The 144,179-nt window shown below is 44.9% G+C and overlaps 1 protein-coding gene across 1 annotated transcript; it reads left to right on the top strand.

Annotated features, from left to right (window-relative positions):
- Window positions 1-23,774: 23,774 nt before the first annotated feature.
- TCTN2 (tectonic family member 2) lies at window positions 23,775-66,559 on the top strand. Its single transcript, XM_073586097.1, has 18 exons — window positions 23,775-23,921; window positions 25,595-25,699; window positions 25,830-25,918; window positions 27,418-27,613; window positions 30,339-30,439; window positions 32,752-32,951; window positions 47,380-47,512; window positions 50,825-50,969; window positions 51,391-51,447; window positions 54,522-54,653; window positions 55,563-55,637; window positions 56,981-57,061; window positions 60,003-60,111; window positions 61,362-61,468; window positions 62,877-63,030; window positions 64,173-64,283; window positions 65,214-65,302; window positions 65,728-66,559. Exons 1-18 carry the CDS (start codon window positions 23,840-23,842, stop codon window positions 65,847-65,849), a joined length of 2,088 nt encoding a protein of 695 aa, XP_073442198.1. The 5' UTR covers window positions 23,775-23,839; the 3' UTR covers window positions 65,850-66,559.
- Window positions 66,560-144,179: the final 77,620 nt, after the last annotated feature.

The following is a 144,179-nucleotide window of genomic DNA, read 5'->3' as shown; positions in this document are numbered from 1 at the left end:
AAAACCAAGCTCTGGCGCCGGCACTCCGCAGCGGAGCGTGCGGCTGCATAGAAATAAATGGAGCCGCACGCTCTGCTCCCGTGTGCTGACAGCAATGCCGGGTATTACCATGCGAGACTCGGCCGTATTCCTCGCATGTGTGATCCCGGCCTTAAAGGGAATCTGTCACCTCATTTTGGTGCTCTATGTAAATGAGCTTGGTCCGGTCCGATGGGCGGTGTTTTGGCTCCTTTCCTTCACCCCTCCTTGGCCACAATATTTCAGGTAATTTCCGTAGTTGTCCTCCATATTACTCGCGTGCGCATTGCAATCTTGACATGCGCATGCGCAATATGCTTTGCCCAACTGCAGGCAAAGCCGAAAAGCATTAGTGCGCATGCGCCGGTGAACTATGTCCCGGAAGTATTTCGCTGTGACATAGTTCACCGGCGCATGCGCACTAATGCTTTTCGCATGCCATTTTCACCCAGCTCCGACAAAGTGGCAGAGCTTGGGTGGGACGGGGTTGTGGCCCCAAATCTGACTCCAACAGGGACTGGTGTGTGATATGTGGCGAGTCGCACACAACTTCTCAGATGTGTATCTCTTAATGAATCAGAGCCTTGCACTCCAACTAGCCACTTCACGAAGAGCAGCATCAAGATCTGGCAATCCTGATTACACATTTTAAAGGCTGTGTACTTATTGCTAACCAAATTTTTCATTTAAGGGTAATGTCACACTTAGCGATGTACCAGCGATCCCGACCAGAGATATGACGCGGTCAGGATCGCTGGTACATCGCTAAGTGGTCGCTAGTGAGCTGCCACACAGGCAGATCTCACCAGCGACATTGCTGGGGACGGGGATCGCTACTTACCTGTCACACCAGGCGATCCTGCGTCCTCCCGCCCGGCTCCACGCGTCGCTCGTCCTCACAGCAGGAAGCGCCACAGGAAGCTGACGACGAGAAACAGTCCAGCCTGTTCTCGCGCGATCAGCGATAAGCAGCGGGGGAGAGGGTCGTAGGTAAGTATCACATGCAGCGATATCGCTAGCAGTATCGCTATAACGTCACTAGTTATAGCGATATTGCTAGCAATATCTCTTAGTGTGACAGGCCCTTAAAACAAAAAGAAAAAAAATAGCAACTTTATGGTTTTCATTGCAAGCTTCCTATTGTTTCGTGACAACACATATGCAAACCAATGCAACTCCATGTTAACAGACTACAACCAGATTCCATGTAGTCCAGTCCTGCAGATATTCCTTTACATCTGTCCGCTACTATGCGATCATATATATATTAAGTAATAAAAAAAAGGGGCTATTTGGAAAACAGAACAACTGTAATAATTGGATATACAAGTTTACTTTATATTCTGTTACTATGACGGTGAAATAGAACATTTGTAATAAAGACTGGGGCGGCACCGTGGCTCAGTGGTTAGTACTGCAGCCTTGCAGCGGGATAGTACATCAGCGGCCAGTAACCCCCGCTTTGAGGTGGGCTCCGGCGGTGAGCCCACCTCAAAGCCATAACATGTCAGCTGTTTTAAACAGCTGACATGTGCATGCAATAGGCAGTAACCACCGATCCACCAAACCGCTGCACGACCAGCACTACCCTCGCCTACTGTGTCCTCACCCATTCCGTTGTAGATTGTGAGCCCTCGCGGGCAGGGTCCTCTCTCATCCTGTACCAGTCGTGACTTGTATTGTTTAAGATTACTGTACTTGTATGTATTATGTATAACCCTCCTCACATGTAAAGCGCCATGGAATAAATGGCGCTATAATAATAATAATAATAGGCGCGTGCAGAATCGCGATCCGCCTGCGCCTATTAACTAGTTAAATCCCGCTGTCAAACGCTGACAGCGGGCATTTAACTAGAGCTTCCGGCACGCGGCCAGAAATGAGCGCATCGCCGACCCCCGTCAGTGATGAGTTGCCATAACAACCTGAGGTCTCCTCGAGACCTCTATGGTTGTTGATGGCAGATTGCTATGAGTGCCACAATGTGGTCGGCACTCATAGCAATGCTGCAATTCTACTACATAAAGGTGGTCTATGCATCACCTCTATGTAGCAAAGGCGATTGTGCTATGGAGGCTTTTTAAAAATTAAAAAAAAATAAAAGTTTAAATCACCCCCCTTTCGCCCCAACCAAAACAAAATAAAATATCAAACCTACACATATTTGGTATCGCCGCATTCAGAATCACACAATCTATCAATAAAAAAAGGATTAACCTGATGCAAAATGGCGTAGCGAGAAGAAAAGTCAAAACGCTAGAATTACATTTTTTTGGTTGCCATGACATTGCATTAAAATGCAATAACGGGCGATCAAAAGAACGTATCTGCACAAAAATGGTATCATTAAAAACGTCAGCTTGGTGCGCAAAAAATAAGCCCTCACTCAACCCTAGATCACGAAAAATGGAGACGCTACGCGTCTCGGAAAATGGAGCAATTTTTTTTTTTAAGCAAAATTTGGAATGTTTTTTCATCATTTAGATAAAAAAGAACCTAGGCATGTTTGGTGTCTATGAACTTGTAATGACCTGGAGAATCATAATGGCAGGTCAGTTTTAGCATTTAGTGAACCTAACAAAAAAGCCAAACAAAAAACAAGTGTGGGATTGCACTATTTTTTGAAATTTCACCGCACTTGGAATTTTTTTTTCCATTTTCGTGTACACTACATGATAATACCAATGGTGTCATTCAAAAGTACAACTCGTCCTGCAAAAAATAAGCCCTCACATGGCCATATTGACAGAAAAAAAGTTATGGCTCTGGAAAGAAGGGGAGCGAAAAACGAAAAATCGAAAAAAGCTCCGGTCATTAATGGATTAAACAAATAAATATTTAAACATCATGTGCTGCATTAGTTTTTTATTTTGGTAAATGAAAATTGCGAGCTGCATTCAATTAAGAGTTAGCAAAAATGAAATTAGTACAACAAAATTAAAAATATCTAGATCTTCACATCTATGATCAAATATTGCGTAGATATATGTGCAAATCCATCACTCACCGCTGTAAGGTTCCTTTGCTCCTTCAGAAATTGGTTGGTTACATATTGTGGAGCAGTCATTAAATCCGAGAGGCAAAGGGTGTAAAATGGGTCAGTTTTATACAAAAAGGCCAGTGATGTTCTAGGATTACAATCCATCCTATCCATCCTTAATCTAGAATTAGTTCTATCCTCCAACTCTAAGGTGTGTGACTCGATAAGGGAGTGTGGTGCTGGAACTGCAGTCCTTCATCTGTAGTGATCACAGTCCAGGTTTCTGCTTGTTTATGGGAGGGATGTGTGAAATTCTATCTCCTTTGGTCTGAACCATCTCAATTTTACATCACCTTCCGGCAAAGTCTTAGTAGAGTTGGATATTCCTATGAGCCAAACACTCAGCCTTTGGGAGGTAAAGCAATCATCTAAGTGCAGTGAAGCAAGAGCTCTGATTACTTTCTGTGTAGTTCTGGAAAAGACCTCATACACTTCACAAGTTAGAGCCTGGAATGACATTCCTGCTGTCTATGCCCCGCATCAGATGCTTTCACAGCCACCTTGGCATCATAAGTTAAACATGATACTTGTCGCTATCAATATTAATCAGTCTGCCCTACGCTTTAAAGCCTTTAGATAAGTGTTCTTGTAGAAACTATAGTATGGAGATTGGTTAATGAATTAACCAGTGAGCTCTACATAACAAGAATGGTTCCTTTCATGAATCAGTGAGCGGAGTAAACATATTCCCCCTCATTTCGCCCTTTATACTAGAAGTGTGACATAAGAGACAATCCTCGAGAAACATGCAATATTTCCCCCCAGGACTGGAACGCATTCTCCTTTTATATGGGATCAAGTGCAGTAACATTAAATTAGTAGTTTATGTCATGATCCCAGTGCAGGTTTTTGAGCTGCACACCTGGGGTTAATGTCTGGAGCTCGGTGCAGGTTTTGACCTGCACACCTGGGGTTAATGATTGTGGCCTCTTGTTGGTTCTAGGAGAGCTTCTTAAACCCCTGGGAAGCTCCAATCCCTGTCAGTTATACTTTTGCCTTTGGCAGAGTGTGGTGACCTCTGTGTGCCTGTGCCTGTTCGTTGTTATAGCTTGTTTATATGGTTCTGACCCGGTTCTGTTCCCCGTTGTGAGTTTGCGTGTTGATTCTGTACTGCGCTACCCTCCCTGTGTATGACTCATTGCCTGTGATCTGACTACTCTCTGCTCGCCCCTCTTGTACCTTGCAGCTATTTCTGTGTATGACTTATTGGCTACGTCCTGACTATTCTCCCTGTCTATGCCCCTTGGTAACTTTGTCTCGCAGTTACCCTGCTAGGAGTTCTCTTGGAGCTCCTAGCTCTGTGGAGTTTAGGCCACGCCCCTAGCAGTCACGTGCTTCAGGTCCTGCGGCTCTGAAGTACGCACCTACTCGGCTGCTGCCCGCTCCACAGGTATCTTTGAGCACTGTTCGCTTTACTCAGGACACGAGCACTGGCTCAGTGAGCAAGTTCTGTGCGGTGTTCCTGACAGTTTAGAAAAGCAAGATAAATCAGGTAATGGCGTGTGCAGTACTAGGGATTAGAGTTGAGGGAATATCTTCGGTTCCCCGCTTATTCGGCAAGCTATAGCGCTTCCTGAATAAGTTACGGCGAGAACAACTGATCGCCGCTGCAGCTGCATGTGACGTGGCTGTGTCACAGTCACAGCACATACATGGAGAGACTGTGTGTTGGGCTCTCCATGTATGTGCTGTGACAGTGACACAGCCGCGACACATGCAGCTGCGGCGGCGATCAGCTGTTCAGCCGGCGCGATCCAGGAAGCCGGGTTCCCGCTGTAGCTTATTCGGCAAGCGCTATAGCTTGCTGAATAAGCGGGGAACTGAAGATATTCGCTCAACTTTACTAGGGATCATCAGGAGCAGAAAGTCTGTAAGGTGGCCCACCGAGCCCCAGAAGTTCTATGGTGCCTCTAGATGGCACTGCGTAATGGAAATACTCTCCTTTGGGAATATGGCTTATAATAATGAAGAATATCTCCATAATGTGGCATCCTGCGGGGAATGCTGCAATTGTGTGTGACAAATTCCTCTGCATGAATTCTGAGGCTACCAGGATGGCCCTTAGCATTTTTATGTTTGCTGTGGTATGGTTCTGTTCAACTCTATTCTAGAAAACAACAACAAACCCGTATTCATGAGGCCTAGTATTATAGGAGTATATTACCCAGTGGTTGTCAACCTGTGACTGCTCACCTGTTGTCATACCAAAAGGTCCATATTTCATGATCCGTTAATGGTCAACAGTTTCTTGAACTCAAGGCCTCATATGTGCCTATAAGGTTGGTAGATCAGGTCACCCATTGAGCATTTTTGGGATGCTCTGGATCGGCGTATACGACAATGTGTTCAAGTTCCTGCCAATATCCAGCAACTCCACACAGCCATTGAAGAGGTGTGGGCCAATATAAACTATTGAATGAATTATTGACTTGTGGATCTTTATTAGGAGCCGAATTACAAGGGATGAACAAAGTCCATTTTTTATGTTTGTGAGGCACATTGGAAAAAATAATGACTGTGCAACCTGCACATGGTTTTTAAAATCAAGTTTGTCAAATTTCTTGCTACAATGCATTAAATGCTCATAGGAAAGCAGATATTTTTTAATTAATAATTACAATGAAATTATAATGACCAGTTGGGTTACTTTTCTGAATAAATCAATGTTTCCATAAATCAGGCATTAGGGAACAAAGTATCCCAGATGAAGAAAGTTGATAGCACCTCATTATAAGGACAAACCGACAATAATCAGTGAGCGCATTTAGAGGAAGCGTTAGAAGCTACTTTAAAAGAAGTAACGCATGCTGTGTCAGAAGCCAGATCTAATTTCACCTAATAAAAAGCACAGTGATAATTGATGAGCAGCTGGGATAAGGAGATAATGTTCCTTTGATAAGGACAATGGTGTTCTTGTTTATGGACAATAGTTTATTTATAAGTGAGAGTTGGGTCGCTGAAAAGGACTTATGTGAAAAACTCATTGCAAAGCTTCACCGAGTCCTTTCATAAAAGTAGAATGAAAGGTGAACAATTTGAACACGGCTTCCTTCATTTCACAGATGATTTTATGAGACTTGTTTACTGCTGTTTGGTGCCGTAAATGTGTCACTGGTAGTTGGGATATGCAGGAAAGTTGACTTATTTATCAACGCAATATTTGTTGAAAAATTCTTTGAATCAAGTTTTGTATCTAATGTAATGAAAGTGTATGTTTTTCAACATTATATAATTAGATTTTTAAATTTTAATTATGGCCGATAAGCCTAATAATACTCTGACACATCTTATGTACAGTGTCACATCGCCGTCGGACTTGGGGGCTGGTGTTCCGGCCTCGGCCACTGGGAGGCGCCAGACTGTCATGTCGCCGTCGGACTCGGGGGCTGCTGTTCCTGCCTCGGCAACTTGGAGGCGCCGGACTCTTTCGACTGGTGGTGCCGGCAATAGGAGGGCTATGTCCTCATGTGGGTCCACTCCTTTGACGCATGCCTCTGTCGTTGGGCATTGCCGTGGTTCTCCCGTGGGTGATGGTGGTGACAGAGAAGGGGCTCCTGCGCAGGCATCTGGTGGGTGCAGGCTCCGCTTCTCTGTCAGAGGTGAAGGGGTTGGTTGCATCGCCATCTGGCCTGGTTCTGGGGGCGGTCCAGATGAGATCATCAGACTGTGAGCCTGTGCGGGATAGCCTTATCCTTCAAATACTTGTCCTGCAGGCCACCAGATATAGTCTTGATTTTCCCAGTGTGCTAGTGTTGTAATTGCTATTTTTGACTCTGACCTTAAGCCTGGATTTCTGACCCTTCTACAGCCTGCCGGTTTTGTACCTCTGCTATTGTCCCGGTTTTTTTACTCAGACCTTAAGCCTGGATTTCTGACCCTTCTACAGCCTGCCGATTTTGTACCTCTGCTATTCTCCCGGTTTTTCGACACTGACCTTGGCCTGGACCTTTGAACATTCTTCAGCGTGCCGATTTTGTAGCCCTGCTGCCCGCCTGATTAAGACTTGGACTCCAGACTACGCTTTCGGTCCCGTTTATTAATCCCTTCATGGCGACCATCCTGCTCAGGTCCGCTGCTCTCATAGGCAGCTACCTCCTAGGCTCTGCTGTAATTCCAGATCCCTGTATAGGGGTAAAGGGTCTCGGGGTCTCTCAGGGTGCTGTCTTACGTGCGGCTCATACTCACAACTGACGGCCGTCACAGACAGTTCTTTTTCCAGTAGTCATCTCTGTCTCGTCTCAGGCAGGATTGAAATGACGGATAACACCACTATTTACAGATAACAAAATATCACGCTATTCTCATTAGGTGATGTTAGAGCTCCCCTGCACATTAGGTGATGATGTCGCAGTCCAACAGGGCAGTGGGGATACTCGGTACCGGGCCGCTTCTTAAAGGGGCAGTGTCACGGCAGCGGTGACCCGGTTCGTGGCCCTGGGCGTCCAATAAAAGAAGAATAGTGAAAAAGGGAAAAATGTTTGTAATAAAGTGTTTGTGCCTGTGGTACTCGGCAATAAAGATGTTAGCTGATGCTGCAGATTCAGTCCACTGGGACAGATGTTGATGCAGTAGAGTTGGTTCAGCTCTCCACAGGCAGAGCTATGTCCCAGGGTAGTTAGGATATTAAAGATAATGTTGGAGGTGAATGTGATGCAGGGCAGGTGACTCAGGACAGATTCAGAAGACACAACAGAGTGCAGTTGTCACGATCCATTTTTGGATCTGTCAGATTTTGGATTCTCTGATATAACCTTTTTTCCTTTCAGGCTATCGGGGGTTAATATTAGTAACATAGTAACATAGTTAGTAAGGCCGAAAAAAGACATTAGTCCATCCTGTTCAGCCTATAAAATTCTGTCAGAATAAATCCCCAGATCTACATCCTTCTAAAGAACCTAACAATAACTGTAAGATACAATATTGTTACGCTCCAGGAAAACATCCAGGCCTCTCTTGAACCCTTCAACTGAGTTCGCCATCACCACCTCCTCAGGCAGGGAATTGCAGATTATCACTGCCCTAACAGTAAAGAATCCTCTTCTATATTGGTGGAAAAACCTTTTCTCCTCCAGACGCAGAGAATGCCCCCTTGTGACCGTCACCTTCCTTGGTATAAACAGATCCTCGGAGAGATATTTGTATTGTCCCCTTATATACTTATACATGGCTATTGGATCGCCCCTCAGTCGTCTTTTTTCTAGACTAAATAATCCTAATTTTGCTAATCTCTCTGGGTATTGTAGTTCCCCCATCCCCTTTATTAATTTTGTTGCCCTCCTTTGTACAGAGGCAGTATAATGCTCTCATCATGTGTATCCAGACCTCTTTTAATGCATCCCATGATCCTGTTTGCCTTGGCAGCCGCTGCCTGGCACTGGCTGCTCCAGGTAAGTTTATCATTAACTAGGATCCCAAAGTCCTTCTCCATGTCAGATTTACCCAGTGGTTTACCGTTCAGTGTGTAATGGTGATATTGATTCCTTCTTCCCATGTGTATAACCTTACATTTATCATTGTTAAACTGCATCTGCCACCTTTCGGCCCAAGTTCCCAACTTATCCAGATCCATCAGTAGCAGAATACTATCTTCTCTTGTATTGACTGCTTTACATAGTTTTGTAATATTAGTTTTTGCCCCCAGTGGCCGCTGGTGTTACTACAAGTTTAGCTAGTCTGCTTGTGGGTTTTTGCCCCCGGTGGCCGCTGGTGTTACTGCATTTTAAGTTAGTCAGTTGCTGGTGACCACTCCCTCCTTCCTATATAAGGTCACCGGGTACACCAGCTAGCTGTTGGTAACATTGTTCATTTGGAAGCCAACCCTTCTGAAGAGACAAGCTATCTTGAGCAGTGGTGTTTGCAGCTGATCTGGAGCAGTGGTTATTCTGCTGGAAGCTGTGTTCGGGTGCCTTACTCTGCGGTCCTGTGCATGACTGCAGAGCAAGCTAAGTCTTGTTTTTAGTTCATTTAACCCTTAAGTATCTTCCCTTGTGTTTTATTGGGTGCGGTACACTTTGTCCCTGTCTCACCTCCTGGGGAGGGGGTGGGGTTTAGCTCAGGGCTGAACAGGAGACAGGGACAGGTCGGAGACTTGGGCCTCACTACCTTTAAGTGTACCCCCAAATTAAGGAGAGTCAGGGCACCCCCTTTAGCCTGAGGGGCAGTTCAGGGGCCCTGGTTCCACGTCTCCTGTTTCCCTGCAACTGCCCCGTGACATTATTACCAACCGCCCATTTTTTTCTGGTGAGCCATGGCCCAAATGCAGACCTTGGTCCAATTGCTGCAGACCCTCACTGAGGAGCGTGGGGTGCTGCATGGTTTGGTGGAGCAGCAGCTGAAGCAGTTGGTGGGGTTCAGGGCCTCTACTCAGGTGAAGGCTCAACCATAACCTGGCCATTTTTTCAGGGTCTGCCCGGCTTGCACCAAAACTTCTGTACCACCTAAGAAGCCACGTCCCCCTGGTCTTGTGGAGGGAGGCGACCTTGGAGTGTATATTTCCTCCATTTTGCCCTCTCAGTGTACTATGTCAGCAGAAGTGGTGGTTGGCTGGGTGCCTGAGGGTATATCGGTGTTTGTGGACAGTGGAGCAGGAGTCAATTTGGTGGATGCTCACTTTGTCTAGACTCATGGCCTGAAGTGCAGGACGCTGGCCAAACCCCTAAGCGTTCAAGCCATTGACTCTGTCCCACTGAGCCAGGGGAGGTTGACCCATGTCATAGAAAATATACATCTGCGTATAGGGACTCAACATGAAGAGTCCCTGTCATGCTACGTCTTGGGGAGTATGCCATCACCAATTGTTTTAGGCCTCCCTTGATTGGAAAGACACAATCCGGTAATAGATTGGCGGTCTAGGAAAGTAGTCAGCTGGGATCAATCATGTGAGGGCTGCTGCCTAGGGGCTACTGTCTCTGGTGGCCGCTGGTGTTAATGCATGTTAAGTTAGTCAGCTGCTGGTGACCACTCCCTCCTTCCTATATAAGGTCACCTGGTACACCAGCTAGCTGTTGGTAATACTGGTCATTTGGAAGCCAACCCTTCTGAAGAGAGAAGCTATCTTGAGTAGTTGTGTTTGCAGCTGATCTGGAGCAGTGGTTATTCTGCTGGAAGCTGTGTTCGGGTGCCTTACTCTGCTGTCCTGTGCAGGACTGCAGAGCAAGCTAACTCTTGTTTTTAGTTCATTTAACCCTGAAGTGTCTGTCGTATCTTCCCTTGTATGTTATTGGGCGCGGTGCACTTTGTCCCTGTCTCACCTCCTGGGGAGGGGGTGGGGTTTAGCTCAGGGCTGAACAGGAGACAGGGACAGGTCGGAGACTTGGGCCTCACTACCTCTAAGTGTACCCCCAAATTAAGGAGAGTCAGGGCACCCCCTTTAGCCTGAGGGGCAGTTCAGGGGCCCTGGTTCCACGTCTCCTGTTTCCCCACAACTGCCCTGTGACAGCAGTTTCCTTTACCTTTTACTGAGCTGTGCAGGTACAGTCCGGGGCTCAGGTTACAGATGGTTCTGGAGTCGGTCAGCCTGTAAGCAATTTGGGGATGTCCTTATTCAGGTGAGTTGTGAGGCCACCTTTCTAGCGCTATTCTCTGAGGTACTTGCTGCTGTAAACTCTATTCAAGTCCCTCTCTCTGACTGCTACTTAGGTAGAACTCCACTCACATGACAGGCAACTGTAGCCTGCTTCAGGGATCTCCAGCTCACACATGCTGCTGTGTCATCGAGTATCAGTTGGGGACAGAGGATCTGCGGCCTTCTGCTTTCTTGATTCTGCTGTTGGGGCTTTAGTACCCACACAGCCTCGGGCTCCGGGGCCCAGTCACTGGCGCTCAAGCCTGGGGGTGAGATCAGCTAGAGCTCCTGTCCCCCAGCTCCTCTCCACATGTACTGTCTCAACCCTGTTCAGGCACTAACTCTCACTAACTTCCTCCTCCTGACCAGAGAGAGCAGCTCCCCTGAAGTTGGGTTTAGAGCTCCCCCTGCTGGCCTGGAGCAGGAACTGTGTTGTATGCTGGAACTACCTGGTAAGGGGATTCCCTCTTTGCTTCCAGGCATGACATCACTCCCCCTGGAGGGAGGCAAGGCTACTGTGGCAACCAAACTCCTAAGGTGCCACAGCAGCGCACTTTCACCCAAAGCCGGTACAAGTGGTAGACATGGTAGGCACCTGCCTAGGGCGCTGCCTCCCTGGAGGGACGCACTTGGGGGAAAATAAAGTGCCATGGCTGAATGTCTGTGGCTGCCCAGCATCTTCCTCTGGCCGCAGACATTCAGCACAATGACGACCGGGCACAGGCATCGAAAGTGAGTGATGTCGGTCACTGACTCTGCTCACTCCTCTCTCTTCCTGCGCCCCGACCGTTGCTCCCTCCCTGCACTCAGTTGTATTTGCATCAGCGCTGCGCCACCCAGGACGAGGCCAGAGGAAACTCCAGCAGAACGCAGGTCAGTGCCCTGTTGGAGACGGCGCATGCAGGGGATGTCGGATGGCACAATATGGGAGCCAGGATTAGGTGAGTATAAGCCTTTTTTATATTTTGCCAGTGAATGGGAGACATAAGAGGGGCTGGCTATGGGGGACATTTGGGGCTGGCTATGTGGGACATATTAGGGGCTAGCAATAGGGGAAGTATGAGGGTCTGGCTATGGGTGATATAAGAGGGTCTGGATGTGGAAGAAATAAGAAGGGATGGATGTTGGGGACATAACAGGGGCTGGATGTGGGGTTCAAGACAGGGGCTGGCTGTAGTGGACAAAAAAGAGGGGCTTGATTTGGTTTACATAAGAGGGGTTGGTTGTGGGGGACATATGAGGGGTTGGCTGTGGGGAAACATAAGTCAGGCTGGCTGTGAGAGCCATCACAAGTGGGGCTGTGGGGGACATCATATTAAATCAGAGACTAAGGGGAACATTATACTGGGAGCTTTGAGGAAAGTTAAACCTGGGCTGTGGGGACATCATAATATACAGAATATGTGGGGGGAAACATTGTATAGGGGGCTGCGGGGGAATCATACTGTAGAGGAGCTGTGGTGGACATCATAGTGTATATTGGGGGGATGTTGGGGATATCACACTGTATGGACGGCTGTTTTTAATCACATAATGTCATAGACCTAATGGAAAGGGAAGATTTAAGTGAGAAGAAAGGCAAAATGAGCAAATGTAAGTACACCGTGCTATATAATATGATTAATCACAAAAATGGAGTTCCTATAAAATAGGCAACACTCAAGGGATACTGATAAGAGTATTTTTATTGAAAAAAAATTAATTAAAAAGCAAAATAAAAAGAAATGGTACTGAAAATACAAAAATCACAGTGCAAAAAAAAAGCTGTACAAAACAGCACGCTCACAAGCAAATAATAAAATGAGAAAAATCCGCTAAAACAATAGCACAATATATGTTTAGCACACAAAAGGCAAAGATAGAGCCAACACTGCCAATATGGGGTTATATAAACAAATACCCTAATCCTAAATAAAGTGCTTAAGTGCTCATAATGTAAACTATAAAAATAGCTATTAAGCTTATCATAATAATGTGCCTGCAGAAGGGATGAACTAGTCCCTATATAAAGTGCATAGCGGTATCACCATTATTTAAACATATTAGAAAGGCTGAAAGCCATTACCAGTGTAGTGCACGTGGAAGTCCTGGCGTCCCTGCTGCCCCGACGCACGTTTCGCTATCCTTCTTCGGGAGGCCTCAAAAAAAAAAATATGATGATGATTGCAATATATTAAGAGTGTAACACTTTGATGGGAGGAGGAGGACTGCTTGTTTAAAAATAATCATACGTATCTGAATCAATTTATCTGTTTAGTATCCATTAAGGCATCTGCCAAATGATGGATACTTTAATTGAAACTAAACATCCCTAGTCTCTGTTGAACCTCACCCCTAAAGTGCATCACTTTTTTTTCCCACTTTTACTGGTATTTTTGGTAAAAAAAAAAAAAAAAAGGTGGGTGGGGTACTTTAAGTGTTCTTTGACCTTAGTCTCTGACCCATTCCTTTTCTTGGGTGCTGAGGGTTCCTTGCGGTGGGAGGTGGGGCGGCATCAGATTAATCTGCCTAGGATACCAAAATACCTTGTTGCCCCCCTGCATCCACCTACTCCCTGCTCAATTACTTCCATGCAACAGATATTGAGCACCTTTCCTACTACAATAAATAGGAAAGCTGCCCAACATCTACTCCTAGTGCACGGGATCTGGAAGGTACCTGTAGCCGTGACATCACAGTGCAAATTCACACAAAGTCTAAGAACATGTCCAATTCGATATGCGTCTGCTGAATATGTTTTTTTTTCCTTTCATGTCTCCCCCCCTTTTTCAGATGTTTTTTGGCAAATGTTTTTGGATATCTTCTTTTAAATGATCAAGGATAAATCTTCGATTTTATCCATAACATATTGAGAGCTGGATCATTTTCTTTCCTGCATTTAATTGAGTGCTCGCAGCAGCAATGATCACGGACTCCCGGACCTGCCACAGCTGGTGGAGGGTGAGCTGGTACATTTCTTTGCATATCTACGTACAGTACAAATACAGAGGGATAGTGTCATGGTTTGAACAGGGTTCTTGCCCTGCACTCACAGGGTTAAGTGTTCGTGGCCTCTTTCTGGATCTGGGAGGGGTATTTATACTCACTCTTTACCAGGGTTCTCTGTCAGCTATACTGTTGTTCTGGTGTGTCTGACCCCTGGTGTGCATGTATTCTGCATTGTTTGTTTGCTTCCCGTGTATGACCCGATCCGTTCCCTCACTCTGTACTCCGTCTCTCGTTTTGGTACTATTGTCTTTTCTGGTTCTGACCTCCTGGCTTGGCTATTGTTACTCCGTTACAGTTTGTCCCTATTGTACCGTCTATTGCCCGTTCTGGTTTTCTGATCTATTGCTACGTCCTGACTATTCACTCTGTCTAACCCTTTGGTACTGTATTGCTATCTCGTGCTTTGACCCGGCTTGATCTGGTTTCGTTCTGTCTATGCCCCTTGGTAACATTGCCCTGTAGTTACCTTTCTAGGAGTTTCCCTGCAGCTCCTGGCTCTGTGGAGCTGAGGCCACGCCCCCATCAGTCACATGCTCCAGGTCCTGTGAGCTTGGAGCATGCATCATCACCACTGAGACCCCGCTCCGCAGGTATCTTTGTGCACAGTCTTTGTACTCAGGACACGCGCACTGGCTCAGTGAGCAAGTGCAATGCAGTGTTCCTGACATTATAGCTGACCACAAAACGAGAGACGGAGTACAGAGTGAGGGAACGGACCGGGTCATACACGGGAAGCAAACAAGCAACGCAGAATACATGCACACCAGGGGTCAGACACACCAGAACAACAGTATAGCTGACAGAGAACCCTGGTAAAGAGTGAGTATAAATACCCCTCCCAGATCCAGAAAGAGGCCACGAACACTTAACCCTGTGAGTGCAGGGAAAGAACCCTGTTCAAACCATGACAGATAGTAAGTGCATGGAAAATTGGAATAGTTACATAAGTGGGGTGAGGCGATAGGTCAGTCTAAAGAAGTACATTTTTAGGGCACCCTGAAAACTGTGGGTATTGGAAATTAATCAATGTTCCTGGTTAGTGCATTCCAGAGGAGTGGTGCAGCATGAAAGACGTCTTATAGCATGTTATTTGTTCATTTTAATTCTTTCTTAGGGTGCTTTCACATTGCGTTTAGGGACGCATTCAGTAACCCCTTTGGACTTATGTGCCAAAGGGACAAAGACTGTAATGGTGCCAGCAGAGCATATTCGCTCAGCAGGCACTATTACAGTCTATGACCCAGTTGGCGCATACGTCCAAATCCTGTTTTGTGCGGGGTTCGGACGTATGCCCTGATGGGGCTACCGCGCGTGTCCCTAAATGCAATGTGAAAGTGTGGCGCCACAGAGGTACTGCACCTTCTCCTAAGGTGTAGTGCCCCACCACCTAGGTAAGTTGGGAACTCCTTTCCACACTCCAACACTCGCATCCCACACAACAGGGTAGTTCAGCACAATCACATGGAGGGCTCTTTCTCCTCTTAGACATTAGGAGTGCCTCTGGTGGTTCCCTGCTTGGAACACTGGATGTGCTGGGAGGTGGGTGGAGTTGAGATCCATATAAAAGGTTGGGAAGGTTTAGAATTACAGATCAGTCTGGACAGTCAGTCAGGAGAGTCTGAGGATGGGTCCGAGAGGAAGGAGATCCCTAGAAGAGGGAGAGAAGGAGTGCTGAAGCTGCCTCAGTGATCTGAGCCAGCTGGCACAGGAGAGGAACAGAAGGAGAAAGACGTAGAACTGCAACCTAAGCTTCCCTAGGAAAGAGGAGTAGAGAGAACAGAGAGGAGTTGTGGGTCGGAAGAGGAACCCTGCTTAGAGGTTCTTAGCGCAATGCCTGGGCTCTGTCCCCGTGGCTGTATGGATGCTTATGGTTTTGCAGCAGACACCGGTGGAGTAGTTGGCTGTAAATGCACTACTCCCATCTAAGACTTGGGGCACAACAGAAACTGAATAGAGAGCCAGGACTCTGGAGAAGGGAGTCCCCGAGAGAGGCTACAGCTGTCTGCCATACAAGTAGAGTTGTTAGGAACATCTGACAGGAGGAACTCCAGAGTACTACGGTACCGGAGCTCTTCACACCTTAAGGCGCAATAGAGGAGTCGTTCAGGAAAGGTACATGTTGGCGGAGTGTTGGAGAGGAGAATCCTGACTTGCCCGGGAGGTTGATTGAGTCTCTGCCCCGGAGGACACGGCACGGAGGCAGGCACCAGTGTGTACCACAGACTGCGAGTAAAGCTTTGGAACTGCAAGCCCTGGTGTCTTCCATTTATTTGTGCGCTAACACCATCAGCATCGTTACATCTGGGTACCAGCATTCCTCACACCGCCTGCGCCTATTCTCATCTATTGCCATTACACTGCCCTGGGGTTACAGCTTCACCTGTGGGGAGCTACACCATCTGTGCTGCAACACACCATCAGCCCCAGAGGATCTGCACGCAGCGTTGGCTTAACATCTTGCTTGCCAAACACCACAGGTGGCGTCACAAACTATTCCATTCCATTAACTACATTCCCCCATTACTTGGGCGCCCAGGGCCACGGACCGGGTCACCGCTGCTGTGACACATTCCCCTTATACCGGCTCGGGACCGAGTAACTCACAGCCCTGGGAGGGCGACCCAAAAGCACCCTTAGGTTTTCTCTGTTTAATGGCCAGTATGAACATGCTCCTACACACTGCATGTACAGTTGTGGCCAAAAGTATTGACACCCCTGCAATTCTGTCAGATAATACTCAGTTTCTTCCTGAAAATGATTGCAAACACAAATTCTTTGGTATTATTATCTTCATTTAATTTGTCTTAAATGAAAAAACACAAAAGAGAATGAAGCAAAAAGCAAAACATTGATCATTTCACACAAAACTCCAAAAATGGGCCAGACAAAAGTTTTGGCACCCTCAGCCTAAAACTTGGTTGCACAACCTTTAGCCAAAATAACTGCGACCAACCGCTTCCGGTAACCATCAATGAGCTTCTTACAATGCTTTGCTGGAATTTTAGACCATTCTTCTTTGGCAAACTGCTCCAGGTCCCAGGTTTCTCACACTGGGCCCTACATTATGCTGCAAAATTTGCTGTTAGTCTTCAGACTTCATAATGCCATGCACACGGTCAAGCAGTCCAGTGCCAGAGGCAGCAAAGCAACCCCAAAACATCAGGGAACCTCCGCCATGTTTGACTGTAGGGACCGTGTTCTTTTCTTTGAATGCCTCTTTTTTTCTCCTGTAAACTCTGTTGATGCCTTTGCCCAAAAAGCTCTACTTTTGTCTCATCTGACCAGAGAATATTCTTCCAAAACGTTTTAGGCTTTTTCAGGTAAGTTTTGGCAAACTCCAGCCTGGCTTTTTTATGTCTTGGGGTAAGAAGTGGGGTCTTCCTGAGTCTCCTACCATACAGTCCCTTTTCATTCAGACGCCGACGGATAGTACGGGATGACATTGTTGTACCCTCGGACTGCAGGGCAGCTTGAACTTGTTTGGATGTTAGTCGAGGTTCTTTATCCAACATCCGCACAATCTTGCGTTGAAATCTCTTGTCAATTTTTCTTTTCCGTCCACATCTAGGGAGGTTAGCCACAGTGCCATGGGCTTTAAACTTCTTGATGACACTGCGCACGGTAGACACAGGAACATTCTGGTCTTTGGAGATGGACTTGTAGCCTTGAGATTGCTCATGCTTCCTCACAATTTGGTTTCTCAAGTCCTCAGACAGTTCTTTGGTCTTCTTTCTTTTCTCCATGCTCAATGTGGTACACACAAGGACACAGGACAGAGGTTGAGTCAACTTTAATCCATGTCAACTGGCTGCAAGTGTGATTTATTTATTGCCAACACCTGTTAGGTGCCACAGGTAAGTTACAGGGGCTGTTAATTACACAAATTAGAGAAGCATCACATGATTTTTCGAACAGTACCAATACTTTTGTCCACCCTCTTTTTTATGTTTGGTGTGGAATTATATCCAATTTGGCTTTAGGACAATTCTTTTTGTGTTTTTTCATTTAAGACAAATTAAATGAAGATAATAATACCAAAGAATTTGTGTTTGCAATCATCTTCAGGAAGAAACTGAGTATTATCTGACAGAATTGCAGGGGTGTCAATACTTTTGGCCACAACCGTATACCATCTTTTACTCCAGTTAATTTATTTCTATTTTCATTCTGCAACAGACAGTGCAACATGGAGGCCAAAGTCAAAATTTTGAATTAAACCTATTGCAAAAACAATTTTTAAATCCAGACTCTTTAACCACCGAGATATTTAACTCTATGGGTGGTCCAGCTCCTTCTATGTAGTGACGTTCTAAAACGTCACTGCAGAGTAGCGCAGTGACTTGTGATCGTGTTGCTGCAGGAGTGGGGAACAGACTGTCAGAGAAAGCTGGAGTCCCCATTCATGAGGCAGAGATGATTTATTACCGCCTGTGCCTTCTCCATCAATAAGTAAGCGCTATGTGTACAGTAACAAAAAGCGCTGACATCGCTTCCTCCTCGATACACAAGGGTTATGTGATCACTGTGTGTAGGGAGGGTCAGAAGGTCACAAGGAGACCCCGACAGCAGGAGCTGCATTTCTCTTGTATCTGGAGCTAATATGCCAGCCCCAGATGCAAAGAAAATAACATGAAAATAAAAATATTTCAATATTTAAATGCCCTGACAAAGGTCTATTATGACCTTATGGTGTAGGGGTCACAATTTTATTATTATTATTTATTTATATAGCGCCATTAATTCCATGGTGCTGTACATGAGAAGGAGGGTTACATACAAAGTTATAGATATCGTTAACAGTAAACAAATTTACAAAGACAGACTGGTACAGAGGGGAGAGGACCCTGTCCTTGCGGACTTACATTCTACGGGATAGTGGTGAAGAGACAGAAGGTCAGGGGTGCAGCAGCTCTGGTGGTGATGAGGCGGCAGCTCAGGCGGTGGTGAGGCAGCTGAATGGTTATTGCAGGCTGTAGGCTTTCCTGAAAAGATGGGTTTTCAGGTTCCGTTTGAAGGATCCGAGGGTGTTGGATAATCGGAAGTGTTGAGTCATGGCATTCCAGAGGATAGGGGATATTCGGGAGAAATCTTGGAGGCGGTTGTGTGAGGAACGAATAAGGGTGGAGGAGAGTAGGAGGTCTTGGGAGGATCGAAGATTACATGAGGGAAGATATTGGGAGATTAGTTCAGAGATATAGGGAGGGGAAAGGTTGTGGATGGCTTTGTAGATCAGTGTTAGTAGTTTGAACTGGATTCGTTTGGGAATTGGGAGCCAATGGAGGGATTTGCAGAGAGGGGAGACAGGGGAGTAGCGAGGAGAGAGGTGGATTAGTCGGGCAGCAGAATCGAGGACAGACTGGAGTGGTTCCAAAGATCCAGGGAGGCCACAGAGGAGAGTGTTGCAGTAGTCAAGGTGGGAGATGATGAGGGCATGTACAAGAGTTTTAGTAGATTGAGGACTGAGGAAGGGAAAGATTCTGGAAATATTTTTGAGTTGGAGGCGACAGGAGGTGGCAAGAGATTGGACGTGTGGTTTGAAGGACAGGACAGATTCGAGAGTTACCCTGAGGCAGCGAATTTCACATGCTGGAGAGAGCGTGATGCTGTTTACCATAATAGATAGATCGGGTAGGGAAGATACGTGAGATGGAGGAAAGATAATGAGTTCAGTTTTGTCTACGTTGAGTTTTAGGAAGTGAGAGGTGAAAAACGAGGATATGGCTGATAGACACTTCTGGACAGCAGAGAGGTGACATCTGGGCCAGAGAGGTAGATCTGAGTGTCACCTGCATACAGGTGGTAATGGAAGCCATGGGACTTTACTTTATGAGTTGTCTTAGGCCAAGAGTATAGATGGAAAAATGTAGGGGCCCCAGGACAGAGCCTTGGGGGACTCCAACAGAGAGGGGGCGGGATGAGGAGGTAGTGTGGGAGTGGGAAATGCTGAATGTGCGGTCAGAGAGGTATGAGGAAATCCAGGACAGGGCAAGGTCTTTGATACCAAGGGAAGAAAGAATCTGTAGCAGTAGGCAGTGGTCAACTGTGTCAAAGGGCAGTTTCACAAGTCAGTGTCTCCGGTACGTGTAGTGACAGTTTTCTCACGTACCGGAGACACTGACACACGTAGACACATTCGAATGAATGTGTCTATGCAGATGTCAGCGTGTTTTCACGGACCGTGTGTCCGTGTGCAAAACACGCTGACATGTCTGTTTTTGTACAACAGCACGGATCACACAGACCCATACAAGTCAATGGGTCCGTGTAAACACGTACCGCACACGGATGCTGTCTGTGTGCGATCCGTGTGCGTTTTTAAAAGTCAAAGGGTTAACATTGAAAATAATTTTTCAAAAACCAGGAAACGGACATACGGATAGCACACAGATGTCACACGGATGGCATACGTATGCACATTAGGGTGACCGGATCTCATATGGGGGGGAAAAAATGTTGGAATCTTGTCCGTCTGGACCCCACAAAACGATTCCCCTTTCCAGATATTGAGATAGCCAAAATTTGAGCTCGATCAAACGACGTTAACCCGTGCCGCTCGTCGCTCAAAGTTTGAAAAAATCCAAATTGAGGTATTTTAAGATTTAGGTATTTTGCATAGTCTGTTAGACTATAAAGAATGTGACAACAACATTGCAGAAATAGCCCTGACCAAATTTTCAAACCATTTTTGGTATTTGAATGCAGAGTTGGTGGGATTATCGTTTTTTGATCCCACCATTACAGACAATGAAAAGTTGTTAATGGCTAATAAATTGCTCAGTAGCACAGATGAACCATCAGAGCACGCTAACCTACATGAGTTGATAATTTTACATAGTTATCTAATCTATTCTAGAGCTTTTGTTAAAGTAGTTTTTGAAACGTCAGAATATAATGCTCGGCATTTGCTTACAACTTGCAGGACATATTGCTTTTGTTCTTCATCTTTTGTCAGAAGGTCGTTAAATACTTCCTACCTCTTTTAATTTTTCTTTCGTAACTTTTGGCTTTACAACCCTAGCATGCTCTGATGGTTCATCTGTGCTACTGAGCAATTTATTAGCCATTAACAACTTTTCATTGTCTGTAATGGTGGGATCAAAAAACGATAATCCCACCAACTCTGCATTCAAATACCAAAAATGGTTCGAAAATTTGGTCAGGGCTATTTCTGCAATGTTGTTGTCACATTCTTTATAGTCTAACAGACTATGCAAAATACCTAAATCTTAAAAAACCTCAATTTGGATTTTTTCAAACTTTGAACGACGAGCGGCACGGGTTAACGTCGTTTGATCGAGCTCAAATTTTGGCTATCTCAATATCTGGAAAGGGGAATCGTTTTGTGGGGTCCAGACGGACAAAATTCCGACATCGATTTTTTTGCGGTCACCCTAATGCACATAGACACGGATAGCTCCGGTACTGGTTTTTACGGTACCGGAATTTTCTGGACGTGTGAAACTGCCCAAAGGCAGAGGACAGGTCAAGAAGGAGGAGGATGGAGAACTGTCTGTTAGCTTTGGCTGTGAGTAAGTCATTAGTAATTTTGGTCAGGGCAGTTTCCGTGGAGTGGTGGGGCGGAAGCCAGATTGCAGGATGTCAAGGAGGGAGTTAGATGAGAGGTGGGAGGAAAGTTGAGCATGGACATGCTGTTCAAGGAGTTTGGAAGCAAACGGGAGCAGTGATATGGGGCGATAGCTGGGCATAGCAGTTGGGTCAAGGTTTAATTTTTTGAGGATGGGTGTTATGGTGGCATGTGTAAATACAGTCATGGCCAAAAGTTTTGAGAATGACACAAATATTAATTTTTACAAAGTCTACTGCTTCATTTTTTCTAATGGCAATTTGCATATACTCCAGAATGTTATAAAGAGTGATCAGCTTAACAGCAATTACTTGCAAAGTCAATATTTGCCTAGAAAATGAACTTTATCCCCCAAAACACATTTCAACATCATTGCAGCCCTGCCTTAAAAGGACCAGCTAACATCGTTTCAGTGATTGCTCCATTAACACAGGTGTGGGTGTTGATGAGGACAGGGCTGGAGATCAATCTGTCATGATTAAGTAAGAATGACACCACTGGACACTTTAAAAGGAGGCTGGTGCTTGGCATCATTGTTTCTCTTCTGTTAACCATGGTTATCTCTAAAGAAACACGTGCAGTCATCATTGCACTGCACAAAAATGGCCTAACAGGGAAGAGTATCGCAGCTAGAAAGATTGCACCTCAGTCAACAATCTATCGCATCATCAAGAACTTCAAGGAGAGAGGTTCCCTTGTTGCCAAAAAGGCTCCAGGGCGCCCAAGAAAGACCAGCAAGCACCAGGACCGTCTCTTAAAAGTGTTTCAGCTGTGGGATCGGGCTACCAGCAGTGCAGAGCTTGCTCAGGAATGGCAGCAGGCAGGTGTGAGTGCATCTGCACGCACTGTGAGGCGGAGTCTCTTGGAGCAAGGCCTGGTCTCAAGGAGGGCAGCAAAGCCACTTCTCTCCAGGAAAAACATCATGGACAGACTGATATTCTGCAAGAGGTACAGGGAGTGGACTGCTGAGGACTGGGGTAAAGTCATTTTCTCTGATGAATCCCCTTTTCGATTGTTTGGGACATCTGGAAAACGGCTTATTCGAAGAAGACCAGGTGAGCGCTACCACCAGTCTTGTCTCATGCCAACTGTCAAGCATCCTGAAACCATTCATGTGTGGGGTTGCTTCTCAGCCAAGGGAATGGGCTCTCTCTCAGTCTTGCCTAAAAACACAGCCATGAATAAAGAATGGTACCAGAATGTCCTCCAAGAGCAACTTCTCCCAACCATCCAAGAGCAGTTTGGCGATCAACAATGCCTTTTTCAACATGATGGAGCACCTTGCCATAAAGCAAAGGTGATAACTAAATGGCTCAGGGAACAAAACATAGAGATTTTGGGACCAAGGCCTGGAAACTCCCCAGATCTTAATCCCATTGAGAACTTGTGGTCAATCATCAAGAGATGGGTGGACAAACAAAAACCTTCAAATTCAGACAAAATAAAAGCATTGATTTTGCAAGAATGGACTGCTATCAGTCAGGATTTGATCCAGAAGTTGATTGAGAGCATGCCAGGGAGAATTGCTGAGGTCCTGAAGAAGAAGGGTCAACACTGCAAATATTGACTTGCTGCATTAACTCATTCTGTCAATATAACCTTTTGCTACTCATAATATGATTGCAATTATATTTCTGTATGTGATAAAAACATCTGACAAACACACATAAAAACCAGAGGCCAGCAGATCATGTGAAAATATAATATTTGTGTCATTCTCAAAACTTTTAGCCATGACTGTACATAAAAAATTAAATAAAAATTCTGCCGTCAATCCAAATTGCTGATGCTAACCCTGCCCTGTACCAAAATGTGTCCGATCTAGAAAAATAATTCTTATAATATGAAGAACTCATTTTTTTTAATATATTCTAGTGATTCTTTATGGTCATAACCAAAAAATGGGAAAAGCACTTATTTCCCTTATTTTTTTCATCGATGTCAGCAAAAAAAAAGACATAAAAATGAAGCCCCACGTGTCACAAAAAAATACACAATTACTTGACTATTTGATTGAAAAATTATTTTACAGCTGTTAAAACCTAATGTGCTTGGTTAGGAATGGGAATAAATGACCCAGAAAGCTTCGCCTTTCCACGCTGCGTCCTTTGCATCTACAGCAGGGCATCGCTTTACGGCGTATCAACATTTACAGTAGGCCGTGTTCACATGTTCAGTATTCAGTCAGTATTTTACCTCAGTATTTGTAAGCCAGAACCAGGAGTGGAAAAATCAGAGGAAAAGTGGAATAGACACACGTCAACAATTCTTCACGTCACTTTCACTGAGGTAAAATACTGACCAAGTACTAAACGTGTGAACGTGGCCTTACAGTTTAAAACCAGGGTCGAGCTCAGTATTGTGCAGCACACAGAATATCAAATACTGCGGAACCTTTCTAACGATGCTCAGGGGAAAGGGGGCAGAGAAAATTAAAGCACCGGCCGCCATTGTCACACTTCCTTTCTCAAACACTTCCTGTAAGTAACCAATTGGCTTTCACATGGCACTGCAGCCCACGTGATTTACCTTCTCCTTTCGATTGGCCGACTTTCACTTGGTTACCGTGGAACGCATCGCCGGCCTGACGTGGCGTCTTAGCAACGTGGGTGCGCGGTATTGTGTAGTAGAACGGGCTGCGGCAATGCTGCCAATGGATGCGCTGCGCCTGGTGACGTTGGCAGTGGTCGGATTACTGGCTCAGACCGGGGCACAGGCAGTGATAGGTGAGTATAGGGGAACCATGAATAGTGAGCCCTGGTAACTCGCATGTCCTCACTGACAAGACGCTGCTGTACAGGCGAATCTGCAATGAAGCCACATGAGAAGTAGTGGGAATGGGGGTCCCAGTCCTTCTGAGGGGCAATGTGCCTGCTCCTGTGTGACCATCAGAGGACAGACTGTCCAGTATCATCCCTGCTGTATTCTGCTGACGGCAGGAGACTGATCTGAGTCAGGCCATAGATCCTACAGGGCTTGTCTGGCTTTCTGAGGTTACAGGGGTTGTCCCAACTATCAGGATTGTTTTAATTAAATGCATGTATTTTGGCTAAGATTATTTTTTTGCAATTGGGTTTCATTCACAAATGTGCACTGTTTCCCTTCTATAGCCGCTGTGTTAGGCCGGGGTCACACTTGCGAGTGCCATGCGAGAAACTCGCGCACCAATACCCGGCACTCGGGACCGGATCATGCATAGAAATACATGCAGCCGCAGCTCCGGTCCGAGTGCTGGGTATTGGTGCGCGAGTTTCTCGCATTGTACTTGCAGGTGTGACCCCGGCCTTACACTGATTATTGCTGACTACAGAATGGGGTAACTGGGAATCCGTCAGTCTCACTGTCTGACATTTATGGTTCTTTTATCTTTTTTCTTTAGCTCCTCTCCGCTGATATAGGGCCACATCATGGTTTGATCTGTAGAGAGTCTGTAAAAACCAAACGGTACAAAATGTTTAATGAAAGAGAATTACATTATTTTTAGCCCCAATTACATGCAGTTAAAATTTTTTCTAAATAAATGAAATTAAAACTGCGTCTGGATTCCATGAGTGAGGGAAGAAAAACCTAATTTAATAAGGTGGTTCTCCTGCTAGAAGAACGGCTTTGTGTTTATAATAGAAATGTATAGAACTTACTAAGATTCTTCCCTTATCAAAGTCCCACATTTGTCCCGCTGTTGGCATGAATCCATCCATGCTAGAACATTGTGGGGTGTTGAGTATCCCTCATATGTATTTTGATATATATATATATATATATCCAACAATGTAGACCAGCTCACTCCTGTGAACCACCTGGAACCTCAGCTGACCTGGTTAACTCCGTTGTGCCCGGATCTGGATGTAGGAGTCCATCCATACAAATGTGAACAACGACAAAGCAAAGTCCAGCAATAACGTGAGCAATCCAGGATGCTGTTAAAAATTTTTTTCTTTTTATTCATAAATCCATTAAAATGCAATGGTCCAAGCAGTTCAAAACAGCAATAACGCAGGAAAGTCGTGCAGATAGGACACGACTTTCCTGCGTTATTGCTGTTTTGAACTGCTTGGACCATTGCATTTTAATGGATTTATGAATAAAAAGAAAAATTTTTTTAACAGCATCCTGGATTGCTCACGTTATTGTTGGACTTTGCTTTGTTGGTGTTTATATATATATATATATATATATATATATATATCTCTCTGGTAAAACTGTTGAAATGAGGCAACCCCCATCCGTCTGCTGAGAGCGTCTGCAGAGGAGCTTTGATGATGAAAGTACGGCGTATTATTATTCTTGCTGGACATCCCCTTTCATCCCCTTTCATCCCCTCTCAGCCTTTAGGTTGATCAGGCTGTTAGCAATAATTAATGAGTTTAATTAGAATTTTTTTTTGTACTTCTGCATTTAGGTTTCTTTCCTGCCACAGTCTTTTTGTCTGGACCACAAATGACAACATTTCTTGTTGCTAATGTCTCTTCTGATCAGTTATCTCTTGCGGTCATCGCCAATATAAGTAAGTTCAGTGATTTTTCTCCTTTTTGTCACTATGGGCCTAATTTTGTTATTGTATTTGCACCTGTTTTTTATTTGAGCTTTTAGTGTTTATAAGTCTAGTGTGTGTCAGTACAGTTTTTTTTCCCTAGCTTCTATACCATCACCAAGTTGTAATGGAGAGGCTACCACAGAGAGCTGGTCATCCAGTCTGGAATCGTTTGTTGCTGGTGCACAACTGGTGAGTAAGATTAGAATATTAAGGGAAATTAATAGATTGGTAAAGCATCATTCCAGCGTTTTTTTTTTTTTTCTATTTCAGTACTCGCGTGGTGCCACTAATGTAAGGTCCTTTCCCCCAGTATTATACTCATCAGCCATCGTCTTCTGCTGTTCCCAGAGCCTCTCTGGTTCCACTCCACCATCTTGTGACTGCAACTTCTAACTGACCAGAAGTCAGAGGTGACGGTCACCAGCTCTCAATCGAAGTCTGAAAGCCTCGATCTAGCTCTCATAGACTTACAATGTGTTGTGATTTCTGGGTCAGTCAGCAAGCACTGCAGCAATCCGGCAGGGCACAAGCTGCTGGGGACTGATCAGAGTGGCGCCAAGAACAGAAGAAGACAGTGGCTGGTATGTACAAGACTAGGGGCACGGAACTTACCATAGTGGTATTGCTCCAGCGCTAAAAAAAAACAAACTGCAGGAGAGGTGTTTTACAGATCAAATACAGGCAAAGGAATTTTGTGAAAAATAGGCTTCAAGAGCTTCGACATGTGTTACTCTTTTACTGTCACTATAAAGAATGCCGCGTCTCCTTTTATTTGGTAAAGTAATTGGTGTTCACAGTCTTAAATCTATAAAATGTTGGTTCTATTTATATATCGGTCTGGGATGGGTGTAATTATGAGGACTGCAGCCGCTATATGGTCTCACAGTTAGGCCATGCCTTAATTTTTGATGTCTGCTGAGGCACGTGGCTAAATGCATTTGGTACAGTTGCTGTGTAGTTTTCAGCGTTGGTTGGAATAAGTATAAGTTGTATCGTGCGATACTTTCCAGGGAGTGTGGGTACGACTTCAGAAGGGGAATCTCCTCCCAAAGCCTGGGAGGTGCAGTTAGTGATAACTGTGGATGATGGAAGTGGAAGACGCTGTAGAAAATAGAGGGTAGTACCCTAGGAGATGCGAAAATAAGTCATTAAAATTAACTACTTGACAACTACCTGCCTGTTCTATCCGACGCTGGCTCAAAGCAGTCACTGACCACTGCTGACTTGTTGACGCAATGCTGATTGACATCCGGCAGTTATGCAGCAGGAAGCCGGCTTTCGGTCAGCATGACTTCACCAGTCACACCTAGTCAACAGAGCGGAAGGGAAGCCTCTCCTCTGTCGACATGCCGCCAATGGAAGTTGCAGCAGTCAGTGACCGCTCTGTGCCAGCAGAGATCTGCCCTGGGCAGAACAGGCAGGTAGTTAGCAACTACCTGTCAGTTAGCTCTTAGGCCAAAAGGAAAAACATTAATATATTCCTGGATAACCCCTTTAAATTATGTCCTGACCTTCTGATCCTTTATTGTCTCAGCATAGGCGCCAATGTCAGTTCTCCTTAATGACTTGTAAAGCTTTGTTCACATTGCATTGTGGCTTCTGCTCACATATGACGGATACCACCAGCGCCTGTTTTGACCCATTGAACGATCCATGAATTACTTTGCTATCTTGTATCTCTTTTGTAGGTTATAGCAAAAGTTCTGGTAACTTTCAGGAAGAATCTGACCTTATGCTCAGGCAATGAGACAAATTGCTGCCTCGAGGGTCAGTGTATTGTGGAAACCCTTCAAGTCACCGCGTGTGAGAATAGCCGGCCTATAGCCAGCATGCTCATTCATGCAGAGATTTTTACCAACACCACCTTTGCAGGGTCTGTCTCAGGTAAGGGGCTCTTCACTCGTCTGCATGCTGAGTATGCCCAGGCCTAGTGCAGTACCATGCTCTTATTACAGCCTATACGTGAAAATTTCAGCAGTTATTAAAACTAGACATATTAGAATAACTGAGGATTAATTTACTATGTTAGTATGTAAGTAGGTTTCAATGTATGAGCTTCAAATTTTCTATTTTTGTTTGTGACATTTCTTGCATATTTGTGGAAGGAAACCTACCAGCACACTTTTACTACTTAAATTAGTAGTGAAAACAAGAATAATAGTGTCTGTAATAACAAGTGTATAATGAGATACTACTGCTGTGGGAGGAGATGAGGATAATCCTGCGAAGCCTAGTAGGATGATGGATGGAGTAAACGAAGGATCAGATAAAATGCAGTTTGTTTGTCAACTCGTTTTTACATCACCTTCCTCAGGACAAAACCACAAGTGGCACTTAGGGGGAAAAAAATGCAGCAAAAATTCTGTACAATTAGGGAGGCCGACGTTCCGTTCCGTAGACCTTGTTTACGGCCTAAAAGAAATATATATACAAATACACAGATCAACCAAAATGTACTTAATGAGAATACTTACATAAGTACAGACACATGATTGCACAAGAGAAATGATATGGACATTAGATAGAACAAAAGAAACAATAGTTGAAGGAAATGCATATAAATCTGTGTATGTGATAAAGCATGCATAAAACTGCAAAGAGAGAAAATCCATACAAAGTAGAAATATAGTAGCCATGTGAAAAAAAAAAAACCTGAAAGTAAAATTAATAAAATGTGAAATTTTAAAAAATTAAAATAGCAGGTAAAATAAGACAACGTAAAAGATACAATAAGGAGAAAAAAAAATACAATAGGGAGATCAATAATAAAAGGAGGTTAGAAAAGAATAAAAACTGGGAGTAAATGATGTGAGAATAAAAAAAGGGGGATAAAATACGTGATACACTAACAGAAGCAAGCTAGAGGAGTAGGTTAAATAAAGCCAAAATGCAAAGAGAAACATGTACTCCCAAGATCTTATTCTTTTCTCCTCTACTTTTTTAAGCTTTCTTTTTTTCCTATTGTATTTTTTTCTTTTTTTTCTCCTTATTGTATCTTTTGCGTTGTCTTATTTAATTCGTTTTCTGTTTTAATTTTTAGTTTCACTTTTCATTATTTTTATACTTTTTTTTTGGTGTTTACTATATTTCTACTTTGTATGGATTTTCTCTGTGGTTTTGTACATGGTTTATCAGTTACACATATTTATTTCCTTCAAGTTTGCTTTCCTTTATTATATCTAATATCCATATCATTTTTCTTGTGTAGTCATGTGTCTGTACTTATGTAAGTGTTCCCAATAAGTACATTTTGGTTGATTTGTGTATTTGTATATATTTCTTTTAGGCCGTAAACAAAGGTCTACGGACCGAAACCTTGGGCTCCCTACTTGCACAGAATTTTTGCCTCTCTTTTTTTTCAATTAAATTTCACATCAGTAAATTTGAGTGCCAAGGTATTTTATGATTTATGCTGTTTTGTACCACTGAGACCCAACATCTATGTAATTGGTGTGACCATTATTTTCTCCTCTGTGTCACTGCAATGGCGTCTGCCACAATGCGCTTTTCGGTGTTGCTTTCTTCAAGGATAAAAATGTATCCTTGTTTTGTCATAATCCGATATGAGAAGTCATGTTTTAAAAGGAAGGTGTCCGGTCGGGAAATGCTATTAACCTGCAGATATAGGGTTATTCTGCAGGTTAGTAGTTAGGAAGGTGCCTTGGCGCCGAACTGAAATTGCAGTACCTGGTAGAAAATGGATCTTATTCCTACGTGTAACTGCCAGTCTTCAGTCACACAGAGTTCCGGTGCGGTTTCAGTCACCTCTTACAGCATTGAGAGCGGCGACTGTAAGCATGCCGGCCACTTTGACTGACAGTCGTCTGCATTGGAATGCTGCAAAGCCAGAACCGGGGTGTGTGGAATTACAGTATATGCAGTGACTGTAACACCCCTGTATGACTAAAAGCCGGCAGCTGCTGGGGGAAATAAAGTTTGTTTTCTCCCGGGTGCAGCACTTTCAGTGCACCTTCCTGCTGCTATAAACCAGTGCATTAACCCTATGTCTGTAGGTTAATGGCATTATCTGACTTGACAGATTTCCTTTAAATCCACATTCAAACAGGCCTGGAAGTGCATTGGGGGGTGTCTGTGCACTCTGAATGTCACAACCTCCCCCCCACAATGCACTGCCAGGCTGATTTGCATGTGGCCTCATAGCTTGAATTCACAGCACTGACATCGGATTGGTACAAAACGAGTGTCCTCTTTTTTTTGGCTCTAATCTAGACCCATGTAGCCATCACACTAGATTCATTAGTAAAATCATCTTGACAGGTTCCCTTTAAGATGTAGTCTAGGCGACATTTGGTTTAGCGAAGGTTTTAGAATAAAGATGATGCATACTCAGTGTTTCCCTATGGGGACCCAGTTTACAGTAGACTTTTTGATTGGCTTTCTATATGGAGACTTTGAGGAGACAGTAATCTTGTGATTTTATGACATCTGCCCCTGCCCAAGTGTTCCCTTGTTGCCCCAGCCCTACAGACGGTGCCCGATCTGGACAACCACTTCCATTATGGCATAAAACTGATGCTAAAATATGCACATTTTTTACTGAACAGTTGGGTTTTTGTACCTAAAAGCTTACAAGATGCTGATTTTACAGAAAACAAAACGGTCATCCCAAACCAAGCGTACCAACCCCTAGGGCCCTGCCCCTGCAATCTGACAGCCGGGGCCTGTGACGTCCGCTGCTGCTGTGACCAGGTAACTTATTTGCTGCTTTTTGTTGTCATGTTCTAGCATTTGTTGTAAAATTGTATCATTTTTGTGAGAAATATGTTCATTCTTGTACATGATGCAAAATAATGTACTAAAAGAGATCAGTATAGACCATTACAGCATCATGTTTTTACGCCACCTGTGAAAGGAGCAGTATTTCTCTTACTAGATTAATGTCATTTAGTAATATACACTCACTGGCCACTTTATTAGGTACACCATGCTAGTAAGGGGTTGGACCCCCTTTTGCCTTCAGAACTGCCTCAATTCTTCGTGGCAGAGATTCAACAAGGTGCTGGAAGCATTCCTCAGAGATTTTGGACCATATTGACATGATGGCATCACACAGTTGGCGCAGATTTGTCGGCTGCACATCCCTGATGCGAATCTCCCGTTCCACCACATCCCAAAGATGCTCTATTGGATTGAGATCTGGTGACTGAGGAGGCCATTTGAGTACAGTAAACTCATTGTCATGTTCAAGAAACCAATCTGAGATGATTCGAGCTTTATGACATGGCGCATTATCCTGCTGAAAGTAGCCATCAGATGTTGGGTACATTGTGGTCATAAAGGGATGGACATGGTCAGCAACAATACTCAGGTAGGCTGTGGCGTTGCAACGATGCTCAATTGGTACCAAGGGGCCCAAAGAGTGCCCAGAAAAAATTCCCCACACCATGACACCACCACCACCAGCCTGAACCGTTGATACAAGGCAGGATGGATCCATGCTTTCATGTTGTTTACGCCAAATTCTGACCCTACCATCCGAATGTCGCAGCAGAAATCGAGACTCATCAGACCAGGCAACGTTTATCCAATCTTCTACTGTCCAATTTCGATGAGCTTGTGCAAATTGTAGCCTCAGTTTCCTGTTCTTAGCTGAGAGGAGTGGTACCCAGTGTGGTCTTCTGCTGCTGTAGCCCATCTGCCTCAAAGTTCGACGCACTGTGCGTTCAGAGATGCTCTTCTGCCTACCTTGGTTGTAACGGGTGGCAATTTGAGTCACTGTTGCCTTTCTATCAGCTCGAACCAGTCTGCCCATTCTCCTCTGACCTCTGGCATCAACATGGCATTTCCGGCCACAGAACTGCCGCTCACTGGATTTTTTTTCTTTTTCGGACCATTCTCTGTAAACCCTAGAGATGGTTGTGCGTGAAAAACCCAGTAGATCAGCAGTTTCTGAAATTCTCAGACCAGCCCTTCTAGCACCAACAATCATGCCACGTTCAAAGGCACTCAAATCACCATTCTTCCCCATACTGATGCTCGGTTTGAACTGCAGGAGATTGTCTTGACCATGTCTACATGCCTAAATGCACTGAGTTGCCGCCATGTGATTGGCTGATTAGAAATTAAGTCTTAACACACAGTTGGACAGGTGTACCTAATAAAGTGGCCAGTGAGTGTATGTTCTCCTTATGACTGAGTGATTTAATAACAGACAGCTCCAGTCTCATGGTTACTGAGCAAGTAACTTAAGTCACTAATTATGAGCGCAGCGGTTCTGTACTTGATATATGAGCTTTTCCTAGGATTAATTGTCAGAACTGTCCTACATTACTTACTGAGCAAATAAAGTCTGTTCCAATTAGTAATTCGTCTGGATCGTATCTGTGCAATTATATGGAACCTGATTCTGCTTTCCCAATGTAATTACTCAGAAATTTTATTTAACAGCTTTGTAGTTGTACAATTACATTTATCTTTTTGATGTCCTATCAGTTATATGGAAAGGGTCAAGAGGTTTCTTAAGGGAAATCTGTCAGCAGGATCTCACCCACAAAACTATTTATATGTGCATGAAGCTCTTTGTAAGAAAAGTTCAGCAATATCTTTACATGGCCAATCCCTTCCTCTGCTACTGAGAAATCAGCACGTTAATTGATATGTAAATGAGGCTGAAGAGCTATCGTAGGTGTGAAGCCTCTGTCACTCCAGCTCTATTCTCCGCTCTTAGCTGCCACCTCCTGCTTGCCTAACAACCTCTATGCTGGGTGACTCTAGGCATAGGTACCTTCAGTCAAGCAAAAGGAGACAGCGTTTGGTGGGGAATAGAGCTGGAGTGACAGTTGCTTCAGATCTACAAATAGCGCTTCAGCCTCCTTTGCATATCAATTCCTAACTTCTTAGAAATAGATGAATGGACCTATCATGGAAAGCTATTGCCGGACTTGTCTCTGAAAGCGCTACATATAAATAGCGTGGGGAGGTGAAATCCTGCTGACATTCCCTTTTAAACAGTTTGTAGTAATTTTATAAATTTACAATTTACCTCTTTCCTTGTTTGCTAGGACTGCAGCGAAAGCATGAAAGAGCTATTTAAAGGATCCTGTTACTCTGGTGTCTTTGGTGGAAATGTCTCTCCACCTTTTGATCAGCTTTGTAGTGTTCAGGAGAAGAACTATGCTCCTGATTGGTTTCCGTTTCTGTGTCTCCAGTCTCCTACAGACAATTCCCCGTTTCTTGGTTATTTCTACCAGGGAGACACTAGGTAAGTTTCTGGTTGCTTATATGTACACTTCAAGACATTGCTAAACGTACAATGATATAAAGAGTGTGAATGATCAATAAGTAATATATCAAAGTTTATTGACCATTTACATAATCATATGTATATATAAAATACAAACACATAGGATCAAGAGGACAATGGATACGTAGATCTGGAGCAAGTTCAGAAATGTATCGTGAAACTAAATTTCCTGATAATAAGTGGCCTGGGTAAACAGTCACAAATGCAATAACGCAATAAACAATAAATAGCATATGAATAGCAATATAATGACATTATAGATGAAAGCAAACCAGTCACATGTTTGTTGAATAACAGTTACCTTTGGTCATAGTAGTGAGTAAATGGGCAGAGAGAACACCCCGACGCGCATTTCACCACCACCTGAGGTTTTGTCAGTGATATAGAAGGGCTAATGTTTTTCCTCTCTGTCCTACATTTTGTTTGGTAGTAACCAGTCTTATAGTCTAATATTCAAGGTTTTCATACTTGAGCTAATACTTATGTTGTAATGTTGTATGCAATGTTTTGAGGTTCTGAGGAAACAGTGTTATGGATACATGATAAATTAAAGTTATCATGACACTTAAAGAAGTTGTCTGCTATATATTAGTGAGGTAGCGCTGTCATTTAGTTAGGGGATTTTCGCTAGGCAGCGAACAAATCACATCCGGCACAGTTTTTCCAACCAAACATAGCAGTCCATGCGGTTTATTATGCAGCATAAACCATCACAGCAACAACATGTTCATTTCACCAGCATAGCGTCCATTACAGAGTTTCCCTCTGTTAGCAATGTCCAGCATACACAGGCTCTTCAGCCACAAAATCACTATCTCACCCACGTCAGGGTTTCCTCATGGCTGTTGCTCCCCGCTGCAGACATCCACTCTCTCCTCTGGGACTCTCAGACGCTGGCAGCCATTACACACAGCCACTCCACAGGCTGTTAGCCAGGAGACAACTCTCCTCACGGGACCTTCCGCTCTGGACCAACCAGGTCCCTGCATTCACCCCATGTGACCTACCCTGGCCACCTTATATGGTCCGTAGCCACGCCCACCGGGTCACATAGCTGTGACCTCATCACAGGTCCTTCACACACACACACACACACATATATCTCCATCTCAAGGCCACCCACCTTGAGATACATAACGGTCATTCCGTATTTTGCCATTCATCCACTCTCCTGGGACATCCATATAGCGCCCCCTAGCGGACACAGTGGTCACTACACCACTATATATATATATATATTGTGGTGTAGTGACCACTGTGTCCGCTAGGGGGCGCTGTGTGGATGTCCCAGGAGAAAGGATGAATGCCAGAATACTGAATGGCCATTATGTATCTCAAAGTGGGTGGCTTTGAGATGGAGACTTATGTGTTGATCAGCAGTGATACTGCTGAGGTGCTGCTTTAATGTGACAGGGAGAAGTCTCCAGGTAAATAGGAAGATGGGCGGGCCAGTTACCTACAAACCCACCCAGGGGGTGTGTTTAAAGAACACTGTTGTAAAGAGTGTGTAAGTGCTTGAAGGACCTGTGATGAGGTCAGTCATGTGACCCGGTGGGCGTGGCTATGAACCATATAATGTGACCAGGGTAGGTCACATGTGGTGAATGCGGGGACCCGATTGGTCCAGTGTGGAAGGTCCCGCTGAGATGGAGCTTCCTGGCTAACAGCCTGTGAAGTGGCTGTGGTGAATGGCTGCACGTGTCTGAGAGTTTCCCAGGGGAGGGAATGGACGTCTGCAGTAAGCTGAAGCAGCCATGAGGAAACCCGGACGTGGGTGAGATAAATGGGGCTAAGAGAGCCTGTATGCTGGACATTGTACAACCTGTGTGAACACAGGGTTTACAGAGTGAAGCTATAATGGACGCTTTGCTGTTTATATGCTGTTGCTGTTGCTTTGGTTTATGATGATAAATAAACCTCATGGACTACACTGCTTTATGAAAACCCGTGCTGGATCTAGTTTTGTGGCGGCTAAGCGAGAATCCCCTAACTGAATGACAGCGCTACCTCACAATATATATATATATATATATATATATATATATATATATATATATATATATATGTGTGTACTGCTCAAAAAAATAAAGGGAACACTAAAATACCACATCCTAGATATCTCTGAATGAAATATTCCAGTTGCAAATTTTTATTCATTGCATTGTGTAATGTGTTCAGAACAATAAAACATAACAATTATCAATGTAAATCAAAATGTATATCCCATCGAGGTCTGGATTTGGAATGAGACTCAAAATCAAAGTGGAAAATCAAATTACAGGCTGATCCAACTTCAGTGGAAATGCCTCATAACAAGGAAAAGATGCTCAGTATTGTGTATGGCCTCCACGTGCCTGTATGACCGCCCTACTGTACATCGCCTGGGCATGCTCCTGATGAGGCGGCGGATGGTCTCATGAGGGATCTCCTCCCAGACCTGGACTAAAGCATCCGCCAACTCCTGGACAGTCTGTGGTGCAACGTGACGTTGGTGGATGGAGCTTGACAGGATGTCCCAGATGTGCTCAATCGGATTCAGATGTGGGGAATGAGCGGGCCAGTCCATAGCTTCAATGCCTTCATCTTGCAGGAACTGCTGACACACTCCAGGAACATGAGATCTGGCATTGTCCTGCATTAGGAGGAACTCAGGGCCAACCGCACCAGCATATGGTCTCACAAGGGGTATGTGGATCTCATCTCGATACCTAGTGGCAGTCAGGCTACCTCTGGCGAGCACATAGAGGGCTGTGCGGCCCTCCAAAGAAATGTCACCCCACACCATTACTGACCCACTGCCAAAGCGGTCATGCTGAAGGATGTTGCAGGCAGCAGATCACTCTCCACGGTGTCTCCAGACTCTGTCACGTCTGTCACATGTGCTCAGTCTCTACCTGCTTTCATCTGTGAAGAGCACAGGGCACCAGTGGCGAATTTGCCAATCCTGGTGTTTTGTGGCAAATGCCAAATGTCCTGCACGGTGTTGGGCTGTGAGCACAACCCCCATCTATGGACGTCGGGCACTGAGACCATCCTCATGGAGTCGGATTCTATCTGTTTGTGCTGACACATGCACATTTGTGGACTGCTGGAGGTCATTTTGCGGGGCTCTGGCAGTGCTCCTCCTGTTCCTCCTTGCACAAAGGCTGAGGTAGCGGTACTGCTGCTGGGTTGTTGCCCTCCTAAGGCCCCCTCCACGTCTCCTGGTGTACTGGCCTTTCTCCTGGTAGCGCCTCCAGCCTCTGGACACTACGCTGACAGACACAGCAAACCTTCTTGCCACGGGGCGAGGCTATGTAGCGGTGGTGAGAGCACGCATCCAGGGAGAGCTCCTCGCATCCTGATATAAATCCTGGCAGCGGACCCATGGTGTCGCGACATAACTGCCATTACTGGACCCCCTGGGCCGTGGAGCACCTCTGGAGCCCCGTGGGAGGCCGAATCTTGGAGCGCAGATGGCGGTACAGGCTGGGGCGGCCGACGGGGCCTGCAGGGGGCGGCAGCCATCTTCAGAAGCGCGAGCTCTGGCTGTGAGAGACGCGGCGCTGGTCCCTTCCTTATAGCGCTGACAGGACGGTGAGCACCTACTCTGTGGATCTAACAGGGAGAAGCGGTGAGTGCCCTGGAAGATTGGGCCCCGCACTCTCCTATGTTATGTCACCCAGCTGGTCGGTGCTATTATTACTTTAGGTCCTCTGGACTCATCTGGCTGCTATCTCTGTGGGCACTGTGGTCCCTCCCCAGCCATAAGGCCTCTCGGGTGCTACACGGGGACGAATCTTATCCTCCCGGGTGACCCTTTTGCTCTGTGCTGCCCCTGGGACACTTGTCACTATCATATTATAGCGCTGCTGTGCTTATAATTTGGACCTGGGAATCTCCTGGACATATCACTTCAGCTGCCCGGCTGTGCCATATTGCTATTAAAAATGAACCGCTCCAAGGGGGCAGGAGCTGCCGAAAAATTGAAAGAGTTTGCTAGACCTGACCATTCTGACACCGCACGGTCCCTCAGAAACAACCCCTCACAGGTTCAGCGTAAAAACCGCCCCTCTGAGGGTGGAGAGGAGAGTGAGCAGGAGGAATTAACCCTCAAGCAAGCATCTGAACAACTGATGCAGGCCATCTCTTTAACCAGAACATCGCTGACGGGGAAAATAGAGGACGTGTACACCGAGGTGGGGCGTCTTCGACAAGATATGCAGGCCATGAGAGGGCGCATTACGGAGGTGGAAACAAGGGTGTCCAAGGTAGAGGACACCATCGCACCCATGGAAGCCAAGCTTACGAAAGCGGCGGGCTCTGTAAACGCTTGGAGGCAAAAAGCAGATGACCTGGAGAATAGAATGCGCTGGAATAACGTCCGAGTTATTGGTCTACCGGAACGCTCCGAAGGTCCACATCCGGAACAGTTTCTAGAAGATTGGCTCAAAACCTCTCTGGGAGACGAATTCTCCCCAACATTTGCTGTGGAAAGGGCCCATAGGGTCCCTACAAGACCTCTTCCTCCTGGAGCCCCACCTAGACCTTTTTTGGCGCGTCTCCTCAACTGCAGGGACATCGATGCGATTCTACGGCTAGCTCGATAAGAGTCCCATTAAGTTCAACAATGCCACGATCTCAATTTTTCCAGACTTTTCCATGGAACTTCAGAAACAACGGGCACAATTCATGGAAGTCAAGAAGCGGCTCCGGGAGAGGAATATCGTGTACTCTGATCTATCCGGCCAGGCTCCGGGTGGTCCATGAGGGTTCTTCTCTATTTTTTACGGATCCGGCGGAGGCGGCTGAGTGGCTGCGGTCCCGCAAAGGGTCTGCTGCGAAGGAATCCTAATGTTTCTACTGTTAATCAGAATTCTTTCCATTGATGGCTTGATTGGAGCCTTTTCCACGGACGCCCGGATTACCAACAATACCAGACACTGAGCTCAGTGATGGTATCCCCGTGTTTATTCCATGATGGGAGAGCAGGACTTTGCTCTCGTATTGTTCGTGTTTCCACTTTGATGTTTTTTTTATAGTGGTTTTGGTTTTATTCGTTTTTTAGGTATAATTCGCAGCCAACAGCAATTTCTGTCTATGTGTGGTGTCTCTAAATTTTCCCCGGGTACTGATGTAGGCCATATCCAGCGGAGCAAATATGGGGTCTGAGATGATATGTGTGACATGGAATGTGAGAGGTATAAAACCCCCCCCGGAAAAAGATCAGTCTTCTCGCAGATTAGACATTACCGCCCTCACATTATGGCCTTGGTGGAGACGCACCTGACCAGGGATACAGCTCAGTGCGTGCAGAAGCCTTGGGTACAATGGTCACGCATTCCATACTAGTTACTCGAGGGGGGTTTCATTGTTGGTGCATAGAGATGTTAGATGGGAAGCCAGGGAGACCCGGAGGGATCCTGAGGGTCGTTTTATCTTTGTCTATGCATCAATAAATACCAGGAAATATGTGATTTTATGTGTGTATAACCCACCTCCGGCTAATATGTCCATTCTCCAGAAGGCGTTGAGTTTCGCCCTAAATTATCCGGATGCTGATGTTATCTGTATGGGGGACTTCAATATGGTTATGAACAATCATCTTGATAAATTAAGACTGGATGATGGAGTAGCTGGGGGGGTTCCTTCGCCGACAGCAACCCAACTGTCGCTATTTATGGGGGGTAGCGGGTGGCTAGATTTGTGGAGAGTGCGGCACCCTGAGTTGAGTGAGTATACCTGCCACTCATCCACTAGGCGCTCCATGTCACGCATAGATTACATATTTGGAACCAGTGGTCTGGCAATGTGGGTGGATAGTGTGGAGCATGGCAGTAGAGGGATCTCAGACCATAGCCCCGTCATACTCAAACTTAAGTACAGGCAATTAAATAATAGGATAGTTTGGAAGTTGAATCCTTTTTGGCTGAAACTAATAGTTACCCCCCTGATAGAACAATCAATCAATTGCATTGTTTCATTTTGTCCCATCAGGAACCTCAGGATCTTAATGTATTTTGGGATGCCCTTAAGGCATATCTGAGGGGCTGCTTGTCCTCCACAATTTTGTATATTAAACGGGGGTTCCTCAAGAGAGATGATGTGATGGAACAGCGATTAAAGGATTCGGAGGCTGCATACATATCTAACCAAACCAATGGCAATAGGATTGAGTGGTTGGCTGCCCAACGATTATACACCCAGCACATAGACACTAAGTCTAAGCGCAAATTATTCTTTGCTCGGCAGTCTTATTTTGAACTGGGAAATCAGGCAAGTAAGCTTTTGGCCTATCTGGTGCGCTAACATAATACTTCTAATACAATATTACAGATCCGTAAGTCGGATGATTCGTTGATGTCTTCAACTGAGGAGATTCTTGGCTGCTTCTGTGATTATTATAAGTCATTTTATGAATCTAAAAGTGGCTCTGATAATTTGGAGTGTTTGGATTACTTGTCGGATGTAGCATTCCCTACCTTAGATTCTGATCAGCGAGCCTTTATGGACACTGAATTTACTGTGGAGGAGATAGAGAATGCTATAGTGTACATGGCCTCTGGGAAGGCCCCAGGGCCGGACGGATTCCCTGTTGAATTGTATAGGAAATACCGAGATATATTAACTCCACTTCTGATAAAGGTGTTTCGGGGAATATGGTAGGGGGAATCTATGCCTGAATCCTTTAACGAGGTCAGTATCATAGTGCTTAGGAAAGAGGGGAAGGACCCTTTGGAATGTGGATCTTATTGTCCCATATCGTTAGTAAACGTGGACTATAAAATCTTTACTAAAATTCTCGCCACCAGATTAAATTTGATTATACTGAACCTTATACATCCTGACCAGATGGGCTTTATGCCTGGTAAGAGCACTTCAATTAATATCAGACGGGTCCAGTCAATAGTCCAATATAGTGCTCTACTGCCAGACAATAAATGGGCACTGGCATCGTTAGAGGCCGCCAAGGCTTTTGACTCTCTTGAGTGGCCTTTCCTCTCTGCAAGCCTACAGAGGTATGGCTTTGGTGATAAGTTTATAAAATGGGTTAAACTACTGTATATGAAACCTAAAGCCAGTATTATTGTGAATAACTCCATATCTGAGTCCTTTTCATTACATAGGGGGACCCGTCAGGGGTGCCCCCTTTCCCCAGCCCTCTTCGCCCTTGCGATTGAGGCACTGGCAATACGCATAAGGTCATCCCCTGGCATTAAAGGTATAGATATAGCGGGTCGGGTAGATACTATAGGTTTATATGCAGATGATATGGTGATATTTATGGACGAGGCGGAGGAAACTTTGCCTCAAGTGATTGCCGCCATAGATAGATTCAGTAAATATTCGGGCTTATATATAAATTGGGAAAAGTCTGCCTTGTTACCCCTATCCCATGGCCCGATGTCCCGACTAGAGGCTCTCTCCTCGTTGTCTATTGTATCTAGCTTTAAATACCTGGGGGTTCATGTATCCCATAACAGCACGCTCGACTTACAACAACTTAATATCTGCCCACTGTTGGAACTCGTCAAAGTTAAAGGGAATCTGTCACCCCTTTTTTGAGATATCATATAATGATATAATTCAATTGTGTGTCACAAAAGGATTCTCTTAGTGCTTTTGCTTCCCTCTGACCCCGCACCTTTCATGCATAAATACCTTTTTTATATTGGTTCAGATGTATGTAAACTGCCACGGTCCGGTCCAGTGGGCGGGGCTTATTCAACTGCTCCCCCCCTCCCTGTCTTGCTCTACACAAGAAGAAATGCGTAGAGCAAGACAGGGTGGGGGGAGCAGTTGAGTTGACCTAAACTTAAGTTGTCCACTCTGCAGAGGCCTAAAAAGGGAGGTGGGGTGGCGCTACCAGATTTCTTCTTATGTTATTTGGCTGGACAGGCTAAAGCCTTAAGTAAATGGATGCCGGGTAATTACAGTATCTCCCTAATTCTGAAAGTCACTTGCTTCACGCTGCAAGAACTGATTGCCCACTTGGTTTCCTGGAGTTTGAGGGGCCTGGTGTCCCTCGTTTACTGCCCTTGCTCCGTCTGGCACGATTAGTATGGAGGCAAATTAAGAAAGTGATTGGATATAGGGACATTATAGCTGAAAGGCCCCTATGGAAAAATGCCTATTTTTCGGTATTACTAAGTCACCCGTCCACTGATTTTTGGACTCATAGGAGACTTGTATGATCATGGGACCTTAATGTCTTTCAAGCAGATACAGGCTAAATATGATGTCCTGAGATCTCAATTTTTCCGCTATTTACAACTAAGGTCTGCTCTTCAGTCGCACATAAGGAGTACAGGTGTGGGTCGTGCCATTTCGTACCTACCTCTGATAGGAATCCTTAACTCACAGGGTCCCCCGGGCCTTATCTCCTCTTTATACACGTACATGCTGTCGGTGGGAGCGGAATCTGCCATAAGTTCTGTTAAAGGGAAGTGGGAACGACTCATCCCTAATACGCAGGGAGAGGAGTGGGAAGAGATCCTGGAGTCTCCGATCGGAGTATCACCATCTGTTAATAATAGAATGATACAGTTGTATATAATAAACCAATCATATTTGACTCCGATATGACTTTTTAGGATGGGTCGATTCCAATCATCAGAATGCTTGCGATGTCACTCACCAGATGCAGACTTTATCCACATGATATGGCAATGTCCCACTTATCCTACAGTACTGGAAAGAGGTGACGCTATTCTTGTCATCACTGGTGCAAGCTCCCGTCCCTCTTGAACCACTGGTCTGCTTGTTTGGGGTATGGGAGGAGGAAATTTGGGGTCATTATGTTGGGATCTTTCTACGTGAGACACTGTTTATAGCACGGAAAGTATTGGCATTACGGTGGATGGGTAATTCATGTCCTTCTCTTAGAACGTGGATTGACTTGGTAAACACGATTGTCCCATACGAGCGCACATTATAACAGAACAGGGGATGCCTGGGTAAATTTGAAAAAATCTGGGAGATGTGGAATTCTTCTCATCTCACTTTGTAGAATGGAGACATTGCTTGTGAGACCATATAGTGCAAGGCAGTAGGCTGCGAATTAGTAGATAGTTGACATAGTTGTAGTTTAGTTTAGGGACTCATAATTAATCTACGTTATTTGAACGATATAATAAAGGCCTGTGAGATATGATTGATGTACATGCTCATAATGTATAGCCTATTGTTCCTCGTATATGCTTGTGGGATTATGCATAGATTACTCGTATATTAATAAGAGTGTTTAATTTTTATTTAGTATTTAACAAAAAGACGGTAGTGTGTATGCTCTGTACAATGTCCACAGCCACAAGCAACTATGTATGTTGTACATTACATCCTTTTCTTGTTTTGAAGTTTAATAAATGAATTAAAAAAAAAAAAATTTTTGCAATTAAAAAAAAACCTTCTTGCCTCAGCTCGCATTGATGTGCCACCCTGGATGAGCTGCACTACCTGAGCCACTTGTGTGGGTTGTAGAGTCCGTCTCATGCTACCACAAGTGTGAAAGCGCAACCAACATTCAAAAGTGACCAAAACATCAGCCAGAAAGCATTGGTACTGAGATGTGGTATGTGGTCCCCCACCTGCAGAACCACTCCTTTATTGAGGGTGTCTTGATAATTGCCAATAATTTCCATCTGTTGTCTATTTCATTTGCACAACAGCACATGAAATTGATTGTCAGTGTTGCTTCCTAAGTGGACAGTTGGATTTCACAGAAGTGTGATTTACTTGGAGTTATATTCTGTTGTTTAAGTGTTCCCTTTAGTTTTTTGAGCGGTGTGTGTGTGTGTGTGTATATATATATATATATATATATATATATATATATATATATATATATATATATATATATATATATATATATATATATATACACTCACTGGCCACTTTATTAGGTACACCTGTCCAACTGTGTGTTAAGACTTAATTTCTAATCAGCCAATCACATGGCGGCAACTCAGTGCATTTAGGCATGTAGACATGGTCAAGACAATCTCCTGCAGTTCAAACCGAGCATCAGTATGGGGAAGAAAGGTGATTTGAGTGCCTTTGAACGTGGCATGATTGTTGGTGCCAGAAGGGCTGGTCTGAGAATTTCAGAAACTGCTGATCTACTGGGATTTTCACGCACAACCATCTCTAGGGTTTACAGAGAATGGTCCGAAAAAGAAAAAAAATCCAGTGAGCGGCAGTTCTGTGGCCGGAAATGCCTTGTTGATGCCAGAGGTCAGAGGAGAATGGGCAGACTGGTTCGAGCTGATAGAAAGGCAACAGTGACTCAAATTGCCACCCGTTACAACCAAGGTAGGCAGAAGAGCATCTCTGAACGCACAGTGCGTCGAACTTTGAGGCAGATGGGCTACAGCAGCAGAAGACCACACTGGGTACCACTCCTCTCAGCTAAGAACAGGAAACTGAGGCTACAATTTGCACAAGCTCATCGAAATTGGACAGTAGAAGATTGGAAAAACGTTGCCTGGTCTGATGAGTCTCGATTTCTGCTGCGACATTCGGATGGTAGGGTCAGAATTTGGCGTAAACAACATGAAAGCATGGATCCATCCTGCCTTGTATCAACGGTTCAGGCTGGTGGTGGTGGTGTCATGGTGTGGGGAATTTTTTCTGGGCACTCTTTGGGCCCCTTGGTACAAATTGAGCATCGTTGCAACGCCACAGCCTACCTGAGTATTGTTGCTGACCATGTCCATCCCTTTATGACCACAATGTACCCAACATCTGATGGCTACTTTCAGCAGGATAATGCGCCATGTCATAAAGCTCGAATCATCTCAGATTGGTTTCTTGAACATGACAATGAGTTTACTGTACTCAAATGGCCTCCTCAGTCACCAGATCTCAATCCAATAGAGCATCTTTGGGATGTGGTGGAACGGGAGATTCGCATCAGGGATGTGCAGCCGACAAATCTGCGCCAACTGTGTGATGCCATCATGTCAATATGGTCCAAAATCTCTGAGGAATGCTTCCAGCACCTTGTTGAATCTCTGCCACGAAGAATTGAGGCAGTTCTGAAGGCAAAAGGGGGTCCAACCCCTTACTAGCATGGTGTACCTAATAAAGTGGCCAGTGAGTGTATATGTATATATATATATATATATATATATATATATATATATATATATATATATATATATATATATATATATAATATGAGAAATAGTCTGATTTCTCCAGCGATCAGTCCAATGGTGGGGTAAAATATAACTTTTATTTTTCCATTAAAAAGGTTCCATGTTTCTTCAGGAAGACACATTTATAATAAGACATATTTTCAGTTGTTTCACACTTTTTTCTTAATTATGTAATTCCACATGTGTTAATTCATAGTTTTGATGCCTTCAGAGTGAATCTATAATTTTCATAGTCATGAAAATAAAGAAAACTCTTTGAATGAGAAGGTGTGTCCAAACTTTTGGTCTGTACTGTATGTGTGTGTGTATATACTAGCTGAAGAGCCCGGCGCTGCCCGGGCATAGTAACTAACTGTGGTTAGTTATAGCAAATTATAATTATCCTCCATCCCATAGTCCTGTGCCCATATACCCATCATACATATCCACGATCCCATAGGCCCGTGCCCATATACCCATCATACATATCCTCCATCCCATAGTCGAGTGCCCATATACCCATCACACATCCTCCATCCCATAGTCCCATGCCCATATACCCATAACACATCCTCCATCCCATAATCCCATGCCCATATACCCATCATACATATTCGCCATCTCATAGTCGAGTGCCCATATACCCATCACACATCCTTCATCTCATAATCCCATGCCCATATACCCATCATACATATCCGCCATCCCATAGTCCCGTGCCCATATCATCCCATAGTCCAGTGCCCATATACCCATCACACATCCTCCATCCCATAGTCCCGTGCCCATATATCCGTCATACATATCCTCCACCACATAGTCCAGTGCCCATATACCCATCACACATCCTCCATCCCATAGTCAACCATTATGACATCATAATGAGCGGCGGGGCTTGCAATCTATGATGACATCAGCGTCGCCATGGCAACCATTATGACATAATGAGGGGTGGGGCTTGATACACACATACTTTTTCCCTATTATGTAGATGGGGGCAAAATTGTTTGGTGAATTGGAATGCGCGGGGTTAAAATTTCGCCTCACAACATAGCCTAGGACGCTCTCGGGGTCCAGACGTGTGACTGTGCCAAATTTTGTGGCTGTAGCTGCGACGGTGCGGATGCCAATCCCGGACACACACACACACACACACACACACACACACACACACACACATACATACATTGCTGGCCACCTTAGAAGTCTCCAGTGCTTTCTCTCAAACCATTTTCTAGTGCTTTTTGAAATGTGTTTTGGGTCATTGTCCTGCTGGAAGACCCATGACATCTGAGGGAGACCCAGCTTTCTCACACTGGGCCCTACATTATGCTGCAAAATTTGTTGGTCGTCTTCAGATTTCATAATGCCATGCACACGGGCAAGCAGTCCAGTGCCAGAGGCAGCAAAGCAACCCCAAAACATCAGGGAACCTCCACCATGTTTGACTGTAGGGACCGTGTTCTTTTCTTTGAATGCCTCTTTTTTTCTCCTGTAAACTCTATTGCCCAAAAAGCTCTACTTTTGTCTCATCTGACCAGAGAACATTCTTCCAAAACGTTTTAGGCTTTTTCAGGTAAGTTTTGGCAAACTCCAGCCTGGCTTTTTTATGTCTCAGGGTAAGAAGTGGGGTCTTCCTGGGTCTCCTACCATACAGTCCCTTTTCATTCAGACGCCGATGGATAGTACGGGTTGACACTGTTGTACCCTCGGACTGCAGGGCAGCTTGAACTTGTTTAGATGTTAGTCGAGGTTCTTTATCCAACATCCGCACAATCTTGCGTTGAAATCTCTTGTCAATTTTTCTTTTCCGTCCACATCCTGGGAGGTTAGCTACAGTGCCATGGGCTAACTTCTTGATGACACTGCGCACGGTAGACACAGGAACATTCAGGTCTTTGGAGATGGACTTGTAGCCTTGAGATTGCTCATGCTTCCTCACAATTTGGTTTCTCAAGTCCTCAGACAGTTCTTTGGTCTTCTTTCTTTTCTCCATGCTCAATGTGGTACACACAAGGACACAGGACAGAGGTTGAGTCAACTTTAATCCATGTCAACTGGCTGCAAGTGTGATTTAGTTATTGCCAACACCTGTTAGGTGCCACAGGTAAATTACAGGTGCTGTTAATTACACAAATTAGAGAAGCATCACATGATTTTTCAAACAGTGCCAATACTTTTGTCCACCCTCTTTTTTATGTTTGGTGTGGAATTATATCCAATTTGGCTTTAGGACAATTCTTTTTGTGTTTTTTTCATTTAGGACAAATTAAATTAAGATAATAATTCCAAAGAATTTGTGTTTTCAATCATTTTCAGGAAGAAACTGAGTATTATCTGACAGAATTGCAGGGGTGTCAATACTTTTGGCCACAACTGTACATACACACACTTGAGCTTTATATATATATTATGCATTTACTCTCTTTGGCAGCTGGTAGCGTTCACACTGGCACAAAGTTTTTGTATCAAACAGGGAGCAGTTTATTATGTGTCTATAAACTGTTCACAGCTCACAAAGCAAGATAGCCTTTCCTCCCCATAAAAGATATAACAAACCCAAAATAGTCCATAAAGCGTTACGGGCTCGTCCGTGGAGATACACAACAGCTTCTTCCTTCAGAGTCTGAACCACATCAAGAGGACATTTCACCTCTCTCTCCCACAAAGAGACCCTGATTGAAACAGCTGGTCTGCCTTGAATAGGCCATTCCAATGCCTAGAACTGGAAGTATGGGAACGGCCTGTCCCTCCCAGCTCTAGTGGCCGTTCTTAAAACCTGGACCCATCAAAAACCACTATCTGTACTGGAGCCTGCGCTCTAGGTATCACATCACCGAGGCTAGGCATCTTGGTGACACAAAAATTCCATCTAGGACTTGTCCAGCTGCAATATTACGATAGATATATAATAGATGGGCTCTTCTTGTAAATAGCATCTCTTTCTGCAGGACCTCGCCTCTTTCTTTTGATTAAATGATGCATAATGTCTCTGTAAGCAAAGACTCAAAATACTACTATTGCTTTCTTGTTAAACAAAAAAAAACCAAAACACATATATAATCAGACTGCACTGTATGTGTTGCCGTCCTCTGGTGTCTTGAGCTAATATTTGATCACTAGCACTAGCTTCTGATGTGTTGTCAACCAGAGGTCAACTATGTCCTAATAATTAGGTGGAAAATTAGGTCTGGTAAATTTGTATTAATGTCAGAACTACGGTAAAGGTTTCTGAATAATAAGATATTTCCTTCTCTGATTTTGCACAGATCTCCCTCCCAGGTGCCATCTTTTACTCTGAACTTCCAGTCCATTTATGAAGAAGTTCTTAATGGTTATAAACAAGGAGATGCAATACTAATGGATCTGAGTGGATTCAATGACTATCTTACAATTCCTCAGGTACTGCTTGGTACATATATTTGTGTGTACAATTAAAATATTCTAGAGAGTTAGAGGATTGTTTTCATATGTCAGCCTTTCATGGCCGAGACTGGAATAAGTCCGTCCACTTTCAACTACTGACTGTGGAGCTCAGTATAGAGCAGGGAGCAGGCGGTGAGCCGTGGTGGTTCCGTAACTCCCATAGAAATGAAGAGGCGTTACGGAAACGGTAGCTCAGCTGCGCTCAGCTGTTTCTGTAGCTTCACCTGTCAATTGTCAGAACTGGACTGAGTTATCATTATCAGATGAGAATAACCCTATAACTGCATCTTTTGGGGTGAGTTTCACAGGGTGAGCATGTTACGTGTTCTGTTTGAAATGTCACTATTTCATAAAACTGTAGTGAAAAAATCCATTACGGGTGCAAAGTGTGTACCATGCCCATATTTCAGGTATTTAAACAGTTAGTATAATAGGTTGCTATAATGAATAAGGGGAAATTCTTTTGTGGTAGCAATGTTTGTTTTGTTGTGGATTTGGACACAAAATCTAAATGTGCTATTGTACAGGAATATTTTGGTATGGTTGTACCACAGGCTGGTTTTGAAAACCAAAGGATATCATCAGTAGACAGCAAATCAGCATTAAAATCTGCATGTAGCAAAAGGTTGATTTTACGACAGATATACTGTGGTGACATCCACTGTGGAAAATAGACACTACCTAGAAAACTTCACTAAGATCACCAAAGAGTTATTCTGAGTGTTTGATGGTGGCCAAATAATAATATTATTATTTAATGGCCTTCAGCTCGATCTTGAGCCATGGCAACTTGATGGATGAACTCTCTATAGGAAGTCTGACCTTGTGCAAGCCTAGATAGGTCTACTATGGTCTTCTCCACCGTTATCTTGATTGTATCAAGCCATCAGGTGCTGGCTGGTCTTCCTCCTCGCATTGTTCCTTTTATTCTTGCTAAGTCTTCCTCTTCGCCTTGTTCCTTTTATTCTTGCTAAGTCTTCCTCTTCGCCTTGTTCCTTTTATTCTTGCTAGTCTTCTTTTTCGCCTTGTTCCTTATTCTTTGTTCCAATGACTGCTTCTTTTGATGCGTCCAAAGTAGGCAAGTTGTCGCTTGGTGATCTTTGCATCGAGTGACATGTCTGGCGTGATTTGTTCCAAAATTGATTTGTTTGTTCTTCTTGCCATCTTTGGTATGGATAACACCCTTCTCCAGCACCACATTTCGAAGGAAACATTTTTGTAATTATTTTATTAAATCTTTTCATGGGACAACACTGAAGATAAGACACTTTGATACAATGTAAAGTAGTCAGTTTACAGCTTGTAGAACAGTGTAAATTTGGTGTGCCCTCTAAATAACTCAGCACACAGCCATAAATGTTTAAATTGCTGGCAACAAAAGTGAGTACACCCCTAAGTGTAAATGGCCAAACTGTGCCCAAGTAGCCATTTTCCCTTCCAGGTTTCATGTGACACATTAGTGTTGCAAGGTCTCAGTTGTGAATGGGGAGCAGGTGTTTTATATTTGGTGTTACCACTATCACTCACTCATACTGGTCACTGGAAGTTCTACATGGCACCTCATGGCAAAGAAGTCTCTGAGGATCTGAAAAAAAAAAGAATTGTTGCTCTACATGAAGATGGCCTAGACCAGAGGTTCCCAAACTCCAGTCCTTGCGGACCCCAACAGGTCATGTTTTCATGATTTCCATAGTGTTGCACATGTGAGAGAATTCCTTATGCCTTGATGATAATTCTATCACCTGTGAAATACTAAGGAAATCCTGAAAACATGACCTGTTGGGGTCCGCGAGGACTGGAGTTTGGGAGCCACTGGCCTAGACTATAAGAAGATTGCTATCACCCAGAAACTGAGCTGCAGCACGGTGGCCAAGACCATACAGAAGTTTAACAAGACAGGTTCCACACAGCACAGGCCTCGCCAAGGTCAACAAAAGAAGATGAGTGCATGTGCTCAGCATCATATCCAGAGGTTGTCTTATCAAAATAGACTTATGAGTGCTGCCAGCATTGCTGTAGAGGGGTGGGGCGTCAGGCTGTCAGTGCTCAGACCATATGTCGCACAATGCATTAATTTGGTGTGCATCGCTGTTGTCCTTGAAGGAAGCCTCTTCTAAAGATGATGCAAAAAGAGAGCCCACAAACACTTTGCTGAAGACAAGCAAACTAAGTACATGGATTACTGGTGCCGTGTCTTGTGGTCTCATGAGACCAAGATAAACTTATTTGTTTTAGATGGTGTCAAGCATGTGTCTCGGCAACCAGGTAAAGAGTACAAAGACAAGTGTGTCTTGCCTGGTGGGAGTGTGAAGATTTGGGGCTGCATAAGTGCTGCCAGCTTTGGGGAGCTACCGTTAATTGAGGGAGCCATGAATGCCAACAAATGCTGTGACATACAGAAGCAGAGCATAATCCCCTCCTTTCGGAAACTGGACCATAGGGCAGTATTACAACATGATAACGACCTCACACTCGCCTCCAAGACAACCACTGCCTTGATAAAGAAACTGAGGGTAAATTTGCAGGGCTGGCTCCAGACCTAAACCCTATTGAGCATCTGTGGGGCATCCTCAAAAGAAAGTTGGAGGAACACAAGGTCTTTAATTAACATCCACCAATTCCGTGATGTCATCATGGAGGAGTGGAAGAGTATTCCATTGGCAACCAGTGTAGCTCTAGTGCACTCCATGCCCAAGAGAGGTAAGGCAGTGCTGGAAAATAATGGTGGCCACACAAAATATTGACACTTTGGGCACAATTTGGCCACTTTGACTTAGGGATGTACTTACTTTTCTTGCCATAAAATCCTCCTAAAAATAAGTGCAATAAAGACAAGAGTATATAATGTCATTAATTTTTATTGAAATAATGCCAAGTAATTATTACAATTTCTATTAAATATAGTATGTACAGCTCCGATTGCTGCTGTTACAGGCAGATCATGGCAATGAGCGTGCTCAGCTCCATACTTACGTATCGTGACTGTGACATACAGTTAAGTAAGGATCCACGTAGAAGTTGATACAAATTGTGATATGGAAATAAAATCATTTCTAAAAATAGTTAAAAAATACATTTGACACAAAAACCTGATTTAAACAATAACTAATTGATGATTTCTTTTCTTTAAGCTGCCACTTTCTATTATCATTATTTGAGATCTTCAGGAATGTTACCATACATTTACATTGGAAGATCTGCCAATTGCTGTGTATAAATGCAATCGCTCAGTGGTTTGGCAAGTACTTGCAGAAAGATGACATTTGTATTCCGTTCTTTTCCCCCTAGCAATCTTCTATTGGGACATGCATGAGATATGCACCAGTGGCTTACCTTCAAGATTTCACCACTACATGTGTCACTGATATAGCAGCGTGCACAGATGCATGGACATCTCAGTTGGATGATGTGAACGTTAAGGATGGAAGCGGAGGTCGGTACTTAAATTTTTTTTTTTCTAAATAATTTTGGGCAGAGTCAGGAAAAATCTTACTCCAAACATTTGAAGTCATGTCCGATTTGTTACCTGGCTCCCCACACAAGGAAGTTTAAGAAATTAGGGAACATCACCTCAGGTTGGAGTAATTGTTCCCAGTAAGTCTTCACCAATTCAGAAAGTATCCACCAGAAACAGAATTTGGCCATTTATAGAGAAATAGTTTCTCTATAAGTAAATAAAACTTAACTTTTCTGTTTTGCCGTTTTTTTTTAGAATTTTTCAGCATTCAGCTGTATTTTTTACAGTGCGTGAGGTTTTTTAAAAAAAAAAAAACAAACAAAAATAAAATAAACACCAACCTGTTATGGACATTTTAAATCTTTAAACATTAATGCTGATTTTTATTTTATTTCAGGTACCATTCCTGTTAATATCCAGCTTAAAAGTATTACACTGCATATTGTCCCTACAGGTATGGCATGTGTCTGACAATAAATATATATAATATTCCAGTAGCTGAGCTCCCCTAATGGCATAACAGTGCCTTCAGTACAGTATATAACAATACATTCCCAAGATGATCAGCTTTGGTCTAAGTTTGGGGTCAAGACTCTGGCACGGGTATATTCAGGGAGTTCTTGTTTCCTGCTATCAATGTCAACAGCTCTATCAAGTCCCCAGACACGCTTTCTTTAGGTATCTGCAACTAAGGCATGCAATAAATACCCAGTTCCCAGATGTTGGAAATATTTTCATATCCTCATATCCCCTGATTGGGATTCTAAGGAGTCAGGGGTCCAACGGGTTGAGCCCCTGTTTATACACCCAGTTACTAAGCAGGAGATGCTCCTCATCACCATTGTTGGTTGAGGCCAAATGGAGGACAGTAATACCCTCCCTATCAGAGGAGGATTGGAGCGGGGCCTTGACCTTCCCTCAGTATGTTTAACCGGCAAATAATAACAAGCTAGTCCGAATGTATGTAGTCCATCAATTCTACCTGACACCTAGCAGGTTATATAATATTGGTATATCCACCAATGCAGAGTGCCATAGTAATGGGGAAGAGGTGGCAGATTTTATACACCTGATGTGGTATTGCCCTCATATTGCGGACTTTTGGGAAGAGGTCATTGCTATCCTCATCGAGATCATACAATCCCCCTGTACTACTGTGCCCTTAGATTGTGTTTATTAGGAATCCTTGATGAGGAGACCTGGCCTCACTACCCTCACACTCTTCTCTGGGAAACATTGTTTTTGGGTGCAAGACTATCGCCATGAAATGGATGGATAGAAGATCCCCGCAATTTTCACACTCGGTCAATATGGTAAATACTGCAGCTTCCTATGAGAGGGTGGTACATAATAGACACCGTCCTGAAACATTTGCTAAGGTATGGAAGCCTTTTGGTTTGATTCCCCTTTGACTCACATTAGCCCCAAGGTGATGAGGAGTATTCTCTCATGATGAAAAATCTGATATTTGGTGCCTGACATGGGTGTCTTATGGTTTTGGTTAAGATATTAGACCCATGGTATGTTAAGGGAAAGGCTAATTTTGCTGGACAGCATTGATGAGCAATGTGAAATATTATCTGTTCTTTTGTTCTATGATTTAACTTTGCTAAGTTGTGTAATCTTCAATAAAACGAGATTACAAATAATAAAAAAAAGTAAAAATAAAATATACACACATATATATATATATATATATATATATATATATATATATATATATACATACAGTTGTGGCCAAAAGTATTAGCACCCCTGCAATTCTGTCAGATAATACTCAGTTTCTTCCTGAAAATGATTGCAAACACAAATTCTTTGGTATTATTATCTTCATTTAATTTGTCTTAAATGAAAAAGCACAAAAGAGAATGAAGCAAAAGGCAAAACATTGATCATTTCACACAAAACTCCAAAAATGGGCCAGACAAAAGTATTGGCACCCTCAGCCTAATACTTGGTTGCACAACCTTTAGCCAAAATAACTGCGACCAACCGCTTCCGGTAACCATCAATGAGGTTCTTACAGTGCTCTGCTGGAATTTTAGACCATTCTTCTTTGGCAAACTGCTCCAGGTCCCTGATATTTGAAGGGTGCCTTCTCCAAACTGCCATTTTTAGATCTCTCCACAGGTGTTCTATGGGATTCAGGTCTGGACTCATTGCTGGCCACCTTAGAAGTCTCCAGTGCTTTCTCTCATACCATTTCCTAGTGCTTTTTAAAGTGTGTTTTGGGTCATTGTCCTGCTGGAAGACCCATGACCTCTGAGGGAGACCCAGCTTTCTCACACTGGGCCCTATATTATGCTGCAAAATTTGTTGGTAGTCCTCAGACTTCATAATTCCATGCACACGGTCAAGCAGTCCAGTGCCAGAGGCAGCAAAGCAACCCCAAAACATCAGGGAACCTCCGCCATGTTTGACTGTAGGGACCGTGTTCTTTTCTTTGAATGCCTCTTTTTTCTCCTGTAAACTCTATGTTGATGCCTTTGCCCAAAAAGCTCTTCTTTTGACTCATCTGACCAGAGAACATTCTTCCAAAACGTTTTAGGCTTTTTCAGGTAAGTTTTGGCAAACTCCAGCCTGGCTTTTTTTATGTCTCGGGGTAAGAAGTGGGGTCTTCCTGGGTCTCCTACCATACAGTCCCTTTTCATTCAGACGCCGACGGATAGTACGGGTTGACACTGTTGTACCCTCGGACTGCAGGGCAGCTTGAACTTGTTTGGATGTTAGTCGAGGTTTTTTATCCAACATCCGCACAATCTTACGTTGAAATCTCTTGTCAATTTTTCTTTTCCGTCCACATCTAGGGAGGTTAGCCACAGTGCCATGGCCTTTAAACTTCTTGATGACACTGCGCATGGTAGACACAGGAACATTCAGGTCTTTGGAGATGGACTTGTAGCCTTGAGATTGCTCATGCTTCCTCACAATTTGGTTTCTCAAGTGCTCAGACAGTTCTTTGGTCTTCTTTCTTTTCTCCATGCTCAATGTGGTACACACAAGGACACAGGACAGAGGTTGAGTCAACTTTAATCCATGTCAACTGGCTGCAAGTGTGATTTAGTGATTGCCAACAACTGTTAGGTGCCACAGGTAAGTTACAGGTGCTGTTAATTACACAAATTAGAGAAGCATCACATGATTTTTCGAACAGTGTAAATACTTTTGTCCACCCTCTTTTTTTATGTTTGGTGTGGAATTATATCCAATTTGGCTTTAGGACAATTGTTTTTGTGTTTTTTCATTTAAGACAAATTAAATGAAGATAATAATACCAAAGAATTTGTGTTTGCAATCATTTTCAGGAAGAAACTGAGTATTATCTGACAGAGTATCAAGGGTGTCAATACTTTTGGCCACAACTGTGTGTATGTATATGTGTATATATATATATATATATATATATATATATATATATATATATATATATATCATATTCTAATTGTTCCAGGTTGTAATCTAGGAATAACACTTATTATCAACCACATGTAATATGGTGCAGCATTGTAACACTTCTATTTTCTATAGGACCCACCCTACCAGAAGTCTTACTGTGTGAAGTGAATGTGTCAGCAGACTACATATTTGTCTGGGAAGCCAATAAAATAAAGGAAATCCAGGTCACCATTGAGACTGCTAACATCACTCTTACTCATCGGGGTAATATAGATTTTATTACTTTGACTGTCAGTTCATGTTTACCAATCTAAGTCATTAGAATGGTTATTGTCCTCTATTAATGGGATATACCATGAATGTCTGATATTTGTGGGTCACGCCTTTTGTATGTAGAGAATAAAGGTGCCCATAAGCTCGTTGAGCAGGCAGGTGTCTCTTCTGATCTACCCATATACATGCACAGTTGCTTACATATGCGTTTATTTTCAGTTGTAAAAGTAGATTAACTTTCTGCAACACTTCTGGGCCAAAAGTATCTGACATTAAAATGTAACATGCCTGATCCTTCTGTCCTCTTGACAACATCTACTGGGGGAGAGTTGGGAAGGCCCCATACATATGAAATGGTTGGCCAATAACCGCACAGTCATCAGGTTCAGTTGATGTTGTTCTAATGTGTGCAAGGATACTTGTCTATTGCACTTAAACACACGGGCTGATGACCGGATCATGCAGCTTTATATGAAAATCCCTATTATAATTGCCAGACCTGAATTAACAAGCATTTTTCACCTATTGTGTCCCCCCATTTCCTTGTAGATTGTAAGCTTGCGAGCAGGGACCTCACTCCTAATGTCACTGTTTGGATTGTCTTAACTTGTATTGAATTTATTGTCTGTACATGTCCCCGCTTAATTGTAAAGTGCTGCGGAATATGTTGGCGCTATATAAATAAAAATTATTATTATTATTATTATTAAGGATCTTAACATATTCTGAGATTATACTAAACCCTCTTTCAACTTGTTAAAATCCATTATTTTATATCCACATAAAATGCGTGTGTGATTATGTTTTCTCAACGTTGTGAAAGTTACGATTTGCTTGTTCTTATGGGTTTTTGCACTTAATCATTTGCAAATAATTAATAATATTGGATTCTTTTCACAGCAAAAGTGTCTCAAAGATTCGCAGCTACATTTCTCACCAACAACAGAACAACAGATGTCCTCTCTGGAAATCCAGGTATTAAAAATGGAACTAATAGATATCTTTAACATTTTGGGTCTGGCCGCTATTGTTTTTCTCTGCAGTGGTGCGTGCAGAACCACTTATAGTTGTGTCACCGCTTGGATCTCCAGTGTGATTTGTCATGTTGATGCGGAGTAGCTAGTAAGTATGTCTCGCCTTGGGTAGTAGTCAGAGTACCGGGGCGGTAGAAGAGTTAGATTGACGATCCATGACAGAAACCAAGGTCTGAGATACTTTGGTTAGATCATCCACAGACTGGGAGAGACGTATGGCCCATTTTGAAGGAGGGAATAAGCTCTCATCGCGGGCTGTGTAAGAGGCACATGCAAAATAAGTAACTTGAGGAGGCTGGCGTGTGCGATCTGGAATTGTGGATGTAGGAGGGAGCTATTCCTCTGCTTTTGGGAGAGTAAATGGTGCTGGCCGACAGAGAGGAGTGAGTAGAGCCAACACGTGAGCAGGTGACCACACAAACATGATGGGCTAGATGGATGAGGCTGGACCGACAAAGCACACAAATCTGATAGGCCTGATTAGGAGAGAAGGTGCATTTTGCCAGAGCCAGGTAGGCCGCAATAAAAGTCTGGGGCTAGATTAGTCCTGAATGTGATGGCGGACTGGAAACGCTGCAGTTTGTGCTGGAAGCCAGGAAGGAGAGCCACTGCACAATGAAGGACAGAAATTTGGCACAATCCCCTGGAGTGAAGTTTGCCAGCGCTACGCGGAAGCTGCGGGGATGGATGTTGGAACATGGGGTAACATACATATCTGTCCTGAAGCTGGAATCTTCGGGTCCATATTCACAGGAGGCCCTAGGGATGATGTTTTGAGTTCTCAACTTTAATTATATATTTTTTCTCTATACATACCAATTCTTAACCTAATTGTGTAAAATGATATTTCTCTACCCTACTTTTAAGCAAAAATTGAGCACAACATTGTAAAATTTATTTTTTTTTTTTTTTTTTTTAAAGTCCACTCTCATATTTCAGAGACATTTTTGAAAATCCATAGGACAATATTATTGATTGTTTTGAGCCTCGACTTTACTTGTGTTAAATCTTCCTCATATGAGTTAGTATTTGGTTCATTCAGAATCCACCCAGAAATATGGAAGTATCTTCACTTTGAGGTTTTCTGATCGTTTTTGAAGAAAAAAGTCAGATATGGATCCTAAATGGATCACAGGTAAAGATAAACCTGAGGCGTCTTCTTTTTTTTGTAATCCATTCCCAGCTTTGGTATAAAAAATCTGGAAACATACGCCCATAGTTCGCTGTTCTAATAATCATAATGAATATTTTCTGTGTTTTTTTTTTTTTTTTTTTTATGTGCAGGCTACCAAATTGGAAAACCTGTGATAGCTGCAAATGGAAGGGTGCCATTTACCAAGGCCGCTCTCAGTGTCTTTAAACCAGGTAAAATTTGCATGCATATATATACACACTGCTCAAAAAAATAAAGGGAACACTCAAATAGCACATCCAAGATCTGAATGAATGAAATATTCTCATTGAACACTTTGTTCTGTACAAAGTTGAATGTTCTGACAACAAAATCACACAAAGATCATCAATGGAAATCAAATTTATTAACCAATGGATAATGGTCTGGATTTAGAGTCACACACAAAATTAAAGTGGAATGTAATGCCCTTAAAACAAGTCAAAATGATGCTCCGTATTGTGTGTGGCCTCCATGTGCCTGTATGACCTCCCTACAATACCTGGGCATGCTCCTGAAGAGGCGGCAGATGGCCTCCTGAGGGATCTCCTCCCAGACCTGGACTAAAGCATCCGCCAACTCCTGGACAGTCTGTGGTGCAACGTGACGTTGGTGGATGGAGCAAGACATGATGTCCTAGATATGCTCAATCGGATTCAGGTCTGGGGAACAGGCGGGCCAGTCCATAGCTTCAATGCCTTCTTCTTGCAGGAACTGCTGACACACTCCAGCCACATGAGGTCTGGGCAAGAGGAACCCAGGGCCAACCGCACCAGCATATGGTCTCACAAGGGGTCTGAGGATCTCATCTCGGTACCTAATGGCAGTCTAGCTACCTCTGGCGAGCACATGGAGGGCTGTGCGGCCCTCCAAAGAAATGCCACCTCACTCCATTACTGACCTACTGCCAAACCGGTCATGCTGAACAATGTTGCAGGCAGCAGATCGCTCTCCACGGTGTCTCCAGACTCTGTCACATGCTCAGTGTGAACCTGCTTTCATCTGTGAAGAGCACAGGGCGCCAGTGGTGAATTTGCCAATCCTATTATTCTGTGGCAAATGCCAAGCGTCCTGCACGGTGTTGGGCTGTGAGCACAACCCCCATCTGTGGACGTCGGGCACTCAGACCATCCTCATGGAGTTGGTTTCTCACCGTTTGTGCAGACACATGCACATTTGTGGCCTGCTTGAGGTCATATTGCAGGGCTCTGTCAGTGCTCCTCCTATTCTTCCTTGCACAAAGGCGGAGGTAGCGGCCCTGCTGCTGAGTTGTTGCCCTCCTAAGGGCCCCGTCACACATAGCGACTCACCAGCGATCCCGACAACGATGTGAACTTGTCAGGATCGCTGGTGTGTCGCTACATGATCGCTGGTGAGCTGCCAAACAGGCAGCTTCACCAGCGATCAGGACAGCGACACGCGGGTAACAAGCGACGCACGTCGCTTAGTTACCCACTGTGTACCTTAATTACCAGCGCGCTGGTGCAGGGAGCTGGTAACCAAGGTACACATTGGGTTTCTAAGGGCCGCGCGGCACTTAGAAACCCAATGTGTACCTTGGTTACCAGGCTGCAGCTCGCTGATCGCTGGTCTCCCGCCTGTCACACGCAGCGATGCGTGCTGGCCAGCGGGAGACCAGCGATCAAAAAAATGTCCTGGCCATTCCAGGAAGATCTGCGATACCCGGCAGGGGGGCCGGTCGCTGAAAAGTGTCACACACAGCGATCTCGCTGGTGAGATCGCTATTGCGTCACAAAACTTGTGACTCAGCAGCGATCTCGCTAGCGAGATCGCTGTGTGTGACGGGGGCTTAAGGCCCCCTCCACGTCTCCTGGTGTACTGGCCTGTCTCCTGGTAGCGCCTCCAGCCTCTGGAACACTACACTGACAGACACAGCAATCCTTCTTGCCACAGCTCGCACTGATGTGCCATCCTGGATGAGCTGCACTACCTGAGCCACTTGTGTGGGTTGTAGAGTCCGTCTCATGCTACCACGAGTGTGAAAGCACATCTAACAACATTCAAAAGTGACCAAAACATCAGCCAGAAAGCATTGGTACTGAGATGTGTTCTGTGGTTCCCACCTGCAGAACCACTCCATTATTGAGGGTGTCTTGATAATTGCCAATAATTTCTATCTGTTGTCTATTCCATTTGCACAACAGCATGTGAAATTGTCAATCAGTGTTGCTTCCTAAGTGGACAGTTTGATTTCACAGAAGTTTGATTTACTTGGAGTTATATTCTGTTGTTTAAGTATTCCCTTTATTTTTTTGACGTGTGTGTGTGTGTGTGTGTGTGTGTGTGTGTGTGTATATATATATATATATATAATATAAAAAATCTAATATTTTTAGCGGAGAATGGTATATACTTTGGTGTTATTTAACGGGAATTGGTCAGTAGGATAAACACTCCTAGCTCATCTATATGGGCATATAGGTCATAGGCTGAATAAAATGGATAACAGAAATCAAAGTGTCAATATCTTATTCCAGAGAAATCCATGTTTTTTTTATATGTAAATAAGCTGTCCAGGACTATGGGGTGGACACAGATCTACAGGAGAATCTGTCTGCAGAGATTATTTTAAATGGAACGGGGCATTACGAGTGTGATGCGTAATGGTTACCAGTGTGATGGCCGCTGTCTCCTATCCCAGTCTCCCTACAGAGTTGTGTGTGATTATACCTGACACATCAGCAGGTTCCTCTCAGCTTCAGCTTGCATCTCACATGCAGACATATTTTCAACATTTTGGCAATATAGTAGAGCTGTGAGAGCTGCAGCAAATGTGTTTGTAAGAAGACAAAGTTCAGTTCTACTGTCCTGTGTTACTTACTTGTCTCACACTGGTAATGTTTCCTTTTCATTTATAATAATCTAATCTCTGGAGGTAAAGTCTCATGCAGATCAGTGTCCGCCCCCATAGCCTGGAATAGCTCCTGTACATATAAAGAAAAAGTTGGATTTCTCTGCAATAAGACATTGGATCGCAGATATCAAAGTGTCACTTTATTCAGCTTCCTATGACTTGTGTGTGGCCATATAGACGGCTTAGGAGGGTTCATCCTACTGACAGTATCCTTTTAATGTGCTGTAATTGAGAATACCTTATTATATCTTCTTTTTCAGTTTTTGATAGCTCCTGCTCTAGTATAACACATACCCCAATTCTATTTGGAGAAAATTCATTTTCTGGGTGTCTCTTGCAAGTGGTTGATGAGAACTGCACACAGCTTAGGTGAGTTATAATCTACAATTGTTAGATTACTTTGATGATATAAATGGCCACTACCAGGTGCATAAACGTTAGAGAGGAGGAGTACACTACTCGTGTCCTGCCACGTACTTTTCTGTGTTCCCTAACTGTCAGTACACAGTCATGCTTTGACCGTTAAGAAAGACTTGGCCGTCAATAGAAGAAAATACTGTAGTTTATGGAAGTTGCAGAAAACTCCTTGTCCCCCAATAGGAAGAGTCACGAAAATGAAACCCCCACCTGTCACAAGTATGTGTCAGATATTGTCAATATGATCAAAATGTCTCAAATGACAAAACCCCTTTAAATTATATTGTTCTACAATCTGACAGTGTCGCCTTCGGACCAGAAGAGATTATACAGTCTTGTGTTACACAGATTATGTAGTTACAACTGAGCTAAACAGAGGCACTGCTTTATTATATTGGGGACCAGTGCAAAAGCTAAACTATGAGGCAGGGGAGGGGGGGGATTCAAGTTAGCAACATTATTCTCCAACTATCCTAGGGCACAAGCTGAGCATCCTAAGGGTAAGTTCACACTAGGCGTTTTTTCGGCAAGTTTTGCTTGTTTTTTTTTTTGCTGCATATTTGGCTATGATTTGGCATGCTAGATTTGTCTCTTATGCACATGATGTTAAAGTTTAGTGCAAAAAGAAAAAGAGTTATTCTACAGAATCAGGTTTTGACACAAAACCCCAAAACATGAGGGCTTTCGTTTTGCTGCAGATTTTCTGCGTTTTGTTCACCACCCATTTATGTCAATGGATGAAAAAAACATGAAAGAAGTGACTTGCTGCATTGTGCAAAAAACATGCAACGCACAAAATACTGATGACAAAAAAGCCCAATGTGTGTGCATGAGATTTCTGATATCTCATAGACCTAGCTGATACTATAAAATGCAGCTGAAAATTTGCATAAAAACGCATTAAAAAGACGCATGAACTTACCCTAATATTTGTGGATTCTATAAGAAAAGGACATTAATAAAACCGTGACATATTCTGATGGTGTTTTTTTTTCTTGGTAGCATTGCTCTTAGAGAAGAACAGCTCTGAAGTACATGGTACTGTAGTACGGAGCAGCAGAGACTCTATGTCTCTCCATATAAGCTTTAGCCTTAATCCTGCCCCCACTTGTCTGACAATAAGGATCAGTTTATCGAGTAAGCCTGGTACTTGTATAATAAGAATGATGTACGGTATATGACATTCTCTTCTATATTTGCAGGGAAAATGTCCTTTCCTGGTTTAATAAATCTCTACTTTCCGTCAATCACGTATCCATGAGGGGAAACTCAAATGTCAGTGATCTAAGCGAATGGATATCAATAATCTGTAAGTTAGTATCTGTGATGATGAAAGCGCTCCTCCATGTAGGACAATGGAGGAAACTATATTTGTGCCACTGCTGGATTGTGCCATATTGTGGTACTGTGCTGTGAACTCAGCATCCTGCCTGAAGATTAACGCTTACCAGTAAAGTACAAGTGCATTTTGGGATAGATGTGACATTTCGATCTCTTGTTACAGGATTTTTGTATGATTGCAGCAACCAAAAAAACAATAATTTTGGTGTTCTTGATTTTGTTTTTCATTTACAATGTCTACCCATCAGGGTAATTATTTTTATATTTTGATCAGACTTTTATGAAGCCTGTAATACCACATCTGTGTATTTTTTAAATTTTCTTATCTTTATTTTCAATTGGGCAGACGGAGGCGATTTGAACTTTTTACACTTTTTTTTTCCAAAATTTTTTAATACATTTTTTCTTTTACATTTCCCTGTTCTTGTTAGTCCCCTTAGTGAAGTTGAAGCTGCGAGGGCCTGATCGCTTGTGCTATATACAGCAATGCCACAGTATTGCTGCATATAGTAAAAATCTTAGTTTCCTTTGAAGCCTGGCCACAGGCAGCGTTTCAAAGGAACTCCGTGACGACAAGCACGGGGGTCCTCAGAGTAACACACTGGCGACCAGCCATCAAGTCACCGGTGCGCCGATGGGCACATGGAATGATGCACTCCATGCGGGCGCGTGTTAAATGCCGCTGTCAGAGTTTGACAGCGGCATTTAACAGATTAACAATCGTTGTTAGAGGCAGGTACTCTCTGTAACACACAGCCTTGATCTGCTGCGTACGGGGTGGGTTCACCCTGTGATCCCACTCCATACACCTCTTCTGACTGCACTGTCAATGTACGGCGGATGTCATGAAGGGGTACAGAGTAACCTGTCAGCAGGTTTTTGGACCCCAAACTATCGTGAGCTATGTAAAATCCCTGAAATGTTGATTACATCTAGTCCTGTGTTTTGTAAGTCCGTCGCTCAGTTTTATAGGAATCTATCTAATTTTTATACAAAATGAGCTGCAAATGCAGGATCTTGGTTGGCACCTATAGCTCTCCAGCCTCTCTCCCTCTATTCTGCCCACCGCTGGCCTCTTGTTCATGACTGACAGGTCACACTTCTCTGTGACCAGTTCTCCTGCACCATCCTGTCCTTATTGCATTTTATAATGCAACAGCCTAGTGTCCATCCTGATTAGTTCACAGAGGATGGACAGATCTATAGCAAACCATCAGTAGTGGGTTTGTACAGGTTTACAGCCTCTTCAAGAGAAAAAAAAAAAAAGCATCCGCTGAACTATAAGACACAGTTTGTGAGAAAGCTCGAACTTGTATGATTGTGCTTTATTTCTTTTAATCTGCATTGCTCATTTAATTTGGTGTGATTTCTTCTAGATGAAGAATACAATACAACGTGTCCAGAGAACTGCGGCACAGAAAATGTAATGTGTACAAGGGTGCCATCACACATCACCATTGAGATCTTAACAGCTGTAACGGGAGCTGTGGAGGGCATTCCTCAGGAAGAAATTCTGGCAGCTAAGTTTAGGTCAGGATCCAGTATAGTTCATTGATCATATCTACTTTACTGCTCCTGATAAACACCACCATACTCTTTTTGCCTTAGCAGCTGTTATTTTAGCTTATTAATAACAAATGGTTAATATTTTTACATTTCTATAAAATCTTTGCTTCTTAGAGGGGCTGTCCACCACTTGGACTATGCTCTCTAAAATACCATACTCACGATATAAAATATAACTATATACTCACCTGCCTCATCAGTGCCATTCCAATGATGTCTTTGCCAGGACTCCTGAGCTTTCCATGAGATTGTTATGCCGCATGAGCCCTACAGCCAATTAGCAACCACTCTTGGGCTGCAGCGCTCTCACTTACTTCAGATGTCCGTGTTTCATCTGAAGAAAGTGTGAGCAAGGCAGCCCAATGATGGCCACTGATTGGCAGCAGGGCCATAGCCATGTCACAGGAGCCTCGGGAGACCCGGTGCCGACATCGCTATAGTAGTGTCTGTGCTAGAGGTGAGTATTTGATGTTTTTATTTTATATTGGAGCATATAATATTTAAAGGGGTTGTCCAGGCTTGGGGTTCAAGTCTGCAGTCACTCTATGTGACTGCAGACTTGTGAATCCTCAGTGTGCTCTGTCAGTTGGGAGAGAGAGGTCATGTAACAGCAAGTATGTTGATTTGCATACTACATTTAGCCACATTCCAACTAAACGTGTCCAGCCTAGCTCAAGTCACTTGTATTGAGCGAGGCCGCGCATGTCTTGTTGGCATGTGACTGTGTATTGCATCCTTGTGGCGCCAGCAGCGTAGAATCATGACAGTGTACATTTTACTTAATCTTAGGATTCAGGGGTCCGCAATCACCTAGTGACTGCAGAATTGAACCCCAAACCTGGACAACCCCTTTAAGAAGCGGTTGTTTGCGTAGTGGACAACCCATTTTAACTATTAATGTTTCAGCCTTTAATTGTCAACTATGTTTCTGCAATAATTAAACAGATCCGTGTCCAGATTTTTACAGCAGATTCAAACTGTTGGCAGAAATTGTGCAGCCCTAACGGTGCCCTAACTTTCTAAACTAATGGGTTTTACTCTTACTTGCTAATAAAAAAAGTCTAATTTGCCACAACATCACCATATTTTATACGTTTCTTTTCCAGCTTCTCAGCGGTTAATATAAATTGTGTGTCTGCCTGTAACTTGTCCCTTCCACTCACGGCCTCCGTACAGTTCATCAGAGTCCCAGCCCAGGTGCCCTTGAGTGTTACAAGGTATTGTAACCTATGGAACTGGGGTAATTATTATAGATACACAGATCAGCCATAACATTATCGCCTAATATTCTGTACAATTGCAGGACAAAGTAAGTGCACGTGCCTATATTTCTCCACTGATTAACTGATTGTTATACACTAAAGCTAATGGCGCACATTTGTGCCGTGCTTGTCTTTTCTTGAGCATGTTAAGGACATATCGCACCAAACTTTACTGTAACTGCAAATATGATAGGATTTGTGTAGCGCTGAGGACGGGTTTGGACCATTCCTCCACGAAAGTATGTTTCAATCCATGAACCCTTCTGTGATGCCGTGCATCCGCAGCCCTCTTAATAACATGCCATAGCATTTACACATGGTTAAAGGGGACTTTTCATGTGAAAAAAAACTCAATTAACCTGTAGTTATGGGGTTCATTTCCAGGTGAATAACGTTCTGAACCTGCTCGGCGTCTGCACGGAGACCCCTGCTGCTGGAAGGAAATTAACTTTATCCCCCTCCCCTCCCCGGCAGCGTTTGGGCTCCAGCTATGGAGGCGGCAACGTTACAGTCATCACTCCGTGTATAGAGTGCAGCAGCTGTAACCGATCCTCCCAGCACTGACTGACAGCCGGCTCTAATGCCTAACCGCTGTCAGTCAGGGCCAGGAACACGGTTACAGCCTATTCCTGGGGGAATAAAGTTAATTTCCTCCCACATTGGGGATCTAATTGCGGGCACCAGGTAGGTTCAGAACATTATTAACCTGCAGATTAACAGCATTTTTTCACATGACCTGTTCCCTTTAAACTCAAGTGTCTGGCTTGGCTATTCCAAAATAGACTCAGCCTTAATGTTATGACTGATTAGTGTGGATATTCTAGTCTAATAAATGAGAAATCCTATCACCATTTTAATAACTATTAAACATCCTACTGTATCTAGATTTCAATTGACGGATACAGAATATGACTGTGAGAAAAATGACGTGTGCTGGCAGCAGCTTGCTTACCCACTGACCAAGTATTACACAGGTAAGGGGCTATAATCCCCCACAGGAGCGTTAACACTTTGCTGCCACGTGTGCGGCTTTTATACTGTTTGGTTAAGAGATTTCACAGAATTTTCAATTGGTCGGTTGGACTGTTTTTGACCCTGTTTTCCCATTAGGGAAAATCCACAGCATCAATCCCAGGTCTCCTACATCCAGCCCACACTTTCAGCTGCTCACAGTTTAAACACAGAGAAGCACGAGTGGCCATGACCTTTTTTACATCACACGCCTTTTACTTTAGTCTGCTTATTAACCCTTTTACTAAAAGAAGGCACTATATAGTAGTACTGTCCAGTTGTGCCACACATTGCAGGTCCACAGATCAGCTCCTCATATACTGTTATTCTGTACAAGTATTTATTTATTTTGATTAAGAATTGTTTATTTTTTTTATTTTTTTTTTAGGAGAGCCACAACATGTCACTTTGGCTAAAGGATTAATTCTGGTCTTCTTTTTTATAAGCGCAGCAGTCCTTGGAACACTATGGAAAATGATACGTAAAGCATGGAATGAAACTACCTTTTAAACGAAGCTTCCAATAAAAGAAAAAGATTCTCTAACATTAGACTATTAAAGGGGTTGTCTACTGCTCAGACAGCGCCTTCTCATTCGGCTTCTTATCCCCAGAAAAATAACTGTTTTACTCACCTATGATGCAGGGGCTGTGCCAGTGGCGTCGACACTTACCTTCCCGGAGATTGCTTGACATTATTATGTCATGCGATCCCTGTGGCTAATCAGCGTGCTCTTCAGCCCCCGTCCTTCGGACAAATCAGACATCAAGAGGAAGCAAGAGCTGCGGCTACCCGCTCACAATATTATGTCTTTCGATCCCCAGAAGAACTAGTGCCAACACCGCTGGGACGGCACCTGCAGTGGAGGTGAATATAAGTCATTATTTTATGGGGAAACATGCTGAGAGAGAAGGGGTTGTCCAAGTAGTGGACAACCCCTTTAATAGTGCCTAATGGACTTGCTAAGATCACCTAGCTATTCCATGTATCTTGTGTTTACACACATCCGTGTGAAGTGTCGATGTGTTATCCCATTTTTTTTATGGGACAGCACACAGCACCATGGGTATGTCCTACATCGAATTAGAATAGGACCTTGTTCATGTCCATATAGAGCACACTACGAATAAGGACAAGTTGTTGCCAGAAACACATCAGTGAACGCAATATGTGAAAAATTTTATTATGTACAGTGATTTGATAAAGTATGTACCCCCCTTGGCATTTTTCATGTTTTGCTACCTGACAACCAGGAATTCCACAGATTTTTTTTGAAGGTTTGCATCAGTTCATGTAAAGAACATTTCTACAACTGTGAACATTTGGTTTTCTTTATATTGCGACGTAAATAACAAAATAACTGAAAACTTCAATGCATAACTTCCCTAAAGTCACTATTTTGTAGAGCCTCCTTTTGCCGCAATTAAAGCTGTAAGTGGCTTTGGATAAGTTTCTATGAGCTTTCCACATTTTACCACTGGGATTTTTGCCCACTCCTCAAGACAAAACTGCTCCAACTCCTTCAAGTTAGATGGTTTCCGCTGGTGAACAGCAATCTTCAACTCTGACTGCAAATTCTCAATTGGATTAAAGTCTGGGCTTTGACTCGGCCACTCCAAAACATTTAGGCTATGTGCACATAGCAGAAAATTTCTGCTTAAAAACCGGACTCCCTTCCCAGAAACCGCGCGGTTTTTTTCTGCACGTTTTCCGCGGTTTTTGCGCAAAAAAAGTGTGTTTTTTATGCGTTTTTTCCACGAGGTTCCTGACACATAGAAATAGCCAGAAATGCGGAAAAATCCGCAAAATTAATGAGCATGGTGCATTTTTTACCGCAAAGTGTTTTTTTCGCAGTTAAAAAAGGCATCAATATGCACAAAAAGTGCAAAATGCATAGAAATGAATGGGAAGCTTATTTTTAGCATTTTTTGAGCTAATTTTTTGGCAAATCCGCTAAAAAAAACGCTGTGTACACAGCCTTGCGCGTTTCTCCTTAAACCACTCGAGTGTTGCTTTAGCAGTATGGTTTGGGTCATTGTCTTGTTGGAAGGTGAACTTCTATCCAGTTTCAAATCACTGACAAATAAGTTTTGCTCAAGAATATTGCTGTATTTTGCACCATTTCCCCTGTCCCTGCTGCTGAAAAACATTCACACAGCAAGATGATGCCACCAAGTTTCACTGTGGGGATGGTGCTCCTGGGGTGATGAGATGTTGATTTGGCACCAGACATAGCATTTAACTTGGTTGCCAAAAAGATCAATTTTGGTTTAATCTGACCACAGCACCTTTCTCCATACATTTGTGGAGTATCCCAAATGTCTTTTGGCAAACTCAAAACGAGCCTTACAATTTTTTTTTGGTGTGTAGGTAAGGCTAGTTTCACACTAGCGTTTATGAGCGCAGCGACGGCCTGTGCACGGCCGACGCTAAGCCCCGCCCCCGCCGGTAGCTCCGCCCACCGGCGCATGACGCTGCATGCTCCCTGCGTCCCCTATCTTTATCACAGGGGGAGCAGGCCGTGCGCAGTATGCGCTTGGCGGCGCATGCGCCTTTTTGACGGTGCGCCGACGCAACCAAACTGCAGCAGGTTGCGTTTGGCGCAGGTCGGCGCACCGTCAAAAGGACGCATGCGCCGCCAAACGCATACTGCGCACGGCCTGCGCCCCCTGTGATAAAGATAGGGGACGCAGGGCGCATGCAGCGTCATGCACCGGTGGGCGGAGCTACCGGCGGGGGCGGGGCTTAGCGGCGGCCGTGCACAGGCCGTCGCTGCGCTCATAAACGCTAGTGTGAAACTAGCCTAAAGGGTTTTTTCTGCCCACTCTTCCATAAAGGCTACCTCTATGGAGTGTATGGCTTAGTGTGGTCGTATGGACAGATACTCCTTCAGGGTTACCTTTGGGCTTTGTGCTTCTTCTCTGACTAATGCCCTCCTTTCCTGGGCTGTGACTTTTGGTGGACCCTCTCTTGCCAGGTTTGTTGTGGTAACATGTTCTTCTCATTTGATGATGATAGATTTGATGGTGCTCTGTGGGATCAACAGAGATTGGGATATTTTTTTAGAACCCACCTTTGTCCCTGACTTGTTTGGAGTTCTCCTTGGTCTTCATGGTGTTGTTTGGTTAGTGGTACCTTACTTAATGGTGTTGCAGCCTCTGTGGCTTTTCAGAAAAGGTGTGTATATACTGACAGTCCATGTGACACTTAGTGAAAGGAAGTCCACCCGTATGCGATCTAAACATGTGACTTATGAAGGTAAGTCCTTTCCCGAGAAATTTTTAGGTGCTTCATAGCAAAAGGGGTGAACACATAAGCACATGCCAATTTGTGATCCCATAAATTTAATTTATGCCTATATTTTTATCACTTCACCAACTTCGACAATAGTGCTGATGTATCACACACAAATCAGATCACAAAAATATTTAAACACAGGTTGTAATGTAACAAAATAGGTAAAAAGTCAACGGGAGTGAATACTTTCATGAGCCACTGTAACTCTTAACATGGTTTTTCAATAAGGAAAAAACATTTTAAAAGGATCACGGAATTGCAGTTTCCACTCTAATTTTTCCACACCAGAAATAGGACCTGCTCTGAGTTTCACGGATCTCATTCTGATCCGTTATCTTAATGGAGGTCTGAATAGATCCATTTTACTCAGAGTTTGTGTATCGTCCCATAAAAAAATCAGGCATCATATAGACACTTCACATGGATGTGTGAACGCAAACTAAGAAGTGATCTTCTCCATTACTTCATGTTTTATAGCACATATGACCGCAGCAATATTTATATTGTAAATACTATTTGTTTCCTTGAAATGGTATATAAGGGTGTAAATATATTGTCCACATGAAATTATTTTATGACAATTTTCACATACAGGTACCAAGATAAATTTTACGTTTGACATAGAAAAATGGATTTTTAGCCTTTTTTATTTATAGTTCCATTTCTTCCTCATTACTTAACTGAATTGTATTTTTAATTTGCATATTTCGTTTTTTATTTGTTATCTTCATTTTTATTTATTATTTATTTTTATTTTTTTATAAATCATTAGTAACATAAAGCTAGATAGAAGTGAGAGGACAGTGCCCAATGGGATCAGGGGATTCTAACAGGATCAAAATGTCAAAGATCCTGGCCAGCACTGTTCTCTTTAAGGCTATGTGCACACGTTGCCTATTTTCTTGCAGAAATTTCTGCAAGGTTTCTGCATCTCTTGGCAGAAAAATATAGCGGAAGATACGTTTTTATGCATTCTTTTATGCGTTTTTGTAAATCCACAGAACTAAATAAAGATATTTTTTTTTTAAAAAAGAATTGTGATGTCATTTCCTTGTTCAACCTCTGTTTTCATTCTCCATTGAAGACCATAATGTCATCACATACTATGTTCAAATATAATATTTACACACACAACGCAAATATAAGTGAATATATATATTACCTAGCTCAAGGTTTAGTAATGATTAAGTGTCAGCCAGATACCCTCATTAATAAGACGGTACATAGAGTTAAATAAAGACACACACACTAGGCTATATAGGAGCATTAACATAATTAACCTACATATGCTGTAATAAAACAGCAACTGTCAGAAATCCACGTGAAACGCAATATCTATTTATTTAAAAAAAAATTGTGTGGGCTCCTGCATAATTTTCATAACCAGCAGAGGGAAAGCCGACGGCTGAGGTTTATATTCTGGGAAGATGCCAATAGCCATAAAAGTTCCAAGGCTACTAATAATCAGCAAACAGCTGTTTGCTTAGCCTTTTGTGGCTAGTTTACAGGGGAACCCCAGAAAAAATTGACATAGGGTCCGCCTATAAAATCGAATCAGCAAAGGTTAGGCAGACAGCTGCGGACTGATATTAATAGCCTAGGAAGAAAGGGGCCATGGATTTTGGCACCCTCCCAGGCTAAAAACATCAGCTCTCAGCCACCCCAGAAGTGGCAAATCTTATAGATTCGCCAATTCTGACACTTAGCCTCGCTCTTTGCACTTGGCCTGTAGTGGTGGCAAGTCGGGTTCATATTTGTGGGGTTGATGTCACCTTTGTATTGTCGGGTGACATCAAGCCCACAGGTTACTAATGGAGAGGTGTCTATAAGACACATCCATTTACTAACCCCATAGTGATATTGTATAAAACACCCAAAATAAAGTCCTTTATTTAAAATAATCACACAGACTCCTTTACTGAATCTAAATTTACCATACTTACTGAACACCTAATCCCCGACGCCCTCGTCTCCTGCAATCTAAAAACATTAAACCAACATATAATACTATCCTGTCCGCTGTAGTTCATTTAATACCAAGTGTCCCACGGTGATCTCACATGTAGAACAGTCACATCGGGAGATGTGACTGCTCTACCCGGCCTCCGGTGATACTGCGAGAGCAATTTACTCCTGTCAGTGTATCACTGAGAGTTCACCGGAGTTCGTGCTCTCACGCAGCGGTGCAGTGACACACTGTGGGGGGGATACCTCCTGTCAGTGTATCACCGGGGGTCGGGTAGAGCGGTCACATCTCCCATTGTGACGGTTCTACACGAGAGATCGTCATGGGGCACTCGTTATTAAATGGATGACGTGGACAGGGAGTATATGTTGGTTTATTTATATTGTTTGCAGGAGACGTGGGCGTCGGGAATAAGGTGTTCGGTGAGTATGTATTTTGTATTTGAAAATGTATGGAATTATGTAAATGGTTAGATTTATTTTTTTTTTAAATTGAACAAAGGCGCCGGATGGTGAGACTATTCACCCATCATCGGCTCATGCGGTCTCTGTTGTATGTGACAAAAGACGTAGCCGGATGGGAGTAGTAGTCCCATCAGATGATGCCTGAGTACAGTCACTATGGGCTGTTCGTCACATGGATACTGTTACGACACCGGCCCCCGATCCCGTGATACTCACCCTCCTCCTCGACATGCCGCTGACCGGGGGCCTCCTAGCATCTCTCCTGTACTTCCTGTGTTATGAATGGGGACCGAGGAGGATAGCAGGCCCAAGCTAAGCCACAGAAAACCAGAGAGGTTGGTAACTAAGCAGATGCAGACCCCTAATCCTGTCCACACTAGCAGTAGGCGTGGAGCGTGCCTACGATGATCCTAGATGCCTCGGCACAGCTGGAGAGCTAACTAAGTCTAAAGCAAGAAAGGGGATATCTAAAGTGACCCGGAGCAGACCCCAAAGGGATAGCCCCCCAAACATATATTGTCGGTGAGACAAGATGAAAACACAAACGCAGGCAGAAAAATAGACTGAGCAAATGATGGGCCCACACTGACTACAAAGGACAGGAACGGAAAGACACTGTCTGCAATCACGCAGAAAACCCTGCAAAAAGTCCAACACGTCTAATGCACAAAAACACTGAAGTCGCACGACTTCGCCCCCACTATATCAGCACTCTAGTATATTCTGAAAGCAAAGCAAAAAGAGACCAATATAACGGGACAAAACAAACTGGCACATGCAGTAACATATGGGCGGTGATTCAACACAGCCCCAGCCGGAGCTGGCTGACCCACACAAAGCAGAGAAACAAAACCAGATCAAATGCAAACAGAATAACAAATTACTTTGCTGAACATGCAGGGAAAGAGCAGGAGACATCAGACCTCAGAGGGCACAGGAAGAAAATCACCAGCAGGGATAGAGGGAGTCAGCTGTCTTAAATCCCAATCAGAAACCTCAGATCTCCAATCGTCTTCCTCATTATCAGGTGGCAAGCCTCTGTGAATCAGATCAGCTCCACTACCTCCAGTAACCACCAGAGGGAGTCCAGAAAGAGAACTCCCAACCCTTCTGTCAATCTGACCAGCTCCACTACCTTCAGTAATCACCAGAGGGAAGCCAGAGAGAGAATTCACAACATTCCTGCTTTTCTGCCACATCGGGGATCTCGTTGCACACGCGCCGGGCAGCTTAGGCCACGGCCATGCGTTTCCTCAGCGCTTTATGTGTCCAGAAGTTCCTGACCCGAAAGATCCCTCCCTGCGTGCGGCGAGTACCAGGTATATCAGGCTGCTTCCTGCAAGAGGAAGCGCCTGATTATTGCGCTAGTGTTTGTCCTGGGGTCAGACTTGGTTCCAGTACGGGTGCTCTTTCTATAACTCAGGTCCCCGTGTGCGCTCTGCTCACTCCAATCCCCAGTGTGCTTCCCTGTGTGTGCTCTGCCCACTTCTGGTCCCTGTGTGCTGCTATTGTGCCCTCTGCTCACCCCTATCCCCAGTGTGCGCTCTGCCTACTCCTGATCCCTGTGTGCTGTAAGTGTGCGCTCTGCTCACCACTGTTCCCAGTGTGCGCTCCGCTCACTCCTGCTTTCTCATGTGCTTCCCTGGGCGATCTCGGCTCTGACCTGATCCCAGCTCTGCCTTCCTACCATGCAAATGAACCACCTGCTGTAAAAACAAGGGCACCAACTCAGAAGAGGATGGCAACTTTGGCAGTGGTACAAGATGGACCATCTTGGAAAATCTATCACAGATCACCCAGATAGCAGTCATTCTCTGAGAGACAGGGAGGTCGGAAATAAAATCCATTGAGATATGGGTCCATGGCCTCCTGGGCACCGGCAGTGGCACCAACAATCCACTAGAATGAGAACGGGGTTTGGACCGAGAACAAGTCCCACAGGACTGCACAAAATTCCTGACATCACGAGATAAAGCAGGCCACCAAAAAGACCGACTCACCAAATCTCTGGTACCAAAAATACCAGGATGACCAGCTAACGCGGAGCAATGAATTTCAGACATTACTCTTCTCCTCCACTGGTCGAGGACATACAATTTCCCCATAGGGCATTGTTCAGGTTTGTCCTCCTGAAATTCCTCCAGGGCAAGTCTCAAATCGGGTGAAATAGCGAAAAGGACAACACCCTCATTTAGAATAGTAGTAGGCTCAGTCATATCAAGAGAATCCGCAAAGAAACTCCTAGAGAGGGCATCCGTCTTAATATTCTTAGTGCCCGGAAGAAAGGAGACCACAAAATTAAAACGCTTGAAAAACAAGGCCCACCTAGCTTGTCTAGGGTTCAAGCGTTTGGCTGATTCAAGATAAATCAAATTCTTGTGGTCGGTGAGGACCACAACTTGATGTCTAGCTCCTTCCAACTAATGTCTCCACTCTTCAAATGCCCACTTCATGGCCAACAATTCCCGATTCCCCACGTCATAGTTACGTTCAGATGGAGAAAATTTTAGAGAAAAGAAGGCACAGGGATTCATCTTAGAGGTTACCGGACCTCTTTGAGACAAAACGGCTCCTGCACCAATCTCAGAAGCATCTACAGTTGTGGCCAAAAGTATTCACACCCCTGCAATTCTGTCAGATAATACTCAGTTTCTTCCTGAAAATGATTGCAAACACAAATTCTTTGGTATTATTATCTTCATTTAATTTGTCTTAAATGAAAAAACACAAAAGAGAATGAAGCAAAAAGCAAAACATTGATCATTTCACACAAAACTCCAAAAATGGGCCAGACAAAAGTATTAGCACCCTCAGCCTAATACTTGGTTGCACAACCTTTAGCCAAAATAACTGTGACCAACCGTTTCTGGTAACCATCAATGAGTTTCTTACAATGCTCTGCTGGAATTTTAGACCATTCTTCTTTGGCAAACTGCTCCAGGTCGCTGATATTTGAAGGGTGCCTTCTCCAAACTGCCATTTTTAGATCTCTCCACAGGTGTTCTATGGGATTCAGGTCTGGACTCATTGCTGGCCACCTTAGAAGTCTCCAGTGCTTTCTCTCAAACCATTTTCTAGTGCTTTTTGATGTGTGTTTTAGGTCATTGTCCTGCTGGAAGACCCATTACCTCTGAGGGAGACCCAGCTTTCTCACACTGGGCCCTACATTATGCTGCAAAACTTGTTGGTAGTCTTCAGACTTCATAATGCCATGCACACGGTCAAGCAGTCCAGTGCCAGAGGCAGCAAAGCAACCCCAAAACATCAGGCAACCTCCGCCATGTTTGACTGTAGGGACCGTGTTCTTTTCTTTGAATGCCTCTTTTTTTCTCCTGTAAACTCTATGTTGATGCCTTTGCCCAAAAAGCTCTACTTTTGTCTCATCTGACCAGAGAACATTCTTCCAAAACATTTTAGGCTTTTTCAGGTAAGTTTTGGCAAACTCCAGAATGGCTTTTTTATGTCTCGGGGTAAGAAGTGGGGTCTTCCTGGGTCTCCTACCATACAGTCCCTTTTCATTCAGACGCCGACGGATAGTATGGGTTGACACTGTTGTACCCTCTGACTGCAGGGCAGCTTGAACTAGTTTGGATGTTAGTCGAGGTTCTTTATCCAACATCCGCACAATCTTGCGTTGAAATCTCTTGTCAATTTTTCTTTTCCGTCCACATCTAGGGAGGTTAGCCACAGTGCCATGGGCTTTAAACTTCTTGATGACACTGCGCACGGTAGACACAGGAATATTCAGATCTTTGGAGATGGACTTGTAGCCTTGAGATTGCTCATGCTTCCTCACAATTTGGTTTCTCAAGTTCTCAGACAGTTCTTTGGTCTTCTTTCTTTTCTCCATGCTCAATGTGGTACACACCAGGCCACAGGACAGAGGTTGAGTCAACTTTAATCCATGTCACCTGGCTACAAGCATGATTTAGTTATTGCCAACACCTGTTAGGTGCCACAGGTAAGTTACAGGTGCTGTTAATTACACAAATTAGAGAAGCATCACATGATTTTTCGAACAGTGCCAATACTTTTGTCCACCCTCTTTTTTATGTTTGGTGTGGAATTATATCCAATTTGGCTTTAGGACAATTCTCTTTGTGTTTTTTCATTTAAGACATATTAAATGAGATAATAATACCAAAGAATTTGTGTTTGAAATCATTTTCAGGAAGAAACTGAGTATTATCTGATGGAATTGCAGGGGTGTCAATACTTTTGGCCACAACTGTATCTCCACCTGAAATGGAAGTGAAACCTCAGGTTGCCGTAGAACCGGAGCAGAAGTGAATCTCCACTTAAGCTCCTGAAATGCTGAGACAGCCTCTGGAGGTCAATTCACCACATCAACGCCCTTTTTGGTCAAATCCGTCAGTGGTTTAACAATACCAGAAGAATTACTTAGAAATTTACGGTAGAAATTAGCAAAACCCAAAAACTTCTGGAGAGCCTTCAGAGAAGTGGGCTGAACCCAATCATAAATGGCCTGCACCTTGGCGGGGTCCATTTCAATAGCAGACGGGGACAAAATGAATCCCAAAAACAAAATCCTCTGTACACCAAAGAGACGTTTCGATCCCTTAACATACAGAGTATTTTCCTTCAAAATCCGGAACACAGTCTGGACATGTTCATATCATCCAGATAAATGATCAAAAACTTATCCACAAAGTCCCGGAAAATATCGTTCATAAAAGATTGGAAGAGGGAAGGCGCATTAGCGAGCCCAAAAGGCATCACCATTTACTCAAAATGTCCCTCCGGAGTATTAAACGCCGTCTTCCATTCATCCCCGTGCTTGATGCAAATAAGATTATATGACCCCCTGAGGTCAAGTTTGGTAAACCAACAAGCACTTTTAACTCTGTAAATTAAATCAGAAATCAGGGGTAACGGGTACAGATATTTAACAGTGATTTTGCTAAGGGAACGATAGTCAATTCATGGCCTTAATGAGCCATCTTTCATGGCCATGAAAAAAAAACCTAGCACCTAACGGTGAAGAGGAGGGTCTGATATGACCCTTCTCCAAAGACTCCTTGATATAAGATCGCATAGCATCATGTTCGGGTACCGATAAATTGAAAAGCCGACCCTTGGGAAATTTACAACCGGGCATTAACTTAATTGCGCAGTCATAACTCCTATGAGGGGGCAAAGACGCGGACTTACTCTCACTAAATACATCAGCAAAATCAGCCAAATAGTCAGGAACATCATGAGACTGGGGAGAGGTGGAGAAAACAGGAGTGTCACTAAGAACACATTGACAACCCCAACTCACCACAGACACAGTTTTCCAATCCAAAACAGGAATGTGGGTTTGCAACCAAGGAAAATCCAGTACAATAATATCATGTAAATTGTGCAACACCAAAAATTTACAATTCTCTTGGTGGTCTGGGGCGACCCGCATTATCACCTGGGTCCAAAACTGGGGTTTATTCCCCGCCAAAGGGGTAGCATCAATACCCCTCAAAGGAATAGGGGTCCGCAGGGGCACCATAGGAAAACCACAAAGTTTGGCAAAGTCAAAATCCATCAGATTCAAAGCTGCTCCTGAATCAACAAAAGCCTTAGCAGAAAATATAAACAAGGAGCAGATCAAGGTAACTGCCAAAAGGAACTTAGGTTGTAAGAGGTGTCTCCACAAAAGAAGCACAACTTATTAGGCCTTCTAAACTCTTGATGTTGCGCCCTAGACAAAACCCTATCACATTGCATGAGTTCAGAAGTTTGTTTGAAAGGCAGCACCGCCTCTCGTGTAGTTTTACGAACACGTAAACGCCGATCAACTTGAATGGCTAATGACATAGAGTCGTCAAGACCAGAGGGGACAGGAAATCCCACCATAACATCCTTTACGATTTCTGCCACACCTTTCTGAAAGAGAGCTGCTAGGGCATCATCATTCTATTTAGTAAGGACCGCCCATTTTCAGAATTTTTGACAATATATCTCTGCAGAATCCTGACCCTGGTTCAATGCCAATAAGGGTTTTCTTAGCTTGATCAATAGCATTAGGTTCATCATACAACAACCCTAGGACTTGAAAAAACGCATCCACATTAGCCAGAATAGGATCTCCAGATGTCAGAGAAAAAGCCCAGTCCTGGGAATCGCCGAACTGCAGGTAGATGACAATTTTAACCTGCTGCACCGTGCTCCCCAATTAGTTAGGTTTCAAAGCGAAAAATAATTTACAATCATTCTTAAAATTCAAAAATTAGACCGATCCCCACAAAACACATCAGGAGTAGGGATCTTTGGATCTACAGCAGATGATTGAGCGAGATAGGCAGAAATTCTCCGCACTTCCACAGCAAGTTGCTCAACACAATTGGAAAGGGTCAAAAAAGGAAGATGGCAAAAAAAAGACCAAGCCGCCAGGAAACCAGAAAGGTTTGTCACTTAGCGGATTGCAGACTCCTAATCCTAACAACACAATTAACAGGAGCCGTGGAACGTACCTATGTTGCCCTAGATGCCTCGGCACAGCTAGAGAACTAATTAAACCTAAGGCAAGAAAGGTGAAATCTAAACTGCACCAGAGTAAAACCCCAAAGAAATAAATAGTCCCCAAGCATATATTGTCAGTGAGACAAGACGAGGCACAAACATAGGCAGAAAATAGACTGAGCATATGGTGGGGCCCAAACTAGATAGGATAGGAAAGGAAAGACACTGTCTGCAATCACGCAAAAACCCTAAAACAATCCAACACGTCTGATGTACAAAAACACTGAGGTCACACGACCTCTCCCCCGCTATATCAGCATTCTGGTGTGAACTGGCAGCAAAGCAAAAGAGACTAATATAACAGGGGACTGAACCAACTGACACAAGCTGTAACATATGGAGCGGAGTCCAGCATGGCCCCAGCAGGGAGCACGCTAAACTCTCACAGAAAAGCAGAAAGAGGCAAAACCAGATCAGATGCAAAGGATTAGCAAAAGAACAACCTAACTGACAAATGCAGGATCAGGCAGGAGACAGCAGACCTCAAAATGCACAGGAAGAAACTAATCACCAGCATCAACTGAGGGAAGCTTGCTCACTTATATCCTCACAGTCAGTAACCCCTGATTTCCAATCATCGTCATCAGGTGGCAGACTTCTGTCAACCCGGCCAGCTCCACTACCCACAGTAACCACCAGAGGGAGCCCCGACTCAGAATTCAGATCCAAAGAATTCACAACTAGAGTTGAGCGATACCGTCCGATACTTCAAAGTATCAGATCGGAATGGATCGGCCAATCTTTAAAAAAAGTATCGGTATCGCCGATTCCGATACCGGAAGTCCCATTCAAGTCTATGGGACTTCCGGTATCGGAATAAGAAAAACCCTGTTTTTGCCTTGTACAGCCTCTCTGGGGTCTGTACGGGCCTTTTGGGGGGCTGTGCCGGCCTGCCAGGGGGTCTGTGCAGGCTCCGGGGGTCTGTGCCGGCCTGCCGGGGGGCTGTGCCGGCCTGCCGGTGGTCTGTGCAGGCTCCGGTGGGCTGTGCCGGCCTGCCGGGGGGCTGTGCCGGCCTGCCGGTGGTCTGTGCAGGCTGCGGGGGGCTGTGCCGGCCTGCCGGGGGGCTGTGCCGGCCTGCCGGTGGTCTGTGCAGGCTCCAGGGGGCTGTGCCGGCCTGCCGGTGGTCTGTGCAGGCTTCGGGGATCTGTGCAGGCATCGTCCGATGGGACTACAAGTCCCATCGGGCGATGCCTGCTACCATGACAGTGATTGACACATTAGCCAATGATGGGACAGTAGTAGTCCCATCATCCGGCTAATGTGTTAAATGTTAAAAAAAAAAAAAAATACTACATGCATGCTACATACATACTACATGCTACATACATACTACATGCTACATACATACTACATATATACTACATGCATGCTACATACATACTACATGCTACATACATACTACATGCTACATACATACTACATATATACTACATACATACTACATACATGCTACATACATACTGCATGCTACATACATACTACATACATACTACATGCATGCTAAATGCATGCTACATACTGCATGCTACATACATACTACATACATACTACATACATACTACATACATACTACATGCATGCTACATACATGCTACATGCATGCTACATACATACTACATGCTACATACATACCACATACATACTACATACATACTACATACATACTACATACATACTACATGCATGCTACATACATACTACATGCATGCTACATGCATGCTACATACATACTACATGCTACATACATACCACATACATACTATATACATACTACATGCTACATACATACTACATATATACTACATGCATGCTACATACATACTACATGCTACATACATACCACATACATGCTACATGCTACATACATACTACATATATACTACATGCATGCTACATACATACTACATACATACTACATGCTACATACATACCACATATATACTACATACATACAATACATTCATACAATACATACATAGACATACAGTACATATAACATAGAGTAACATACTTACCAATACTTGTCACATTGTTCCCCGAAGCCATTGTCTTTTCCGGAATAAATATTAACATAACAAACCACAAAAATACTCACCCACGATCCGAAGCAGTCCACGAGTGTGTCCCACGACGATCTTGGGTAGAGAACGGCAGCATCATCTGATGCTGCAGTTCTCTACCCAAGATCGTCGTGGGACACACTCGTGGACTGCTTCGGATCGTGGGTGAGTATTTTTGTGGTTTGTTATGTTAATATTTATTCCGGAAAAGACAATGGCTTCGGGGAACAATGTGACAAGTATTGGTAAGTATGTTACTCTGTTATATGTACTGTATGTCTATGTATGTATTGTATGAATGTATTGTATGTATGTAGTATATATGTGGTATGTATGTAGCATGTAGTATGTATGTAGTATGTATGTAGCATGCATGCAGTATGTATGTAGCATGCATGTAGTATATATGTAGTATGTATGTAGCATGCATGTAGTATATATGTAGTATGTATGTAGCATGTAGCATGTATGTAGTATGTATGTGGTATGTATGTAGCATGCATGTAGTATGTATGTAGCATGCATGTAGTATGTATGCAGCATGCATGTAGTATGTATGTAGCATGCATGTAGTATGTATGTAGTATGTATGTAGTATGTATGTGGTATGTATGTAGCATGTAGTATGTATGTAGCATGCATGTAGTATGTATGTAGTATGTATGTAGTATGTATGTGGTATGTATGTAGCATGTAGTATGTATGTAGCATGCATGTAGCATGCATGTAGTATGTATGTAGCATGCATGTAGTATATATTTAGTATGTATGTAGCATGTAGTATGTATGTAGTATGTATGTAGTATGTATGTGGTATGTATGTAGCATGTAGTATGTATGTAGCATGCATGTAGTATGTATGTAGCATGCATGTAGTATATATGTAGTATGTATGTAGTATGTATGTAGTATGTATGTAGTATGTATGTGGTATGTATGTAGCATGTAGTATGTATGTAGTATGTATGTAGCATGCATGTAGTATGTATGTAGTATGTATGTAGTATGTATGTAGCATGCAGTATGTATGTAGCATGTATGTAGCATGTAGTATGTATGTAGCATGCATGTAGTATGTATGTATGTAGTATGTATGTAGCATGCATGTAGTATGTATGTAGTATGTATGTAGTATGTATGTAGTATGTATGTAGCATGCAGCATGTATGTAGCATGTATGTAGCATGTATGTAGTATATATGTAGTATGTATGTAGCATGTAGTATGTATGTAGCATGCATGTAGTATATATGTAGTATGTATGTAGCATGTAGTATGTATGTAGCATGCATGTAGTATATATGTAGTATGTATGTAGCATGTAGTATGTATGTAGCATGCATGTAGTATATATGTAGTATGTATGTAGCATGTAGTATGTATGTAGTTTTTTTTTTTTTTTTTAACATTTAACACATTAGCCGGATGATGGGACTACTACTGTCCCATCATTGGCTAATGTGTCAATCACTGTCATGGTAGCAGGCATCGCCAGATGGGACTTGTAGTCCCATCGGACGATGCTTGCACAGACCCCCGGACATCAGCACAGCCCCCCGGCAGGCCGGCACAGCCCCCCGGCAGGCCGGTACAGACCCCCACAGGGTGCACAGACCACCGGCAGGCCGGCACAGCCCCCCGGCAGGCCGGTACAGACCCCCACAGGGTGCACAGACCACCGGCAGGCCGGCACAGCCCCCCGGCAGGCCGGTACCGACCCCGGGCAGTCCACACAGCCCCCCGGCAGGCCGGCAGAGACCCCCGGAAGGCCCGAAATGACGGCGCATCATGATGCGCACACACCGCTCATCATGATGACGTCAGGCTGTCAATCAACTTTGAACTTCCGATTCCGATGCCGAATTCCGATATTGAAAAAATATCGGAAGTCGGTATCGGAATTCCGATACAGCAAGTATCGGCCGATACCCGATACTTGCGGTATCGGAATGCTCAACACTATTCACAACACTATTGGTTATGCCTTTTCAACTGTCCAAGTCACTCATGTGGCCTCTTGGGAAAATTAATCTCCCACCCCTGCTCTATTATGTATGGCGTTATGTTATGTATAATGCTGTACATAAGGGAAAAATGTGCACGGCGTACTATGCTATCACTGTCTGTCGACTATACGGTATTGAAGGGAGGATAGATGGAGTGATGTATCGCAAGATTTTAGCCAACAACATCTTTCCCTTAGAAGTAAGAACACTGAAGATGGGTCATGGCTGGGTTTTCCAGTATGACGATGAATTGTACCTGCAATAAAAATTACAGAACTCTGCATTCTTTGTAGGTGGGAAAACGTGCAAAATTTACAGTGTATCAAATCCTTATTTTCCCAACTGTATAGCTCCTTATATACAGTATGAGCCCCACATAGCTGTCTATACACAGTATTAGCCCCATATAGCCTCCTAATACAGTATGAGCCTGCTCATAGCTGCCTATATACAGTATGAGCCACATATAGCCACCTATATAGCTTGGGCCCCTATATAGCCTCCTATATACAGTGTGAACCCACACATAGCTGCCTATATACAGTATGAATTCCCTCATAGCTGCCTATATACAGTATGAGCCCACACATAGCTGCCTATATACAGATTGAGTCCCCATATAACCTACCTATATACAGCATGATCCCATACATAGCCTCCTTTTGCAGTATGAGCCCCCACATAGCCTCCTATATACAGTATAAGCCCTCACAAAGCTCATATATACAGGCACACATTACATACACATATTAATAAAAAAAAAGCAACACATAGTCATCTTGCTCCCATTCCCCTGGCAGTCCCAGAGACTTGTCCTGGATCTCATAGCACTGCACATCACAGCAGAGGCATCGGAGTTCCCCTGGAGCTGTATTGCTATTCTGTATCGTCGGCAGAAGAGATCCAGGAAAGTCCTTGTCGGCGGCGCACAAAATATCGTAATGAGGGAAATCTGGCCATGGGTCCCTTGGAGCCTCAAGTCCTGGTAGGTAGCCTAGATGGTTGGGTCATTTCGTTTAACCCCTTTGCATCTTTGGAAACCTGAAGCGGTTAAAAAAGCTCAAAAGAATCAACATGATCAAGTTATTTTTACAGAGTAATGCATATATTCAGACTTTTTAGATTTTATTTAGCGCTTTTTAGATTTTATTTAGCGCTTTTTCAGGCGGGTTACGGATCGGATCCACCTGAAAAAATTGTAGTGTGCACACATCCTTAATCTGATTTACCAGTAAGGGTCATGACAACTTAATGTGCCTAGGACAACATGAACACCAAATACGGCCCTGTGTGTATATACAGTATGTTGTGTGTGTATAGTATGTTTTGTGTGTATGTATATAGTATGTGATGTGTGTATGTGTATATAGCATGTGGTGTGTGTATGTGCATATAGTATATGGTGTGTGTGTAGATAGTATGTGGCTTGTGTGTGTGTGTATAGTGTGTGGCTTGTGGATATAGTATGTGATGTGCGTATATAGTATGTGGCTTGTGTATATAGTATGTGGTGTGTGTATGTGTATAGCGTGCATATTGCATGTGGTGTGTGTATGTGTATATAGTATATGGTGTGTGTGTAGATAGTATGTGGCTTGTGTGTGTATAGTGTGTGGCTTGTGGATATAGTATGTGATGTGTATATAGTATGTGGCTTGTGTATTTAGTGTCAGGAACACCGCACTGCACTTGCTCACTGAGCCAGTGCGCGTGTCCTGAGTACAAAAACAGTGCTCAAAGATACCTGTGGAGCGGGCAGCAGCGGTGACGATGCATGCTCCAGGACCTGAAGCACGTGACTGCTGGGGGAGTAGCCTAAGCTCCACAGAGCTAGGAGCTGTAGGGAAACTCCTAGAAAGGTAACTACAGGACAATGTTGCCAAGGGGCATAGACAGAGACAGAAACCAGATCAAGCCGGGTCAAAGCGCGAGATAGCAGGACAGTACCAAAGGGTTAGACAGAGTGAATAGTCAGTACATGGCAATAGATCAGAAAACCAGAACGGGCTAAGGACGGTACAATAGGGACAAACTGCAACGGAGTAACAATAGCCAAGCCAGGAGGTCAGAACCGGAGAAGACAATAGTACCAAAACGAGAGACGGAGTACAGAGTGAGGGAACAGGCCGGGTCATACACGGGAATCAAACAAGCAATGCAGATACACGCACACCAGGGGGGTCGGTCAGACACACAGCCAGAATAACATTATAGCTGACAGAGAATGCTAGTCTGGAGTGAGTATAAATACCCCTCCCAGATCCAAAGAGAGGCCGGCAAAAGTTAACCCTGTAAGAACAGGACATTAACCATGTCCTAACCATGACATATAGTATGTGGTGTGTGTATATAGTATGTGGCTTGTGTGTGTAAATAGTATGCGGTGTGTGTATATAGTATGTGGTGTGTCATAACACATGACGGTGCATAGCGTCCTTACAGGACAACTTATATAACTGTGGCTTCTGGAATACCCTGCACCATATTTGAGAAAGATTCATTGAATTGAAACATCAATCCCTTGTCTCAATCAAGAAGCAATTTCTTCCTTTTGAATACATGATGACCTGCACATATGTAAATAAATACAAATCATCCCTTTTGCTTGAACCGAATTGAGTGTGCAGTGAATAATTCCAGGACAGAGGAGCAGCATCATGTAAAGGAGCAGTGAGGAACCTGCAGCCGCTAAGGCCGGACAGAGCCCTGACTTCAACCCCATCCAACACATTTGGGATGAACGAGATGGAGATTGCTAGCCAGGACCACCCATCCAGCATCAGTGTCTGATGTCACAAATGCTATCCTGAATGAAGGGGCAAAAATGCCTATGAATTAAGAATGAGATGTTATAAAATTCTGTATCCCCTACACTTATGTCCATATGGTGTATATGTATAATAACAATCTAAAAAAAGATTGGATTATAAGACTTCTTCGCATATGTGTTCATGTGTGTGTGTGTGTGGGGGGCGCGGGGGCGTTGTTTTCTATTATTTGCTGTATCACATTATTTACATACATTTATTAAGCATCCTATACTTTATTATACATGATTATATTGGATGATATTGGCTGCAGGGAACATTCTAGAATGTGACATCACAGCCACAATGTTGTGACATCACAGCCGCGCATGGTCACCTCTGCCGCTCTACCGGAACTCCTTTGAGAGTTATAGCAGGCGATGAGAGTGAGTATGCGTGTCTTATGCTCCTGTCCTGTCCTTATTATTTCCCATTTCCTAGCTATACAAGTTTCTGATTTCTTGTGATAAGCTTCCCCTATTTCCTAATTCTCATGTTGTCCCATACATTTTTAAACAGAAAACCTCATATTTGCTAATTAGTTACAGCAATATTTACTATTGATAAAATTGGCATTTGAGATTAGACTACTTATAAGGAAACCTCTCTATTTGTCCTCTTCAGGATTCTGCGATTATTTATGCTAGAAAAATGTCGAGCAAAAGTAAGAGACGAATCTATGTAAGTTCCGAATAAGAAAAGTCATGTAAATGTCCTCATTATTTCCCATTTCCTAGCTATATAAGTTTCTGATTTCTTGTGATAAGCTTCCCCTATTTCCTAATTCTCATGATGTCCCATACATTTTTAAATAGAAAATCTTATATTTGCTAATTAGTGACAGCAATATTTACTATTGATAAAATTAGCATTTGAGATTAGACTACTTATAAGGAAACCTCTCTGTTTGTCCTCTTCAGGATTCTGCGATTATTTATGCTAGAAAAATGTCGAGCAAAAGCGAGAGACCAATCTATGTAAGTTCCGAATAAGAAAAGTCATGTAATTCAGAATAGTGACTGTAATGCTGTCTCTATACGTGTATATGATAATGAATTTCTGTTGCCTGATGTCCGTTCTTTATGCACAGGCAATGCCTGGACCAATCAGATCGGTATGATTACAACAATAGCAAAATCACATTTTTTTTTTTTAATTTAAGTGATGAAAACAAATTCAAAAATTCGTAAAAGAACAAAAATTCACTTGAGTCGTTATTTTTTAGCCGTTACATTTTTATTTTTTGGTTGATGGAACTGTGCGACGGCTCGTTTTTTGCCTGGTGACCTGATGTTTGTATTGATACTATTTTGGGGCAGTTATGATGCTTTGATTATTGTTATGTATTTTTTTGGTGGCGTTGTACCTTATAAAAACCTGCAATTTTGGCATTTTGATTTTTTAATGATTTACAGTTTTTATAGATTGGGTCAATTAATTTTATATATTCATAGATTGGACTTTTCTGATACCAAATATGTGTATTTTTTTATTCCTTTAATATTAACTGGATGGAGGAAAGGGGATTGTTTTGAATTTTTATTTTTTTTTTCCTTTTTAAGCTCCCTTTTTCTTTACTTTTCACTTTATTTGTTATTTCTCTTATGGAACTTGAATCTGAGGTCATCCAATCGGTTGTTCTGTATACAGCAATATAGCAGCATTGAGGTATATAGTAACAACGACTGTCTTTCATGACTCCCAACCACAGGCTGGACTTTAGAGGAGAGATCACATAACAGACAGCGGGACATTTAGCCGGCCCCCGGCTGTCATAGGAGCCAATCGGCTCCCTGTGATCATATCACGCTTAAAGGGAACCTGTCATGTTTCTTTTTCGCATGTAAACTGTCCCCAGTGCATTGTTAGTGATGCAGTGTGTGTCAATAACTTTTTCATTAAAAACAGCGCTGTAATGACGTCCAAAAAGCACTTTATATAGTTAGATCGTTTCTGCTCATTTAGACAGGGGTGTGCTTCATTTTATTCAGTCACGGTTGACGCTGCCCACGCAATTTGAACGATGTTCCCGAAATTTTGCTGATGTCACTCAAATCCACTTTGAAAAATCCCGCGCTTGCGCAGTTTATCGTAGAACAGCGCTTATGCAGTGTTGGTCATGGACTTGCGCATGCGCCATAACGAGCGGCTCCATGCGATTGCGCCCTAATATGACATAATGTGCACAAGCCGGTCACATCACCGGCAGTGTGTACGCTTCCTGGCTTCAGAGACACGCACTGTGCATGACCAGAAGACCGGCAATGTGGCTGGCTCATGCAAATTATGTTATCACGCCCACAGGGGTGTAATAACATGGAAAGATGGCTGAACAGTCTGGGAAACGAACGCCCTATAGACAAGTCAACGCCCTCATTAGTATAGTAAAAGCGGAGGTTATAAATGATTTTTTAAAGCATTTACTTAACCCCTTCCCAACATTGGAAGTATCCATATGCCGTGGTCGGCTGGTACTTACTGATATTTGAAGTATGGATACGTCATGGCAATCTCCTCAGCACAGCGCCTGTGAGTGCACGATAGCTGATTCTGACAGCTGACACCCGGCACTCATTGCTGGAGGAATGGTGATCGCACCGCTCACAGCACTTTATCTCACTATACCCTATATCAATCGCAGTATTTAGCAAGCAAGCAGAGGGAGGGAGCCTCCTCTGCTCTTCGATCGGCGCCCCATTGCCATGGTGATCTGATGTCATCATGACGACATCAGGTCACCAGAGCTAGCAAACTGTCTACTTCAAGCATGGTGCAGCAAGTTGGTTTACCAGTGCAGTGCTGACAGTTTGTAAAGCATGGCAAAGCTCTTGCATTCCTATGCTTTACAAGTGAAAAGACTGCAAAGAGTGAAAGTCCCATAGTAAGAAAAAGTAAAAAAAGTGAAATTTTTTTTGCAAAAATATATAAAAAAAGAATAATGTAAGAACAAATATATATATTGAACCCATGAATAAATATCTTTATTAAAAAATAAATAAATAAAAAGTACATACATTTGCTATTGGTGCGTCCGGAACGACCTGACCTATAAAACTGTCCCACTACGTAACCCCTTTAGTGAGCACCGCAAAAAAAAGAACAATGCGTTATCATCATACCTGAGAACAAAAACTGAAATAAAACACGACTAAAAAGATGAATGTAAATAAAAATGGCACCGCTGAAAACATCATCTTGTCCCGCAAAAAAAGCCACCATACAGCACCATCAGCAGACAAATAAAAAAGTTAGTTCTCAGAATAAAGCAATGCAAAAATGTAATTATTTTTTCTATAAAATAGTTTTTATTGTGTAAAAGCGCTAAAACTTAAAAAAATAAAAATGTGGTATTGCTGTAAAGGTACTGACCCAAAGAAAAAAGCTGCCTTAATTTTATGACTCGCGGATTGACATAAAAAAAAATTCCTGAATTGCTGGTTTTTGTTCATTCTTCTTTCCAAAAATCAGAATAGAAAGCGATCAAAAAATGTCATGTGGTTAAAAATGGCACCAATAAAAACTTCAAGTCGTCCCGCAAAAAACAAACCTTCACGTGAATCTGTCGGCCGAAATATGGCAAAAGTATAGCCGTCAAAATTTGGTGATGCAAAAATTAGTTTTTGTAAAAAAAAAAGCGTCTTTTAGTGTGTGACAGCAGCCAAATATGAAAATCTGATATAAATCTAGCATCGTTGTAATCGCACCAACCCGAAGAATAAAGTCTTCTAATCTCTTATACCGCACGAGGAATAGTGTAAAAAATAAATTAAACCAATCCTTCACATGCTGTTGATTTTTTTCATTCTGCCTCCCAAAGATCGCATTAAGGCTCGGCACACATTTATCCTGCACTCTAAGCGAAGCGCTTACACCGGTGTTTCCATGTAAATTTCTGAAATCTGGGATTCAGACGGAACCTCTGATGGAAGATTCCCTATAATGAGGCACATGGAGGCACTGTGGACTCTGTCTGGCCTATGATCCGGTGGTGTATGTCTTTTTAGGCGTGCATAAAAACACTGTCCGCCACAGTCTTGTGCACTTCTGAAAAAAAGACAAAACACTGGTAACTCTGCTGCCTGATTACAGTGAATGGATCCCTCGGGGGTTTCATCTGAATCATGTCACTCGGAGATTTAGATGTAAACCCCAAAGTAAGTTCTCAGCGTAGAGAAGAGGAGAACTGTGATCCCAAACGTTGTGTAAAATGTTCCCATTACAAGCTACAACTCAATCGACCAAAAAAGTCCTCACTCAGGTCCGTCATCTGTCAATGGAAATATAGGGGGCTTCCACGTTACTGGTAGCACAAAGGCTCTGGAAAAGCGAAATGGCTCCTGCCCCCCCACAAAAGAAATACAGCAAATTCTCCGCTCCCAAATCCAAACACCCCCCTCCCTTCTGAGCCCCAGTGTGCCTAAACCACATTTAGCGTCCACCTGTTTAGCATTTCTGTAGCGATGAGAGCCCGCCAAATTTACTTGTATGTCTCCAAAAGCATAATGTACTGGGCACTACATTGTACTGGGCACTACAATGGCAGTTTGCAATTTTCACTCAGCAACATCCACTGCTGCTTGATTCTGGAAAACACCCATGGAGTCAAAATTGTCACTACATCTCTAGATAAATTCCCAAAGGGCTGTAATTTCCGAAATGGGGTTACTTGAGGGGGGATTCTGCTTGTCTAGCACCTAGGGGCTATGTATATGGCGTCCATAAACTATTCTAGGAAAATCTGTGTTCCAGGAGGCAAATAGCCATCCGTCCCTCCTGAGTCTCGCCATGTGGCTAAGGAGTTCTGTACAGCCATATGTAGGGTATATCTACTTTCAGCGTAAATTGTATTACAAATTTTGGTGCCACTTTTACCCATTTCCCAGTGTGAAAATGTAAAATCTGGGGCCAAAATAAAATATTGATGGTAAAAATGTAATTATTTTTTTCCACACGGTCCAATGGTATAAAATTCTGTGACCCACCTGTGGTGTCAATATGATCACTGCACCCCTAGATTAATTCAATTAGAGGTGTAGTCTGTAAAATGGGGTCACTTATGGAGGGTTCTGGCACCTCATGGGCTCTGCCAATGTGAAATGGCACCCTCAAACCAGTCTTGCAAAATCTGAACTCCAATATGGCAATTCTTCCCCTCTGAGCGGTGCACTATTCCTCAAAAGTAATTTTCCTCCACATATGGGGTATTGGTGTACTCAGGAGAAATTGCACATTTTGTGTTCCATTTTTTCCAGTTATCCTTGTGAAAATAAAAAAATTGGAAATAAAATAACATTTGCGGGAAAAATTAAATATTTTTTATTTTCAGGGGCTCTCCAAACGCGACATTGAGCTGCTGACACCACCATCACATGAGCTGCTGAGGCCGCCACCACCTGAGCTGCTAAGGCCACCACCACCAGAGCTGCTGAAGCCACCACCAACTGAGCTGCTGAGGCCGCCACCACCTTGGCTCCTGAGGCCGCCACCACCTGAGCTGCTGAGGCCACCACCACCTTGGCTGCTGAGGCCGCCACCACCTGAGCTGCTAAGGCCGCCACCACCTGAGCTGCTGAGGCCGCCACCACCTGAGCTGCTGAGGCCACCACCACCAGAGCTGCTGAAGCCACCACCAACTGAGCTGCTGAGGCCACCACCACCTTGGCTGCTGAGGCCGCCACCACCTGAGCTGCTGAGGCCGCCACCACCTTGGCTGCTAAAGCCGCCACCATCTGAGCTGCTGAAGTCACCACCACCTGAGCTGCTGAAGCCGCAACCACCTAAGCTGCTGAAGCCACCACCACCTGAGCTGCTGAGACCGCCACCACCTGAGTGGTTGAGGCCGCCACCACCAGAGCTTCTGAGTCCGCCACCACCTGAGCTGCTGATGCCACCACCACCTGAGATGCTGAAGCCGCCACCACCTCAGCTGCTGAGGCCGCCACCGCCTGAGCTGCTGAGGCTGCCACCACCTGAGCTGCTGAGGCCATCACCACCTGAGCTGCTGATGCCACCATCACCTGAGATGCTGATGATACCACCACCTGAGCTGCTGATGTCACCACCACCTGAGCTGCTGATGTCACCACCACCTGAGCTGCTGATGCCACCACCAGCACCATCTGAGCTGCTGATACTACCACCACCTGAGCTGCTGATACCACCACCACCACCTGAACTGCTAATGCCACCACCACAGCTGCTGTTACCACCACCTGATTTGCTGATACCACCACCATCTGAACTGCTCATACCTCCACCATCACCTGAGCTGCTGATACCACCACCACCTGAACTGCTGATACCACCACCACCTGAGTTGCTGATACCACCACCACCACCTGAGCTGCTGATACCATCACCACCTGAGCTGCTGATACCACCACCACGGCTGTTGATACCAATACCACAGCTGCTGATACCACCACCACAGCTGCTGATACCACCACCACAGCTGCTGATACCACCACCACCAGAGCTTCTGATACCACCACCACCTGAGCTGCTGACACCACCACCACCTGAGCTGCTGATACCACCACTACTTGAGCTGCTGATTCTACCACCACCACATGAGCTGCTGATACCACCACCTGAGCTGTTGATACCACCACAACAGCTGCTGATACCACCACCTGAGCTGCTGAAACCACCACCACCACCTGAGCTGCTGATACCACCACCACCTGAGCTGCTGATACCAACACCACAGCTGCTGATACCACCACCTGATTTGATAATAGCACCACCACCTGAACTGCTGATACCTCCACCACCGGAACTGCTGATACCACCACCACCTGATTTGCTGATACCACCACCACTACCTCATGAGCTGCTGATACCACCACCACCACCTGAGCTGCTGATACCACCACCTCAGCTGCTGATACCACCACAGCTGCTAATACCACCACAGCTTCTGATACCACCACAGCTGCTGATACCACCACAGCTGCTAATACCACCACCTGAGTTGCTGATACCACCACCTGAGCTGCTGATACCACCACCACCACCACCTCAGCTTCTGATACCACCACCTGAGCTGCTGATACCACCACATCTGCTGATTCCACCACCTGAGTTGCTGATACCACCACCTGAGCTGCTGATACCACCACCACCACCATCTCAGCTGCTGATACCACCACCTGAGCAGCTGATACCACCACATCTGCTGATACCACCACCTGAGTTGCTGATACCACCACCTGAGCAGCTGATACCACCACCACCACCATCTCAGCTGCTGATACCACCACCTGAGCAGCTGATACCAACATCTGAGCTGCTAATACCACCACCACCTGAGATGCTGATACCACCACAGTTGCTGATACCACCACCATCTGAGCTGCTGATACCACCACTACAGTTGCTGATACCACCACCATCTGAGCTGCTGATACCACCACCACAGTTGCTGATACCACCACCACAGCTGCTAATACCACCACCTGAACTGCTCATACCACCACCACAGCTGTTGATACCAATACCACAGCTGCTGATATCACCTTCACAGCTGCTGATACCACCACCACAGCTGCTGATACCACCACCTGAGTTGCTGATACCACCACCTGAGCTGCTGATACCACCACCACCTGAGCTGCTGATACCACCACCACCTGAGCTGCTGATACCACCACCACCTGAGCTGCTGATACCACCACCACAGCTACTGATACCACCACCATCTGAGCTGCTGACAACACCACCTGAGCTGCTGATACCACCACCACATGAGCTGCTGATACCACCACCTGAACTGTTGATACCACCACAACAGCTGCTGATACCACCACCACCTGAGCTGCTGTTACTGATATCAACACCACCTGAGCTGCTGAAACCACCACCACCATCTGAGCTGCTGATACCACCACCACCTGAGCTGCTGATATCAACACCACAGCTGCTGATACCACCACCTGATTTGATGATACCACCACCTGATTTGCTGATACCACCACCACCACCTGAACTGCTGATACCTCCACCACGACCGGAACTGCTGATACCACCACCACCTGAGTTGTTGATACCACCACCACCACCTCAGCTGCTGATACCACTATCTGAGTTGCTGATACCACCACCTCAGCTGTTGATACCACCACAGCTGCTAATACCACCACAGCTGCTGATACCACCACCTGAGTTGCTGATACCACCACCTGAGATGGTGATACCACCACCACCATCTCAGCTTCTGATACCACCACCTGAGCTGCTGATACCACCACCTGAGCTGCTGATACCACCACATCTGCTGATACCACCACCTGAACTCCTGATTCCACCACCTGGGTTGCTGATACTACCACCTGAGCTGCTGATACCACCACCACCACCATCTCAGCTGCTGAAACCACCACCACCTGAGCAGCTGATGCTACCATCTGAGCTGCTAATACCACCACCTGAGCTGCTGATACCACCACAGTTGCTGATACCACCATCATCTGAGCTGCTGACACCACCACCACAGTTGCTGATACCACCACCACAGCTGCTAATACCACCACCTGAACTGCTCATACCACCACCTGAGCTGCTGATACCACCATCACCTGAGCAGCTGGTACTGATTCCACCACCTGAGCTGCTGATACCAATACCACAGCTGCTGATACCACCACCACAGCTGCTGATACCACCACCACAGCTGCTGATACCACCACCTGAGCTGCTGATACCACCACCTGAGCTGCTGATCTCACCACCACCTGAGCTGCTGATCTCACCACCACCTGAGCTGCTGATACAACCACCACCAGAGCTGCTGATACTACAACCACCAGAGCTGCTGATTCCACCACCACCTGAGCTGCTGAAACCACCACTACTTGAGCTGCTGATTCTACCACCAACACATGAGCTGATGATATCACCACCTGAGCTGTTGATACCACCACAACAGCTGCTGATACCACCACCACCTGAGCTGCTGATACTGATATCACCACCACCTGAGCTGCTGATACTATCACCACCACCTGAGCTGCAGATACCAACACCACCACCAGAGCTGCTGATACTGATATCACCACCACCAGAGCTGCTGATACTGATATCACCACCACCAGAGCTGCTGATACCACAACCACCACCAGAGTTGCAGATACCACCCCCACTGAGCTGCTGATACCACCAACACCTCCAGAGTTGCTGATACCACCACCACCACCAGAGCTGCTGATACCACCACCACCTTAGATACAGATGATGATGTTTTAATAAAGCTAGTTAGTGCTCTATTGAATTTATGACACCCTGAATTTCACTTCATTGCCTGCACAGAGTTTGATTACATGTCGCTCTCCACACTAGGCTACTCCCTATGTTTTTTCATCTAAATTCTCAATCAGAGCTAGCACTGCCTGGCCTAAGTGTCTAGCACTGCCATCTGCCCACCCACTGCGCAATCATTGGCTATTAGAAATCAGTGCTGGGGCAGATACTATCATTCATTCCAGCATTGGAACTGACTGAGCAGTGATCCTGTGCTTCCATCTGTGGCAGTGCAGCTCCGATCACTACACCTCACACCACAATGGTGATCGAGCTGTCACATGTCCTCTGTTACCCATAGGCGTAATGATTGCAATCACAGAGGGTGCAATCGGGTCCATACTGGAGGGAGATCCCCACTTCAGCCTTTATGTGTGTCCACGGATGCACAATCAACTAAAGTGTGTTGCAGCGCGGAGACGGACCAGGTCCCTGCACTGCAATACATACTGCTAATCATAGAGAGGAAACATGATGTTTGTTCACAACACAGATCAAGCTGCCAAACTTCTGGTCATGCAGCTGTTACAGGTGAGGAGAGTTACATTGCGACCCCTGCAGTGGTGTGACAAGTTCTGATTTTTTTTTTTTAAATCTGCTTGTCGCAGTACCCAGGGGTTGTAATGTGATCCTAATCAGTTTATTTCTGCTGCTATGTCATGTAGCAGCAGCTTACAATGATTTCATGCAGCACAACCTGTGCCATGGCCAAAGTCATTGTGCAACTCAGAATCAATATTTAATACAGTGTACTGTAAAGCCGAATAAAAAGATTTGCAGGACTCCCTGGGAATCCAATTAGGGTCATGCAAAGTTATACATTTAGTCAAGACATAGTACACTCTTGCAGGGCCGGACTGGGATAATAAAGCAGCCCTGCCACACAAACCCCACCAGCCCACAAACTAGAACACTCCTCACCCCGATCAGTGAATTTTACTTTACTTTGTCGTGTCCCTCACTCTCCTAAAAGGAGATATTGGAAGAGCCACATGGTGCTTTACAGAGCTCTGATTTTCGGGATCGTAGGGGTCCCAGCGGTCGGATCTCCAGCAATTGGAAAGTTATCCCTTATCCAGAGGAGAGGGGATTACTTGGGATAATCCATTTCAACAGCTTTTCCAATATTTTATTTTTATTTGGCCATAGTATTATTGAAAATACTAAACCAATATTGACCCTCCCAAAGTCCAATGTCGCCTCTTCGACAAAAAGACAGAAGTGGTACTGTACAAGTCATACATGGCCGGCTCCAAGTTTTTGTGGGCCTCGGGTGAAAGAGTCTCAGTGGCCCCTTTAACACGTACCACAATTCGTAATGCACAGATACAGCAGAGAAATATAGGTATACAATGCCAAAGATTTCACTTCTAACATTACATGAGTGATAACTATTGTTCAAGAATCTAGACAGTATATTGCTCCATACATAATATGATGGACCCCATATAGTGCTCCAAACATAATTTGCCTCATATAATGCTCCATAAAGAATAATGAGCTCCATATAATGTTCCATACAGTATTATGGGTACCATATAGTGCTCCATACAGTATAATGAGCACCATATATTGCTCCATGCAGAATAATGAGCCCCATATATGCTTCATACAGAATTATGAGCCTCTTATAATACTCCATACAGTATTATGGATATCATATAGTGCTCCATACAGTATAATGAACTCCATATATTGCTCCATACAGAATAATAAGCCCCATATATTGCTCTATACAGTATAATGAGCGCCATATATTGCTCTATAAAGAATAATGAGCCCCATATATTGCTTCATACAGAATAATGAGCCCCATATAATGCTCCATACAGAATAATGATCCCCATATAATACTCCATACAGAATAAGTTCCATATAATGCTCCATACAGAATATGATGGGCACTATATATTGTTCGATACAGAATAAAAAACCCATATAATCCTCCATACAGTATTAGGGGTACCACAGTGCTCCATACAGTATAATGAGCCCCATATAATACTCCATACAGTATAATGAGCCCCATACCTTGCCTCATACAAAATTAACCCCATACCTTGCTCCTTACAGAATGGGCCCCATAGGATGCTCCATATATAATAGGCCCCACATGATGTTCCATTATATGATGGGCCCCATATAATGCTACATATATACGATAGGCCCCATATAATGCTCCATATATAATGGGCCCCATATAATGCGCCATATATAATGGGCCCCATATAATGCGCCATATATAATGGGCCCCATTTGATGCTCCATATATAATGGGCCCAATATGATGCTCCATATATAATGGGCCCCACATGATGCTCCATTATATGATGGGCCCCACATGATGCTCCATTATATGATGGCCCCCATATGATGCTCTATATATAATGGCCCCCACATGATGCACCATTATATGATGGGCCTCATATGATGCTCCATATATAATGGGCCCCACATGATGCTCCATTATATGATGGCCCCCATATGATGCTCTATATATAATGGCCCCTATATGATGCTCCAGTATATAATGGTCCCCATATTATGCTTCAGTATAATGGGTCCCATATGATGCTCCATACATAATGTTCCCCATATAATGTTCCAGTGTATGATGGACTCCATATGATGCTCCACGATATGATGGGCCCCATATATTGCTCAAAATATTTAAAACCTGAAATCCTCACCTCTCCTCGCTGGCCGCTGCTCTGCTCCAGACTCCTCAGCGTTGCAGTCGTTTGACTTTTTGCACTGTGACTGTTCAGAGGAGAGTGCGCACACTAGTCACGTCATCGCGCCATCTGACCTGAAACATCACAGAGTGAGAAGACATGGAGGACGCTGCAGCAGATGAACAGGGAGAGGTAAGTATTGCAAGTACCAGGGCCCTAAGTAAGTGGGGGGCCCACTTGCAGGCATTGGCACCGGTTCCCATAGCGTTCTGGTGTCCCTGATGGCGAGTGGGCCCCCCTGCCTGCCCAGGGCCCTGACACTTGCCCTGCATATGTATACAGTGCAAAAATATCATTCTCCTCGTGTCATTATGCATATAACAATAATTCATTTTTATTCTGTGCCAGTTCACATGTATTGTGCATATAATATTAAAAGCCTTAATTGCTGGATAAAGATAATGTGATAACACTTGTGTTATAATTAAAGACTGCTCACATAACTGCTGACATTAGTAATATACATAGCATGTGCTCGTGGCTCAACTGTGATGTCAGCGATCCCAGCTGCTCACTGCACCAGGGGCCCAAAGGTGGAGCGGGCATGCCAACACCAACGACTATATCAGCTGGATGGAAGTGCTGGATGCAAGTCCTTGGAGCCAGATTCTGCTGAAATGTTTTGTGGCACAGGGGACCCGCTGGCTTCCTGAGCTGCAATACATGCCAGTGGCCTATCAGAGGCTGGTAGCTGACTAGGGACACTTGGCAGTGACATCATGCACCACAGCGGGGATGCTGAAGTCAGCTGCATCGGCTGTAGAAGTGAACACCATGCAGCGTTGGGGAAGACGGGTAGTATATTTTTTTATATACTGGAGAACAGAAAACATTATCCCAGGAAGGAGCACATTATACCAGGAATGGTCCTAGTACGGGGGACAATATCCCAGGAAGGGGCACTCCTTATTAAGTGTCATCGTCTCTATTTATGTATGGGGCGGCCCCTTATGATGTAGCGTCCTCTATTTATGAACAGTGTTTTCCCATTATTACAAAGTATTATGTCTTCTCATATATAGAACCATCCCTTAGGCCAGTGGTCCCCAACCTTTTTTGCACCAGGGAGCGGCTGAAGCAAGACCATTCTTCCATGGCCCGGCAGGGCGGGGATGGAGGTGTGACCGGGGCTTTAGTCATAAGGGGGCGGGGCTATGGACGCGGTTGTAGTTTAGCAGTGCATACTTATAATTTAATTATAACATTTTTAATGTGACTCAACTCACCATAGGTTTTGAGCACCTGGCTTGTTTCTCTGTTTCAGTGGGAGCACTGGGCTACTTCTACTGATGACCGTCACTGCTAATGATGATTGGAACCTACAAGGAAATGGAGCATTGAGCACTTAAGAAAAACTGTACTGGAGAACTGTACATGCTGATTATTTTCTAATCATCAGAAAATGTATGTGTGGTTCCCCCCGTCCTGTCCAGCTCTGTGTGGCTCCCACTCTCCCTCCCCTGTATACATGGCTCCGCTCCCACCCTCCCTCCCTTGTATATATGGCTCTGCTCCCACTCTCCCTCCCTTGTATATATGGCTCTGCTCCCACTCTCCCTCCCTTGTATATATGGCTCCGCTCCCACTCTCCCTCCCTTGTATATATGGCTCCGCTCCCACTCTCCCTCCCTTGTATATATGGCTCCGCTTCCACTCTCCCTCCCTCCCTTATATATATATGGCTCTGCTCCCACTCTCCCTCCCTTGTTTATATGGCTCCGCTCCCAGTCTCCCGGCCTCCCTTGTATATATGGCTCCGCTCCCAGTCTCCCATGTATATATGGCTCTGCTTCCACTCTCCCGGCCTCCCCTGTATATATGGCTCGGCTCCCACTCTCCCTCCCTTGTATATATGGCTCCGCTCGGTTCCCCATCCTCCCCCATCATACTTACCCTCACGTCGCTGACCTTCCTTCCCATTGCTGAACTTCCCTCCCTGCATCTCGCGGCGCTTCAGCTTCTTCCTGCGCGGAGCGGTCACACGCTACCGCTCATTAAGGTCTATGAATATGGACGCCACGCCTATGGGAGAGGAGTGGCGTCCATATTCATGACCTTAAATGAGCGGTAGCACGTGACCGCTCAGCGCTGGATGAAGCCGCCGTGGGATGCAGGGTGAGTATCAGCTGCTGCACCGCCGCCGGCTCCCCTTCTGTCCGCGGACCGGCAAGGGGACTGCAACGGCCCGGTGCTGGGCCGCGGACCGGTGGTTGGGGACCCCTGCCTTAGGCTACTTTCACACATCAGGTTTTCGCCGTCAGGCGCGTTCCGGCGTCGTGCCGGAGCGCCGGATCCGGCAAATGTTTTGTAAAACCGGATGTGACGGATCCGGTTTTCTGCCGGATCCGTCTTGCGCATGACAGCTAAAACCGGATCCGTCTCATCCGGTTTATCTGGTTTTCGATCCGTTTTTCGACGGATTACGCCGGATCCGGTTTTTAAAAACGCCCCTTGTGGCCTTCCGAACGGGATTGGCTACTGAAAAACTATATATACCGTGTTCCTACAGCCCTTCTTTGACAGGTTGTAGAGGACTAAGTGCAGGTTGGAGAGAAGAGCAAGTGACTGGCGAAGATGGATGTTGTGATTGGAAATATTTTGAAGAATTTGGCGGATTTTACAGCGGAGGCGAATCGTTTGAGGGTGATTGTTCTGGAGAAGGAGAGAGCAAGACAGCAGCGCATCAGGCATTGTAGACGACGTTTGTGGATCCACCCCATCACAGCCAAGAGAATGACGCGTGGGGTCTATTCTACACTCTGCATGGACCTTAGACGAAACCTGGAGAATTTTTTTGGATATGTACGGATGAAAATGGAGAATTTTGATTACTTGGTGGAGCGCATTGCACACCTCATAAGAAAATCGAACACCTATTGCCGCTTCTCTGTTTCACCCGCAGAGCGTCTGATGGTGACTTTAAGGTAAGCCACATTTATTGTATATGCTCGCATCAGAGCACACTTTCACTGCAATCTTGTTGGTGGTAGTTTGTATCTCCAAGTGTTATAGCTGAGTTTTGGTATGTAATGCTGTTTTTTAAACTAATTGATTGTTTTTTAATTCCCCACAGATTTCTTGCAAATGGAGAATCCCTTTCGTCACTGCATTTCCAGTACAGACTCGGGATTTCCACCATATCTGGAATAGTGAAGCACACATGCCGTGCACTGTGGGACTCCTTAGCTGAAGAGTTTTTACCAGAGCCCACAACAGAGAGGTGGATTGAAATTTCTGAAAAGTTTCTACAGATATGTCAGTTTCCGAACTGCTTGGGCGCTGTGGACGGGAAACATATCCGCATTGTAAAGCCAGCCGGATCGGGATCGGAATATTTCAATTACAAGAAATATTTTTCAATTGTCCTCATGGCCATCGCTGACGCGGAATACAAATTTATTGCTGTTGATATTGGGGTCAAATGACTCTCAAGTTTTCAAACTGTCTGCCACGGGGCGTAAACTGTATGGAAACACCTTCCAGTTCCCATCCCCTAGACCGCTGCCGCAAACATCTGGTCCACCTATGCCATTTGTCTGTGTAGGGGATGAAGCCTTCCAGCTGTCAGAACACCTTTTGAAACCGTACGGTAGCAGAGGATTGTCAAGAACAAAACGCATTTTTAATTACCGCCTCTCAAGAGCAAGAAGAATGGTTGAATGTACCTTTGGTATTCTGACAGCCAAATGGCGGGTCCTATTGACTGCGATCAACCTCAAGACAGAAACTGTGGACGAGGTGATCAAAGCTTGCGTGGTACTCCACAATTTTGTTATCTGCAAGGAACCCATTTCCATTGAGGACACCTCTGAAGAAACCACCTTGCAAGATTACCAGGACATTACCACTAGAAGTTCTGTGACGGTTTCAGTAATGAGGGACAATTTTGCACTATACTTTATGTCACCTCAAGGCAGAGTACACTGGCAGGATGACAGAGTGTGAAAGATTTGTGCCCTAAACCAAACTTGTGTACCTTCTGTACCAACAGTATATACCTTTGCCAACCAAAGTTGGCTATCTTGTCATGGTCTTACTATTTTTACCTTTAGGCCACAGGTGTGTACCTGGTTGTGTTTTATGCAAAGTATTTCACCTTTTAAGAAAAGTTGTGTACATTGTTAGGAAATCACCAACAATAAACACAACTTTTTAGGTGAAATACTTTGCTTCAAACACAACCAGGAAAACAACTGTGGCAAAAAGCTAAAATTTACCCACAGTTATATACCTGGTTTTGAATACCTTTTTACCTTTTAAATACCCTGTATTTAACCTTTTTTTTTTTTAACATATTTTGCCGCAGAAAGAAATGACAGACAACCAGTGTAAACGATAATTTAACTTTTATTTAAAAAAATTTTTTGTATACTGTTTTTAAAGTTAAAAAAACTTTTTTAATAAAGGTTTTAAACCATAAAAATGTTCATTTTTATTAAAATACACACATTATAAATTGGTGTAGTGTGGGGTGGAAATACTGCTGGAGGGGCTGCGGGACACTTCGACACTGAGAATGTAGAGAGAGGACTGGGATCGTGGTGGGGAAGGAACAGTTAGAGGTGAAGGTGTGGAAAAAGCTAGAGAATGGGTGGACATGTGGGAGGCAGAAGAGGTGGTGGGTGGTGGAGTGGAGGGTTGGGCAGGGACTATAGAAGCAGATGATGTTGATGGAAAGTTGTATGGGGAAGGAGTTTGGTACGGGGAAGGAGTTTGGTACGGGGCAGGTTGCTGGAAGTGGGGAGATGTCTGGTACTGGGGAGGTTGCTGGTACTGGGGAGGTGGCTGGTATGTAATAGGAGGGGGAGGATGGAAAGTGGCTGGAGGGGGTGCAGGTGGAGGAACTACTGGGGTGGGAGGAGGAGGTTGGGAGGTAACGTGCTGGAGAGCACCGTGGCACGAATGCATTACATGCATCTGCTGGCTAGGAGAGAGCGTTTCCATGTGCTCCACAACAGACCTGAAAAAGGTGTGGTTTGGCGAAGATCTTGCTTCTGAATGCATGGTTTGCAGAAGTGTCTTCACCTCCAGAATGCTGGAGTTGATCTGCTGAAAGCCTGCGGAGATTTGCTCTGACAAGACTTTTAGACAGTTCTGGAAAGATGCATTCAGATGCAAGAACTCTGGCGCATAAGTCTTTTCCTGACCCCTCTGCTTCTGCCGCCCAGTACCCGCAGGTGTACTAGAGGTGGCAGGGGCAGAAGGGTGGGGTAAAGGGAAAGCGATCTCCTCACCAGCAGCTTCATGTAATGTTGTCGGCCACGATGCTCCTGCGCTGGTGGATGGGACAGATGGCTGTAATGTGCGGGAAGGTGCAGATGTACCAGGGCGGTCGAAGTGTCCCTCGGTGCCGGTCTCCTCAGGGATCGCTTCAGAAGGGTCCAATCGTGCAGGCTCACAAGTGCTGCTAACCGTGCTGTGGAATAAAGAGAAAAAAGAACAATTAAAATAGTGACATGGCATGGCCCTGGCTGAAAAAATTTTTTTTACATCTAAACATTTTTTTTTACATGTGGTGTGTAATATTTACCTTCTGGTGACCATTGTATCCCGGAGGAACGACAGGGCTCGTGCGTACTTGTACTTGCTCCTGCGTCCTCCAGATCCACTCGGGGCCCGCATCTCTTTATTGAACTCCTTCTTGAAACGATCCCTCACAGACCGCCACCGCTTCACAATTCTGTCCCCTGAAACGAGAAAGGACAAAGTGGTTAGTATACAACATCAGTGTTTCCCAAACTCCAGTCCTTATGGTCCCCAGGGGTCATGTTTTCAGGATTTCCATAGTAAATAGAAATCCTGAACACATGATCCGTGGGGACCCCAAGGACTGGAGTTCGGGAAACACTGGTTTACATCAAGCAACCGGTACTGTATATACTTACGCTCTTTAATCTGGGCCCGAGCATCGAGGTCCTCCCAGCGGTCCACAAGGAGCGAACAGATTTCCTCCCAGAGCCGTCGGGTAACAATCAGGTCAGCATGGCGGCGGTCAGCCATATTCCATAGCGGCTCCCTTTCTCTGACGAGATCGATGAGGTGGTCCACATCTATTTCTCCATCCTCACCGTCAGAGTCGGGAGCACGCTGTGAAGGCTGTTAAAGTAAAATAGAAAAATAGCAAAATTAGTCACCACACTTTAAGACATGAACTAAAAAGTGTACCAAAATTTAACTTAAACATTATACTTACACGCTGGTGACCGCCGCGTTGCTGTCGCCGACGACCCTGGGAGGCACTGCGAGGAACTCTTGGCCGAGCACCAGATTGGGAAGACTAGAGAAGAAAAGAAAAAAATTTATGTGTTTGGATGTTGCCATATTTGTTTGCTGTGTGATGTCTGCGGTACATTGTTTTCTATGTGTTGTGTGTAGTGTGATGTTGTGTTTCTGCATTTGATGAAAAAATCTTACCAATTGTGAGCCCACTCCAGGTGTCTGCCCACCCCTTCCTTCTTCTTCTGGGAGCTCCTCTTCAGCTTGTGATTCCTGTTTTGAAATAAAAGGCAATGAATAGACATATATTACAGAGATGATGGATTTTGGAAATAAAAACTTACCATCAAACGCTGACGATGCGAGGGAGGGCTCCCAGAAGAAGATGTGGTGTCCTGTTGCTGGCCAGACTCCATGGCTGTGGGTGGTGCTGCTGCTGTTGCTGCTGCCAGTGCTGCTGCTGCTGCTGCATCTCTTGGGCGGCTGTTGAATAAAGAGAAACAAAGGGCCAATGAATATCTTGATATTCCATGTCCCTAGTTTTGAGGAATGGGGGATTTGATAATTACAGTCTCTCATCTGCTGCTAGACTCCCCTCCCGTTGTTCAGCATGTTCCCTTTGCTGCTCCATTTGGGGTGGTGGTGGTGCTGATGGTGCTGCAGTAGTCTCCTGCCTTCTCCTGCGCCTGGTTCCTGTCTTGGGTGGCATGTTGGGTGTGGCTGAGGGTCCCACTGTCATGCTTTTATATATGTGTGCTGTGGGCAGAGCTACTGAGCATGCTCAGACCCAAAAAACCGGATCCGGCCACCGGATCTGGCTTTCGCCGGATCCGGCGCATTGCGGCGCTCATAGACTTTCATTGTGTGAAAAAGCCAGACGCGCCGGATCCGGTGGGTCCGGCTTTTTCGCCGGAGACAAAAAACGTTACAGTTGCCGTTTTTTCCAGACGCCGGATTGCGACACATTGCCGGATCCGGCGAAAACGGGACGAAACGCATGGCCATCCGGCGCGGATCCGGTTTTTGTCAAAAGAGCCGGATCGCGCCTGACAGCGAAAACCTGATGTGTGAAAGAGGCCTTACATACTGCCTTATTGTTATTTTTGTTAATCACAGCACTTTCTCTTTACTACAGTGTCCTCTCTCACTAGATATAACATGACTGCTGACGTAACAAAATCTGATCAGCTGCCCCCCCCCCCGCCCCGATACACCTCTGGCTCTGAGTGTCACGATTCTCACAATCAGGTCAATGGTTTTATTGGATGTGTGAAAACATCCATTTTACGTTATTCTTTAAATAAACTACTTTATTTTAGCATCTTCCTGTTGCTTAGCTTTGATAAAAGTTCATTGATACAGTCATGTGCAGGTGACATGTGCTTTTATTGCACTTCTGCTGCTGAAAAAAAGCATTTTTTATCTGCAGATTTTCCTCATCTCATTCAAGTCTATGGGTAAAATCCTTAAATAAAATATTATGGTAGAAGAAATTTACATGCTGCAGATTTCAAAATCGCACCGTATGTCATTATACACATCGTAAATAAAAGTAGTGAGATTTTTATTAAACTCATACAAATCCAATGGCCAATCTGGAGAAATTAACCCCTTAAGGACCAGGGGTATTTCTGTGTTTGCATTTCCATTTTTTGCTCCCCTTTTTCCCAATGGCCATAACTTTTTTATCTTTCCATCAATATGTCCATGGTAGGTGTCATGGTCACGTGTGTCTGGACGCAGATGATACCGCTAGGCGGACCCATAACACACGTGACCCTGGATACAGCGCCTCCAGTGGGGCGAATTTAAATAATAAAACGTGCAGATGGATACACCGCCTCCACCTGGCGAATTTAGGTATTACACGTTAATATAAGTTCTGGAAACTCCGCCTCCAGTACGGCGAATTTAAATAATAAGAGGGACCTGGAAAACATTAATAATGGTGGGCCCTGCGATAGGGAATGGGGACATGGAGACCTCCTGCACTCCCCTGAGCCAGTGTCCCTGCACTCCTCACATTCCCTATACAGGCTCCGCACCTGTCGCCGCACGCGTACCTCAAAGCCCATGCACGCCCTGACCCTAAACCCTCACTAGGGAATTGGGCGGTGCGGAGACTAATCCCACCACTGCACTAATAACACACATGAGGGAAAGAGACAATACAGGGGGACACCACTTAGCTTTATGCTCTGTGCTTATGCTCCTGCAACAAAGCCCTCCACCTGCGTGCGTCTTCTCCTCCACCCGGATCCATCACCATAACAGGATCCTTCACCATAGTGCAGCCTTGGAGCAGAGTCCACCACCAGTTGCTTCTGCTTAGTAACAGAGTCCCAAAGAGGAGTTCAGCTTCGGCCACGAAGTCAAGCATGCTTGAGTCCAGCTCAGCAGCCAAGTCCCACATGGTGAGTGCCACTCTCCATAGTCGCCACTCCACCAGTCCATGCAGACACTTCCCGCTGACACCATCACTGCGACCCCACCACGCCATGCCAGCCCTTCGTCCAGACACCATAGCTGACACTCGTCCCCCCTGGCTAAGCTGCGCAGGGACTCCTCCTCAGCTCCATCCTTCCACCAGGCTCTCACCAACTCAGAATAAATGAATGAAAGAATATCACCAGCAGTGATTACACACCCTGAGACTCATTTATAGAGCCCCACACCTGATTCCTAATTGTGTGTGCAATAAACCTAAAGTGCGATACCACTAACCACCACCGGGGACAGTCAAGTCACTTTGGCAACTTGCCAAAAGGAAAAAAAGTTCACACTGTGCTTTTAAAACTGTCAGATCAAATTCAGATCATGACAGTAGGGCTTGATTTTTGCGGGACGAGTTGTACTTTTGAATGGCACCATTAATTTTACCATATAGTGTACTGGAAAACGGGAAAGAAAAATCCAAATACGGTGAAATTGCAAAAAAAAAGTGCAATTCCACAATTGTTTTTTAGATTTTGTTTACCATGTTCACTAAATGCCCCAACTGACCCGCCAATATGACTCTCCATGTCATTATGAGTTCACAAAAACCAAACATATCCTGTAGTGTCTCCGATCTGGAAATGGGAGAGGTCTTATTTTTTGAGCGCTGATCTGATGTTTTTATTGATACCATTTTGGTGTGTATACGATCTTTTAATCGCTTGTTAATGCATTTTATTGCAATGTTGCAGCGACCATAAAAACATAATTCTGGCGTTTCTATTTTGTTTCTCGCTACGTTGTTTACTGATTGGACTAATTCTTTCTATATATTGATAGATCTGGCGATTCTGGACGTGGCAATAACAAATATGTGTATATTTAACATAGTAACATAGTTATTAAGGTTGAAGGAAGACTTTAAGTCCATCTAGTTCAACCCATATCCTATCCTAACTTGCCCTAACATGTTGATCCAGAGGAAGGCAAAAAAAACCCATGTGGCAACAAGTGAGCTTCACATTGGGGAAAAAAATTCCTTCCTGACTCCACATACGGCAATCAGACTTGCTCCCTGGATCAACGCAATATTAAGGAAACTAGTGTATATACCCTGTAATATTATACTTTTCAAGAAAGGCATCCAGTCCCTTCTTAAATTTTAGTAGGGAATCACTCATTACAACATCATATGGCAGAGAGTTCCATAGTCTCACTGCTCTTACAGTAAAGAATCCGCGTCTGTGAGTATGCTTAAACCTTCTTTCCTCCAGACGTAGAGGATGCCCCCTTGTCCCCATCACAGGTTTAAGAGTAAAAAGATCATTAGAAAGCTCTTGGTATTGTCCCCGCATATATTTATACATTGTAATAAGATCACACCTAAGCCTTCAATTCTCCAAACTAAATAACCCCAAATGTAATAACCTGTCTTGGTATTGCAGACCCCCTAGCTCCCTAATAACCATGGTCGCTCTTCTCTGCACCCGCTCCAGTTCAGCTATGTCTTTCTTATACACTGGAGACCAGAACTGTACACAGTATTCTAAGTGTGGTCGCACTAGTGACTTATATAGAGGTAAAATTATGTTCTCCTCATGAGCATCTATGCCTCTTTTAATGCATCCCATTATTTTATTTGCCTTTGCAGCAGCTGCCTGACACTGGCCGCTAAATGTGAGTTTGTCGTCCACCCATACACCCAGGTCTTTTTCAGTGACTGTTTTGCCCAGTGTTTTACAATTAAGCACATAATTATACATCTTGTTCGTTCTACCCAAGTGCATGACCTTACATTTATCCCCATTAAAGCTCATTTGCCATTTATCAGCCCAAGCTTCTAGTTTACATAAATCCTCCTGTAATATAAAATTGTCCTCCTCTGTATTGATTACCCTGCAGAGTTTAGTGTCATCTGCAAATATTGAAATTCTACTCTCTATGCCCCCTACAAGGTCATTAATAAATATGTTAAAAAGAAGCGGGCCCAAAACTGACCCCTGTGGTACCCCACTGCTAACCGTGACCAAGTCTGAGTGTGCTCCATTAATAACCACCCTTTGTTTCCTATCCCTGAGCCAGCTCTTAACCCACCTACACATATTTTCCCCTATCCCCATTGTTCTCATTTTATGTATCAACCTTTTGTGTGGCACCGTATCAAAAGCTTTTGAAAAGTCCATGTACACCACATCCACTGAATTCCCTTGGTCCAGTCCGGAACTTACCTCTTCATAAAAGCTTATCAGATTAGTCTGACAGGAATGGTCCCTTGTAAACCCATGTTGATACTTGGTCATGAGGTTATTCTTCTCCAGATACTCCAGTATAGTATCTCTTAGAAAACCCTTTGATTTTTTTATTGTTTTATTTTGAATGAGGGGAATGGTGTGTGATTTGAACTTTTGTACATTTTTTATATTTTTAAAAACATTTTTTTAACTTTTTACTTGCTTCAATAGTCTCCATGGGAGACTAGAAGCTGCAGCCCTGCTCTATGTAGCAGAAACGCTCACTTGCTATGAGCGCCGACCGATGGGCGGCGCTAATAACTATCCAGCTATGACAACCTCAGGGGTATCCTGCTGACCTCGGGTTGTCATGCCAACCCATCGGCGACCCACGGCCATGTGACACGGGCGCCAATGGGAAGAGGTTCCTGCGCGTGCATGCTAAATGCCGCTGTCAGAGTTTGACAGCTGCATTTAACATGTTAACAGCTATGGGTAGATCGCGATTCCACTCGCTTCTATTAGGGGCACATGACAGCTGATCAGATCAGCTGGCATGTTCCGGAAAAGGTGCAGGCTCATCATCAGAGCACGCACCAAACAGGGGGAGGTGTCCAATGTCAGATATATCCATCATTGGACGTTAAGGGGCTAACCAGGGCTGGAAGCTCCTTCCCTATCCCTAAAATTAGGGGTGCCCTAGCTATCCCTGCTCCTCGGATTACATCTGAGCTCCTAAATCAGCCCTTATCTGTCCCCAGACACGAGACACAGGCAGTAGAACTCATAGGCATATTATAATAAGGGCAAGCTGGGCTACAGCCCAGGACCCGAGACTCAGGGGGGACCCATGGCCAGCTTGCTCTCATTATAATGTTTTGTTCACCTTTTCTGTGATGTGCCTTAGCCAGAGCCAAAAGGAGTGGAGTCACAGGAGATTGTATGGAGAGGTAAGTAATGCATTTTTTTATAAAATGGATGAAATGGGGGTGGGAGAGAAGAAAATACTTCTATTCCTCCGGTGTCTGCTGCAGGACCATTAGTATCCATACAACCTCAGGGACCGGGCCCAGGCCTTGTGCTTAGAACTTCTAGGAAGGGTTCTCTTCTCACCCATGTCCTCTGTTCTCTTTTACTCCTCACGTTCCGTACTAATCCTTTCTTTCTATGGAGAGTCAAGCTTTCAGTCTATGCTGCTCTCTCTTTCTCTCGCCAGCAGACCCAGATCACTGGGATCTGCTGCAGCACTTCCATCCATCTATCCCTCTCTCTAGGGATCTTCTTCTCTCTCCAACCAACTACTGACTAACTGACTTAAACTCTTTCCGCTCCTTGAAATGTAATCTAACTCCACCCACCTCCCAGCACGTTTCGTGTTCCAAGCAGGGAGCCGCCAATGGGTGCTTTGCTATACTCCAAGCAGGGAGCCGCCGAAGGTGCTTTGCTACACTACTTTGTGGTGTGGGGTGCCGGTGTTGGAGCGTGGTCAGGAGTCTCCACCTTACCTGGATGGTGGGGTACCACACCTCAGGAGGAAGTGCAGTAGCTCTGTGGCGACTGAGCCTCAGGGGCGCCACAGAAACATGCGGTCAAAGGAGCTCTCCATGCAGGTGAAAAAAGCCATCCTTAAGCCTACAGTTTGGTACATCCTGAGAAAGAAAGAAAGCACTGGTGAACTCATCAATGCAAAAAGACCTGGGCACCCACGGAAGACAACAGTGGTGGATGATCGTAGAATAATCTCCATGGTGAAGAGAAACCCCTTCACAACAGCCAACCAAGTGAACAACACTCTCCAGGAAGTAGGCGTATCAATACCCAAATCTACCATAAAGAGAAGACTGCATGAAAGTAAATACAGAGGGTTCACTGCACATGGTGCAAGCCACTCATAAGTATCAAGAATAAAAAGGCTAGACTGGACTTTACTAAAAAAAATCTAAAAAAGCCAGCACAGTTCTGGAAGAACATTCTTTGGACAGATGAAACCAAGAACAACCTCTACCAGAATGATGGAAAGAGAAAAGTATGGCCAAGGCGTGGTACAGCTCATGATCCAAAGCATACCACATCATCTGTAAAACACGGCGGAGGCAGTGTGATGGCTTGGGCATGCATGGCTGCCAGTGGCATTGGGTTCCTAGTGTTTATTGATGATGTGACACAGGACAGAAGCAGCCGAATGAATTCTGAGGTATTCAGAGCCATACTGTGTGCTCAGATCCAGCCAAATGCAGCCAAACTGATTGGTCGTCATTTCATACTACAGATGGACAATGACCCAAAACATAAAGCCAAAGCAACCCAGGAGTTTATTAAAGCAAAGAAGTGGAATATTCTTGAATGGCCAAGTCAGTCACCTGATCTCAACCCAATTGAGCATGCATTTCACTTGTTAAAGACTAAACTTCAGACAGAAAGGCCCACAAACAAACAGCAACTGAAAACCACCGCAGTGAAGGCCTGGCAGAGCATCAAAAAGGAGGAAACACAGCGTCTGGTGATGTCCACGAGTTCAAGACTTCAGGCAGTCATTGCCAACAAAGGGTTTTCAACCAAGTACTAGAAATGAACATTTTATTTACAATTATTTAATCTGTCCAATTACTTTTGGTCCCTTTAAAAACAGGGTGGCACATGTTAAGGAGCTGAAACTCCTAAACCCTTCATCCAATTTTAATAAGGATACCCTCAAATGAAAGCTGAAAGTCTGAACTTCAACTGCATCTGAATTGTTTTGTTTAAAATTCATTGTGGTAATGTCTAGAACCAAAATTAGAAAAATGTTGTCTCTGTCCAAATATATATGGACCTAACTGTACATAATTTGATGGACCCCATATAGTGCTCCAAATATAATGAGCCTCATATAATGCTCCATAAAGAATAATGAGCCCCATATAATGCTCCATACAGTATTATGGGTACCATATAGTGCTCCATACAGTATAATGAGCACCATATATTGCTCCATACAGAATAATGAGCACCATATATTGCTCCATGCAGAATAATGAGCACCATATATGCTCCATACAGAATTATGAGCCTCTTATAATACTCCATACAGTATTATGGATATCATATAGTGCTCCATACAGTATAATGAACTCCATATATTGCTCCATACAGAATAATGAGCCCCATATATTGATCTATACAGTAAAATGAGCCCCATATATTGCTCTATACAGAATAATGAGCCCCATATATTGCTCCATACAGAATAATGAGCCCCATATAATGCTCCAAACAGAATAATTATCCCCATATAATACTCCATAACGAATAGGTTCCATATAATGCTCCATACAGAATATGATGGGCACTATGTGCGTATGTATGTCCGGGATAGGCATCAGCACCGTCGCAGCTACAGCCACAAAATTTGGCACAGTCGCATGTCTGGACCCCGAGAGCGTCCTAAGCTATGCTGTGAGGCGAAATTTTAACCCCGGGCGTTCCAATTCACCAAACAATTTTGCCCCTATCTACATACTGGGGAAAAAGTGTGTGCGTGTAAAGCCCCGCCCCTCATTATGATGTCACAATGGTTGCCATGGCGACGCTGATGTCATCATAGAGGATATGTATGATGGGTATATAGGCATGGGACCATGAGATGAAGGATGTGTGATGGGTATATGGGCACTCGACTATGGGATGGCAAATATGTATGATGGGTATATGGGCATGGGACTATGGGACGGAGAATATGTGTGATGGGTATATGGGCACTCGACTATGGGATGGAGGATATGTATGATGGGTATATGGGCACGGGCCTATGGGATCGTGGATATGTATGATGGGTATATGGCATGGGACTATGGGATGGAGGATATGTGTGATGGGTATATGGGCACTCGACTATGGGATGGAGGATGTGTGATGGGTATACGTGCATGGGACTATGGGATGGAGGACGTGTGATGGGTATATGGGTACTCGACTATGGGATGGTGAATATGTATGATGGGTATATGGGCATGGGACTATGGGATGGAGAATGTGTGATGGGTATATGGGTATGGGACTATGGGATGGAGGATGTGTGGTGGTTATATGGGAACTCGACTATGGGATGGAGGATAAGTATGATGGGTATATGGGCACGGGCCTATGGGATCGTGGATATGTATGATGGGTATATGGGTACGGGCCTATGGGATGGAGGATAATTATAATTTGCTATAACTAACCACAGTTAGTTACTATGCCCGGGCAGCACCGGGCTCTTCAGCTAGTACAGAATAAAAAGCCTCATATAATCCTCCATGCAGTATTAGGGGTACCAAATCGTGCTCTATACAGTATAATGAGCCCCATATAATACTCCATACAGTATAATGAGCCCCATATAATACTCCATACAGTATAATGAGCCCCATAACTTGCCTCATACAAAATTAACCCCATACCTTGCTCCTTACAGAATGGGCACCATATAATGCTCCATATATAATGGGCCCCATATGATGCTCCATATATAATGGGCCCCATATAATGCTCCAAATATAATGGGCCCCATATAATGCTCCATATAAAATGGGCCCCATTTGATGCTCCATATATAATGGGCCCCACATGATGCTCCATTATATGATGGTCCCCATATGATGCTCCATACATAATGGGCCTCATATGATGCTCCATACATAATGGACCCCATATGATGCTTCATATATAATGGGCCCCACATGATGCTCCATTATATGATGGACCCCCTATAATGCTCCATTATATGATGGCCCCCATATGATGCTCTATATATAATGTTCCCTATATAATGTTCCAGTGTATGATGGACCCCATATGATGCTCCAAGATATGATGGGCCCCATATATTGCTCAAAACATTTAAAACCTGAAATCCTCACCTCTCCTCGCTGGCCGCTGCTCTGCTCCAGACTCCTCAGCGTTGCAGTCGTTTGACTTTTTGCACTGTGACTGTTCAGAGGAGAGTGCGCACACTAGTCACGTCATCGCACCATCTGACCTGAAACATCACAGAGTGAGAAGACGTGGAAGATGCTGCAGCAGATGAACAGGGAGAGGTAAGTATTGCAAGTACCGGCGCCCTAAGTAAGTGGGGGGCCCACTTGCAGGCATTGGCACCGGTTCCCATAGCGTTCTGGTGTCCCTGATGGCGAATGGGCCCCCCAGCTTGCTCAGGTCCCTGACACTTGCCCTGCATATGTATACAGTGCAAAAAATATCATTCTCCTCATGTGTCATTATGCATATAACAATAATTCATTTTTATTCTGTGCCAGTTCACATGTATTGTGCATATAATATTAAAAGCCTTAATTGCAGGATAAAGATAATGTGATAACACTTGTGTTATAATTAAAGACTGCTCACATAACTGCTGACATTAGTAATATACATAGTATGTGCTCGTGGCTCAACTGTGATGTCAGCGATCCCAGCTACTCACTGCACCAGGGGCCCAAAGGTGGAGGGGGCATGCCAACACCAACGACTATATCAGCTGGATGGAAGTGCTGGATGCAAGTCCTTGGAGCCAGATTCTGCTGAAATGTTTTGTGGCACAGGGGACCCGCTGGCTTCCTGAGCTGCAATACATGCCAGTGGCCTATCAGAGGCTGGCAGCTGACTAGGGACACTTGGCAGTGACATCATGCACCACGGCGGGGATGCTGAAGTCAGCTGCACCGGCTGTAGAAGTGAACACCATGCAGCGTTGGGGAAGACGGGTAGTATATTTTTTTTATGTACTGGAGAACAGAAAACATAATCCCAGGAAGGAGCACATTATACCAGGAATGGTCCCAGTACGGGGGACAATATCCCAGGAAGGGGCATCCCTTATTAAGTGCCATCGTCTCTACTTATGTATGGGGCTGCCCCTTATGGTGTAGCGTCCTCTTTTTATAAACAGTGTTTTCCCATTTTTACAAAGTATTATGTCTTCTTCTATATAGAACCATCCCTTACATAATGCCTTCTTGTTATTTTTGTTAATCACAGTACTTTCTCTTTACTACAGTGTCCTCTCTCATTAGATATAACATGACTGCTGATGGAGCAACATCTGATCAGCTGCCCCCCCGATACACCTCTGGCTCTGAGTGTCATGATTCTCACAATCAGATCAATGGAGTTTTATTGGATGTGTGAAAACATCCATTTTACGTTATTCTTTAAATAAACTACTTTATTTTAGCATCTTCCTGTTGCTTAGCTTTGATAAAAGTTCATTGATACAGTCATGTGCAGGTGACATGTGCTTTTATTGCGCTTCTGCTGCTGAAAAAAAGCATTTTTTATCTGCAGATTTTCCTCATCTCATTCAAGTCTATGGGTAAAATCCATAATTAAAATATTATGGTAGAAGAAATTTACATGCTGCAGATTTCAAAATCGCACCGTATGTCATTATACACATCGTAAATAAAAGCAGTGAGATTTTTATAAAACTCATACAAATCCAATGGCCAATCTGGGGAACTTAACCCCTTAAGGACCAGGGGTATTTCTGTTTTTGCATTTCCATTTTTTGCTCCCCTTTATCCCACGGCCATAACTTTTTTATTTTTCCATCAATATGTCCATGGTTGGGCTTGATTTTTGCGGGACGAGTTGTACTTTTGAATGGCACCATTAATTTTAGCATATAGTGTACTGGAAAACGGGAAAGAAAAATCCAAATGCGGTGAAATTGCAAAGAAAAAGTGCAATTCCACAATTGTTTTTTAGATTTTTGTTTACCATGTTCACTAAATGCCCAAACTGACCAGCCAATATGACTCTCCATGTCATTATGAGTTCACAAAAACCAAACATGTCCTGTAGTGTCTCCAATTTTTGGGATCTGGAAACGGGAGAGGTCTTATTTTTTGAGCGCTGATCTGATGTTTTTATTGATACCATTTTGGTGTGTATATGATCTTTTAATCGCTTGTTAATGCATTTTATTGCAATGTTGCAGCGACCATAAAAACGTAATTCTGGCGTTTCTCTTTTGTTTCTTGCTACGTCGTTTACTGATTGGACTGATTCTTTCTATATATTGATAGATCTGGCGATTCTGGACGTGGCAATAACAAATATGTGTATATTTGATTTTTTTATTGTTTTATTTTGAATGAGGGGAATGGCGGGTGATATGAACTTTTGTACATTTTTTATATTTTTAAAAACATTTTTTATAACTTAATTTTTATAACTTTTTACTTGCTTCAGTAGTCTCCATGGGAGACTAGAAGCTGCAGCCCTGCTCTATGTAGCAGAAATGCTCACTTGCTATGAGCGCCGACCAATGGGCGGCGCTAATAACTATCCAGCTATGAGAACCTCAGGGGTATCCTGCTGACCTCGGGTTGTCATGCCAACCCATCGGCAACCCACAGCCATGTGACACGGGCGCCAATGGGAAGAGGTTCCTGCGCGTGCATGCTAAATGCCGCTGTCAGAGTTTGACAGCTGCATTTAACATGTTAACAGCTGTGGGTAGATCGCGATTCCACCCGCTTCTATTAGGGCACATGACAGCTGATCAGATCAGCTGGCATGTTCCAGAAAAGGTGCAGGCTCATCATCAGAGCCCGCACCAAACAGGGGGAGGTGTCCAATGTCAGATATATCCGTCACTGGACGTTAAGGGGTTAACCAGGGCTGGAAGCTCCTTCCCTGTCCCTAAAATTAGGGGTGCCCTAGCTATCCCTGCTCCTCGGATTACATCTGAGCTCCTAAATCAGCCCTTATCTGTCCCCAGACACGAGACACAGGCAGTAGAACTCATAGGCATATTATAATAAGGGCAAGCTGGGCTACAGCCCAGGACCCGAGACTCAGGGGGGACCCATGGCCAGCTTGCTCTCATTATAACGTTTTGTTCACCTTTTCTGTGATGTGCCTTAGCTGGAGCCAAAAGGAGTGGAGTCACAGGAGATTGTATGGAGAGATAAGTAATACATTTTTTTATAAAATGGATGAAATGGGGGTGGAAGAGAAGAAACTATAATGAATAGAGGGTTTAGGTGAGAGAGAAGAAATTACAATTAATTGAGTACATTTTATAATAATGAATTGAGGGTAGGAGGTAAGAGAAACAACATTATAACAAATTGAAGGTGGGGGTAGGAGAGAAATAGTACCTGCTGTACTGAGCATGCGTTAGTTATCAATATTAATATCATTACTTGCAAGGACAGGGTTGGTTTCTGCTCACTCCTTCTTTACTTATATTATGCACTTTGCTGCTGGCTCATCTCTTCTTATCAGAGTCGGCGACAGAGCTTCGCTGTCATTGTGCAGTGAGAAAAACAGTGAACAGTGACAGGAATCTACCGATCATCCCAGTAGAGCAGGGACCAGCCCTGTTACGGATATCTCTGATGACGCTTCATTTCAGGGAGAAGGCAGAGGCTGTGGCAGTGACCGCAGCCTCTGCCTCCTGATGACGCTTCATTTGAGTATCCCAGCATGCAAACAAAGCGTCATAAAAAAGGAAAAAAAAAATGCAGTTAGATAGTGTAGTAAGGGATGGATAGGGAATTTCAGAGACTAGCGGTGACATCTGTCACTGAAGCTGCACTCCGTACAAGCCTGAATTGCGGTGCCCTCTGTTCCATGGGAAATGCATTTTCCCATGGTCCAGAGGTCACCACAGTTCAGGCTGTGAGGGAGCGCAGCTTCAGTGACGTCACCGCTAGTCTCTGGAGCTCTGGTTCCAGCATCTCCTCATTCACCAGTGGATTTTCAGCCGGGGCTGTTGCATCTTGGCACCGCCCTGGTTGAAAACTGTATAAACTCCAGATATGGATTACAGCGTAGGACACAATGATGGACAGGTATGGTATATTGTTGGTTTATTATTTTACTTTTATTACAGGAGATCGAGGGCTTTGGGGAATTAGGTTAGGTCGTAAGTATGGTTTAATTTAGAATATCAAAGGAGTCTGTGTCTTTATTTCAATTAAAGGACTTTTTTCAGGGTGTTTGTGTTTTATTTTCAATTTGATTTTGTGATTAGTAATAGGGGCGTCTTAGGCTGGTGGTTCTGTAGGGCTCATACTGTATATAAGGGGGATGTCCGCATACTTAATTCTGTTCAATAGTAAGTTATACAATTAATATAAAAAATTATAATTAATATATTACTATTAATATTGAGCAGAATTCATTTCAGACTATTGTGTTATGAAAGGGTCACCGAGGAAGATGGGAAAAATAGACCAAGCCACAGGGAAACCACAAAGGTTGGTCACTTAGAGGATTGCAGACCCCTAATCCTAACAACACAACTAACAGTAGCCGTGGAGCGTACCTACGTTGCCCTAGATGCCTCGGCACAGCCGGAGAACTAATTAAGCCTAAAGCAAGAGAGGTGAAATCTAAACTGCCCCGGAGTAGAACCCCAAAGAAATAGATAGCCCCCAAACATATATTGTCAGTGAGACAAGATGAGGCACAAACACAGGCAGAAAATAGACTGAGCAAATGGTGGGGCCCAAACTGTCTAGATAGGATAGGAAAGGAAAGACACTGTCTGCAATCACGCAAAAACCCTAAACAATCCAACACGTCTGATGAACAAAAACACTGAGGTCACACGACCTATCCCCCGCTATATCAGCATTATGGTGTGAACTGGCAGCAAAGCAAAAGAGGCTAATATAGCAGGGGACTGAACAAACTGACACAAGCTATAACATATGGAGCGGGGTCCAGCATGGCCCCAGCAGGGAGCACGCTGATCCCTCACAGAAAAGCAGAAAGAGGCAAAACCAGATCAGATGCAAAGGATTAGCAAAAGAACAACTTAACTTACAAATGCAGGATCATGCAGGAGACAGCAGAGCAGACCTCAAAATGCACAGGAAGCAACTAATCACCGGCAACAACTGAGGGAAGCTTGCTCATTTATATCCTCCCAGTCAGTAACCCCTGATTTCCAATCATCGTCTCAGGTGGCAGACTTCTGTCAACCCGGCCAGCTCAACTAACCCACAGTAACCACCAGAAGGAGCCCCGACTCAGAAGTCAGATCCAGAGAATTCACAACAGTACCCCCCCCTTGAGGAAGGGTCACTGAACCCTCACCACGCCACCAGGCTGATCAGGATGGGCCAGGTGAAAAGTACGAATCAATCTCTCGGCATGAATGTCAGAAGCAGAGACCCAAGAATTATCCTCCTGGCCATAACCCTTCCATTTGACCAAGTACTGGAGTTTCCGTCTAGCCAAACGAGAATCCAAAATCTTCACTACCTCATACTCCAAATTACCCATAACCAATACAGGGTCAGGGGGCACCGTCATGGGAACTTCTGGCTCCACAAACCTTTTCAACAAAGATTTTTGAAAAACGTTATGAATCTCAAACGTAACTAGAAGAGCCAAACGGAAAGAAACGGGTTTAAGGATTTCCAAAATCTTATAAGGTCCAATGAACCTTGGCCTGAATTTTGGAGAGGCAACCTTCATAGAAATATTCTTTGAGGACAACCAAACCATATCACCCACTTTAAACCAGGGACCAATGGTCCTATGCCGGTTGGAAAACCGTTGGGCTTTTTCCTGAGAGTGGGACAACTTATCCACTACTTGGTCCCAAATCTGCTGCATTATCTCTACCACAGAATCCACACTTGGGCAGGCTGAAGCTTCCACCTGCCCCGAAGAAAATCAAGGATGAAACCCAAAAATACAGAAAAAAGGAGACATCAAAGTGGCAGAACTAGCCCTATTGTTTAGCGCGAATTTGGCCAAGGGCAGAAATGAGACCCAGTCATCTTGATCAGCAGATATGAAGCATCTCAAATAGGATTCCAAAGTCTGGTTTGTCCTCTCAGTCTGCCCATTGATCTGAGGATGAAATGCAGAGAAAGATAACTGAATTCCCAGTTTGGAACAAAAAGCTCTCCAAAATCTGGAAACAAACTAGACTCCTCTGTCCGACACAATGTTCTTGTGACGAGCGTCAGCTTACGCTGAGTCGTTTTCCTTTTAAGAGTGGACCCTCTGGACCGTGGCACCCACCCACCTAAGGCGAACTGACCTAGTGAGAACCCACCCCCCTGTACAGGGAGTGTCAGGGGCAAGACCAAGGGGGTGAGCCACCACGGCAGCTGGATCAGACGGCCGGCTCAAGTAGACACTATTGAGTGTCTGACAACAGGACGGACAGGATACCAAACATAGAGCGAAGTCACAGAGTTTCTTCATCAAACGTGGTTTCACACTTTATTCAGGTGCAAGGCATAAACAGGGAATCAGGTGCAGGGCACAAACAGTGAAACACGGCAAGATGCGTGCAAGGGCACGCCAAATGTTCCAGGCATAACACGTGCACGAAAACATACCAGGGTCCAGGGCAGGGTACGTGTTAGGGATCACACAAGAGTTCCTAGAAGGGATGCATGCTAGGACATGCCAGAGTCCAAGACAAGGTGCGCGCCGAGAGACACGCCAGAGTCCAAGGCAGGGTGCGTGCAAGGACACGCTAGGATCCAAGATGGGGTGCGATGGCATCGGACTCCGGACTACTGGCAACGACCGACAGGGTCCAGGCATCAGGCTGCGGACATCAGCTCCGGACATCAGGCTGCAGTCATCTGGTTCCGGACCTCTGGCAGCGGTCGGCAGTTTTCGGGAATCCGACAGGCAAGCCAGGGCTCAAGGCAGGGTGCGTGCTTGGAGCCATGCCAGGGTTCAAGGCACGGTGCATGCTTGGAGCCACGCCAGGGTTCAAGGCAGGGTGCGTGCTTGGAGCCACGCCAGGGTTCAAGGCAGGGTGCGTGCTTGGAGCAACGCCAGGGTTCAAGGCAGGGTGCATGCTTGGAGCCACGCCAGGGTTCAAGGCAGGGTGTGTGCTTTGAGCCATGCCAGGGTTCAAGGCAGGGTGCGTGCTTTGAGATACGCCAGGATCAGGTTCACAGGACGGAGGCCTGCGCATGCCGAGGGGCATGCCAGGGATAGGCACGAGGACGGAGGCCTGCGCGTGCAGAGAGGCACACCAGGGACAGATATAAGGACGGAGGCCTGCGCGTGCAAAGGACACGCCAGCGACAGGTACAAGGACAGAGTTAGGACCTATGCGTGCAAGAGGGCACGACAGGATACATGGCAAAACCTGCGCGTACTTTTATAGAAGCACGCGGAGGTATGCCAAGGGCAGGCGCGGACCTGCGCGTGCTATAAAGAGCACGTAGAGCACAGTGCAGAAACAGCGTGAAGTGCAAGGAAGCACAGAGAGCACGGCTGGGGCACTGGCTAGCTGATCGGGCTGCGGCACTGACAGACGGGCAAGACTCCAGCGAACCCGCAGACAACACAGCTGTCACTGACCGACGAGCACGGCTGAGGCACAAGCAGGCGGGCACGGCTAGGGCGGGCACGGCTGAGGCACAAACAGGAGGCTAGGAAGGCCAGTCGCATGCGAAGGGCACACGAAGCAACAAGGCAAAGAAAAGCAAGAAACAAGGCAAGGCGAGGCAGGGTACGGAACACGGAGCAGAACAAAGGCAGAAACACAGAGTCAGGTCAGAGAGAGAACAGGGCTAGCAGCGGAGCATAGGCCGAAGCCCAGAGCCGGGCCAAGGTAAAGCCTTGGGACTAGCCAGGAAACGTGCTAGAGAGCACCATAGAACAGAGAACAGAGCGGAGGCCTGCACGTGTAGAGAGACACGTCAGGGACAGGGTACAGAACGGTGACCTGCACGTGTAGAGAGACACGTCAGGGGCAGAGTACACGAAGCAGCAAAGCAAGGCAAGGCAGGAAACCAGGCACGGAAACATAGACAGAAACACAGAACGGAATCAGAGCAAAGAAGGATTACAAGGCAAAGCAGAGCAGAGACAAAACATGGCACGAGGGACAAACACCAGACAAGGCACGAGACAAGAGACGGCATACGAGCACGGAGCGTGTGCAGAGACGCACGACAGAGCAGAGTGCAAGGGCACAGAATAGAGGGAGCGACCCAGCAGACCAAGCAGCCATGCAGGGAAGCAACACAATACTCAGGCCCTGAGCAAAGGAAGGGGTGGTCTGATATAGGGCATAGCACCTCCACTTCCGGGTCAGAACCAGCGGAGAACTTCCAGCTCATTCCTCCAGGATCACAGGGAGCAGTTGCATGATCAGGATTCCAGACATGCAGGGAAGATTGCAGAACCATTGCTGAAACCTAGGCAGGTCACATGATCAGAGTTCCAGACATGCAGAGATGATTGCAGAACCAGTGCTGAAACCTAGGCAGATCACATGATCAGAGTTCCAGACATGCAGAGATGAATGCAGAACCAGCCTCTGCTGGAACATAGCAAGGACACATGATCAGGGGTTCTAGACATGATAAGACGATCACAGAAGGCAGAGCAGAAACGCAGGCATCTCGCAGCTCAACAGTCATGAGGTGAGTGTGCACACTGCTCTAGGGAACATGCAGGACAGCAGACATGATATGCGCATGCTCATCGCTCCAGGGGTTCATGAGGCAAAACAGACATGGCGGACATGACAAACATGGCGGACATGACAGTTCTCAGGAATCCCGTGCAAACGAACCACCTGTTGTAAAAACAAGGGCACCAACTCAGAAGAAGATGGCAACTTTGGGAGTGGTACAAGATGGACCATTTTAGAAAATCTATCACAGATCACCCAGATAACAGTCATTCTCTGAGAGACAGGGAGATCAGAAATAAAATCCATTGAGATATGGTTACATGGCCTCCTGGGCACCGATAGGGGCATCAACAAACCACTAGAACGAGAACAGGGCTTGGACCGAGAACCGCCTTAACATTCTTAGTGCCCAGAAGAAAGGAGACCACAAAATGAAAACGTGTGAAAAACAAGGCCCACCTAGCCTGTCTAGGGTAAAAGCGTTTGGCTGATTCAAGATAAATCAAATTCTTGTGGTCGGTGAGGACCACAACTTGATGTCTAGCTCCCTCCAACCAATGTCTCCACTCTTCAAATGCCCACTTCATGGCCAACAATTCCCGATTCCCCACGTCATAGTTACGTTCAGATGGAGAAAATTTTCGAGAAAAGAAGGCACAGGGATTCATCTTAGAGGTTACCGGATCTCTTTGAGACAAAACGGCTCCTGCACCAATCTCAGAAGCATCTATCTCCACCTGAAATGGAAGTGAAACCTCAGGTTGCTGTAGAACCGGAGCAGAAGTGAATCTCCGCTTAAGCTCCTGAAATGCTGAGACAGCCTCTGGAGGTAAATTCACCACATCAACGCCCTTTTTGGTCAAATCCATTAGTGGTTTAACAATACCAGAAAAATTACTTTGAAATTTACGGTAGAAATTAGCAAAACCCAAAAACTTCTGGAGAGCCTTCAGAGAAGTGGGCTGAACCCAATCATAAATGGCCTGCACCTTGGCGGGGTCCATTTCAATAGCAGACGGGGACAAAATGAATCCCAAAAACAAAATCCTCTGTACACCAAAGAGACGTTTCGATCCCTTAACATACAGAGTATTTTCCTTCAAAATCCGGAACACAGTCCGGACATGTTCCACATGAGAATCCCAATCACTGGAAAAGATCAAAATATCATCCAGATAAATGATCAAAAACTTATCCACAAAGTCTCGGAAAATATCGTTCTTAAAAGATTGGAAGAGGGAAGGGGCATTAGAGAGGACAAAAGGCATCACCATTTACTCAAAATGTCCCTCCGGAGTATTAAACGCTGTCTTCCATTCATCCCTTTGCTTGATGCAAATAAGATTATATGACCCCCTGAGGTCAAGTTTGGTAAACCAACAAGCACTTTTAACTCTGTAAATTAAATCAGAAATCAGGGGTAACGGGTACTGATATTTAACAGTGATTTTGTTAAGGGAACGATAGTCAATTCATGGCCTTAATGAGCCATCTTTCATGGCCATAAAAAAAACCCAGCACCTAACGGTGAAGAGGATAGTCTGATATGACCCTTCTCCAATGACTCCTTGATATAAGATCGTATAGCATCATGTTCGGGTACCGATAAATTGAAAAGCCGACCCTTGGGAAATTTACAACCGGGCATTAACTCAATTGCCCAGTCATAACTCCTATGAGGGGGCAAAGACGCGGACTTACTCTCACTAAATACATCAGCAAAATCAGCCAAATAGTCAGGAACATCATGAGACTGGGGAGAGGAGGAGAAAACAGGCGTGTCACTAAGAACACATTGACAACCCCAACTCACCACAGACACAGTTTTCCAATCCAAAACAGGATTATGGGTTTGCAACCAAGGAAAATCCAGTACAATAATATCATGTAAATTGTGCAACACCAAAAATTTACAATTCTCTTGGTGGTCTGGGGCGACCCGCATTATCACCTGGGTCCAAAACTGGGGTTTATCTGGGGTTTATTCCCCACCAAAGGGGTAGCATCAATACCCCTCAAAGGAATAGGGGTCCGCAGGGGCACCATAGGAAAACCACAAAGTTTGGCAAAGTCAAAATCCATCAGATTCAAAGCTGCTCCTGAATCAACAAAAGCCTTAGCAGAAAATATAAACAAGGAGCAGATCAAGGTAACTGCCAAAAGGAACTTAGGTTGTAAGAGGCGTCTCCACAAAAGAAGCACAACTTATTACGCCTTCTAAACTCTTTACGTTGCGCCCTAGACAAAACCCTATCACATTGCATGAGTTCAGAAGTTTGTTTGAAAGGCAGCACCGCCTCTCGAGTAGTTTTACGAACACGTAAACGCCGATCAACTTGAATGGCTAATGACATAGAGTCGTCAAGACCAGAGGGGACAGGAAATCCCACCATAACATCCTTTACGATTTCTGCCACACCTTTCCGAAAGAGAGCTGCTAGGGCATCATCATTCCATTTAGTAAGGACCGCCCATTTTCAGAATTTTTGACAATATAACTCTGCAGAATCCTAACCCTGGTTCAATGCCAATAAGAGTTTTCTTAGCTTGATCAATAACATTAGGTTCATCATACAACAACCCTAGGACTTGAAAAAACGCATCCACATTAACCAGAATAGGATCTCCTGATGTCAGAGAAAAAGCCCAGCCCTGGGAATCGCCGAACTGCAGGGAGATGACAATTTTAACCTGCTGCACCGTGCTCCCCGATGAGTTATGTTTCAAAGCAAAAAATAATTTACAATCATTCTTCAAATTCAAAAATTAGACCGATCCCCAGAAAACACATCAGGAGTAGGGATCTTTGGTTCTACAGCAGATGATTGAGCGAGATAGGCAGAAATTCTCCGCACTTCCACAGCAAGTTGCTCAACACGATTGGAAAGGGTCAAAAAAGGAAGATGGCAAAAAAAAGACCAAGCCGCCAGGAAACCAGAAAGGTTTGTCACTTAGCGGATTGCAGACTCCTAATCCTAACAACACAATTAACAGGAGCCGTGGAGCGTACCTATGTTGCCCTAGATGCCTCGGCACAGCCGGAGAACTAATTAAACCTAAAGCAAGAAAGGTGAAATCTAAACTGCACCAGAGTAGAACCCCAAAGCATATATTGTCAGTGAGACAAGACGAGGCACAAACAGAGGCAGAAAATAGACTGAGCATATGGTGGGGCCCAAACTGTCTAGATAGGATAGGAAAGGAAAGACACTGTCTGCAATCACTCAAAAAACCCTAAAACAATCCAACACGTCTGATGTACAAAAACACTGAGGTCACACGACCTCTCCCCCGCTATTTCAGCATTCTGGTGTGAACTGGCAGCAAAGCAAAAGAGACTAATATAACAGGGGACTGAACCAACTGACACAAGCTGTAACATATGGAGCGGGGTCCAGCATGGCCCCAGCAGGGAGCACGCTAAACTCTCACAGAAAAGCAGAAAGAGGCAAAACCAGATCAGATGCAAAGGATTAGCAAAAGAACAACTTAACTGACAAATGCAGGATCAGGCAGGAGACAGCAGACCTCAAAATGCACAGGAAGAAACTAATCACCAGCATCAACTGAGGGAAGCTTGCTCACTTATATCCTCACAGTCAGTAACCCCTGATTTCCAATCATCGTCGTCAGGTGGCAGACTTCTGTCAACCCGGCCAGCTCCACTACCCACAGTAACCACCAGAGGGAGCCCCGACTCAGAAGTCAGATCCAAAGAATTCACAACACTATTGGTTATGCCTTTTCAACTGTCACAGTCTCTCATGTGGCATCTTGGGAAAATTAATCTCCCACCCCTGCTCTATTATGTATAGCGTTATGTTATGTATAATGCTGTACATAAGGGAAAAATGTGCACGGCGTGCTATGCTATCACTGTCTGTCATGGGGATACCGTTGACTATATGGTATTGAAGGGAGGATAGGTGGAGTGATGTATCACAAGATTTTGGCCAACAACATCTTTCCCTTAGAAGTAAGAGCATTGAAGATGGGTCATGGCTGGGTTTTCCAGCATGACGATGACCCGGAAAACATAACCAGAGCAACTAAGGAGTGGCTTCGTAAGAAGCATTTCAAGGTCCTGTAGTGGCCTAGCCAGTCTCGAGACCTGAACCTATTAAAAAAATTGTTGGAGTGAGCTTAAAATCAATGTTGCCCAGGGACAGCCCTGAAATCTGCAAGATCTGGAGAAGATCTGTATGGAGGAGTGGGCCAAAATCCCTGCTGCAGTGTGTGCAAACTTGGTCAAGATCTAGAGGAAACGTCTGACCTCTGTAATAGCAAAGACTTCTGTACTAAATATTAAATTCTGTTTTTCAATTGTATAAAATACTCTTTTCATGCGATAAAATGCAAATTAATTTGTGTAAAATTCATAGAAATGTGATTTTCTGGATTTTTTTTTTAAATTCTGTCTCTCACAGTTGAATTGTACCTGCAATAAAAATTACAGAACTCTGCATTCTTTGTAGGTGGGAAAACGTGCAAAATTGACAGTGTATCAAATCCTTATTTTCCCAACTGTATAGCTCCTTATATACTGTATGAGCCCCACATAGCTGTCTATACACAGTATTAGCTCCATATAGCCTCCTAATACAGTATGAGCCTGCTCATAGCTGCCTATATACAGTATGAGCCACATATAGCCACCTATATAGCTTGGGCCCCCATATAGCCTCCTATATACAGTGTGAACCCACACATAGCTGCCTATATACAGTATGAACTCCCTCATAGCTGCCTATATACAGTATGAGCCCACACATAGCTGCCTATATACAGATTGAGTCCCCATATAACCTACCTATATATAGCATGAGACAATACATAGCCTCCTATATGCAGTATGAGTCCCCACATAGCCTGCTATATACAGTATGAGCCCTCACAAAGCTCATATATACAGGCACACATTCCATACACATATTAATAAAAAAAAAGCAACACATAGTCATCTTGCTCCCATTCCCCTGGCAGTCCCAGAGACTTGTCCTGGATCTCATAGCGCTGCACATCACAGCAGAGTCATCGGAGTTCCCCTGGAGCTGTGCTGCTATTCTGTATCGTCGGCAGAAGAGTTCCAGGAAAGTCCTTGTCGGCGGCGCACAAAACATCGTAATGAGGGCAATCTGGCCATGGGTCTCCTGGAGCCTCAAGTCCTGGTAGGTAGCCTACATTGCCCTCATTAGAATCCATCTATGGTTGGGTCATTTCGTTTAACCACTTTGCATCTTTGGAAACCTGAAGCGGTTTAAAAAGCTCAAAAGAATGAACATGATCAAGTTATTTTTACAGCGTAATGCATATATTCAGGCTTTTTAGATTTTATTTAGCGCTTTATCAGGCGGGTTACGGATCGGATCCTCCTGAAAAAATTGTAGTGTGCACTCATCATTAGGCTGTGTGCCCACGATGCGATTTTTAAGCATTTTTGCCGCGATTTTCGGCGCGAAAACGCAGCGAAAACGTTTAAAAATCGTGTACAAAACGGCCCCCATGCATTCCTATGGCATTCCGCACATGCTGTGCTAATGCTGCGCTTTTTTCCGTGGCGGAATCGCATCGCGGAAAAAATCGCAGCATGCTCATTCTTTTGTGTGGAATCGCAAAGAATTGCCGCGATTCCGCACCCATAGGAATGCATGAGAATCGCTTACTTCCCACATGTGTCTATGCCCACCATGCGGGAAGTTAAGCGTCTCATGTGCGGTTGGTACCCACGGTGTGGAGGAGAGGAGACTGTCCTCCAGGCCCTGGGTACCATACCCCTGTAAAAAAAAGAATAAAATATAAAAAATCGGGGTATATTTACCTTCCGACGTCTCGCGCTGCATTCCCGGCCTAAGCGTTCCCAGTAATGCCTTGCGGCACGGTCCTGTGATGACGTAGTCTCGCGTGACTCTAGCGGTCTCGCAAGATCACTATAGTAACGCGAGACCAACATAATCACAGGTCTCGCAAGGCATTACTGGGAACGCTGAGGCCCGGGATGGCAGCGCGGGACACCGGAAGGTAAATATATCCCGATTTTTTAGTTTTTTTTATCATTTTTAACATTTTATCTTTTACTATTGATGCCGCATAGGCGGCCTCAATAGTAAAAAGCTGCTCACACTTATCAAACACTATGTTTGATGAGTGTGACCAACCTGTCAATCACTTTCCAAGCGATGCTTCAAATCGCTTGGAAAGTGCTTGAGAAAATCGCGGCAAAATCGCGAACAGAATCGCGGTAAAATCGCGTTGAAATTTCTGGGAAGGAGTCCGGTTTTTAGTGTGCGTTTTAAAACGCTACGTGGGCCCATAGCCTTAATCTGATTTACCAGTAAGGGGCATGACAACTTAAAGTGCCTAGGACAGCATGAACACCAAATACGGCCCTGTGTGTATATACAGTATGTTGTGTGTATAGTATGTTTTGTGTGTATGTATATAGTATGTGATGTGTGTATGTGTATATAGTATGTGATGTGTGTATATATAGTATGTTGTGTGTGTATATAGTATGTGATGTGTGTATGTGTATATAGTATGTGATGTGTGTATGTGTTGTGGTGTGACAGGTGATCGCGTGGTTAATGGGAGATATGTCACATGGAGGGATGCTCCCTGCGATGCAACCCGGAGTATTTTGCCTATAGTGTACATGAGCACTAAAGATGTCATTTAGTGCACTGGGTGCGGAATGTACTCCGTTTTGCCTGAAGATATGTGTATGTTCAGGACCTGTGGTGAAGTCCTGACCATGTGACCAGCTCATGTGATCCATACCTCACCTATGGGTGTGGTTACAGGGCTATGTAATTAAGGTGTTTGGCACATGTGAGGGAGACTGGAGGAAGTCTGGCAGAGTGTGGACAGACTTCCATGTGTCCAGGTGCGACACTACAGAGAGTGGTCTGTGTTCCACGGAAGGAGAAGCCTTCCTGTGTCTGCGGCTGCAGATAGAGCGCTGCTCTGGACATTGCCCTGACCTGTGTGCACAGGACCTAAGGGAACACAGCCCAGCTAAGGACTGTTTATGTGCTGTCTCTGGTTTATGGAGTAATAAACCCTGTGAAATTTTAAAGGAACGTGCCTCATGTTTGACTCCCGCCGCACCTAAGCGAGTCCGAATCCTTACAATTGGTGACAGACTGCGGGCAGAGATTCCCAGGAGCACAGACGGTATGGAAAATCGTGAGTAATACTGACCGAGGTCAGAGGAAATGACTGTATGGAGATTTGTGGGATGCCTATGAGGAGAAGAGGTACCCGAGAACCTGTGTGGCTGAAACCAGCAGGTAACGGACAGGAATCCGTGTTGCACTGACCAGAGTCAGTGAGAGACTGTGCATGTGTTTTTTTTCCCTTTTCCTCGCTTCTCTGCAAAAAAAAAAAAAATCCTGAAAGTGCTTGCTGTGGCTCAGTACGCTCACGAAGGTCTCGCAGCGCGGGGACCTGATGTTTTTTCTTTTTGGGATCTCCTATTTGAGCATTGGTAGCAGACGCTGTCTGTCTACACCATCCTGCTGCAGCTTTATTGCATATGACTAAGCGGATACAGTAGTTGTGGCTTTACACAACTATTAAGGGTGAGTACCCTGTATTATGTCCTTATACCCATTATACCTGCACTGGTAAGGCCCTATGGGCGCGCTTTTGTGGTTTTTTTTTTTCTTTTGAGGGCGACAAGTGGCTTCCGGTGGATCGGCGGGTCCACGAAGACGACGCAGCAGGAGCTGCAGAGACACCAGCAGCTGCTTGTGAGCGACGGCAGGAGCTGAGGCAGTGCCAGAAAGAAGTGGTGTCGTGCTTAAAGTGCCAGTACCAGCCTGAAGGAAAAAAAAACTGTACTGTGTGAACTGTGGCCTAAGAGGTTCTGCAGGACAGACATGGGGAGATCCCGAAAAGGGGTGGAGTCCCCAAAGGGGGCGGTGGCCCAAATTGGGGTGGTAACCCAAAATGGGGTGGAGTCCCGGGAGGGGGCGGCAACCCAAAGCGGGGTGGTGGTCCAGAAAGGGGCCAAGTTTGAAGAAGTGACAGCACTGGGTGACTCAGTAGGTACGTCTGGAGTACCGCAGTGTATGTGCAGGTCTTTTTCAGAATGTGGAATATCCTTTCCAGGTAGTAATGACGGGCCACAGATGTGTACAGTGATGCTGCACCGGGAAGGAGCCTTTGGTCGGCTGGAATCAGAGAATCGGGTGACTCTGACAGGAACTCCTCTCACTTTCTCTCTGTCCGAGAAAAACGTCAGGGTTCGCTGTAAACACGGGGTCACGGTGAACTATGCAGTAGACAGAGTAGTGTTTGAGGGGACCAAAGGTGGTGAGTGCCAAGGGGGAGGGATACCACGGGACTTAGTCTATGCCTGGGAGAGGGGCCGGGACTTTGTTTTGTTTGATGACGTTTGGTCGGACGATGGAGATGCTTCGACTGTGGGGCCAGCGGACACTAAGATAGTGACGGCTCCTGACGTAGACAGGTCAGAGGTAGAACTGACCGGAAGGAGAAGGACATCTGCTCAAACTTACGGACCTGACGTCTCGTGACATGACGGATGGTGGGCTGGGAGATGAGACGACTGTGAGTAGCTCGGTCAGTGAACCAACACTACAGTGCCCCTTCTGGCTGGATGGAGAACGGGTGATGGGATTGTTAGACCCTGGGAGTCCGGTATCTGTGCTAAAAACCACTCCTGGACGTTCTGTGTCGCCTGGGACGGTGACGAGAGTGAATGGCTTTGGTGGGGACGATAAAGAACTTTTGACAGCATACCTCTACATTGACACGACTGAGAGTTCCACGTACCATGTAGTGACAGTAGACCCAGACTTACAGTATACTATGGTAATAGGGCGGGACTTAGAAGCCCTGTGGGACTGGTGGACAAAAGGAGAAGTGTCTGTTGATATAATGTGTATGGGAGGTAATGGTGTGAAAAGTCCGCCTCCTAAAGTTGACAGGCCTAAGTTAAACATGACCAGAGAGAACAGTGCGTCGGCCCCACTTACGGACATGATGTCACCTGACGGGTACCAGAGAGAGACTGATAGTGGTGTGGTAATTAAAAAGAGTGGACCTGACACCCGAACAGAGAGCAACATGAACATTTCCCATGCGGTGGGGTGTGACACAGGTACCAGGCGTGACTGTAATATGTTATTGCCAGTAGCAACCACTAGGGCTGAAGACAGTGTTCGTCAGACAGAAGCACGAATCCAGTGTAATGACAGTTTGCACCAGGTAGAAGCGCACCTGCGAGACTTGGAGCAAAGGCGCGAAGAGATGTGTCAGCAGCTGGCGAGGGAGTGTCTGAAGGTGGCAAGTCTGGAAGTCGCCAACTCCGCGCAGGTGGAGCGGTTGCACCACCTAGAGTCCGAGCTCTTGGCAGGCAAAGCACTGAGACAAGTGACTGAGCACAGAGTGGATGAGCTGGAGAAGGAAGTCTCTGAGCTCAGAGGTCACCTGTCAGCGTGTAAAACCATGAACAAGACCCTGTTGGAAGATATGGAGGTGCTCAGAGAGGCCCAAGAGAAGTATCAACAGGAGATTCTCAGGAGAGAGGATGAGCGTCGCTACCTGGCAGAGGAGCGAGATAAAGTTCTGCAAGAACTCAGTGGAGTAGGAAAAGGTCTTCTACGGGAGAAGTGGATGGGCGAAGACGTACAGCAGCCGTGCCCGCCTGATAGCAAGGCAGAACTGCCAAAGCCCATCTTGGAAAAGGGTCCTGAAGACTGTAAATCTCAGGAAGATGGTGAGCCAAGGGCTGCACAAGACAGTCATCCAATCGTGACAGATATCTTGAGGGAAGTGTCCGTAGGGAACCCAGAGCCATCTGTTCAGGATGAGAGCAAGTCCACGACCTTCAAGGTTGTAATTGATGTACCAGAAGACATGCAGGAAGCCTGTGCTGAGGAAGGTGTGCATGAGGCCTTTAGGAAGGCTATAGAAGCATGTAGTGTGATCTGGGCACCAGAGACGAAGCAGCTGGTCATACTGTCATCTAAGGAAGTCTCAAGGAAGCGGGTTACTATCCTGAGGGATATGCATCTACAATGCCTCCGCACAAGGCAGATGATCCTGTTGGGAAAAAAAGAAGCCGCTCGATGTCTAGAGTGTGCGAGGAAAGTTCAAAGTCAGCAGGGCATTGCAGAAGACATCATTCAAGTGCCCGGAGGTCTGGTGAGGAAAGTCATCGGAAGGTTTGGGAAAGTGATGCAGGACATGGTGAACAGGTCTGGCGTGATGAGAGTGAGGATTCTGGCTAATGACGAAACCCAGGACAAGGGTGAAGATGGGATGATTCCATTCCTCGTTGTCGGGTCCATGGAGAGCCTTGGGAATATCCGGATGCTCCTGGAGTATCGCGTGTCATACCTGAAAGAAGTAGAGCAGCTAAGACTTGAGAGGAAGCAGATCAGTAGAGAGCTGGAGGAAATGGAAAGAAGATGGCCGCCTCCTCCAACTCGCGGTATAGAAAGGCAAAGAGGTTCACTTAAGACTGGAAGTCCTAAAGATGGAGATAAGAGAGTACATAGAGATAAATGGAAGGGCTGCTCTCAGGACCTTATAGACCTTAGGAGAAATGGCCAGCAGAGAGAGGACAGTAGGTGGCCTGATGGAAGAGGAAGTAGTGATGCCTCAGTTAGCTCAGAGCTGAGTCACCTAGGCAGTAGACCCTGTAGAAGACGTGGTGACAAAGATTCAGTCCAGACAAGAGGTATGGGGGCAAGGGAGTCGCAACACCATACTGACCGCCAGGGATGCGGGTGGTCTGACGTGGGCCCATGTTTATCAAAGAACAAGACAGAGTCGGATAAGGGACGCCTACTGAAGAGTTCACTAGCAGGGCCTGACTTTGATAGACGATTTGACTGGCAGAGACGACCGAGAAGGATCTCTGGTCGAGTAATAAAAAGTGCCAAGCCCCACGGCTTTAGGCAGAGGAGGGGGATATGTGGTGTGACAGGTGATCGCGTGGTTAATGGGAGATATGTCACATGGAGGGATGCTCCCTGCGATGCAACCCGGAGTATTTTGCCTATAGTGTACATGAGCACTAAAGATGTCATTTAGTGCACTGGGTGCGGAATGTACTCCGTTTTGCCTGAAGATATGTGTATGTTCAGGACCTGTGGTGAAGTCCTGACCATGTGACCAGCTCATGTGATCCATACCTCACCTATGGGTGTGGTTACAGGGCTATGTAATTAAGGTGTTTGGCACATGTGAGGGAGACTGGAGGAAGTCTGGCAGAGTGTGGACAGACTTCCATGTGTCCAGGTGCGACACTACAGAGAGTGGTCTGTGTTCCACGGAAGAAGCCTTCCTGTGTCTGCGGCTGCAGATAGAGCGCTGCTCTGGACATTGCCCTGACCTGTGTGCACAGGACCTAAGGGAACACAGCCCAGCTAAGGACTGTTTATGTGCTGTCTCTGGTTTATGGAGTAATAAACCCTGTGAAATTTTAAAGGAACGTGCCTCATGTTTGACTCCCGCCGCACCTAAGCGAGTCCGAATCCTTACAGTGTATAGCGTGCATATAGCATGTGGTGTGTGTATATGTATATAGTATATGGTGTGTGTAGATAGTATGTGGCTTGTGTGTGTGTGTATAGTGTGTGGCTTGTGGATATAGTATGTGATGTGTGTATATAGTATGTGGCTTGTGTATATAGTATGTGGTGTGTGTCACGCCGCGCTCACCTGGGGGCGGGACCTCGGTCCCGACGTCATCTCTTCCGGAGCCGCGGTCACTCCGGGGGTCCCGCCGGGTGTGCACGTGCACCTCTCGAACCTAGGTCCCTGTCTCCTCCATGTTATGTCTGAGCTCTCGTGATCATGTGCTATATCAGGCTTCCTCTTCCTAGGGGAGGTGCCTGATTATTGTTGTGCTTCCCGGCTTGGTCTGCCGTGTCCCTGCCTGGCTGTGCGCTGTATTCAGGTCCCCTGCCTTGCACTCAGTTGTGCCTCTTGGCACACACTCTGAACCTGCACTCTGCCTTGTACTTGGCTGTGCCTCCTGGCACACGCTCTGACCCTGTACTCTGTCTCATACTCAGTTGTGCCTCCTGGCACATGCTCTGACCCTGTACTCTGTCTCATACTCGGTTGTGCCTCCTGGCACATGCTCTGATCCTGTACTCTGTCTCATCCTCAGTAGTGCCTCCTGGCACACACTCTGATTCTGTGCTCTGTCTTATACTCAGTTGTGCCTCCTGGCACACACTCTAATTCCGTGCTCTGTCTTATACTAAGTAGTGCCTCCTGGCACACACTCGGACCCTGTGCTTTGTCTCATACTCAGTTGTGCCTCCTGGCACATGCTCTGATCCTGTACTCAGTCTCTTACTCTGTTGTGCCTCCTGGCACACGTACCAATCCTGCGCTCTGTCTTATGCTCAGTTGTGCCCTCTGGCACACACCTTGCTCCTGTACTCTGTTACACCTCCTGGCATACCTGCTGCCTGACTCAGTGCTCTGACGTGCTCCTTGCACGCATCCTGCTTCACTCACACCCGGACGAACGAAGTCTCTGCATACCACGTGTTCCCGTGTCCACGATTTACACGTTCCTGCAGACACACTCACCCACTCGTTTCTCCTGTGAGCCGGCCGCCTGGTGCCAGCAGTCGTGGTGCCTCACCCCCTGGGGCTTGCCCCTGACACTCCCTGTATAGGGGATGGTCTTCACTAGGTCAGCTCGCCCTGGGAGGGTTGGTGTCACGACCCAGAGGGTCCACTCCAGGAGTCGTCACAGTATAATCAGGCCATGGACCCCGCTGGTACCACCACCTCCATCCAAAAGGAACTGGTGTTCCTACGGTAGAGTCAGACCAGGATTATGGCCTTTTTGAAATCCATGGAGTCCCGTTGGTCGGCCATGCAGTCCTCTGACCCTGGGAATGCTTCCCAGCTGGCCAGCCTCCAGCAAGAACTCACACAGCAACGCGACACCCAGGCCCATATCCTCAACTATATGGCGTCGGTAGACAGTCGGCTTCTTTTCATACAATCCGTTTCTGCCCAGTCCTCGGCCCTGCACCCGATGCCGCGCCTCGGCAAGCCACCCCGATATAGCGGGGACCCTATGTTTTGTCGAGGATTTCTGAACCAATGCCGGTTACATTTTGAGCTTTTGCTGCAGCACTATCCCACTGAGCGCGCCCAAATTGCCTTTATTGTTTCACACTTAGAGGGGGAGGCGTTAGCATGGGTGAACCCCCTCTGGGAGCGCAATGACCCACTCGTCTCTCAGCTTTCCACCTTTTTGGACACCTTCCGCAAGGTGTTCGACGAGCCGGGTCGGCTGGCCTCTATCACCGAGTCCCTCTTTAACCTCCATCAGGGTACGCTACCGGTGGGACAGTATGCCATCCGTTTTCGTACCTTGTCCTCCGAACTCGGTTGGAACAACGAGCCTCTCGTAGGGATCTTTTGGCGTGGCCTGTCCGGTCGGATCAAAGACGAACTGGCAGGTCGGGATACTCCCACCTATTTGGAGGATCTGATCTCTCTGGCGACACGCATTGACCTGCGGTTTCAGGAACGTGCCCGTGAATTAGCCAGAGAGAGGAGCTCCTCTCACCTCCTCCGTTCCTGCTCCAAGAAGCCGGGAAACTTCTCCGCATAGGGTTGATAGGAGAGGCCTCCCTAGGTGTACGTGATTCCTCTCCTCCACTGCTCGTGTCCGTATTATTGAATCTCGGTGCCAAGCGTTATTCTGAGGAGGCTTTTCTGGATTCTGGCGCAGAGGGGAATTTTATTACACTCGAGGCGGTTAAAAAATAACAGATTCCTGTCAGATCCCTGGAGACTCCTCGGTCGATTGTTTCGGTCAATGGTATGTCCGTGCAGGAGACCGTTACCCAGGCCACCGAAGAGATCGAGCTGCAGATCGGAGCCCTGCACCGGGAGAAGATCTCCTTCCTCATCTTGTCTACCATGTCTTGCACACCTCTTCTAGGCCTCCCTTGGTCACGGACTCATGAGCCAACCCTGGACTGGCGGTCGGGCGAGATACTCCGGTGGGGACCGTTCTGTCAGGAGAAGTGCCTATTGCCCGTCCATCCGATGAACTCTGCCGGTCCATCCCCGGCACCTACAGGTCTGCCGTCGGCTTACTGGTCCTTTGCAGATGTCTTCGACAAGAAGGAGGCCGAGACTCTGCCCCTCCATCGGCCTTATGACTGTCCGATTGACCTCATTCCTGGTTCTACGCCACCCAGGGGTAGGATATACCCGCTATCCCCTGCTGAGACCCAAGCTATGTCTGAGTATATCCAGGAGAACCTTGCGAGAGGTTTTATCCGTAAGTCCTCCTCGCCCGCGGGAGCGGGATATTTCTTTGTAAAAAAGGACGGCTCCCTCCGTCCTTGCATAGACTACCGAGGCCTGAATGATATCACAGTCAAGAACAAGTACCCATTGCCATTGATCCCGGAGCTCTTTGACCGACTTAGAGGAGCTCGAATTTTCACCAAACTGGATCTTCGTGGGGCCTACAACTTGATCCGCATTCGTTACGGGGATGAGTGGAAGACCGCCTTTAACACCAGAGACGATCACTACGAGTACTTGGTCATGCCCTTCGGCCCCTGCAATGCCCCAGCGGTGTTCCAGGAGTTCGTGAATGACGTCTTCCGGGATATGCTGTACTCCTGCGTGGTAGTCTATCTGGATGACATCCTCGTTCTTTCTCCAGACCTCTCTGCCCACAGAAAGAACGTGCGTCAAGTCCTCCAGCGCCTGAGGGAGAACCGCCTTTATGCCAAGCTCGAGAAATGTGCCTTCGAGCAAACGTCCCTGCCATTCTTGGGATACATTATCTCAGAATCAGGTCTACGCATAGATCCGGCAAAGGTGTCCACCGTCCTCGATTGGCCACAGCCCCATGGGGTGAAGGCAATCCAACGCTTCCTTGGTTTTGCGAACTACTACCGACAGTTCGTTCCTCATTTCTCCTCGTTGGTTCGCCCCATCTCGTCCCTTATCTGCAAGGGAGCTAACCCAAAGGCTTGGCCCTCTGAGGCTGAAGAGGCCTTCCAGTCGTTGAAACAAGCCTTCGCCGCTGCTCCGGCGCTTCACCGACCTGAGGTTAGTAGACCTTTCACTCTCGAGGTGGACGCATCCTCTACCGGGGCTGGCGCAGTCCTTCTGCAGAAATCCTCTTCTGGACGTTTTGTCACCTGTGGCTTCTTTTCTAAAGTATTTTCCTCCACTGAGCAGAACTACTCCATTGGTGACAAAGAGCTATTGGCCATTAAATTGGCCTTGGAGGAGTGGAGGTACTTACTGGAAGGTGCCATACATCCATTCAAGATCTTCACGGACCATAAGAACCTGGCGTACATCCAGTCCGCACAGAGGCTCAATTCTCGGCAAGCCAGGTGGTCCCTATTTTTCGCCCGCTTTGACTTTGAGCTACATTTTCGGCCCGGCGATAAAAACATTAGAGCGGATGCGTTGTCAAGATCATTCCTGTCATCTGATGCAGAGGAAGAACCCTCTCATATCATTGATATATCCAAAGTAATTACTGTGGCTCCTGTCAAGTTAACCACGTTACCTCCGGGAAGAACCTTTGTGGCTGAGAATAACCGAAAACGAGTGCTAAATTGGGGACATTCGTCCAAGATTGCCGGCCACGTTGGTGTCAAAAAGACTTTGGACTTAATCTCTCGCCATTATTGGCGGCCTTCACTCTCCCAGGATGTTAAAGACTTTGTAGCATCTTGCCCGTCCTGTGCCCAGAACAAGATACCCAGACAACCACCCTCCGGTCTTCTGTTCCCGCTTCCCGTTCCATTGGCTCCATGGCAGCACATAGCCATGGATTTCATTACTGATCTGCCTTGTTCTTCCGGTTGTACTGTGGTCTTGGTGGTTGTAGACCGATTTTCAAAGATGGCCCACGTCATTCCTCTTCCCGGACTACCCTCTGCTCCTGACTTGGCGAAGATCTTCATTTCCCATATCTTCTGGATTCACGGCTTCCCCCAGCACATCGTGTCAGACAGAGGGGTCTAATTCACCTCCCGGTTCTGGAGAGCTCTATGCGGACTCATGAAAGTGTCACTGGATTTCTCTTCCGCCTATCACCCCCAAACCAATGGGCAGGTGGAACGTACCAACCAGATCCTTACATACTACCTCTGGCATTTTTCTAATGCTCATCAGAATGACTGGGTCGGTCTACTTCCTTGGGCTGAGTTCGCCTACAATAATCACTCCAGTGAATCGTCTACCAAGTCTCCTTTCTTCATCGTCTTTGGACAGCATCCCAATGTGCCTCTACCGGTACTTCCTGTCTCGGGGGTACCTGCTGCTGATTCTCTGTCTGTGGAGTTCTCCAGGGTATGGCAGGAGACCAAAACCGCTCTCGAGAAAGCACGGGACAGAATGAAATTACACGCTGACAAGAGGCGCCTGGACGTTCCTCCATTTCTCCCTGGTGACAAGGTGTGGCTCTCCATCAAATACGTCCGCCTTAAGGTACCATCTTACAAACTGGGTCCCCGTTACATTGGTCCTTTTGAGGTCCTCAGGCGGATTAATGATGTTGCTTACAAATTGAAGCTGCCTCCTTCACTCCATATTCCCAATTCCTGCCATGTGTCTCTCCTTAAACCTGTGGTTCTTAACCGATTTCATCCTTCTCCAGGCCACACACCCCAGCCTGGTGGCTTGGGGGATGAGTTTGAGGTGAATGACATTTTGGCCATGAAGAAGGTAAGAGGGAGAACCATGTTCTTGGTCGATTGTAAGGGTTTTGGCTGCGAGGAGAGGTCATGGGAACCCAGGGAGAATATCCACGCACCCCAGATTTTGTCTAAGTTCCTCTCCAGTTTTAGAAAGAGGGGGAGTAAAGGGGGGGGTACTGTCACGCCGCGCTCACCTGGGGCGGGACCTCGGTCCCGACGTCATCTCTTCCGGAGCCGCGGTCACTCCGGGGGTTCCGCCGGGTGTGCACGCGCACCTCTCGTACCTAGGTCCCTGTCTCCTCCATGTTATGTCTGCGCTTGCGCGCTTTTCTCAGTTCGGTCTCCAGGTCAGTCCTCTCTATGGTACTGGAGGACTTGACCCAGGAAGCTCTCATGATCATGTGCTATATCAGGCTACCTCTTCCTAGGGGAGGTGCCTGATTATTGTTGTGCTTCCTGGCTTGCTCTGCCGTGTCCCTGCCTGGCTGTGCGCTGTATTCAGGTCCCCTGCCTTGCACTCTGTTCTGCCTCTTGGCACACACTCTGAACCTGCACTCTGCCTTGTACTTGGTTGTGCCTCCTGGCACATGCTCTGACCCTGTACTCTGTCTCATACTCAGTTGTGCCTCCTGGCACATGCTCTGATCCTGTACTCTGTCTCATCCTCAGTTGTGCCTCCTGGCACACACTCTGATTCCGTGCTCTGTCTTATACTCAGTTGTGCCTCCTGGCACACACTCGGACCCTGTGCTTTGTCTCATACTCAGTTGTGCCTCCTGGCACATGCTCTGATCCTGTACTCAGTCTCTTACTCTGTTGTGCCTCCTGGTACACGTACCAATCCTGCGCTCTGTCTTATGCTCAGTTGTGCCCTCTGACACACACCCTGCTCCTGTACTCTGTTACACCTCCTGGCATACCTGCTGCCTGACTCAGTGCTCTGATGTGCTCCTTGCACGCATCCTGCTTCACTCACACCCGGACGAACGAAGTCTCTGTATACCACGTGTTCCCGTGTCCACGCTTTACACGTTCCTGCAGACACACCCACTCGTGTCTCCTGTGAGCCGGCCGCCTGGTGCCAGCAGTCGTGGTGCCTCACCCCCTGGGGCTTGCCCCTGACACTCCCTGTATAGGGGGTGTTCTTCACTAGGTCAGTTCGCCTTGGGAGGGTTGGTGTCACGACCCAGAGGGTCCACTTCAGGAGTCGTCACAGTGTGTGTATATAGCATGTGTCTTGTGTGTGTGTATAGTGTGTGGCTTGTGTTTATAGTATGTGATGTGTGTATATAGTATGTGGCTTGTGTATATAGTGTCAGGAACACCGCACTGCACTTGCTCACTGAGCCAGTGCACGTGTCCTGAGTACAAAAACAGTGCTCAAAGATACCTGTTGAGCGGGCAACAGCGGTGACGATGCATGCTCTAGGACCTGAAGCACGTGACTGCTGGGGGCGTGGCCTAAGCTCCACAGAGCTAGGAGCTGTAGGGAAACTCCTAGAAAGGTAACTACAGGACAATGTTGCCAAGGGGCATAGACAGAGACAGAAACCAGATCAAGCCGGGTCAAAGCACGAGATAGCAGGACAGTACCAAAGGGTTAGACAGAGTGAATAGTCAGGACATAGCAATAGATCAGAAAACCAGAACGGGCAATGGACGGTACAATAGGGACAAACTGCAACGGAGTAACAATAGAAAAGCCAGGAGGTCAGAACCGGAGAAGACAATAGTACCAAAATGAGAGACAGAGTACAGAGTGAGGGAACAGGCCGGGTCATACACGGGAATCAAACAAGCAATGCAGAATACATGCACACCAGGGGGGTCGGTCAGACACACAGCCAGAATAACATTGTAGCTGACAGAGAATGCTAGTCTGGAGTGAGTATAAATACCCCTCCCAGATCCAAAGAGAGGCCGGCAAAAGTTAACCCTGTGAGAACAGGACATTAACCATGTCCTAACCATGACATATAGTATGTGGTGTGTGTATATAGTATGTGGCTTGTGTGTGTAAATAGTATGCGGTGTGTGTATATAGTATGTGGTGTGTCATAACACATGACGGTGCATAGCGTCCTTACAGGACAACTTATATAACTGTGGCTTCTGGAATACCCTGCACCATATTTGAGAAAGATTCATTGAATCGAAACATCAATCCCTTGTCTCAATCAAGAAGCAATTTCTTCCTTTTGAATACATGATGACCTACACATATGTAAATAAATACAAATCATCCATTTTGCTTGAACCGAATTGAGTGTGCAGTGAATAATTCCAGGACAGAGGAGCAGCATCATGTAAAGGAGCAGTGAGGAACCTGCAGCCGCTAAGGCCGGACAGAGCCCTGACTTCAACCCCATCCAACACATTTGGGATGAACGAGATGGAGATTGCTAGCCAGGACCACCCATCCAGCATCAGTGTCTGATGTCACAAATGCTATCCTGAATGAAGGGGCAAAAATGCCTATGAATTAAGAATGAGATGTTACAAAATTCTGTATCCCCTACACTTATGTCCATATGGTGTATATGTATAATAACAATCTAAAAAAAGATTGGATTATAAGACTTCTTCGCATATGTGTTCATGTGTGTGTGTGTGGGGGGGCGCGGGGGCGTTGTTTTCTATTATTTGCTGTATCACATTATTTACATACATTTATTAAGCATCCTATACTTTATTATACATGATTATATAGGATGATATTGGCTGCAGGGAACATTCTAGAATGTGACATCACAGCCACAATGTTGTGACATCACAGCCGCGCATGGTCACCTCTGCCGCTCTACCGGAACTCCTTTGAGAGTTATAGTAGGCGATGAGAGTGAGTATGCGTGTCTTATGCTCCTGTCCTGTCCTTATTATTTCCCATTTCCTAGCTATACAAGTTTCTGATTTCTTGTGATAAGCTTCCCCTATTTCCTAATTCTCATGTTGTACCATACATTTTTAAATAGAAAATCTTATATTTGCTAATTAGTGACAGCAATATTTACTATTGATAAAATTGGCATTTGAGATTAGACTACTTATAAGGAAACCTCTCTATTTGTCCTCTTCAGGATTCTGCGATTATTTATGCTAGAAAAATGTCGATCAAAAGTGAGAGACAAATCAATGTAAGTTCCGAATAAGAAAAGTCATGTAATTCAGAATAGTGACTGTAATGCTGTCTCTATACGTGTATATGATAATGAATTTCTGTTGCCTGATGTCCATTCTTTATGCACAGGCAATGCCTGGACCAATCAGATCGGTATGATTACAACAATAGCAAAATCACATTTTTTTTTTTTATTTAAGTGATGAAAACAAATTCAAAAATTTGTAAAAGAACAAAAAATCACTTGAGTCGTTATTTTTTAGCCGTTACATTTTTATTTTTTGGTTGATGGAACTGTGCGACGGCTCGTTTTTTGCCTGGTGACCTGATGTTTGTATTGATACTATTTTGGGGCAGTTATGATGCTTTGATTGTTGTTATGTATTTTTTTGGTGGCGTTGTACCTTATAAAAACCTGCAATTTTGGCATTTTGATTTTTTAATGATTTACAGTTTTTATAGATTGGGTCAATTAATTTTATATATTCATAGATTGGACTTTTCTGATACCAAATATGTGTATTTTTTTATTCCTTTAATATTAACTGGAAGGAGGAAAGGGGATTGTTTTGAATTTTTTTTTTTTTTTTCGTTTTTAAGCTCCCTTTTTCTTTACTTTTCACTTTATTTGTTTTTTCTCTTAGGGAACTTGAATCTGCGATCGGCCAATCGGTTGTTCTGTATACAGCAATATAGCAGCATGGAGGTACATAGTAACAACGACTGTCTTTCATGACTCCCAACCACAGGCTGGACTTTAGAGGAGAGATCACATAACAGACAGCGGGACATTTAGCCGGCCCCCCGGCTCTCATAGCAGCCAATCGGGTCCCTGTGATCATATCACGCTTAAAGGGAACCTGTCATGTTTCTTTTTCGCATGTAAACTGTCCCCAGTGCATTGTTAGTGATGCAGTGTGTGTCAATAACTTTTTCATTAAAAACAGCGCTGTAATGATGTCCAAAAAGCACTTAATATAGTTAGATCGTTTCTGCTCATTTACTCAGGGGTGTGCTTCATTTTATTCAGTCACGGTTGATGCTGCCCACGCAATTTGAACGATGTTCCCGAAATTTTGCTGATGTCACTCAAATCCACTTTGAAAAATCCCGTGCTTGCGCAGTTTATCGTAGAACAGCGCTTATGCAGTGTTGGTCATGGACTTGCGCATGCGCCATAACGAGCGGCTCCATGCGATTGCGCCCTAATATGACATAATGTGCATAAGCCGGTCACATCACCGGCAGTGTGTACGCTTCCTGGCTTCAGAGATGCGCACTGTGCATGACCAGAAGACCGGCAATGTGGCTGGCTCATGCAAATTATGTTATCACGCCCACAGGGGTGTAATAACATGGAAAGATGGCTGAACAGTCTGGGAAACGAACGCCCTATAGACAAGTCAACGCCCTCATTAGTATAGTAAAAGCGGAGGTTATAAATGATTTTTTAAAGCATTTACTTAACCCCTTCCCAACATTGGAAGTATCCACATGCCGTGGTCGGCTGGTACTTACCGATATTTGAAGTATGGATACGTCATGGCAATCTCCTCAGCACAGCGCCTGTGAGTGCACGATAGCTGATTCTGACAGCTGACACCCGGCACTCATTGCTGGAGGAATGGTGATCGCACCGCTCCCAGCACTTTATCTCACTATACCCTATATCAATCGCAGTATTTAGCAAGCAAGCAGAGGGAGGGAGCCTCCTCTGCTCTTCGATCGGCGCCCCATTGCCATGGTGATCTGATGTCATCATGACGACATCAGGTCACCAGAGCTAGCAAACTGTCTACTTCAAGCATGGTGCAGCAAGTTGGTTTACCAGTGCAGTGCTGACAGTTTGTAAAGCATGGCAAAGCTCTTGCATTCCTATGCTTTACAAGTGATCAGACTGCAAAGAGTGAAAGTCCCATAGTAAGAAAAAGTAAAAAAAGTGAAATTTTTTTTGCAAAGATATATAAAAAAAGAATAATGTAAGAACAAATATATATATTGAACCCATGAATAAATATCTTTATTAAAAAATAAATAAACAAAAAGTACATACATTTGCTATTGGCGCGTCCGGAACGACCTGACCTATAAAACTGTCCCACTACGTAACCCCTTTAGTGAGCACCGCAAAAAAAAAGAACAATGCGTTATCATCATACCTGAGAACAAAAACTGAAATAAAACACGACTAAAAAGATGAATGTAAATAAAAATGGCACCGCTGAAAACATCATCTTGTCCCGCAAAAAAAGCCACCATACAGCACCATCAGCAGACAAATAAAAAAGTTAGTTCTCAGAATAAAGCAATGCAAAAATGTAATTATTTTTTCTATAAAATAGTGTTTATTGTGTAAAAGCGCTAAAACTTAAAAAAAAAAAAAAAAAAAAGTGGTATTGCTGTAAAGGTACTGACCCAAAGAAAAAAGCTGCCTTAATTTTACGACTCGCGGAATGACATAAAAAAACAATTCCTGAATTGCTGGTTTTTGTTCATTCTTCTTTCCAAAAATCAGACTAGAAAGCGATCAAAAAATGTCATGTGGTTAAAAATGGCACCAATAAAAACTTCAAGTCGTCCCGTAAAAAAACAAACCTTCACGTGAATCTCTCGGCCGAAATATGGCAAAAGTATAACCGTCAAAATTTGGTGATGCAAAAATTAGTTTTTGTAAAAAAAAAAAAGCGTCTTTTAGTGTGTGACAGCAGCCAAACATGAAAATCCGATATAAATCTAGCATCGTTGTAATCGCACCGACCCGAAGAATAAAGTCTTCTAATCTCTTATACCGCAAGAGGAATAGTGTAAAAAATAAATTAAACCAATCCTTCACATGCTGTTGATTTTTTTCATTCTGCCTCCCAAAGATCGCATTAAGGCTCGGCACACATTTATCCTGCACTCTAAGCGAAGCGCTTACACCGGTGTTTCCATGTAAATCTCTGAAATCTGTGATTCAGACGGAACCTCTGATGGAAGATTCCCTATAATGAGGCACATGGAGGCACTGTGGACTCTGTCTGGCCTATGATCCGGTGGTGTATGTCTTTTTAGGCGTGCATAAAAACACTGTCCGCCACAGTCTTGTGCACTTCTGAAAAAAAGACATCGCTGAACACCGGTAACTCTGCTGCCTCATTACAGTGAATGGATCCCTCGGGGGTTTCATCTGAATCATGTTACTCGGAGATTTAGATGTAAACCCCAAAGTAAGTTCTCAGCGTAGAGAAGAGGAGAACTGTGATCCCAAACGTTGTGTAAAATGTTCCCATTACAAGCTACAACTCAATCGACCAAAAAAGTCCTCACTCAGGTCCGTCATCTGTCAATGGAAATATAGGGGGCTTCCACGTTACTGGTAGCACAAAGGCTCTGGAAAAGCGAAATGGCTCCTGCCCCCCCACAAAAGAAATACAGCAAATTCTCCGCTCCCAAATCCAAACACCCCCCTCCCTTCTGAGCCCCAGTGTGCCTAAACCACATTTAGCGTCCACCTGTTTAGCATTTCTGTAGCGATGAGAGCCCGCCAAATTTACTGGTATGTCTCCAAAAGCATAATGTACTGGGCACTACATTGTACTGGGCACTACAATGGCAGTTTGCAATTTTCAC

The sequence above is a fragment of the Dendrobates tinctorius genome, unplaced genomic scaffold (assembly GCF_039654945.1).
Source record: "Dendrobates tinctorius isolate UK_male_01 unplaced genomic scaffold, ASM3965494v1 ptg000090l, whole genome shotgun sequence".
Lineage (NCBI taxonomy): Eukaryota > Metazoa > Chordata > Amphibia > Anura > Dendrobatidae > Dendrobates > Dendrobates tinctorius.
This window is presented reverse-complemented; position numbering and strand designations above follow the sequence as displayed.

What these genes read in the sequence shown, in the direction of transcription:
- TCTN2 (XM_073586097.1), top strand. Translation starts at nt 23,840, where the DNA reads ATGCTGCCAATGGATGCGCTGCGCCTGGTGACGTTGGCAGTGGTCGGA. An exon ending in TGTCCTCTCTGGAAATCCAG is followed by an intron (nt 55,638 to 56,980) that starts GTATTAAAAATG and finishes TTTTATGTGCAG; the next exon opens with GCTACCAAATTGGAAAACCT. An exon ending in CGAATGGATATCAATAATCT is followed by an intron (nt 61,469 to 62,876) that starts GTAAGTTAGTAT and finishes GATTTCTTCTAG; the next exon opens with ATGAAGAATACAATACAACG.